The 124,108-nt window shown below is 37.0% G+C and overlaps 1 pseudogene; it reads right to left on the reverse strand.

The window, feature by feature from the left end:
• Nucleotides 1-51,054: 51,054 nt before the first annotated feature.
• LOC101721625 (programmed cell death protein 5 pseudogene) lies at nt 51,055-119,858 on the reverse strand (annotated as a pseudogene).
• Between the last annotated feature and the right edge of the window lie 4,250 nt (nt 119,859-124,108).

The following is a 124,108-nucleotide window of genomic DNA, read 5'->3' on the forward strand; positions in this document are numbered from 1 at the left end:
TGCATTTCTCTCAATTGCTTTGCCCATTGTTCTATTAAGGTTTATTTCTTTTTAATAACAATATGAAAAACTCTTCAAATGCTTGAATATTGTTTCTCTCTCATATGTAGTATAAATAACTTACTCTCACTTGTTTACCTTTGGATCTTACTTATGAGATCTGTTACTATCCAAATATTATTACATTTTATATGATAAAAAATGCTTTCTATTTTTTGGCTTCTAAGGTTCCTGTCTTGCTTTTAAAATATTGTATATACGTCACACAATTATCTTCTAAGAGTTTTGAATTAACTTTGGAAATTATAGTTGTGGAGTGAATATATAAAGATTGATCCTTACTTTTCTTCACGATAAATAAGCAGAGAGAAAGGGGGCTGAAAGTGAGGAAAGAAAGACTATTTCTATACTTTGTCTTCAATTGCACTAATGTTTAAAAACTATTCCTATGTAGTTATATTTCCAGTGTATCTCTTTTTATTTCCTATATTGAAAAAATCGCACTTATGTGTTGTCAGATTTTTTCTTTCAAGGATCTGATATGTTGTTCCATTCATTTTAAATCAAAGATCAGGAAACCTGTAGGCTAAATCTGGCCATGCTCCTATGTTAGTATATTATCCATGGTTGTTTTCACACTTCTACTATAATTAAGTTGTGGCAGAGATGAATAAATAATTGTAACGGAAATCACATGAACTACAAAGCCACAAAATTTATTATCTAGATATTTACAGAAAAAAATATTGATATTTGATTTAAATCATAATTTAAATAAAATATTTTGATTTTATTTAGAAATATTTTTCTAGTAAATTTATTTTCTAGTCTTTGTTACAATACAGTTGGGGGTTTTTTGCTGTTTTTTTTTTAAAAATCTAATGCATGTGCTCAGGAACCTTTTTCCTTCACGTTTTCTTTACTTTGTGTTGTAGTTCCTTTAGTTTTTCTTTGTTTGTTTGCTTGTTTTTTTGGTACCAGGGATCGAACTTGGGTCCTTGAGCTTGCATAGCAGGCTGGGAAACCACTGAGCTAAATCCCTGGCCCAGATAAATGGCCTTATTTAGACTATGACAGTTTTGGGGTTTTTATGCTTGGCTCGTGTTTTTTTGCTTTTGGGGTTTTTTTTTTTTGGTACCGGGAATTGAACTCAGGACCTTGCACTTGCAAGGCAGGCGGCAGAACCACTGAGCTAAATCCCCGGCCCAACAGTGCAGTTGTTTTAATAGAATATTTTCCTCACATCTATTTCTGATTAATATTGGTATTTTGCATGAGAATAACATGTATTCTGTTTATTATGCATCAGGCCCAGTCACATATATATTAATTTAATCCTCACAACAGAGTTATTAACAGACACAAGCAAAAACCCTCCATGGACTTTACCAACTGCTTTCTTTGGTCCCTATTTAAACTTCTCCCCAATTCCTCACTTTTCCTTGATGAATCTTTATTAATTTCCCCAGTTTCTCTTATACTTTGTCTAATTTTGTGTGTCTCAGTTGCATTCCCTTCCCAATTCACTTCTAATTCCTGCACATTTTTTTTCTTTATTTTTCCTTCTTTGTCCTCTGGTTTCTTTCCAAATTTTTAGGTTAAATGCTTAGCTCATTTGTTTCAAACTGTTCTTGTATTAAAATATTTTGAAGCTATACATTTTCCTGAAAGAACTAAAACTAATGTCTCAGAAATTTTGACATGTAGTTTTGATATTTGTCTTCCATTCTAAGGATTTCTTATAGATAAATTGCAATTGGATTTGTTTCTTAACCTAAAGAGATCATCTCTGTCTTTTAATAAAGGGATTCAATCTGCTTTCATTTAATTTAACAACTAATATATTGACTTTGTTTCCCATAGTGTGTTATGTAGGCTGTTTATTTCACTTTCTAGTTCTATCCTAATTAGTTATTTTAAAGGAGATAAAATTACAAATTATTAACCAAGGAAAATCTTAGCATCTACAGAGAATTATCTTAGTAGAGATTTAGGTTAAGTAAATTAATCCACCAATTTCAATATAAATGTATTTTTTTACTTTTTTCTATTATTGCAGATAATATCTGTGGGAGATAATGGTTCCTAAGTTTACCTTGATCTCAAAATACCACACCACCTGAAATTAAAATATCAACTTGCATATTAGCCAAGCATTTTTCAAAATGCTGTGCAGCCAATATTTTAATCAATCCTCAGAGGAAGCATATATGACAAATGAAATCCTCATAAATACATAAGAATACAGAAGTTTAATGAAGTGATTTGCCCGCAGTCATAATCTATGTGTTTAAGAATTAAATTTCTAGTTTTATAGTTAAAGACAAACAATAAACAAATATGCTATTTTTCAGAGACCCAGAATGAAGGAGCATGGACCAAATACAAATAAGCTTTTTCACCCCCTCCTATGCTCCTGGGTTGCATGGAATGAAGATGAAGGGAAAGCTTAGTAGAAGATAGGAGTCAAAGACTCCTGGGGTCTATACAGTACTTCCAGGCAGGTTTGATTTGTACTGATAGAAAAGGGTATTCCAACAGCCCACTAGTCCTTACAGAAAGTGGGTCCACTTTTCCAGGCAGAAAAGTAAAAAACACTACTGTAAGTTGGTCTGAACATGTGTCATGGTGGCTGCAAGTACAAAGCAATTTTTCTCCAGTATTCATAATTGGCTTTCAACTAGCTTATATTGTGCTATCTTCTAACAACTGCTCAACCCTTTGCTTTTTCCTGCATTGTCCTTCCCCTTGGAGAGCACTCCTTTCCTCTGTGGATCTACCAACAGAGAGGCTCTTGAGTACCTTTCCACATTAACTAATAATCTAGCCAGTTCAACATTTCACCTTTGCTTTATTGTATAACCATAATTCTTCCCTTTCTATTTTTTGAAGCCACTTAGTCACACAGTAATTTAAACAACGTGCCCAAGAGTTTAAAAAGTAATCTTGCAACTATGCACTTGTACTCACATTCTAGCAATACCTACAAGATCATCAAATCTTATCATTTTATCTTAGAGATAAAGTTCTGGGACCCAGAAAAGTTGAGGTAGATCCTACTGGTACTTCACTCAAAGGATTCAATTTTGCTTGGTGGCTAACACTTTGCCTTTGGTCCTTTAGAGAATCTCCTGTGAGCCCCAGAGCTCTTATGTTTTACATAGAATCTGAGAAACTTGATGATTTAGTTTTCCCCCACTACTGAACCCCCACTCAACATAGGAGAGCCAAGAACTACTGGATGTACAGGTGTACATTTCAGGGGCTTTACCTTCGAGCACTAGCCTAATAGGTCATTTGTATCTGAATATAAGTCTAGGAATTTGCTTCTGGGGAGCTTATGTGGGATAGGGGTGCATGAGCACATCACCACTCTGCAGACCAGGACAGGCACTGTACCTCCTACTTTAATACATTTTTCACCTCTCCACAGATATTACCTAAAATTCAGCTATAAGAAGCAAAGATCAGGTCACTCCGTCAGAGTGTTGTGTGTACCCCCAGTCTCCTCACATTATACTCTTGCAGAGTTGTTTCTGCTGGAGTGTGTCAGCGTTCTACCCCTGACCTCTCTAAGGGACCCAAGAAAGAATCTTATAATATTTACTGCTGTATTTATGATTGCCAGGGGACCAAAAGCAATGTCCACTTCCTCATTCAACACTTCTTTTGTGAGAATCCACTGGAGAAATCTTTCTGAGACCTCAATGCTAAGAAAGTGTTTTCCTCTCTTAAGAAACTTAGCGGTCTATTTATTATATGGTCAGAAAAAAATTTGCAGTTCATATATTCTCCTTTTGTTTTCACCATTAGGAAGCTCGGAGACAAATTTATAGTCCACACATACTTACTTATGCAGTAAGTATCTTATGGTATCACTGGATGTTACTGACTTTTCTTCTGCCTTCACTTTCTATCTTATTAAATAGGGCCTTTCAGTTCCTTGAAAATTAAGATGAAATAAAGTGATGAAAAAGAGAACAACAGCTCATTCTACAGCTAGTGCACTATATATTTTTACATGAGAAAATTTTTTCTTCAAGTACTCATTTGAAGGTGCTGTATAATGTTTCTTCCTCACATTTTAGTGCATTTTGACAAAGCTTCTATGATTATTATTAAATAATTTATAGTAATAACTAGGTTTTCCATAAAGTATCTCTATAAATTACTATGCATGTGACTTAACACAAATAGATTTTCTGTGTTTAAATCATTACAATATAATTTTTCTACATTTTATTTTTAAAATTGCTTCATGCATTATTAATGAGCCATATGTTCTTGACTTCTATTGCATTTCCTGAACTTAGCACTCACTAAGCAAAAGTATTAGTTAATATTCTCAACATATCTGTAATGCTGGTCGTTACAAGCAAAAAAAGGGCACTTATCTTAAAGTCCTTTAAAAAAGGCTTTTATCTTTGCACTTTCCTTAGAGAAACTTAGCTAATTGTAATTCAATTGCCAGTGGCCTCTATTCAAAGGTTTTAAAAAATTATGACCATTAGAGGTATTGATTACTAATACTTTATACTGAAGGGTACTCCTGATAATAATAGTGCATATTTATTTTGCACTTATATATATATAAACTTATCCAAACTCTTTGCATTTATTAAGTCATCTAGTTTTCACCATGATACAATGAGGTAGGCATTATTGTTATTTCCTTCTGCTTTACACATACAGAAACTGAGACCTAAATAGACTAAATTTATATATATGGAAAGCAAGGAAGAAAAAAACAGACTCATAGAGAACTAAGCTGTTTTTGTCATAATCATAAACGAAAATATGGAAATTCTTACCATAGAATTCATACTTTCTGGTTCATGAATCCAAAAATAAGGCCTCTCTTCTCTCTCTGTATCTTGACCAGGTTAAGAGTGCCTCCAGACATCTGCCACATGTTTCTTTAAGGAATTTCACAAGAAGACAGTGACCAAAGACAAGATTCAGAATTTCTATGTCCACTTGTCAATAAATTAAATAAATTAAATATATTTGAATAAATTAAATTTTCAAAATATTTACAGAAATCAGGAATAGAAAATGATAGGCAATGACCACCAAAGGTAAATACAACAATGATGAAAACACCATTGAATCAAACAGCATCATCAGCAAATCATTTTGTCTATGTATCTGTCTATCATCACAATTCTTGTCTTTGGGGAATTTATCAAACAACCTAAAAAAGAAAGAAAAAAGAAATGCATGAACATCAGTACACTAAAAATGAAAATGAAGCAAACAATGGATGCAGAGAGAAAATAGTGAATGTGCTTCTCTTATGCTTGCACTTTGTTTCCATTGGGATGAGGAAGTGACTCCCTCCCTAGATAGTAAGATGGAAATCAAAGTGGTTATCAAATCACTCTGAGAGCCTTTCACTGTGCTGCAGGCCTTGATAAATGTACCTATACCAGAACACTATCCAATAATAGCTGCTTGTTATCTATCCCCTTTGAATCTCACAGGTCACATAAGAACTTCAAGAATGAGAATGTCAGCTGATCCCCTAATCTTCACTATTCTGCACTCTTGGAGGGTGATGGTATGATAGTCATTATAAGCTTCTCATGTATGACTTACTAAGTTTCCTTTGGAGGCTGAAGCAGAAAGATCCCAAGTTGGAGGCCAGACTGGACTTTACACTATCTCAAAATAAATAAATAAACAAACAAACAAACATACATACATAAATACATAGATAACATCAAGACAATGAGGAGTCCTAGTGACTTAGTGTAAGCCAGTGACCTACACATAATGGCCCTACAATAGATATCTGTTGTTCTACCTACAATGATGGTGATTAGGATGACTTTAAAGGGAAGCAAGCATGATGTATTCTGGTGGCAAACAGAAAATAACAGCTTTTGAAATGTGTTTGATGCCTTTTAATACATTTGGAGTATATTAAGGAAAAAATACTTACCACACAGCATTTTAAAAAACACATGAGTGAGTTTTTTTCAATGCAAAGCAGGAAGCTAGCTCAGTAATTGTCAGAACTGAAGCAAACAGTAAGAGCTGTAAGGTGTCCACTGCACACATACCACAGTTCAGCATGATCATCAGGTCTCTGAGACAGACCCTCCTGCTCTCAGTCACCTCCCAACCTGCTTTCTGACTCCACATCTGATATGAAGCCTATTTCTCCTCCTCACCTTCACGCCTAGAGTGAGTAGCTCCCAAACACCGTCGAAGCCTCTGCTTCTCTTCCAGCTCATCTGTGTTTTATCCATGGTGCAAAATGTTTGATCGTTTCTTTGCAGATAAAATTTTTTATATTCTCAGAGGAAAACCACAATATGACTATGGTTAAAAGACCTTTTCTGTACACATTATTAAAAGCGGAGGGAATGGATTTGTGCAGAGAAGATAAGATGGAGGAACTGGGGAATAACCATGTATGGTGCTTCACGTGTATAATCCCAGCATTCTGGAGGCCTAAGGCAAAAGGATCACAAGTTTGAGGCCAGCCTGGGCCACTTGGCAGCTTAACAAGACCCTGCTCCAAAATAAAATTTAAAAGGTGTGAGGATGTAGCTGGTGTGAAGGCCCTGGGTCTTCTCCCAGAACCACCAAAAATGGAAGGAGAAGGAGGAAGGAGAGGAAGAGGAGGAGGGGAAAAAAGAGGAAGAGGAAGGAGAAAAAAAACCTGGGTCATTACCTGGCTTTTATTTCATACAACAAAGCCTCAGATTTTAAACAAAAATAACAATAAACAAAAATTTCTTGCATCACAGATGTGTAGTTTCACAATTTTTTTTCATAATTTCAGCATCTGTAGCTACTTAGGAAAATGGCAGTAAAGTAGGTGGCACACCCAGTATCCAAAAGAAGATGTTCCGCTACCCTGAACTTGCAGATTGCCAAAAATCATTTGGGGTCGTTCAAATTTTAACAAGACCTTTGACTCAAAAGCTTTGACTAAAAGATTTCTGTGGGAGCCAGGAGTGAAGCTAGTTAAAGAGGAGGAGGCTGGGGATTTAGCTCAGTGGTGCCATGCCTGCCTGGCAAGCACAAGGTCCTGAGTTCAATCCAGGATACCGAAAAAAAAAAAAAAAAAAAGAGGAGAAACATTCAAACCAAGGAGAAATCCATTGGCTTTTACCATATTCAGAGACTATATAGAGCTGTGAAACATCAGAAGAAATAACCAGTAAGTAATGGGATAATTACAAACGGGTTTACCTGAACTACTGGCAGGATTTGGGATTGTAGATTTTATCAGGTGGTAATTTATGCTGAAACAAATATCATTCAATTAACTAGCTCTTTCTAATACCAGGATTTACTTTTATGATTTACCAAAATATCATGGGGGAATAATTATTATTGAGACAGTAATAATCTCAAATACATAGAATGTTTAAGAAATGTGTTATTATTTATAAGACATTAATGGGTCAACCGAAAAACTTTGTAATAAAAACCTTGTAATTCTAATCTATGTTTTTAGAAAATGATTCTCTGCTATTTTCCAGATAGGTGAACACGATGGAGTGTTTTTCTACTGTCTGGAAATGTTGTGGAGTCACAGAAACTGGACTCTCACTACCCATACATACAGGTGGAAAGAATAGAGAACAGGCTGCCAATGTGTGGTCTAGTGTTTCTCCCAAAAGCCTCCAGCATTGCCCAAGTTCAGGGGACTGCAGATTACTTATTCTAGGCTTCCAGTCACCTTATGAACGGGGTTGCTAGACTGACGATACTGTGTAAAATGTTACTGGTATTGTTTTAAATAAATATCTGATGTTTCTTTCTTTCATCATTTGGTTGTTTTGCTCCCCCCTCCAAAAGCAGAGATCTGGAGGAAGAGAACAGTAAATCCAGTTTTTCTAAAGCAATGGTTCCCAGTTAGTTGGGATTGTCTCCCAGGGGATATTTAACAATGTCTAGTAATATTTGGGGTGTCATAACTGCTATCTAGTAAGTAGAGGCCCAGTATCTGCTCAACATCCTACAGTGTACAAGATAGCTCCTCAAACAAACAACAATCCAACGCAATATGTCAGCAGTGCTCAGCTGAGAAACCCCATGTTTAAAATTTTACTCTTCCTTCTGGAAAATTGTCTATATAAGTTGGTAACCAAATAGTATGTTTATTTCACAGACTGTTGCAGGCTTGCTCCACCACACCTGGCTCACTCCTCTCTTCTTACTCCTGTGGGGCTCTAGCTGAGCACACAGCCAATCTTATGGGTGTGTGTGGTATGGAGACCTGTGCTCACATTTCAGCAGGGCTTCCTCTCTGAAGGTCTAGTGATGTCCAGAAGTCCTCTGGCTGCCAACCTCCTAGATGGCCCTTCAGTCTTATCATTCATACACTTAACCTTTGTCTTTTTTTTCTAAAATTATAATCAGTTTTTAACAGAGCACAATAGTTTTGAAATCTATCTAGAATCCCAACAATACTCAACATGGCCTTCATGTAAGAATGCTTCTGATTTGCAGATCAAATTTTTTGGAAGTCTAAGGAACTGATCAACTGCACATCAGTGCAGACACGTGAATATATAATCAAGACAACTCTGAGTTCTTGGAGTCTAAAATGCAAGCTTTTTTCTTTTCCTTTTCAGCAACCTGTTAAACAAAAGCGTGAAAGGGAAATTGACTCCACGGGAGGAAAACATTGAATGAGTAGTGAATAGGGTCAGTTCTACCTCAGAAGAAGATAGGTGACTGCCAAGAGAAGTGCAATTTGAAAAGACTCCAGAAATCCATACTTAACTAAAAAAAAAAATCTCCCTCTCTCATCTGCAGAATACTTTTACGGCCATTATTTATGGCTTGGGGAGTTTCTGCTAGAAAATATTTTCATGTATAAAATGCCTCATAAATGCAAACAATCCTTGTAAATAAATATATTAGATGGTTTTTCATCATTAGTTTATCGGTGAGACTAAGGAGAAGGTGTTACCCAATGGGATGGCATTAAAAAATTAGGCTTTTAGAAAGTGTAAGTGGGGCTGGAAAGCCCAAGCACAGCAGTAGTGTGCAGTTTACCCTCAAGTTACAACCAGCCTGACATACGAACAACTTGTGTTAATTAGGTTAATGGAAGATTCATCTGCCTCTTGTTATCTATAGCATGTACCCAGGTTAGCATCCAGATCGCAGCTGTATTGACTTACAGCTAACTTGAGTTACAACAAGCCCTTGGGAACCGATCAATGTCGTAAGTCAAGGGTTCATTGCAGTTTGAGAGAATGCAAAGGTCCTGTTTAACAGAAAAAGATGGGAGGGAAGTCATATCAAGAAAGGAAAACAGGAAGAAAGAAATACACCTAATTCACAATTTTCTAGTCTGGAAAAATATTATTCTACTTAGCTTTACCCCTGTCTAACACTAAGCTTCTAAGAGCAAAAAAAAAAGAAACTTTTTCTCCAATTCCTCTTAATACTCTGCTTAAACCCAGCTTAGCACAGTACCTTACACATAGTAAGCACTCAATAAATATTTGATTGATTGATACTCTCCTGTCACCTTATATGTCCTGCAAGTAACACCATACCTCAAGGGGCTCTGAAAATTAAGTAGGAAAATACTCACTTTAAATGTAAACGAGACAGATATAGTCCCAGAGTTAATACCTGCAGTCACATAGCAAGTAGGTGAATGCAGTGGGATCACAATTAGCATTTATGTAGCTCATTAAGATGGATAAGAAACAAGTGCAATCTTACTTCTCCTGAGAATAAATAACAAGGGAATTCCCCAAGATAGGTGATTATAGTCAGAAAAGCAGGTTTAATAATCCTATGTCACAGGTGTAAGACACAAGCTAGTAGAAAACAACAGTATTTGAAGGCATCTAAGTGTACCCAATCGATGAGCAATATAGTTTGGCCTCTTGAAATTACACCCATCCCATAACCCACCCCAATGAAATGGACCAAGAATCATTAAATCCTGGCTGATCACTGTGGAAGGCTCTGTAAGGAATGCTGCAGTCCTTTCCTATGCTGTGCCATTACACTTTTGGGGAAATGCCATACATTTTTCTCTAATGGTACAAATAAAACTGTGAGCTGCTGTTAGTGAATAAAACCAGATTGCTCTGGGAACAGAGCCACACCAATCCAAGTTTAATGTGTCACCCAGAATTGAGCATGGTAGGTAGCTTATACAGAGCAAGAAATGTTACACTACTGCAATGAGAGGTCTGCAGCTGCATTCTTCATTTTATCTACTGATTGAAAAAGATTGCAGGGTGTGCACAGCTAAAGCATGCAGACCAATTACGAATAGCGTTGCAGTAAGCTTGCCAAGAGGCGGGCTAATATATACATTATGAGAGTTCAGAAATTTTAAAAAGTTTATTTAAAAAATAATAACTGAAAACTACCCCAAAATAGAGAAGAAAATGGACATCCAGATACAGGAAGCTTAAAAGACTCCATATGAAATATCCCTAGAGATTCAGAGACACATTGTAATTAAACTGTCAAAAGTCAAAAACAAAAATAATTTTGACAGGAGCAAGAGCAGAGTAAAGTACAAAGAAATCACTATTAGACTAACAGCAGATTTTTCAGCAGAAAACTTTCAGGCCAGAAAGATGTAGGATGATATATTCAAAATACTCAGAGAAAAAAGTAATTGTTATCTGAGAATATGCTACCTGGAAAAACTATCATTCAAAAATGAAGAATAGATAAATACAAAGATTGAAGAAGAGAATTCTAGGAAGATGTTGGAATAGGCAGCACCGAGATCTGTCTTTCCACCCATACATCAACTGCACAGGAAGACTGTGCCTGATGTAACTATTTTAAATAGCAAGTCTACCGAAGGTTTACGACTTCCAGAGAAAGGCTTGGGCAGCAAGTTGTGATTGCTTTCAATAAATGTCTGCTCTTCGTGCAGTAATAGCAAACCACTCCTCACTGCCAGCCCCATGACAGCAGCTGTACAGACTCCTGGGATAGCTTGAAAACAGCATGCAGGAAATGGGATGAAAAGGGAAAGCTTTCCCTCTAAATGTTGGCAATCTGTGCTCTCACTGCTGCTTCCAATGGTGGAGGTACTAAAAACAAGTGGGCAATGTTGTTTCCTCCATTGCTTCAAGCCCCTGTCTTTCCAACTGAAATGACATCCAATGAGTTTAAAGGGATGTCACCTTTTCTCTCCCCTTCATTGTTGTCACTTTCTACTTTTGAGAGTTAGACATTAAAGATTAGAACTCAAAATAACTGTACCTACAGAGAAAATGAGGAAGTGGCCCTGAATGCCCAGAGAAAGGCTCTGAAAAGGCTTAAGCAGACCTTAATTAAGTTTGTTCACCAGAATTATGTTTGGCACAGGGACAGGCTACAATAATAATATTAGTAATATTATTCACAGCAACAGCAACAAAACACGAAACACCGGTGAAAGGAGAGAATCTGCTTTCCAGTGTTACAATACAATTAGATTCAAATGTCCTCTTTTCAACAACAACAACAGCAAAAATCCCAGGTTGCAAAAATATGAACGCCTGGTCCACTCAATGGAAAAAGTCAAATCAAAAGAAACTCCCTGAGGAGCCGCGTGGAACATGCCGAACCAGCCCGCTGCAGACAGGCAGGTCTGCGGATGCCCTACCAAGGTCACGAGTCAGGTGGAGTGCATCGAATCAGCCCGTGCCCCAGCAGCGATCCACTGGACACCCCCCCAACTCCTCTGTACAGTCACCTGTTTCCACACTACAAAGACGCAGAGGACACTGGACCACCAGACCACTATACTGGGTAAGTTAGAGTCATCTTCACCTCCCATCAGGACCAGAACTATCTTCAGGGGAGGGGCAGCTGGAACCTGCAATACAAGTCTGTAGAGTTCAACCCTAAAGGAAGACAGGGAGCTCAACTTGGGACTTGCAGCCAGAAATCTGCCTGAATCTCATGGATCTGCGACTAGCTTGCTGAGACTCATTGACTTATATCTGCACCCTGCTACCCATGTTGTCTATTGTGACAGCAGAGACATACCCTGAAAGAGGCCCTTAATCTTCATGGTTATTTTTTATTCCCAAATTTAGTTTTATTATTTGGGGGTTTTTTTTTCTCCTTTCTTTTCTTTTGCTGCTCTTTAATTTTTTTCCCCACTCTTTGCAAATATTTGTTTTTCTCTCTTTTTTTCTTTTCTTTTCTTCTTTCTTTTCCCTTTCCTTTCTCTCTCTCTTACACTCACTCTCTTGCTCTCCCACATTGTTCATCTTCCCTTTTTGTCCCTTTTCTGGTCCTCATTCGGAGTTCTTCTTTATTTTCCTATTATTCTCTTTTTCCTTCTCACCTGTGTCCTCTGGCCACACTGCTAACCTTCCCCTATCCTTCTTCCCATCTGTCCCTCCCTCCCCAACCCCTTCTAACTCCCCATCCCAAAGGGTAAAGTTGCTATATTGAAGAGTTTATTCACTACAAACATGTTGGGTTAGTCCTCGATCTTGATTTAAGTCACACAGCTAAAGGTGATAGATTAGTAACTACCATAAAATGTCATTTTCAAAGATGTATTTGATTGCAATGGTGTTGCTGATTTTATCACTTGGGCTAAGGTGTGGGTATTGATCTAGTCAATGAACCTTCCTAGTATGAGGAAAATGAGATAGCCTTAGAGTCATTAGAGACTCAAAACTTAAAGACCAGCTATATCTGGGAGACACCTCTAAGAAGCAATCATTCCATAAGTGTTCTAATTAAAAGCAACAAAGATACCTACAATAAGCAATTTGAAGCTATCAACCCAGGAGTTAAACCAAGGAGAGTACCAGAAACAAAAATGAGAAGACATTTAAGCAAGGCACAAACTCAGACTTCCACCCTACCAAGGGTAAATCCTGGGAGAAATGAGATGGAAAAGTCCCATAACCAACCACCTGGATACCCTGAACTCATAGCACAGGAAGTAAAAAAACAGATGAATGAGGCTCTAGAAAAATTCAAAGCAGAAATAATCTCCCAGATATCCACAGAGATGGTGAGCAGAGTGAAAGACATGATTAGAGGATCTAGAACAGAAACAGATAAAAAAAAATAGATGAGCTCAGAAACATGCTGGAAGCCATGAATACCCAGCATAAGAAAGAAATGGAAACTATGATCTCCCACTATAAGAAAGAAATGGAATCCATGAAACAGAGTCAAACAGATATTCAGGAGATCAAAAACTCCATTGAAAGTATCCACAGCAGATTAAGGGAATCTGAAGATAGAATATCAGATTTAGAAGACAGGATCACGGTTAGAGATCATGAAAATAGAGATTTCTTAAAAATAGTAAGGGACCACGAGAAACCAATCCAACAACTGCTAGATGATGCAAAGAAGAATAACATAAGACTGATAGGAGTCCATGAAAAAACAGGAGAAAGCACAATTGACATAAAACTGTTCACAGAAGTAATAGTGGAAAACTTCCCAGACAGAGGTAGAGAATTGGACATACAGATAAGTGAGGCATATAGAACTCCAGCTAGCCATGATCAAAAAAAAATCTACATCTAGACATATAATAGTCAAGATCCCAGAAACACAACAGAACAACAAAATTCTACAGGCAGTTAGAGAAAAGAAACAAGTCACCTACAAAGGAAAGCTCATTAGAATAATGGTAGATTTCTCAACACAAACCCTCAAGTCAAGGAGAGCCTGGAGTGAAGTATTTCAAGCCCTAAAAGAAAACAACTTTCAACCTAGACTGTTGTATCCTGCAAAATTACCTTTCAAAATTGATGGGGAAATTAGATACTTCCATGACAAAGAACACTTGAGAAATTTCATGAACACCAAACCAGCACTACAAGCAATTCTAAACAGCATCCTAGAAAAAATCAATGAAGGTCACAATTCCATGAGGCCCAACAGAGGGAAGCCACCAGGCAAGGTAAGACACTAAAGGGAAAGGGGAAAAAATAAGAACTGAAAGAGCCAACAAAAGTAAAACATCATGACAAGGATAAATCAATATCTATCAATTATAACCATCAATGTTAATGGCCTCAGTTCACCAATCAAAAGAAATAGGCTGGCAGAATGGATTAAAAAGGAAAATGCAACAATATGCTGTATACACCAAACACACCTAGCTCAAAAGGAAACTCATAGGCTGAAAGTAAAAGGATGGAAAAAAGTTCTCCACACCACAGAAACCCAGAAGAAACCACGGGTAGCGATGTTATTTTCAGACAAAGTAGATTTCAAACCAAAACTACTTAAGAGAGACAAAGATGGTCACTACATCCTTGTGAAGGGAACAATCCAAGAGGAAGAGATGACAATCATAAATATATATGCACCAAATATGAATGCCCCCAACTACACAAAATAAATATTAATAGACATGACAAACCAAATAAACACTAACACAATTGTAGTGGGGGACCTCAATACCCCACTACAACAAATAGACAGATCATCTAGACAAAAAGTTAACAAGGAAATTCTAGAACTGAACCAAGCTATTGAACAAATGGACTTAATAGATGTTTACAGAGTGTTCCACCCACCCCACAAAATTGGAATACACATTCTTTTCAGCTTCACACTGGTCATTCTCCAAAATAGACCACATGCTAGCTCATAGGATGTATCTAAGTAAATGTAAAAGAATTGAAGTTACCCCTGTATATTATCAGACCATAGTGCAATAAAATTGGAGATCAATAACATAAGAAACTGCAAAACCCCAACAAACATATGGAAACTGAATAACACCCTCTTGAACAACCAATGGGTCACAGAAGTAATTAAAGAAGAAATTAAACAGTTTCTACAAGTAAATGAAAATGCCAGACTTTATGAACAAAACCTCAGCAGTATGGGAACTAGAAGAAAGAATCAACAAGTGGGATTTCATCTTATTAAAAAGCTTCCGCACTGCAAAAGAAACCACCAACAGAGCTAACAGACAACCTACAATATGGGAAAAAAATTTTAGCAGCTGTACCTCAGACAAAGGACTACTATCTAGAATATATAAAGAATTGAAAAAAATCAGACTCCCCAAATTAAAAAACCCAATTCAAAAATGGGCATCTGAAATGAACGGACATTTCTCAGACAAGGAAATAAAAGCAGCAAACAAATATATGAAAAAATGTTCAACATCACTCATCATTTGAGAGATGCAGATGAAAGCAACACTGAGATTTCACCTCACCCCACAAAGAATGGCTGCTATCAAGAAATCAACAAATAACAAATGCTGGCAGGGTTGTGGGGAGAAAGGAACCCTTCTCCATTGTTGGTGGGAGTGCAGACTGGTGCAACCACTGTGGAAGTCAGTATGGAGATACCTCAAAGAACTAGGACTAGAGGTTCCATTTGACCCAGATGTTCCCCTGCTGGGTATCTTCCCAAAAGAATTAAAAGAATCATACCACAGTGATATATGTGCACCCATGTTCACAGCAGCACAGTTTGTGGTAGCTAAAACTTGGAAACAGCCCAAATGCACATCAACTGGAGACTGGATAAAGAAAATGTGGTTTTTTAATAAAATGGAGTACTACTCAGCCATAAAGAATGAAAAACTAGAGTCATTTATAGCTAAATGGATGCATATAGAGGCCATACTCTTAAGTGAAATAAATAGGACACACATGTGTAAATACCAAATAGTTTCACTAGTGTGAGAAATTGATAGTGTAAACAAGGGTTGAAATGATTAAAATGAATAATTGATAATTTGAAATAGGAAAAAAGGTCCAAAGACAAAGGAATGAAGGGAGGGAAAGGGGAAAGGAAAAGAGGGAAAGGAAAAACTATGAGAAAAGAAAAAAAATGGAAATGAAATCTATGTAAATAGGGAAGGGCAGAGGGGGTGAAGGGTGCACAGGTAATGGGGGGGAAAAAAGAACCAAGATATATCATGTACAGGTACAAACACCCAATGATAAATGTAAACGAATTGTATACGTAAACTGTACCGATAAAAGAACTAAATAATAAAAAAAGGAAACTCCCTGAGAAACACCTGATCACTGATTAAAAAATAGATGAAGACTAAAACATTAGTCTTTTAGATGTTTAAACAACTAAAGGATGATATGGAAAAGTCAAGAATATTTTATAAGGATAAAATATAACTAACAATAAGAAAAAAATCTAAAAAAATTTCCCCCCCAAAAAATGCTAGGGCTGAAAAATACAATAAGTAACTTTAAAAATTCACTAGAAAAATTTAAAGGCAGGTTTGAGCAAGTAGAAAATATAGTCAATGAATCTGAAGCTTTAAGCATTTCAGTATTTAAAACTCAGCTAGATATACAAAAAAGACAATAATTCAAGAAGTGAAGGGCAAAACAGCTATAAGGCTTATATAAAATCAACTGGCAGAATAGCATAATTTTTCCTTTTTTATTTGTAATTACTAAATTAAACAACTATGCTTTCCAATCAAAATATGGAGATAAGCAGAATCTATAAAAACTCCTGATCCACATGCATGCTTGCTCATTTTAGAGTGAAAGACACAAATATATTGAAAGGACAGTGATGTAAAAAGACATTTCATACAAATAGAATCCAAAAGAGAACATGGATTTGATTAATATCAGAAAAAAGAGGTTTAATTCAAAAAATATTTTTCAAGAAAGAGACAAAGAAGGATATACTATATTAATGAAAGTTTCAATAGAGCAAGAACATAGAACAATTGTAAAAATTTACTATTCTCACAGCCAACCATCAAAATATAAAAAGCAAAAACTGACATAAATGGTGAAATGGACATTTCTACAGTAATAGCTGGAAATTTCAATACCATACTCTCAAAAATAGAGCAACAGACAGAAGATGAGTTTTAAATAGAAGATTTAAACAATGCAATAAACAAATGAGATCTAGTACATGTATGTGGAGCACTTTACTCAGTAAGAATACCACACATTCCATGGGAATTATCCAAGGGAACATCTTCCAGGTTAGACTAAATATCAGACCACAAAGTAAATCTCAATAGGTTAAAAGGAGAGAAATCATAGTGTGTCCAAACTGTGGGCCCTGGTTGAACATGCCTGCTAAAAGTATTTTCTCTGATTACAATGATATGAACTTACCAATCAAAAACAGATGGAACTGGAAAATTTCAAAATTTGTAGAAATTAAATGAGATACTAGTAACTAATGAATCAAAAATGGTAAGGAACATTAGAAAATATTTAGAGAAGAATTAAATTGAAAAATCCAACACATCAAAACGTATAAGATGCAGTGAAAGTAGTTTGGGTAGAAAATTTGTAGTTGTGAATCCTTACATTATAAAATGAAAATATCTTATAACAATGACCTAACTTTACAAGTTTACTAAGCAGTAAAACAGCAAACTAAACCAAAATCTAGCAAAAGCAAGAAAATAATGATGATTAGGAAGGAAGTTATTAAAATAAAGACAAGAAAAACAAGGAAGGAGCTCAATGAAACCACAATTAATTAAAAAGATCAATAAAATTGCCAAATCTTGAGTTAAATGGACAAAGAAAAAGAGAAGGCTCAAATTACTAATATTAGAAATGAAAATGAGAATACTGGTATTAATTCTATAGAAATAATAAGGATTATAGCATCCCACCACACTCAGCTTAGAGGAAGGGGCTTCCGGGCCACTGTCTGTCCCACTGATCTCAGCCCAGAGGAAGGGGCTTCTGAGCCGCCATCCCACTGCTCCCAGCTAAGAGGAAGGGCCTTACAGGCCACTGCCCACCTCTCCCAGCTCAGCAGAGGTGAGCCGTGTAGGCACCAACAGCACCCCCCAAAGTCGAAATGAGAAGACATGTAAATAAGTCTCAAAACCAGACTTCTAGATCATCTACAGAAACACCAAAGGAAAATGAGATGGAACACTCTGATACTCAACAACCTGGACTCCCTGAACTGGCAACAAAAGAGGATCTGGAAAAAATGAAATCAGAAATAATTTCTCAGATAACAGCAGAGATTGTGCTCATAGTACAAGATATGATTAATAAATCTAGAGAAGAGATGAGGAACATGATGGAATTCCAATATAGGAAACAAATGGAATCCATAAAACAGATGCAAATAGATTTCCAGAAGATGAAAAACTCCATTGAAAGTCTCACAGCAGAATGAGCCAATGTGAGGACAGAATTTCAGATATAAAAGATAAGATTGCAATTAATAAGGAGGAAAACAAAAATTGCTTTAAAACTGTAAAGGACCATGAGAAATCAATCCAGCAGCTGCTAGATGATGCAAAGAAGAATAACATAAGACTGATTGGAGTCAATGAAGAAACAGGAAAGAGTGGAGATGACATAAAAAACTCTTCACAGAAGTAATGGCAGAGGACTTCCCAAGCAGGGGAAAAGAACTTGACATACAGATAAGTGAGGTATATAGGACTCCAAATAGCCTTGATCAACAAAATCTACACATAGGCATATAATTGTTCAGATTCCAAAAACTCAACAGAAGAACAAAGTTCTACAAGCAGTTAGAGAAAAGAAACAAATCACATACAAAGGAAAGCCCATCACAATCACAGCAGACTTCTCAACACAAACGATCAAGGCAAGAAGAGCATGGAGTGACATATTCCAAGACCTAAAAGAAAACAGCCTCCAAGCCAGATTGATGTACCCTGCAAAACTATCTTTCAAAATTAATGAAGTAATAAGATACTTTCATGACAAAGAGCACCTTAAGAACTTCATGACTACCTAACCAACACTCCAAAAATTTTTAGACAAGACCCTAGGAACAGACAACGAGGATCACAACCTCAGGAAGCAAAGCAGAATGAATCCATCTGGCACAACAAGAAATTAAATGTAAAGGAGGAGAATCCAACAAAAAGAAAAAGGCATGACAATGATAAGTCAATACATATCAGTTAAAACCATCAATGCAAATGGTTTCAATTCGCCAATCAAAAGAAATAGACTGGCAGAATGGATCAAGAACCAAAATCCAACAATATGCTTAATACAAGAAACACACTTAATTCACAAGGAAACTCGTGGACTGAAAGTTAAACGGTGGAAAACAATACTCCATGTGACAGGAACCCCCAAAAAAGCAGGAGTAGCTATCCTCTTTGCAGGTCAAGTAGATTTCAAACCAACACTGATTAAGAGAGACAAAGAAGGACACTACATTCTTGAAAAAGGAAGAATCCAGTAGGAAAAGATGACAATCATAAATATTTATGCACCAAACATTAGTGCACCCAACTATATAAAACAAATACTAACGGACATGAAAAGTCATATATGCACTAATACAATTGTAGTGGGGGACCTCAACACCCCACTGTCACAAATAGATAGATCACCTAGACAAAAAATAAGTAATGAAATACTAGAACTCAATTGATCTCTTGAACAAATGAACTTCACAGATGTTTCCAGAGTCTTCCACCCCACAAAATCAGAATATGCATTCTTCTCAGCTTCACATGGGTCATTTTCCAAAATAGACAACATACTCATGCATAGAACATGTTTAAGTGAGTGCAAAGAAATTGAAGTTATCCCCTGTATATTATCAGACCATAGTGCAATGAAATTGGAGATCCATAGCAAAAGAAAATGGAAAAATTTCATAAACATGTGGAATTTGAACAACACACTTCTGAATAACCAATGGGTCACAGAGGAAATTAAAGAAGAAATCAGACAGTTTCCTCAATTAAATGACAAGGACAATACAACATGTTGGAATCTATGAGACACAATGAAACGAGTCTTACGAGGGAAATTCATAGCAGTGAAGATGCATATTAGGAAAACAGAATGAGCCCAATTAAACAACCTGTTGCTGAAACTCAAGTTTCTAGAAAAAGAAGAGCAGGACAACCCCAAAGCTCATACAAGGGAGGAAATTATAAAGATCAGAGGAGAAATCAATGCAATGGAGACTAAGAGAATGATACAAAAAATCAATCAAGCCAAGAGTTGGTTCTTTGAAAGAATCAACAAAATTGACAAACCCTTAGCCAACCTTATAAGAAAAAGGAAGGAAAAGGCCCAAATCCATGCAATTAGGAATGAAAAGGGTGAAATTACAAAAGACCCAGCAGAAATCCAGAGGATCATCAGTACCTACTTCCAGAACTTATATGCCAATAAGATGGAAAACACAGAAGAAATGGACAGATTCCTAGATACATATGAATTACCAAAGTTGAATGAAGACCTAAAAATTCTAAACAACCCAATATCAACCAATGAAATTGAAAATGTAATTAAAAACTTATCAACTAAGAAAAGACCGGGCCCTGATGGCTTCACTGCTGAATTCTTCAAGACATTTAGAGAGGAACTACTGCCACTACTGTTTAAACTCTTCAATGAAATTGAAAGGGAAGCAATATTCCTGAATTCATTTCTGGAAGTAAGCATCATCTTGATCCCCCAAAACAGAGAAAGACCCAACCGAAAAAGAGAACTATAGGGCATTCTCACTAATGAACATAGATGCAAAAGTCCTTAATAAGATATTGGCAAATAGAATGTAGAGTATCATCAAGAACCTAATACACCCTGATCAAGTGGGATCCATGCCAGGGATGCAGGGATGGTTCAACATATCCAAATCAATCAATGTAATACACTATATCAATAGAGCCAAGGACAAAAGCATATGATTATCTCCACAGATGCAGAAAAAGCATTTGACAAAATCCAAAATCCATTTATGGTACAAACCCTACAAAAAATTGGAATGGATGGTCTCTACCTCAAACTGACAAAAACCATCTTTGAAAAACCATCAGCTAGTATCATACTAAATGGTCAAAAAATGAAATCCTTCACACTAAAATCAGGAAGAAGATAAGGATGTCCACTATCACCACTCTTGTTCAATATAGTTTTGGAAACATTAGCCACGGCAGTTAGACAAGAGAAAGAAATAAAAAGAATAAAGATAGGAAATGAAGAAGTCAAATTGTCCTTATTTGCAGATGACATGATACTCTATATAGAAGACCCCAAGAACTCCACCAAAAGTCTTCTAGACTTAATAAGCAAATTCAGTAAAGTAGCTGGCTGCAAGGTCAACACAAAAAAATCAGTAGCTTTCCTCTACATGAATAACAGACTCACTGAGAGAGAAATATGGCAAATAATTCCTTTCACAATAGCATCCAAAAAACTGAAATACCTCGGAATCAACCTAATGAAAGAAAGCAAAGACCTCTTCTCTGCAACCTATAGCACTCTGAAAAGAGAGATTGAAGATGATATCAGAAAGTGGAAAGACATCCCCTGCTCCTGGGTAGGAAGGATTAATATAGTGAAAATGACCATAGTTCCAAAACTGCTATATAGATTCAATCCAATTCCAATTGAGATCCCAGCAGCATACTTCATGGACCTTGAGAAAACAATCCAAAAATTCATTTGGAATGAGAAGAGACCCAGAATAGCAAAAGCAATTCTAGGTAACAGAGAAATGGCAGGGGATATCATAATCTCAACTTGAAACTATGCTACAAAGCTACTGTGATAAAAACAGCATGGTACTGGCAAAGAAACAGACATGAGGACCAGTGGAACAGATTAGAAGGTGCAGAAATAACTCGAGACACACTCTGCCATCTCACTTTGATAAAGAGGCTAAAAGATAGCCTTTTTAATAAATGGTGCTGGAAAAATTGGGCTTCAACTTGCCAAAGATTAAAACTAGACCTATATCTCTCACCATGCACTCAATTAATATCAAAATGGATTAAATATCTAATATTAAAATAGAAATGCTGAACTGGCTAGAACAGAGTTTAGGTAGAACTCTTGAAGACATTGGTGTAGGAAAAGATTTTAAGAACAAAACCTCTGCTGCCCGTGAACTAGTACAAACAATCAACAAGTGGGATCTCTTCTTATTAAAAAGCTTCTGCACAGCAAGAGAAACCATCAGCAGTGTGAAAAGACAACCTACAATGTGGGACAATAATCTTCACCTGCTGCTCCTCAAACAAAAGTCTACTATCTTGAATCTATAAAGAACTGAAAAGGATCAGACCTCCCAAATTTAAAGACCCAATCCAAAAATGGGCATCTGAAATGAACAGACATTTCTCAGACAAAGAAGTAGAAATAGCAAATAAATACATGAAAAAATGTTCAACATCACTGGTCATTTGAGAGATGCAAATGAAAACAGTGCTGAGATTCCACCTCACTCCAGAAAGAATTGCTGATATCATCAAATCAACCAATAACAAATGCTGGCGGGGCTGTGGGGAAAGAGGAACCCTGCTCTACTGCTGGTGGGAGTGTAGACTGGTGCAACCACTGTGGAAATCAGTATGGAGATACCTCAAAGAACTAGGACTGGAAGTCTTATTTGACCCTGCTATTCCACTGCTGGGTATCTTCCCCAAAGAATTGGAAGAATCATACCACAGTGATATATGTGTGCCCATGTTCATAGCAGCACAGTTTGTAATAGCCAAAACTTGGAAACTGCCCAAATGCCCATCAACTGGAGACTGGATAAAGAAAATGTGGTTTTTTAATAAAATGGAGTACTACTCAGCCATAAAAAATGAGAAATTAGAGACATTTATAGCTAAATGGATGCACATTGAGGCAATACTCTTAAGTGAAATAAATAGAACACCCATGTATAAATATCAAATAGTTTCTCTAGTGTGAGAAACTGAAAGTGTACAGACTAAAAGGTATAATAGATAATGTAAAATAGGAAGAAAGGGGTCAAAGGGGAAGGGGAAGTGGGAGGGGTAGGGGAAAGCAAAGAAGTGAATGGAATTAATATGAGAAAATGGAAACAAAATCTTTGTAAATAGGGAGGGAGGAAGGGGTTGAAGGGAAGGCTGGGCAAGGGTGAAAAATAAGAACCAAGAGAGATTATGTAAAGGTGAAAATTTCCAATGATGTATGTCATTATATTGTATACCTAAAATTTACCAATGATTAGAAGGAATAATTGATAATGCAAAATAGGTAGAAAAGGTCCAAAGTGGTAGGGGTAGTGGGAGGGACAGGGGAAAGGAAAGAAGGGAAAGGAAAAATGATGAGAAATGGAAAAAATGGAAACAAAGTCTTTGTAAATAGGGAAGCATGGAGAGGGTGAAGGGAGGGCTAGGAATGGGGAAAAAATAAGAACCAAGATGCATCACGTAAAGGTACAAGTTCCCAAAGAGTAATGTAAATGTGTTATATACCTAAAATGTACCAATAAAAGAATTTAAGTAATTAAAAAAGTAAGGATTACAATACTATAAAAAATCTATGCCAAAAATTTCCATCATATAGGTGAACTAAGTTCACAATGAATAATCGGAAAATTATGAAAATTATAATAGACCATTAACAATAGATTCAAGAAGAATAAAAAACATAAAAATCAACATGATCAAGCCAGCAAAATACTTTTTTTAATGAAAATTACAAAACATTGATGAAATAAAATAACAAAGATATACAGTGGTGCCATGCATGATTCATGAACTTAAATCTTTCCACAATCCTGATCACAAATTGAATTGGATGAAAACTGAATCAACTTTCCCCATAAGGTCAACATGGAACCTAACCATTGAATTTGACTCAGTTCTCATACAATTTAGTTTGGGACCAGAATTGTGGAAAGAATTAACTTTGTGAACCGAGGTACCAGTACCCCATATTTGAACTGGAAAACTGAATGTTATTGGAATACCCATAGTACCCAAAGAAATCTACAAATTGCATGATATTCTAGTGGAACTTTTTACAGCAGTAAAAATAACATCTAAAATATGTGGAACCACAAGACTCCAAATGGACAAAGCAATCCTGAGAAAACAACTAAGTTGGAGACATCACATTACATTATTTCCAAATCCTGTATATTACAATGGTACAGTAATGAAGCAGTAGTACTATCACAAAGGCAGACATATACATCAGGAGACTGAATAGAGAGCCCCAAATTAAGTTTACACATACAGTAAGTCCCCAACTTATGAATGAATTCTGTTGTGGAAGAATTGTTCTTAAGTTGGATTCATTTGTAAGCCAACAAAGTGAGTCTTACACAGTACACTTGTAAAAATTCACAACTCGAATGTTCATAAGTTGGGGACTTACTTCCATGGTGAATCTATCTCCAATAAGGATAGCAAGGCTGCCCGATGGAACAGCCAGAATCTCTTTATTAAATAGTGCTCAGAAAATGAACATGCACACAAGAAAAAATAAATTTGGACTTCATATTATGCCACACAAAAATCACAGTAAATGGATTAAATATTTAAACATAAGTTCTGGAACTATAAAAGTTCTAAAAGAAACACAGGGAAAGTTTCAGGACATTGGTCTTAGCAATGACTTTTTTGATATGGTACCAAAACACAGGTAACAAAATAGTGAAAAAACAAATAAAACTACATCAAATTTAAAAGCTTCTGCATAACAAGAGAATCAATAGAGTGAAAGGTAATATATGAAATGAAAGAAAATATTTATAAACATATTTTGATAAGGGATTCATTTTGAAAATATATAAGTAATTCACAATTCAACAAAGGAAGGATGAGAGGAAGGGAAGAAAAAGAGAGAGAAAGAAAAGGAAAGAGAAGAAGGAAAGAAAGAACCCTGGCATGCTATTGTCAAGAGAATTAACAGTATGACAGGTTCTCAGAAGATTAAAATAGAGGAGGACCCTTTGACAGGCCCACCAGTGACCAGTTTAGCCTCGTGGGCTGAGAGGTCCCTGGCCATCTGGAGCCCCACTCTGTTCAGCTTCCCAATCCCTCCTGTGACCAGCGAGATGGTGAGGACCCCCTCGAATCACCCACTGGTGACTAGCTTAGCCTTGCAGGCACCTGCAACCTGTGCCCCCCACCTCTGGCTTCCTGGCTGTGCTGCTACCTGGTTCCATACTACAGAGGCACAGGGAGGCATAAAGGCAATTGTCCTGAGCTGCAGAAGTGAACAACAGATAGAGGGCCTCTCTCAGGCTCCTTGATGAAAACTGAAGCCCACTAGAAAAGTGAAGAGAATCTCTGAAATAAAGGCACACCAGACCACCGTACTTGGTAAGTTGGAGGGATCAGCACCTCCCATCGGAATCTAGACTATCTTCAGGGGAAGTGCAGCTGAAACCTTCAGTAGAGCCTTGCAGAATTCAACTCTGCAGAATGACAAGGAGCTCAACTTGGGACTTACAGCCAGAAATCTGCTTGAATTTCATGGGTCTGCGAATGGCTTGCTGAGACTCATTGAAATATATCTGCACACTGCTGCCCACATTGTCTAGTGTGACAGCAGAGACATAACCTGAAGGAGGCCCTTCATTTTGATTTTTCATTTGTTATTTTCAAAATTATTATTATTATTTTGCTCTTTTCAAATTTTTATTTTTCTCTTTTTTCTTCTCTCTCTCTCTCTCTCTCTCTCTCTCTCTCTCTCTCTCTCTCTCTCTCTCTCTCTGTTGCTGTCCCACATGGTTCTCCATCACCCTTTGTGTTCCTATTCTGGCCCTAATTCATATTTCTTCTTTATTTTTCTTTTCTTCTCTTTTTTCTTCTCTCACCTGTGTCCTCTGGCCTCACTGCTAACCTTCCCTTATGCTTCTACCTATATATCCCTCCCTCTACAACTCCTTCTAACTCCCCATCCAAAAGGGTAAAGTTGCTATACTGAAGAGTTTATTCACTATAAACACATGTAGGGTTGGCCCTCAATTTTGATTTGATTCAAACAGTTAAAGGTGATTGATTAATAACTACCACAAATTGTCATTTTCTAAGAGGTACTTGTTGCTATTGTGTTGCTGATTGTATCACTTGGGGTAAGGTGTTGTTATTGATCTAATCAGTTGTCCTTCCTGGTATAATGAAAATGAGATAGCCTCAGAGCCATTAGAGACTTAAAACCTAAAGATCATCTATATCTGGAAGACACCTCTGAGAAGCAATCAGTCCATAAGGGTTCTAAATACAAACAACAAAGATACTTACAATAAGCAACTTTGAAGTTTCAACCCAAGAATTAAAACAAGGGCAGTACCAAAAAAAAAAAAATGAGAAGACATTTAAGCAAGGCATGGACTTGGACTTCCACCTGACAAAAGGCAAATTCTGGGGGAAACGAGGTGGAAAAGTCTGATAATCAACCAGCTGGACAACATGAACTGATAACACAAGAAGTAACAAAACAGATGAATGAGGCTCTAGAAAAATTCAAAGCAGAAATAATCTCCCAGATAACTACAGAGATGGTGAGCAGAGTGAAAGACATGATTAGAGGATCTAGAACAGAAACAGATAAAAAAAATTGATGAGCTCAGAAACATGCTGAAAGCCATGAATCCCCAGCATAAGAAAGAAATGGAAACCATGATCGCCCAAAATAAGAAAGAAATGAAATCCATGAAACAGTTTCAAACAGATATCCAGGAGATTAAAAACTGCATTGAAAGTATGCACAGCAGATTAAAGGAATCTGAAGATAGAATGTCAGATATAGAAGACAGGATTGTGGTTAATGACCTAAAAACGGGGATTTCTTAAAAATAGTAAGCGACCATGAGAAATCAATCCAGCTGCTGCTAGATGATGCAAAGAATAACATAAGACTGATAGGAGTCCATGAAGAAACAGGAGAAATTACAATTGACATAAAATAACTGTTCACAGAAGTAATAGTAGAAAACTTCCCAAACAGAAGTGGAGAATTGGACATACAGATAAGTGAGGCATATAGAACTCCAACTAGCCATGATCAAATAAAATCTACACCTAGAAATATAATAGTCAAGATCTCAGAAACTCAACAGAAGAACAAAATCCCACAAGCAGTTAGATAAAAGAAACAAATCACCTACAAAGGAAAGCCCATCAGAATTACAGCAGACTTTTCAACACAAACCCTCAAGTCAAGGAGAGCCTGGAGTGAAGTATTTCCAACCTAGACTTGTATCCTGCAAAATTATCTTTCAAAATCGATGGGGAAATTAGACACTTCCAGGACAAAAAACACCTGAGAAATTTCATGAACACCAAACCAGCACTCCACACAGTTCTAAATAATATCCTAGAAAAAGACAATGAAGATCACAACTCCATGGGGCCCAATGAAGAGAAGCCACCAGGCAAGGTAAGAAACTAAAGGGACATGGGGAAAAATAAGAAATGAAAGAGCCAACAACAGTAAAACATCATGACAAGGATGAGTCAATATCTATCAATTATAACCATCAATGTCAATGGCCTCAATTCACCAATCAAAAGAATTAGATGACAGAAAGTATTAAGAAGCAAAATCCAACAGTATCCTGTATAAAAGAAATATACCTAATTCAAAAAGAAATTCTTAGACTGAAATTAAAAGGATGGAAAATAGTTCTCCATGTGACAGGAACCTGAAAAAAGCAGGGTAGCAATCTTATTTGCAGACAAAGTAGATTTCAAATCAAAACTAATTAAGAGAGACAAAGATGGTCACTACATCCTTGTGATGGGAAGAATCCAAGAGGAAGAGATGACAATCATAAATATATATATGCCAAATACAAATGCCCCCAACTATACAAAACAAATATTAATGGACATGAAAAACCAAATAAGCACTGATACAATTGTAGTGGGGGACCTCACTACCCCATTACCACAAATAGACAGATCATCTAGACAAAAATATTAACAATGAAATTCTAGAACTGAACCAAGCTATTGAACAAATGGACTTAATAGATGTTTAAAGAGTGTTCCACTGAACAAATTCAGAATACACATTCTTTTCAGCTGCACAGGGGTCATTCTCCAAAATAGACCACATATTGGCTCATAAGACATGTCTAAGTAAATGTAAAAGAATTGAAGTTAGCCCCTGTATATTATCAGGCCATAGTGCAATAAAATTGGTGATAAATAACATAAGAAACTGCAAAAAACTCACAAACACATGGAAAATGAATAACACCCTCCTGAAAAACCAGTGGGTCCAGAGCAAATTAAAGAAGAAATTAGACAGTTTCTGCAAGTAAATGATGATGCCAGTACAACATACAAGAATCTATGGGACACAATGAAAGCAGTTCTGTTTGGGAAATTCATACCAGTGAACGCCTATATTAGCAAAACAGAGTTAACTCAAATGAATAACTTAATGCAGGACCTCAAGCTCCTACAAAAAGAAGAGGATAACAAACCCAAAGCTCGTACAAGAGAGAAAATTATGAAGATTAGAGCAGAAATCAATGCAATGGAGACTAAGAGAACAATACAAAAAAATCAATGAATCAAAGAGTTGGTTTTTTGAAAGAATAAATAAAATCAATAAACCCTTAACCAACCTTATCAAAAAAAGGAAAGAAAAGGCTCAGATCCATGCAATTAAGAATGAAAAAGATGAAGTTACTACTGTCCCAGCAGAAATACAGAGCATCATCAATATCTACTTTGAGAACCTGTACTCTAATAAAATGGAAAAAACAGAAGAAGTGGACAGATTCCTAGATACATACAAATTACCAAAGTTAAATGAAGAAGATATAGAAATTATAAACACTCCAATTACAATGAGTGAAATAGAAAATGTAATAAAAAATTTACCACCAAAGAAAAGCCCAGGTCCTGATGGATTCACTGCTGAATTCTACAAGACATTTAAAGAAGAACTAACGCCATTACTCTTTAAACTCATCAAGGAAATTGAAAGGGAAGCAAGGCTTCCAAATTCATTCCTGGAAGCAAGTGTTACTTTGATTCCAAAACCAGGAAAAGACCTAACCCAAAAAGAGAACTACAGGCCAATCTCCCTAATGAACATAGATGCAAAAAACCTCTACAAGATACTGGCAAACAGAATACAAAGGTCATCAAGAAGATCATACACCCTGACCACGCTGGATTTATCCCAGGGATGCAAGGATGGTTCAACATCTGTAAATCAATAAATGTAATGCACTGTATTAACAGAGTCAAGGACAAAAACCATAGGATCATCTCAATAGATGCAGAAAAAGCATTCAACAAAATCCAACACCCATTCATGATAACAATGCTACAGATAATTGAAATAGAAGGTTTTTATCTCAGCCTAATAAGGCTATCTATGAAAAACCAACAGCTAACATTATACTAAATGGTCAAAAACTAAAAACTTTCACACTAAAATCAGGAAAAAGACAAGGATGCCCATTATCACCACTCCTGTTCAATATAGTTGTGGAAACATTAGCCACAGCAATTAGAAAAGAAAAAGAAATAAAATGAGTAAAGATAGGAAAGGAAGAAGTTAAACTGTCGTTATTTGCTGATGATATGATACTTTACCTAGAAGACCCAAAAAGCTCTGCCAAAAGACTTCTGGAATTAATTGACAGATTCTGTAGAGTAGCTGGATACAAGGTCAACACTGAAAAAAAAGTAGCCTTCTTATACACAAATAACAGACTCACTGAGAGAGAAATTAAGGAAATAATCCCTTTTACAACAGAATCCAAAAAAAAAAATGAAATATCTAGGAATCAATCTAATAAAGGTAGCAAAAGACCTCTACACTGAAAACTACAGCGCTCTGAAAAAGGAGATCGAGGAGGACATATGAAAATGGAAAGACATTCCTTGCTCCTGGGTAGGAAGAACCAATATAGTGAACATGGCCATACTTCCAAAACTACTAAATAGATTTAATGCAATGCTGATTGAAATTCCAACAATATACTTCACAGAACTAGAGAAAACAATCCAAAAGTTCATTTGGAACAAGAAGAGACCTAGAATAGCAAAAGCAATTCTAGGCAACAGAGAAAGGGCAGGGGGTATCACAATCCCCAACATGAAACCTTACTACAAAGCTACTGTGATAAAAACAGCATGGTACTGCCAAAGAAACAGACCCAAGGATCAATGGAATAGATTAGAAGATGCAGAAACAACTCCAGACATACTCAGCCACCTCATCTTTGACAAAGGAGCCAACCCCCCTCATTGGCGGAAAGATAGACTGTTTTATAAATGGTGTTGGAAAAACTGGATTTCAACCTGCCAATGATTAAAACTAGATCCATCTCTATCACCATGCTCTAAACTAAGATTGAAGTGGATTAAAGATCTAAATATTAAAACAGAAACACTAAACTTACTGGAAGATAAATTAGGTAGAACTCTTGAAGACATTGGCATAGGTAAAGACTTTATGAACAAAACCTCAGTAGCATGGAAACTAGCACAAAGAATCAACAACTGGGATCTCATTAAAAATCTTCTGCGCTGCAAGAGAAACCACTAACAGAGCTAAGAGACAATCTACAATGTGGGAAAAAAATTTTAGCAGCTGTACCTCAGACAGAGGACTACTATCTAGAATATATAAAGAACTGAAAAAAATCAGACCTCCCAAATTCAAAGACCAAATTCAAAAATGGGCATCTGAAATGAACAGACATTTCTCAAAGAAATAAAAAGCAAATAAACATGAAAAAGTGTTCAACATCACTCATCATTTGAGAGATGCAGATGAAAACAACACTGAGATTCCACCTCACCCCAGAAAGAATGGCTGCTATCATGAAATCAACCAATAACAAATGCTGGTGGGATTGTGGGGAGAAAGGAACTCTTCTCCATTGTTGGTGGGAGTGCAGACTGGTGCAACCACTGTGGAAATCAGTATGGAGATACCTCAAAGAACTGGGACTAGAGGTTCCATTTGACCCAGCTCTTCCCCTGCTGGGTATCTTCTCAAAAGCATTAAAAGAATCATACCACAGCGATATATGTGCACCCATGTTCACAGCGGCACAGTTCATAATAGCTAAAGCTTGGAAACAGCCTAAGTCCCCATCAACTGGAAACTGGATAAAGAAGATGTGGGTTTTTGGTTTTTTTTATAAAATGGAGTACTATTCAGCCATAAGGAACAAGGAACTAGAGCCATTTATAGCTAAATGGATTCATATCGAGGCCATACTCTTAAGTGAAATAAATAGGACACACATGTGTAAATACCAAATAGTTTCTCTAGTGTGAGAAACTGAAAGTGTAAATAAGGATTAAAAAGATTAAAATGAATAATTGATAATTTGAAATAGGAAAAGGTCCAAAGGTGTAGGGGTAGTGGGAGGGGAAGGGGAAATGAAAGAAGGGAAAGGAAAAACTATGAGAAAAGAAAAAAATGGAAACAAAGTCTATGTAAATAGGGAAGGGTGGAGGGGATGAAGGGTGCACAGGTAATGGGGAAAAAAATAAGAACCAAGAAGCATCACGTAAAGGTACAAGCACCCAATGATAAATATAAACATATTGTATACCTAAAATGTACCAATAATAGAATTTAAGCAAAACAAAAAGAAGATTAAAATAGAACTATCACAAAACCTGGTAGTCTCACTTTTGGGTATTTATCCAAATTGAAATTAGAACCCCAAATATATAATAGCACTCCCATATTTTCTGCAGCATGTTTCGCAACAGCCAAGAAGTGGAAATAATGTAAATGTCCCTGAATAGATAATAGAGTAAAATTCCCCTACTGGGAATCTTCCCCAAAGTATTAAAAGAATCATACCACAGAGATATATGTGCACCTATGTTTATAGCAGCACAGTTTATAATAGCTAAAGCTTGGAAACAGCCCAAGTGCCCATCGACTGGAAACTGGATAAAGAAGATGTTTTTTTTTATAAAATTGAGTACTACTCAGCCATAAAGAATGAGAAACTAGAGACATTTATAGCTAAATGGATGCATATTGAGGCCATACTCTTAAGCGAAATAAGTATGGCACACATGTGTAAATACCAAATAGTTTCTCTAGTGTGAGAAACTGAAAGTGTAAATAAGGATGAAAATGATTAAAATGAATAATCGATAATTTGAAATAGGAAAAAGTCCAAGGGTTTGGGGATGGCAGGAGAGGAAGGGGAAAGGGAAGAAGGAAAAGGAAAAATTATGAGAAAGAAAAAAAAATGGAATCAAAGTCTGTGTAAATAGGGAAGGGTGGAGGGAGTGAAGGATGCACAGGTAATGGGAGAAAAAAAAATAAGAACTAAGATACATCATGTTCAGGTACAAACACCCAATGATAAATGTAAATGTATTGTACACCTAAAATGTACCAATAAATATATAAATAAAAATAAATAAATGAATAGATAATAGAGTAAAGAAAATGTGGTACATGCATAAAATTGAATATTATTTAGTCTTAAAAAGTGAGGAAATTCTTTCATTTCCAACAACATGAAAGAACTTGAAGGACATTATGCTAAATGTAAGAAGCCGCTCATAAAAGGACGAGCACTGCTCAATTTTGCTTCTATGAGGCATCTAGAATAGTTGAATTCATATAAGCAGAGCATAGAATGATGATCCCAAGAGCTGCTGGAGAAGCAAATAGAGATCTCCTACGTGAGAAGTATAAATTTCAGATACAAAACATTCACAGATTCTAGAGATCTTCTGTACAAAATGTGTCTATAAGTAATGATACTATATCGTACACCGAAAATGTTAATGAAATTGATTTCGAATCAAATGTCCTTACCTAATGAAATAGAAATAAAAAGTATGTAATATTGAATGTAAAACCGTTGAGTTTTGCCTATTTATTTGAGCAAAAAGTTAAAATTCTTTGACCTATTTTCGAAAGCCTTTGAAGGCCTGTTGCCATCCTTCTTCACCTTTCTAATATCCTTAGCTAATATCCTTGGCTCCCACTGCTTCCTGGATGACACTTCTTCTGGAGCCCCTGTCGGTTCCTTGTCTCAATTTCCCTTTGACCTTTCCTGCATCTTGGCATCTGCTCACTCCCTGTATGCTTCACGAAGTGACCTTCCCACTCACTTCCCATTTACACACGTTTAGCCTCCTTCCAAGACAAATGAAGCCTTTCTTTCCCCCACAAAATCACATCTGTGACCACAAATGAAGTAAGACTTCCCTCATCTGATGTTGAGAGCAGGGTGACTATAGTTTTTTCAAGTCCTTCATCAATTTCTGCACTGTGCTGTACCTGTTTCCCTATTAGACACCAAGTTCCTGGAAAACAAAGCAACTCATTATTTTAGCATCTGAAGTGGCAAACAAAGTACTTACACACAGTGCTAAGCAAGACTTTAAAAAAAATAATAAATGAAATCATCCAGGAGAACTAAACATAAAGAATGCATTGAACAAAATAATTGCTGATAGAAAATAATTTATGTTTGGCTTTGGCAAGCACAGTCAGGTATACAAGCCACATTTGTGAACAATTTTTTTCTCACAAATTTCTTTCACTTTTAGTGATGTTCAGTCAAAAAAATGCAACTCATCTATGTAGTTTTGTAGTTTCTACATCTAGTCGTTATGGTAGTCAAACACAGAAGATAAGCCATTTTACAGTCTACACTTACTTTCTGGTAGACACTACCTATATATCATGAATTAAATCACAAACAAATTCATAGCTGTGTCTCCTTCTGGGCTCTCACTGCCACTACTTCTTCCCTAATGAATGCTGTCTTAGATTCAAGAGAGAGACTTCGGTTCACTAAAATAATTAAGTGAAGAGTCAATTCTGAAATAAGGAATAATTGGCCATTATACATTTGAACGATGTACTCAAGCATCCAACAAAGACTCAGCATAAAATGTTTTAGCTACTGGTTCCAGACTCTTTCCTTTTTTGACTCCTCACCTTTTCCCTGCCCTACCCTAGCACCTTTTTCTGCCAAGGAGGCTTGCAGAAGGATTTCCTTGCTTCCATTGTAGTTGTGATTTTCCATCTCCTCATTTGGAAAAAGACTTGCTATGGTCTTTTTTAAATTTTGTGTTGGACCAAGATAGTCATTGCTTGAAGTGGAACAAAGTGAAATCCAGTCTGGAAAAAGATAATGCTGCCTTCCAAATTCTCATCACTGCATATTCTACCCGTGTTGGCTCCAGAAAATTCTCCAGTTATTTCCTTTTGGCAGCATCATTTTAGTGCACTTAATAAATCTGTACTTGTGAGGGTGGGGTAGTAGCCATCCCCATATTTTTTTAATGTTATGGACATTGCTGTTTCCCTTAGAGAGAGCTAAGTAAAATGCCTCCTGCTTTTTGTCATTTCTGGCTCTGCTATCAGTTTCTGGTTTTGTTGCTCTTTGTGCTGCTACAGGGCCGGCAGGATGAGAACTCATCTATCGGATATGATTCAATGGTGTCCAAGGGAGTCCTGACTCAAAATTCTTTCCCTTCCCAAAGGACAATCAGCTTCATCTTGTAAATATATTGGCTGCTTACACTTCCCATTTACTATTGACTTCATAGATTATTTTACTAAGATGCCACTTTTTCATTGAAGCCTCCTGTGATTTTCTCCACATAAGTCTCCTGTCCATATGTAATAAATCATCACCTCATCTTGCTTTCATGATTAAGACTGATTGTAAGCTGTTGTACAATTAGCTTTATATCTTTGTCTCCGTTGTGATGTAGGGAACATCTCAAAGGGCAGAGTCATATCTTATTAACCTTTGTTTCTCTAACACATACATAGCACACTTATCAAAGCTCCATGAATGTATACCAGAGATTCTACCATATATCATTCCCCTGGATTCCTTTACTACAGAGCATTTTAAGTAAGAATACTGTTGGGTAGACTCCACGATACAATACTAACTCAGTAATTATTATTGGTAAACTATCAAAGTATTTTTCTTGACAGGGATCCAGATCAGTATGAAAATATCGGAGGCTTGGATGTATGCCACAGGATGATTTAAAAGGGATCAAAATGTCCCAAAAAAGGAGACACCAAAAAATTATCTCCCTAATAATTTTAGTTTTTAGGCCAAGTCTAGCTCTCAGTTCAACTCTAATGTGCTGCGGAGCATTATGTCTTCAAAAGGTTTTCCCATAGAGATGTAGAAGTTGTCGCAGTTAATTTAAAGACGCATTTATATCTTCAGCATAAGAGTACATGAAACCTTGCCTAGAGCCAAGATGCCTTTAAACTGGAACTCAATAATGATACACCTATAAAAATGTTCCAGCTATTACCCAAAACCCTGGCGAGCTGAGGGTTTATGCTCACAGCCAGCCCTCTGGGGTTCTGCAGTGACTCAGTGTGCCCCTGCTGCACCCGCCTCATGAAGCTGCTGAGTTATTCAGATAGACGTTAATTACTCAGAATTAAGTGCCCGTATGTAAATGCTTGCTTTGGATAATTTAGGTTATTCTAGAGGAGCGCCATCAATTCCCTCATAATTTTGACTTATGTTGAAAACACTTTGCTCAGGAAGGCCAGTCACTCCAGCTGAGTGACAATTTATTAAAAACACGTCACGCGTGACTGAGCTTTGCTTTCCAATCTTTTTCCTAGCTCCCCACTGTGTGGATCCTTAGCATCCAACAAAAATATCTCTCCTCAAATTAATTCCCACATATAACAAGTCCCTTGAAAAAGTCTCAATAAATGTTAGGACATTTCTCGAGTTAGCTGTTGTGTTGCTCTCATCATCTTTCTAAGCAGCCATAAAGGACTCTCTTAAGAACCAAGGCAAGAGTGAACTGTGTTCATACTCTCCTCATTTCCACAGCTCCTGCTGTACCAACAGTGAGTTGCCTGGGACAAGAGAGATTTAGATGTTTGAATATAATATTTTAAACGTAAAATTCATCATTTCAAATTTTTGCCCAGTTAAGCAGTCACAAGATTTCAATTTTTTGATTAAGTGCTTCCTTCCACCTCCTCCACTTACCAAGTTATCAGATTTACTAACAATGAGAATTACACTGTAAAAGCCACATATAAGGAGCTGCAAAGTTACCTTCATAAAATGATAGCTTCCCACCCAAGAGGTTTCCTACCATAAACTTGATCCATAAGCATATGATCTGCAATCAGAAAGTTTTGCCTTTCTTCCTTTTCTTACCTTTGGTGGGTTATTAGCTTTTGTCTCTTCATTTCTTCCTCTTTAAATTGGTGATAATATCCTCTATCTCAAGATTGATTGAGGTATATCCAATGAAAACATGTATTTAACAGTGTCTGGTTCATAAAAGTCACTCAGTGGAATTTTAGAATTATTATTATTTACATACATAAGTAGAGTATGTATCCAGATTGAAGGGCCACCATGTTCCCTGTGGGGTACGCAATACAAAATTTCATAATTTCAGAGATAAAGATGAGATTATACTACAGAAGGAAAATCCAGTTATGTACAAAAAACTGTACATCAGAATGATATTACATTTCTCATCAATAACCACTTATAACAGAAAATCATAAAATTGTACTTTAAACATTCAGAAAGAAAGTGATTTTCAACTAGGAATTCTACATTAAAAGCAAGCCAGCCAGCTAGAAAATGGATAAATGATACACTACTATCAATATCCTCAGGAAGCAAAAATAAGATAATGTATACAAGAAAAAACAAGATGCTATGAGAAAGGAACTGAGCAAAGAGAGATGGAGGGATTTCAAAATATTTAAGGCAATTGGTGCTAATTTGTTTCATGTATACTACTAGTTTCTCTTAGATTATTGAAAAGAAAGTTTGTGCTATTATCTGTTTCTTCTTTGTAAGAATCTTTTTTTTCTGTTTTGTACTATAAAAACTATTTTGAAGATAATGATATATAGTGTATTAACAATTGTTAATGTCTTATTTTGTTATGACATTTTGTTTTTTATAAAATAAAAAATAATTTAAATAGAAGTTTTAGGATATAAGGTCAAGAATACATATCAAAATATAGGGGAAATAATAAGTGCAAGTAGAATTATGAAATAAAATTAATCAATTAAGGAACCACATTTAACTAATAGTATCTACAAAGAAAGAGAAACCACAAAAAGAGGAAAATAAAATAAAAACCACAAATACAAAATTACAAGAGCCTATCAAAACTGCTCAAAATATAAATGATATATTTACCACCAAAGAAATAGACTCCCTGAGGAGATGACAAATAAAAGTGCCAGAGATAAAAATTCTATTGAATTTATAAACAGCAGACATGAACAATGTGGACATAGGGTTTCAGTAAATGTGGACAAGATGGACTCACATAATGAAATATTCAATTTTAAAAAGAATAAGAGAGCAAGGGAAATTATTCCAACAGGTACTAGATGATGCTAAGAAGACTAACTTAAGGCTAACTGAATTAGGAAAAAATTAAATGACAACACACATGGAATAAAAAAAATCTGTGTACAGAAATCACAGCAGAAAACTTTCCAAATGTGGAGAAAATGTCAACATACAGACAAGCCAGGCTACCAGAATGCCAAGTAAATACAATGAAAAAAAAAAAAAAAACTCCACCCAAAACATAGTCAAAATCCCAGAACCAAAACATAAAAAATCTTAAAGCTATCAGACCAAAGCAAAGAATCACTTATAAAAGCGACCCATAGGATTGCAGCAGACTTCAACAACAAATTTTAAAGGCTAGAAGAGCTTGCAGTGAAGCATTTGATTAAATGAAAAGAAAAAACTAAAAGTGCCAACGACATAAAAGAACAGAATGACACAAACAAGTGCAATGACAGAAGCAAGCCAACGTTATTCATTAATAATTCTCAATAAAAATGGCCTCAACTCCCCAATTAAAAGATGCAGATTGGCAGACTGGATCAAAAAAAAGGGGAGGCCAGGGATTTAGCTCAGTGGTTCCACCACTTGCCTCGTAAGCACAAGGTCCCGAGTTCAATCCCAGGTACCAAAAAAAAAAAAAAATACAAAAACAATCTGTTGCATTCAAGAGACTCATTGAATCCAAAAAATAATTTATAGACTAAAAATCAAAGGATGGAAAACAATGTTCCATGTATTAGGACCCTGAAAGCAACTAGAGGTAGCAATTTTATTCCCCAAAAAAATAAAACATCAGACTAAAACTGATCAGAAGAGCCAAAGAAAGTTACTACATATTAATTAAGGGAACAATTCAACAGAAAGAGATGACAATTTTATTTTTTTAATGAATTGTATTGGTAAATTTTAGGTATGCAATATAATGTCATTCATCATTGGAAATTTGCACCTTTACATAACCATCTTGGTTCCTATTGTGTCGCCATTTCCCTGCCCTCCCTTCAACCCCTCCACCCCTCCCTATTTCCAAAGACTTTGTTTCCATTTTTTCATTTTCTCATATTAATTCCATTCCTTTCTTTCCTTTCCCCTACCCCTCCCACTTCCCCTTCCCCTTTGTCCCTTTTCTTTCTATTTCACATTATCTATTATACCTTTTAGTCCTTATTTACACTTTCAGTTCCTCACACTAGAGAAACTATTTGGTATTTGCATATGTATCTCCTATTTATTTCACTTAAGAGTATCACCACAGTGTGCATCCATTTAGCCATAAATGTCTCTAATTTCTCATTTTTTATGGCTGAGTAGTACTCCATTTTATTTAAAAACAACAACAACAACTACATCTTCTTTATCCAGTCTTCAGTTGACGGGCAATTGGGCTGCTTGCAAGTATTAGCTATTACAAATTGTGCTGCTATGAACATGGGTGCACATATATCACTGTGGTATGATTCTTTTAATTCTTTGGGGAAGATACCCAGCAGTGGAATAGCTGGGTCAAATGGGACTTCCAGTCCTAGTTCTTTGAGGTATTTCCATACTGATTTCCACAGTGGTTGCACCAGTCTACACTCCCACCAGGAGTGGAGCAGGGTTCCTCTTTTCCCACAGCCCTGCCAGCATTTGTTATTGGTTGATTTCATGGTAGCAGCCATTCTTTCTGGGGTGAGGTGGAATCTCAGTGTTGTTTTCTTCTGCAACTCTGGAATGACCAGTGATTTTGAACATTTTTTCATATGTTTATTTGCTATTTCTACTTCTTTGTCTGAGAAATGTCTGTTCATTTCAGATGCCCATTTTTGAATGGGGTCTTTGAATTTAGGGGGTCTGATTCTTTTCAGTTCTTTATATATTCTCGATAGTGGTCCTTTGTCTAAGGTGCAGCCCAATGCATTTATTATCAAAACTGAACAGAGTTTTTGGAGAAGTGAAAAAAAAAAGTCCATCCTAAAATTTATTTGGAAATGTAAGAGAATCTCAGTATCTAAAAAACATCTTGAAAAGCGAGAATAAAATCTCATACTTTCTGATTCTAAAACTTACTACAAAACTACTGTATTCAAAATTTACTACAAAAGTACAACCAGTACTGTGGTAGCAGCATAAAGGACCACATACACGAGTGGAATATAATAGAAGCCCTGAAGTAAATGCCTGCCTATATGGTCAAATGATTTTCAGCAAGGGTGCCAAAAGCCTTCAGTGAGGAAAAAAAAGCAGCCTTTTCAACAACTGGTTTTGGGAAAATTGAATGTCCACATACAAAAGAATGAACTTGGAACTTTATACCAGGTACCAAAACTGATTCTAAATATAGCAAAGAGCCATACTTAGGAGATAAAACAATCAAACTCTCGAAAGAAAACATAGCAGAAAATCTTTAAAATAATTGATTTGGCCACAAGCATAAAAACAAAATTTAAGATAAATAAATTGGAGTATTTCAAAATTATAAACTATTTTGCTCAAGACACATGATTAACAGAGTAAAAATGCAATATATGAAATGAGAAAAAGTATTTGAAAGTCATATCTATGATAAGGGGCTAATTATCATGTAAAGAATTCCTACAATTCAACAACAACAACAACAACAACAACAACAAAACCAAACTTGATTAAAAAATGGCCAAAGAGCTTGAGTTGAAATTTCTTCAAGCAATACATACCAATGGCCAAGAAGCACATGAAACGATGCTTGCCATTAATAATCATTAGGGAAATGTGTAATCAAAACCTCAATGAGTTATCATTTCACACTTGTTAGAACAACTAGTATAAAAACCAGAAAATATACTGTTGGTGAGGATGTGGAAAAATAGGAATACTTGTACACCGTTCTTGGGAATATAAAATGGCGTAACTGTTATGACAATAAGTATGACAATTACTAAAAATAAAATTGTCATGGAATACAGGTCCCTTCTGTGTACATATTAAAAAATTGAAAGAACTTTTCTGAGAAAGGTAGCATTATTCACAGTAGCTAAAAATGGAAGCAGCACAGTGTCCAGTGAACAATGCATGAATAAAAATTCAGCTATATACAAAGAATGCAATATTTATTATATCTTCAAAAGGAAGAAAATTATGATACATGCTACGATATGAATAAACCTTAAGTGTATATGTGAAATTATGCCAGTTACAAAAAGAAAAACACTATTTGATTTCTTTTTTGTGAGTTACATGGAGCAGTCAAATTTGACAGAAAGTAGAATGCCTATTGCCAGGGATTAAATGAAAGGGAGAACTGAGAGTTGTTGTTTAATGAATATAGAGTTTCAGTTTTAAGTATAAAGGAATTTTTTATATTGATTGAATAAAAACGTGCGAGTGTTTAATACCATTGAAGTAAACACAAAAATGACTAAGATGATAAATTTTTCTTTTAGGGGGGATACTGGGGATTGAACTCAGGACCTTGAGCTTGCAAGGCAGGTGGCAGAACCACTGAGCTAAATCCCCAGCCCAAGACTTCCTATCTTTGCATCTGGCAAAGACTTAACATATCTTAATTTAAAATAAAATGATTATTAAAAATAAATAAGAACTTTCTTGCTAATGGTAAGTGCTAATAAAACATTTTGACTGAATAAAATAATGAAAACTGAATCACAGCAATACTAATAGGTTGGAGTTTGGATGTGAGAAAATATAACGGTCTTTTTTTTCTCCTTCACACTGGTTAAGGGTGAGATCTGCTGCATGGACTAAGTAGGGTTTGCTGTGGGAAACTGGAAGAGAAAGGCTTGGCTTTCACATTGCTATGCCTGACACCGTGCCTTCATGCCTGAACATGTAATGGTGTCAATGTTTCCTGTCTCCAACTCAGCTCCTTCATAAAGGTGCAGTGTGCCAACCCGAAGGAGCATGCACACTTTAATTTTTGATTAGTCGAGTAAGCATTGATAATAGCCAAAAATTATCTTCCAAGTACGTTTTATGCATTTAAAATATATTACCTCACTTAATTAAAAAATGTCATGAAAACTATTATTTTTAACATTTAATAGTTTGAGAAACAAAGGGTCAATATTCTTCCCTGGCCACACAGCTGGCATGTGCATTGGGAAATCATTGTTTTTTACCTTGATGATAAAATATGATGGTTAAAACATGAATAAAAAAAAACATGAAAGAAGTCATCATAAATTGATACTAAGAAATTATCTCCCTTTTGACCTTACTTTCCAGCCAGCCAGTCACCATATGATTTCTTATGTCTCAATCTTTCCTACCACTGGTCTAAAGCACATTTTGTTTTCGTGGATTGTGAAATATTGTGCTGCATGCTTTCTGGTTATTTCATATTTCATTTGTCTAATAATCCTCTCATTACCAGTTCTTCACAATTATCATCCTTTATTTGTTCTTTCTGTGGGTCTTGCAGGAGATAGGATGGTAAAGGTGATGAGGGAACTTGAGCTGTGGAGCCATACAGAGATGTGTTCAGATCACGATTGCCATTTATTAACCTTGTGACAGTAAGCAAAATAGTTCACAGATAAATCTATGTCATAAGTACAATGTAGAAACAATAATATCTATATTGCTGTGTCTTCTGAATTTAAATAAGATTGTGCATATTTCACTGCCCAGTACACAGCAGGAGATTCTCTCCACAACTCAAATACTCACCTCATTGGTTCAAAATGTTTACTGTGGACCTAAAGAATAAGGACAATACTAGACAAAAACAGGGTTGATATTGGACAAAGGAGACCTATGACTGTTAGGTTAGGAGCCCTCGTTCTAGAGATATTTTGAATAGATTTTAAAGGAATTTATTTTCATGAATCTCTTTGCCCTATAATTTTACTGAGGAAAAATTCTCAGGTACTTTAATTTGTTAAATAATTTTTTTAAATGATATAAAATAGCCGGGGATTTAGCTCAGTGGTTCTGGCACCTGCCTCACAAGTGCAAGGTCCTGAGTTCGATCCCCGGTACCAAAAAAAAATGATATAAAATACTAAATCTAAATAATAATAGTTCCTCTTCCTATTCTGTAGTCTTAAATTCTAAGGGAATCAATTGCTTTCAGTACTTTTAGCTATTTTTACTAGTGTTTTTATACATATTTGAATACAATAAACTTACACTACTATGTCTTTGTTTAATAATACTGTACATTACCTATTGATTTGCAGTGGTAAATAGAGATTAAAGTCTTTCAAATGCTTTCATCCTTATGTGTTTTGAGCATTTGTTACTTTCTGATAATATAAAGTATTCTTGTTTTAAACTTGTGTTTTTCTTGGTCCTAAAATCAACTACTTCTCCAAGGGTTTTGTTCCTTTTATTGGAAAATAGATGATATTTAAAAAATCAGGATCTGACTGTGGTTGCTTTGTTATTTCCTTGATTTTTCATGATTATCACTGTTCTTTCTCAAATTACAACTGTTATCTGTCCTTTAATTTTGTTTACAAAAACTCAATCATCTATGCTGCCAGTGTCATTTCCCCTTACATACTTAACTCTCACAGTCATCTGTCCTCTTTACTTCTCTTGGTTCTTGTGTGAAATGTGCTTCACTGGTGTCTTCCTGGATTTTTCTTCTATAACAATAGAGCTTTTTTGTATTATTACTAATTTATAATCCAGCTCTTATTTCCTGAATCCCAAGTCTTGTTTCAGTTTTGTCTTACTGGAACATATATTCATTTGCTATATAAAATACTTATATCTATATGTAAAGATATGAAAAGATAAAATTTTTATGTGCAGCTCTGAAATATATCTATTCTATCCTCAGTCTAGATGGAGAGATTTCTTGTGAATCCGAATATTTGACACTATTCTATTATTCTCTTTCTTTTCATTTCCAGTAGCTATTGTTAGAGAATCAGTCTGAAGTCACTCTGATTTCCCATCATATATCAAATGTTTGTTTTCTGCTTGCAATGTTTCTGGTATTTTTCTGATTGTATGTGTTTTCATTCTTAGTATTAGGTTTTGTTCAACCATAATAAAACACAGCATGGACGTTCTATGCTGAGTATTCACATCTTTCAGTTCTAGTAATTGTGTTTTTTGTTTAATAATTTTTTTAAAGACTTTTATTTTTCTCAGTTCATGTTTGCAATACATGACTACTTTCATTATTTTCATTTCATTATTTTACAGTTGGTACATGTACATTACATGTCTTAATTCTTTTTAATCCCTTTTCCCTTCCTTCCCTCCCCCTTCATGCATCTCATAATCCCTTTCTCATTTGAAAAAGATTGATCTCTCTGTTTCTTATTGTCTTTTATTTTTTCTTTTATTTATATTTTAAATTATTCATATAAGGGAAACTATGCATATTGCAGTTTGTGTGACTGATTAATTTCACTTAACATTACTGTCTCAAGATGCATCAATTTTTCTTACAAATTACTCAAATTTATTCTTTTTATAATAAAGGGGTACTCCAATGTGTATAAATACAACATTTTGTGTATCCATTCATCTGTTAATGGACACGTAGTCCGCTTTCAAGATTTAACTATTATGAATTGTGCTGCTATAAATATGAATATGTATGTATCTCCATAATATGATGTCTTTAATTCTTTAGGGCTGATACCTACAAGGGGAATATCTGGGTCAAATGAAATTTCTAGCCTTAGTTTTTTGAGAAATTTCCATGATTTTCATCATGGTTTTACTAATTGATATTCCCAACAACAATTCCCCACAGCCTCCCCAGGATTTGTTATTATTTGATCTATTGATGATAGCTATTTCTTCTGGAGTAAGATACTAATTTCTGCCTTGTTTTAATTTGCATTTCTCTAATGGCCAACATTGTTGAACAACTTTTCATATATTCATTTGCCATGGGTATATATTTTCTTGTGAAGTGTCTATTCATCTTAGTTGTCCATTACTTTTTGGTTTTTTTATTTTGGAGGGGTCTAATTTTTTTTTGAGTTCTTTATACATATAAGACATTAGCTTGTGTGTTGATTTTGTGTCCCACTACATTGCTGAAGTTGATTATTAATCCTAGAAGTCTTTTAGTGGAGTATTTTTTTAGTCTTCTATGTAAAGAATCATGTCATCTGCAAATAGTGATAACTTGACTTTCTCTTTCCTATACATCTCTTTTATTTTTTCTTCTTGCTGATTGCTCTGGCTAACGTTTCAAGTACTATAATGATCAGTAGTCATGGTAGTAAATATGCTTGTCTTGTTCTTTTTTAAATCAGTTTTATTGGTACATTTTAGGTATATAACATAATGACATCCATCATTGGAAATTTGCACCTTTACATAATCCATCTTGGTTCTTATTTTTTCCCCATTCCCCTGCCCTCCCTTCACCCCCTCCACCCCTCCCTTTCTACAAAGACTTTGTTTCCATTTTTCCATTTTCTCATATTAATTCCATTCTCTTCTTTCTTTTCCCCACCCTTCCCATTTCCCCTTCCCCTTTGCCCCTTTTCTTCCCATTTCACATTATCTACTATAGATTTTAGTCCTTATTTACACTTTCAGTTTCTCACACTAGAGAAACTATTCAGTATTTACACATGTGTGTCCTATTTATTTCACTTAAGAGTATCACCTCAATGTGTCTTGTTCTTAATTGTAGAGGAAAAGCTTTCAGCCTCTCTCCACTTAATATTGTTACTCGGTTTATCGTAAAAGGCTTTTATATCTTGAGATACAGTCCTTTAATACTTATTTTCTTCATTTTTTAACATTAATGAACACTGGATTTTACCAAAAGCTTTTTCTGTATCTATTGAGATGATCATGTGATTTTTGCCCTTGTTTCACATTTATGTGGTACGCTATATTTATTGATTTGTGTATGTTGAACCATCCTTGCAATCCTTGGATAAAGCCTATTTGGTCATGGTGTATGATCATTTTGGTGATTTGTTGCATTCTGTTTACTAGTCTTGCTGAGGATTTTTATAGCTATGTTCATTAAAAAGATTGGCCCATGATTTTCTTTTTAGTTGGGTTCTTGCATGGTTTTGGAGCCAGGGTAATGCAGGCTACTAACAATGAGTTTGAAAGTGCTCCTTCCCTTTCAATTTCAATAAAGAATTTAAGGAATATTGGAACTATATTTTCCCTTAAGGTCGTGTAGAATTCAGCAGTAAATCCACTGGGTCTTCGCTTTTTTAGTTGATACTTTTAAAAAAAATATTAGTGTCTCAACTTCATTGCTTGTTATTGGATTGTTCACCATTTTTATGTCTTCTTGATTCAGTTTTAGTAATTCATATGTGTCATAGAAATGTGTCCATTTCTTCAAGATTCTCCAGTTTGTATAATTTTTCATTGTTACTAATGATTTTCTGATTTTCTGCAGTGTTCAATTGTGATTTCACATTTTTCATTTCTAATGACAATGATGTGGGTGTTTTTTTTCTTCCTTTGGAAAATTGTCTATGGATTTGTCTATTTTATTTATTCTTTCAAAGAACCAGCTCTTTAGGGCCAGGGATTTAGCTCAATGGTGCAGTACCTGCCTCACAAGTGCAAGGTCCAGAGTTTGATCCCCGGTACCAAAAATCAAACAAACAGAAAAGAACCAGCTCTTTGAAATAGTGGCTCTTTGTATTGTATTTTTAGTCTCAATTTAATTAATTTCTATTCTGATCTTTATGATTTTTCTTCCATGAAGTAGTAGGTTTCATGTAGTAGTGTTTAGACTGTTCTTGGTTTTCTAGTTTATTTAAACAATTATTAATTGCTACAATTGCCCATCAACTGGAGACTGGATAAAGAAGATGTGTTTTGTTTTGGTTTTTTATAAAATGGAGTACTACTCAGCCATAAAGAATGAGAAACTAGAGACATTTATAGCTAAATGGATGCATATTGAGGCCATACTCTTAAGTGAAATAAATAGGACACACATGTGTAAATACCGAATAGTTTCTCTAGTGTGAGAAACTGAGAGTGTGATTAAGGATTAAAATGATTAAAAGGAATAATGGATAACTTGAAATATGAAGAAAAGGTTCAAAGGGGTAGGGCCGGCAGGAGGGGAAGGGGAGAGATCAGGTTACAGGCTGGAATTTGGAAAGAATCCATATATAGATTGTGTTTAAAACTACAGGAAGAGATGAGACTATATCTATATAGATGAGACTATATCTATATAGATAGAGACTAGGCTGGAGCTCATCAGTGGGTTGGGAAGGAAGAGTCACTGATATCAAAGGAGAGATGGGTATGTTTCCAGAAGAAGCACGTACAACTACGTATAGTACACAGTACTCGATAGTGTGGTAAATGACTTACTGTTTTAGGTACTCATCATAACATGCTGTGCTTTTTATCCTTTAGAGCATAATCCTACTTATATAAAAGAGTTTACTGTAAAACAGTGTGCTGCTATGCCAGTGGTAGCCTCATGTATCTCATGTTTAACTGCATATTTGGATGATATCAAGGGGCCATCACAGATGATTGACATATACCTTTTCAGTTTGCACTTAGAAGTTGGCACTCTGTGTGGTACTTTGTGATTCACATGGATGAAATTGCCTAATAACATATTTCTCAGATTTTATTTCCATCACATTCACATGACTGTATTGAAATTTAAATTTTTAAAAATTGGCCCATGTGGAGTCTACTAGTTAATTAGAATTTTTTCTCCAGACCACTATTTGTCCAATATTAATTTTGAAAATCTTTCTAAAACAAATCACATCTTCTGATGTCTTGACAATGCTTGAGATATTTTTTTAAAATTATATGGAAAAATGTTTAAGTACTTTTCAGTTTTGCTTTGGTTGAGTTCTACTTTATTTGAATATTATTATAGGGGTTTTATTCCCTTGCATTGTTTTCCTTTGAATAATTTTAATTTTTGTATATGTGTGTGCTTAGTGTATGATAATAAAGTTATACATTTAAAAATTTTTTTAAAAATAAATGCATTGGGATTTCTTTTGACAGTTTATGGATTGCCTTGGATAATACTGACATCTTGACAATATCGTCTTTCAATTTATGAACACAGGATATATTTCCATCTATTTATACCTGTTTAAATTTTTCCCAGCAATATTTTATGGTTTTCAGTGTAGGTATATCTTCTTGATTAAATTTATTTCTAAGTATATTACTCTTTTAGATACTATTATAAATGGGCTTTTTAAAGTTATGGTTTTTTGGTCAATGTGAGTATAGAAATGCAATTATCTTTCATATGTTGATATTACACTGTACAACTTTGTTGAATTCCTTTATGAATTCTAACAGGTTTGTGCACATATGTGCATTCTTCAGGATTTTCTACACATGAAGTGTCATCCACAAACAATTCCATTCCAATTTGGATGCTCTGTGTGTGTGTGTGTGTGTGTGTGTGTGTGTGTGTGTGTATTAGGGATTGAACCTAGGTACACTCTACCACTGATTTACATCCCAAGCCTCCCCACACATTTTTCTTTTTGTTGTTGTTTAGAGACCTAAAATTTCCAAGTGGGATTCAAACATGCAATCCTGAATGCATTTTTCTTTTATTTTCTTACCTGTTTGTTCTAGTGAGGATTTCCATAGCTATAATAAGTAGAAAGCATAAAATTGAATGTCTTTGCCTTATTCCTGATTTTAGAATCAAAGTTTTCAGTTTTTCACATTGAATATGATACTAGCTTTTTATATAGGCCTTAATACGTTCAGTAAGTTTTCTTCTCTTCTAGTAATATTTTTTATCATCACAAAAATGATGTTAAATTTTGTTAAATGTTTTTCTGCATTTAAGATAATCATGTAGTTTTTGTCACTATTATTATTGTGTGATAGACCTTAGATCTGTAAAATACCCCCTCAAATTCTCATGTGTAGATTATGGCTGTACGATAATCACTAGTGGTGAGTTTGGTAGCTGAATGTGCATTTGGGAGGTGGGGCCTGGCAGGAGATGGGTCCCTGGGGGTGTAACCCAGAAGGGTGCATTCTTGTCTCTGATCCCACCCTCTCTCCCTCTGCTTCCTGGCTGCCATAGGGTAGGTTGAACACCTTCTCCTTCACATGTCCCTCTGCCATTCTGTTTCTGTCTTACAGCCTGCTGACCATGGACTGCAACCATAACCCAAAGTAAACCTTTCCTCTTTTAAATTGCAGGTGAGAGTATTATGTCTATTGACGACAAAGTGACTAATACAATGTGTATTACATTGATTTTCATATATTCAACCACACTTGCACTCCAGGAAGAAATCCCATTTGCTCATGGTGTGTAATTCTTTTAATGTATTATTGAATTATCTTGGCTAATATTTTGTGGAGAAATTGGTCCTCAGTACCTCTTGGTGGGACACTGTCTCTGTCTTCGTGATCTAATTTGATTTACATAGAACCACAGAATATTCTTCTGAGGGTGTAAAATTTAGATCATGTCACTTTTTAGCTCAAAAAAATCTTTAAAGTTTCTTTCCCAAATAAACTTTAAACATTCAAAAATACCATTTAAGGCCCTTTAACACAGAAACTGAATCTTCTTTTCTTTTACACTTGTATTACATAATTCACCCCGATCCTCCATTCTGCCAGCTTCAAGATTTCCACACCTTGTTCAGTCTATTTGAAATCCTTTCACCCACACTGTTCATTGAAATACCACATACCCATCAAAGCCAGCTCAGAAACCACTTTCCTCTTAAATCCACCACTTTGCTCATCCATACATTTTATCAATAAATATTTATTAAGAACTTCCCATATGCCAGCTGCCATGATAAATGCAAGAGATATACAAGTAGATGTAGTGAATTTTCTGCTCTCAAGAAGCCCAACCTAGAGAAGGGAAACATAGGAAAATCAAGTTAGAGTGATTTGAAGTGTAATAGATAACATGACAGAATTATTTATATTAAAAAAGCCATAGAATAATTTTCCATGCTGCCTGGGGGGTTCAGGAATGAATCCAAAGAAGAATAAGCACTTGGGCTGAATCAGCAGGCCTTTACCACGCAGCCAAGGTGGAATGACATGGAAGGTCATGAACACAGCTTGGGCTGAAAACGTAGGACAGACTCACAAACTGTAGGACATAAGTTTAACTTGGAGAGTTAGGAATGAGAAGATAAGAATTCTCAACTTTGTTCTGGGGTCATGGGAACCATTTAAGGTTTTTAAGAGGGAGGTGATGTAATGAGATTTAGATTTGAAAACATGCTATTCTGGGGAAGTAGGATAAGGGATGAATTGGAGGGGACATAATGATGAAAGATAATATTCTTTAAATGTTCCAGTGAGGGATAAGAAAGACCCAAGTAGTAACAATGGGCAAAGAATGCAGTTGAACTTACTGAGAGATGAAACAGCAAGAGCTGAGTGGACTAAGTCAGTTTGGATGTAAATGGATAATGGAAGAAAGTAGAGGATGGCTTTCAAAGTCAACCTCTCTTCTGGGATAAAGGGGACATTTTCTAAGTGTTTTCTATGTGAGGAGGGAGCATTTGCTAAATGACAAGAAACAACATCGAAAACAATGAGCAGCAGGTATATATTAGTAATAAATTTCCATAACTAAGAGGAATGATTTCAGTGACTTCCTCAACCCAGATCAGCTGGTTCAATGTGATTTCCTGAGTCCAACTACATGGAAGCAAATAAGAGGCTTAAATTTCCAAAAAGTTCATGTTCTACCTCTCCAAATATTCTGTAAAAATATTCATACCTTAATGGAGGGGACTTTGTGAATTTAATAGTCTATATATAAAGTAAGCCTGAGAGATCTGAATTATGAAATGTCACAAATTTCATCATTGTCATTGGTCAAATACTTTAATTAAAAACTCTACTGCCATTTAGTTGTAAGTATCCCTGTAGCTTATGTCAATGAGTTTGAGGCAGAAGTAAGCACCAAGTATCATTTAAGTGCATATTAGATGTTAAACAGCTTCACCAGCTGCAACATGTAGCCTCAAGACAGCATTTTTTTGAGGTGAATTTAATGTCATATGAGGGTCACATTAAGAACCTTACACAATCCATCTTGGTTTTTATTTTTTCCCAATTCCAGTGCCCTCTCTTCAACCCCTCCAATCCTCCCTATCTACAAAGACTTTTGTATCCATTTTTTCTTTTAAAGGTACAAATTTCCAGTGATGAATGTCATTATATTGTATACCTTAAATGTACCAATAAAATTAATTTTTTAAAAAAAGAACCTACACAAGACCCAGTAATCTTAACTAGTGGTCAGTTCTGTGTTCTTCTTACCCAGCCTCAAAATCCATGCTGTGTTGGTGGGCCACACTGTTTCTGGAGCACCGAAGCAGCGAAGCAAAGGGGGGCAGGTGAAGGTTCCCCCTGAGCAGAAGGCCATACAAATCGAGTGGCAGATCAAAAAAATACCTGCCTTAGGTACAGCACCTTTATGCGAGAGCAGAAAAATTATTGACTTGTTGGCAACCAAAATGGCAACCAGCATCATTTTCTTGGAAAACAATCTATCTAGCACATGGTACTGATGAGGTATTAGTGTCCAAGACAGTCAAATAACTCAAAGGAGAAACAAAAAAGAAGAGAATGACCAACTCATTAAAAATAGGTTAAAGAATATGAACCATAGTTTCACCAAATAGAAAACACAAATGTCTCTTTAAGTGCTCAATTACATTACTTACTAAAAATTAAATTTAAAGCACTATAATACTATTACATTTACACACTTTAGACTGACAAAAATTTTTGGAGTTAGAGCTATTACAAGGTGACAAGGGTGTAAAGAAGGAATTATAAGTTTTATTAGTTAAAATCTAAATTGGTGAAATGACTCTGAAAAATTAAACATATCCTAGTAAATCTTCTAAGCATGTTTATCTATTATGACTAGAACTTTGATGCCAAAATATGTATAAACCTTGGAGATTAAGTTTTGTTTGTACCAAGATACATGTACAAATATCTAAAGAAACATTGTTCATTAAAGCAAAAAGGAAAAAATAAATACTGATCAATAATAACATTAATTATGGCAACTCATAAAATGGAAGTAGTAAAAATAAATTACCTACAGCATTACTTGGGTGAATTTCTTTTTGATACTAAAACAACTTTATTTTGCATAACAAGTTTATTTTTTTAAAGGCGTATAGACAAAACAAAGTAAACATTTAAACAGATTTTAACTTCTCCCCTAAAACTGTTCCATTAAGTGTCAGTCTCTAAACATTTTTAGTTCAGTAATCATCATCTTCATCAGAGTCCATTACTTTTCTTCTGTTGAATTTAACTGTTGTTTTCTTTTCTGTTTGTTGGCTTACTTTTTCAAGGATTTCTATTAAACCTTGTTCTGAGACCTTCCCACTTAGATGTCCATACTTTGCCATCTGTATAAGATAATTCTCTACTGCTTTCGTTTTTTCAGGCTTTACAAGTGCTAAGTTACTTAACTTGGCCCCGGGCTGATTGATCCAGAACTTGCACTAAGATACCGTTTCTCATTTCTGCTTCCCTGTGCTTGGCTTCTTGTTGTGCTGCATCATTAAGATCCCCGTGTTTTACCTGCAGCTCAGCCAGCCTCTGCTTCCTTAGTGCCTCCAGCTCCTCATCTGCCACTTGGGTGAATTTTTAAAACAAAAGTCTTAGAGTAAGAGAAGCAAATTAGAGAAGAATGCACACTATGATCCAATTCACATAAAATTTGAAAACAGGCAAAACTAAAGTCTTTTTCTTAGGGATCCATGTAATAACAAGGGATTTTTTTAAACAGCAAGAAACTATTAAAACAAAATTTAGGATAGTGACTATTTTTTGTAGTGAGATTGGGCTGGGAACAGAAAACTTTTAAGTAACCAATGATGTCCTAGTTTTTAAATTGAATGGTGAATGCAAGATGTTTACTTTCATTATTTTCTAAATAGCTTATATATATTTTATAAACTTTCATATTATAACTTACTTGCAATAAAAACCTTCAAGCAATAGTGAGCTTAAACTGAAAACATAACTGCATATTTTCACCAATAATTACTGCAGGTCATTTGCCAGCATGCGGTCTTGCATAAGAGGGCTTGAGGGATCAAGGGTCTCTGGCAGTTGCCACACGAAAAGGAAAAGCATTGATGGCAATTGTCCAGGGTGATTAGGGTGAGGGTGAAGAAGGCTGTTGGAGAGGCACACTGTCTATTGCAGTCCCAAATCTGAGACAGGATGCAAGAGAAGCTAGTTTAGTACTTCAGCGACTGATAAAAGCCAGGATGTGATTATGGAAGAAAATGAGCAAAAGGACTACCTTAAGAAATGCAAGTGCAATGGTCAAAATTTGTAGATGCTTGCCTTTTGCTAGTCTTGTCTTCCTACCTGACTTGCAAACACCTCCAGAAGAAAGTTGGTCTTCTATTCTCCTACTCTTTGTAACATTTCTTTCCTACCCATGAGGCTTTGGACTATGAAAAGAGTGTACCCATAAAGTAATAGGATAAATTTCTTTTTGTTTTTCCCATTAAGTTTATTTGTACATTTTAGGTTTAAAATAGTTACATTCATCATTGGGATCTTGTACCATTACATGAGTATCTTGGTTCTTACTTTTTTCCCCTTCCCCTGCCCTCCCTTCACCCTCTTCACCCTTCCCTATTTGCAAAGACTTTGTTTCCAATTTTTTTCCTTTTCTCATTTTTTTTCCTTTCCCTTCTTTCCTTTCTCCTACCCCTCCCACTTCCCCTGCTCCTTTAGACCTTTTCTTCCTATTACACAATATCAATTATACATTTTTTAAATTACAATATCAAGATCTAGGAGACATTACCACAGATTTTACAGAATTTAAAAAAATATAGAAAGCATATTACAAAAACCTTTTTTGAAATAAATTTGACAATGTCTAAAAAGTACCTTGGAAGACAAATTAATGAAACTAACTCTGGAGGAAATATAAAATTTGAATAGCACCCATTAAAGAAAGTATATTCCTAGCTTGAAAACCTACCTATATGACCACGACAGGCTCATATACATTTTAACTGATAAATTATATCAAATAATTAAAGCAGAAAAGAGGAGGAATGTCTCTCCCCTCATTTTAGGAAATCAACATTGTGCTAATGCTAAAACAGGATAAAGATAATAGAAGAAAAAAGTATGAACATAGAAATTTGTTTAATAAAACAAACTATTAGAAGTCAGCTCTAGCAGTATATACAAAGTGGTTTTATTATAGGGATGGCAGTGTTGGTTCAGCATTGGAAGATCCACCCCCAAAAGTCATCATTAGGAAAAAAAGTCATACAGGAAAGAAAAAGTCATATAATCCTGTCAATAGTTTGAGAAAAAGTATTGGACTAAATTCTACAGCTGTTCATGGTAAAAGCTATCAGGAGACTAGAAGTAGAACAGAACCTTCTCAACACATCAAAGACATGTACTACATACTTCCAGAAAAAATGCCTTATATGAATGGAGAAGATACAATGCTTTCTCCCCAAGGTCAGATATGCCTCCTCTTCATCTCTCCATTAAACTTTGAAACATAGGCCCAACCCAAAATAGTCTGGCAATAAAAATAAACAAATAGTATAGGATTAGCAAGGTAGAAGTAAAATCTTTATATATAGATGGAATGATCATCTACAGAGAAAATATTAAGAAATCTCTAGGAGCCCCTAGAACTTGTATTTGAATTTAGCAGGATTAGAAAACACAGGGTATATATAAAAATTCGTGTCTATGTATACTTACTATAAATGTAGACTTGGATATTGAAATTCAAAAGTTATGTAGGAGTACAAAGGACCTAGAAAAGTTAAAAGAAGAAAAAAACAGTGTTAGAAGACATTTATTACCCAATTTTAAGACTTCTTCTAAAGCTACAATAATCAAGGCAGTGTTGGTGAAAGGAAAGACATATAGATCAATGGAATAAAACAGAGAATCTAGAAATAGAACCACACATATATGGTCCACTGAGTTTTGAAAGATTATTTAACATTAGCATTTTATAGAATATAAACTCAATTCAAGAGCAGAGGAAAAGATAGTGTTTTCAGCAAATGGCACTAGAACACCTGGTATCCGTATATAAAAAATTAACCTCAACCCTTTATTTCCATACATAAAAATAACTTGAAGGGATCTATGAACCTAAATAGGAAAGCCTAAAAGTATAAAACTTTAAGAAGAAATTATAAGGGAAAATGTTTATGAATTTAGGGTAGGCAAGAACTACCTAGGATACAGAAAACATGATGTATAAAAGAAAAAAATTGATAAATGAGATTCCATCAAATTTGAAACTTTAAATGACATCATTAAGAAAATGAAAAGTAGTCCTTAAAAGACCCTATTTATAATGCATATAACCTATGACCAGAATATATAAAGAACTCTTACAGCTCATTAATAGACAATGCAATTAAAAAGTAGACACAAGAAGATGATAAATAGCAAGTACAGCACAAGGAAAGGTGTGCAACACTACAGTCAGAAAAATACTAATCAATACAATAACAAGATTGTACAATAACTCATTAGGGAGATGAAGTTAAAAGTTTTAAAAGAACAAATGTCAGCTTAGGTGTGAACCAGTTAGAACTTTCTAATACTGCTAATGTGAATATAAAATGATAAAACCATTTTGGAAAACAATATAGAAATTTCTTATATTGCTGTTAAGAACCAACAGCCCTGTTTTTAAGTTATTACTTGAGAGGAATGAAAACACATGTTCACAATAGATTTGTACATACAAGTTGACTATCTCTTATCTGAAATTCTTGGGACTAGAGTGTTTCAGATTTTCATTTGAAATCCACTTGATCTGCAAAGAGGATAGCTACTCCTGCTTTTTGGGGTTTTTTCCAGATTCCTGTCACATGGAGTACTGTTTTCCACCCCTTAACTTTCAGACTATGAGTTTCTTTTTGAATTAAATGTGTTTCTTGTATGAAGCATCTTGTTGGATCTTGCTTCATGACCCATTCTGCCAGTCTATTTCTTTTCATTGGTGAATTGAGAACATTAACATTGATGGTTATAACTCATACATATTGACTTATCATTGTCATGACTTTTTCTATTTGTTGGATTCTCCCCCTTTGCATTTAATTTCTTGTCACGCCCTGTGGATTCATTCTGCTGAGCTTCCTGGTGTTGTAATCCTCAATATCTTTTCCTAGGATATTGTCTAAAAGATTTTGGAGGGCTGTTTTGGTATTTATGAAGTTCCTAAGGTGCTCTTTGTCATGAAAGTATCTTATTTCTCCATCAATTTTGAGAGACAGTTTTGCAGGGTACATCAGTCTGGGTTGGAGGCTGTTTTCCTTTAGGACTTGAAATATGTCACTCCAAGCTCTTCTTGCCTTGAGGGTTTGCATTGAAAAGTTCTGATGGGCTTTCCTTTGTATGTGATTTGTTTCTTTTCTCTAACTGCTTGTAGAATTTTTTCTTCTATTGGGTTTCTGGAATCTTAACAATTATACTCCTATGTGTAGATTTTTTTTGATCAAGGCTAGTTGGAGACCTATATGCCCCACTTATCTGTATATCAAGCTCTTTTCCCCTGGTTGGGAAATTTTCTGCCATCACTTCTGTGAACAGTTTTTTTTATGTCATCTGCACTCTCCTGTTTCTTCATTGACTTCAATCAGTCTTATGTTATTCTTCTTTGCATCGTCTAGCAGCTGCTGGATTGATTTCTCGTGTTCCCTTACAATTTTAAAGCAATTTTTCTTTTCCTCCTAATTGCAATCTTATCTTCTATATCTGACATCCTGTCCTCATATTGGCTCATTCTGCTGCATAGACTTTCAATGGAGTTTTTGATCTTCCGGAAATCTGTTTGTATCTGTTTTATGGATTCCATTTGTTTCCTGTGTTGGGATTCCATCATGTTCCTGAGCTCTTCTTTAGATTTATTAATCATGTCTTGCACTATGAGCACAATCTCTGCTGCTATCTGAGAAATTATTTCTGATTTCATTTTTTCCAGATCCTCTTTTTTTACCAGTTCAGGGAGTCCAGGTGGTTGAGTATCAGTGTTCCATCTCATTTCTCTTTGGGGTTGCTGTAGGTGATCTGGATGTCTGGTTTTGAGACTTGTTTATGTGTCCTCTCATTTCAATGGCGGGGTGGGGTGTGCTGCTGGCACCCACGCAGCTCACCTCCTGTGTGCTAGTGGAGGTGGTATGGTAGCCCGGAAGCCTCCTCTTGTGCACTGGGAGGGCTCACCTCCTATGTGCTGGTGGGTTAAATTTCTTGATAAATATATGATAAAGTCATTCATTAAAGAATCTGGTCCACTCCAAATAATTATCTCCAGACATATTCCAGACAGCTGCCCTCAAGAGCTACAAGATGGTCCTGTGGTTTAAAGCACCTTGTATGGTAAGTGTTATTCACCATACACACTGAAAACATACAGAACCAATCTCTTGACTTTAGTACAATTTACCCTTCAGTTATGCTAAACAGGATTCTCATTTAGTCAGCACTGGATTCACTGGTATTTCTCAGAGAAAACTATTCTAGTATGGGCACTTGAAGATTGTTTCAGGTTTCAAAGGCAATTCCCAAATGGATATTCTTTTTCTTTTTTCTATTCTTCTTCCTCTCTTTTTAATTCAAGCCACACTATTGCCCAGGCTGGTCCTGAACACCTGAGATTAAGTGGTCCTCACTTCAGCCTTGTAAGTACCTGGGAATGCAGTCAGTTGCCATGATGTGTGGGTCAGATTAGAAGCACTTTTACTAAAGCACAGACAACTATGGAAGCTCTGGGGAAAAACAAACAAGCCCTAGAGTTAGTATCTGAAGTCTGAGCTCAGGGCTGCTGCTTTTCCAGCTGTGGTACTTTGAACAGGTCTCAGTTTCTCTAGGTCTTACTCTCTTCAATGATTGACTTTAAGAGATGATTAACTCTCTTTGGTTGCTGGCAGGACCACATAAGAATTATATGAAATAGCCAGATGTGGTGGCACATGACTGTAATTCCAGCATTTGGGTCGCTGAGGCAGGAGGATCACAGCACATTCAGGGCCAGGTTGGGCTACATAGTGAGTTCAAAAGTAGTCTGCCTGAACTACAGAGTGAGAGTGTCTAAAAAAACGGGGGTGGGGCTATTTTGTGAACTCTCGAGCACTGTGTGAATATAGAAGTCTTACTTTTAAGCCTAAAAATTATACATTGAGTTTCTTTGCTAAGAGATCAGGCTTTGGGGCTTGGAATTTTTGTATCCTCTTTCTAGACCAACTTGCTTGCCCCAAACATAGTCTCTCTAAACTTTGGCTTCCTTAGCTGTTACAGTAACGGTAGCAAACACTTGATGTCATGGTAAAAGATTAAAAAGACAATGTGTGTCAATACTTCACCTCTGCCTGGACCCATTAAATGCAAAATGAGTATATGATGCTATCTACTTCCAATGAAAATCCTTTCTTGGTCTTCTCCATACAAACTGGACTTCGTTCTCTATAATCAAGAGGGTTTACTTGTGAAATTACAAAAATTTTATTCTTAAAATTAAAAATGAGGTAAAGAACACCAATACCCTCAAATTATCCATTTAACACATAATTACCATTTTTGAACCTTTATATCAGGTGCCAGTCAGTGTTAGACATTTTACAAAGATTACTTAATTAGCTCTCATAACAAGACAACCAAGTGGTTATTATTGTCAAAGTTTATGTAAAGAAAACAAGCCTGAGTGAAGTTAAGAAATTTGTTCACAAACACAAATTAAGTCATACCAAAATTTTAACTTAAGTACAGTATTATTTGACTGCTAATCCCTCGATCTACCTTTCTTTTTCTCTATTCTCCTTTTCATTTTACTTATTCATTTTATTTACCATCTTTTCATTGTTTAAAGTTTTAATATAACAATAACCTAAAGTAAATGTAAACAATTCATTGTGTATTCTATTAATACAAGCAAAATTAGCTCATACTAGATAATTTAAGCTATTGAATGTATGTGAACTAATGGACAAAATAAATAATACATTGGTACAAACATAGGCTGTGCCACTGTAACTGCTCATTCCTCCTGGCCTTTCCTTCTGCCATGGTAGAAACGTATGAATGAGATGTTTATGTGGGCTGAGAGCAGTACACTGTATTCCCTATGCATACAGCTCCATATTTGCGCTAGTTTTATCTTAGTTAAATTGCTACTAATTCTATTTTGGGGAACAGAATTTTGACAGAATACAATTATTCATCTCTCAAGCATTGATCAAATGGTAGTTGACCACCACTTGTTAGCAATGGAAAGCATTAAGTACTAAAGATATAAAGCACTACAGTGAATTAGATCCTTTTAATCTTTTTTTTCTTTGTGACAATATTTCAGAGTAGAGCTTGATTTCTCACATATTTCAGTATTTGGATTGTGATCTAGAGATTCCACTGCTTGAGCTTCTTTTAAGGAAGAAGATACATAATGAAAAAATGTACTGTGAAGGAAATTGGATCTCTTAGCAAAGCTAACATGATAAACTTTGCTATAGATGTGTATCAAAATCTTTCCTCTGATATTTTTCATGCTTTGATAGAAAAATTCCACAATTGCTGTATAAGTGAAACAGTTTCCGGCAGAAATTGAACCAATTGTGAAGATGTTTGAAGACCCAAAAGCTCCAAAACAAATTTAGATAACCAATGCTGTTTGAACGCTGTTTGACATCTGGCCGACAAACATGGTTTTAGGGAAGAATATTTACACAGGATCTCAGTTGTGCAAAATTTGAAGAGAAATGTTACAGTTATTCTGGAGCTGCAGGATATCTTCTTCTTTTAGAAAATTTGTTTTAGAAATAGATAGAAATGCTCTGAGTTCACATCCAAGAAAGTTGACCTTTGAAATCCTAGTGCATATGTGGAATGCAGCTGTGAAAGGCCTTACATGACAAAAAGAGACAATACAGAAGAATTCTACCATTCATTCTTTTTTTTAAAGGAAACATGGCTCATTCACCCACCTTGTTCTTTTGAACCAGCATGCATGCCATTAATAACATCGTTTATCTGTTTTTTGAAAAGCAATTCAGACAATCTGTCAACATATTCTCCACTGTTTTACCACAGGAAATGATTTTAAAGTGCAGGCAGGAACCAAAAGACATAGCCAAACTTACTCAATAAGAGTCTGTCACATACTAAAACCCTACTATATTTTAGTTTGTTGAATGAGTTTGATGGGGCCAGGGATATGTGAGTGGGTGATCATGGACAATTTAGTGGCTGATATTGAGGCTTTCCTTGAAAATTCTTCTCCTCTCATGTTTGAGAACTTTGGCTCCACCCACCTTTGTACAAGCACTAGATAAACTGGTGAAGAAATGGAATGTGACTGTAGCAGAATTAAGTAGAAATTAAAGATTGATTGTAAAATAGCTCTGCAGTTGGAGATAGTCTCACCATATCCACAAGTAATAAAAAGTAGCAGGGCCGGGGATTTAGCTCAGTGGTTTCGCCACCTGCTGTGCAAGCGCAAGGACCTGAGTTTGATCCCTGGTACCAAAAAAATAAATAAATAAATAAATAAAATTAAAAATAGCAGTTTCTTATTTAGAAACTAAATAATGACAATAAAATCATGAAAAACCATAATCAGGATTGTAGGTCAAATGCTCTCAATTGAACACATTGGGACTGTGTCTCTTACTCAAGAATTATAAAGGAAAACCTTTTAAAAATTCAGTATCAGAAACCCACTATAGAAGTATGATATACATTTTTCAAATATTGTGCATATATTTGGGGAGAGAGGATAAGTCAGATATGGATCCTATCCTCAAGTCATCTAATATAGAAGATAAAACACAAAATAAATTACTATAATGAAAAATGTCAAAATGACATTAAAATTACATGGTTAGGTTCTATAGAAGTTCAGAGGATAAGAAATTCCTTGAAGCTGCAGGAATATATGGAAGAGTCACAGAGGAAGAGGCCTTTGATCTGGCCTTTGAAAAACTGCAGTGTTTGATATATGAAGAAGAGAATAAAGAAGAAAAAGAAAAGACACAGAAGGCATGAATTCTATAGAGCAGCTAGCTTTTTCACTAGAATGGAACACATGTGACGAACATGACAGGGCTTAGTACAAGAAATTAGGCAGAGCCACTTCACAAGGTCTTGACGTGTCATCTTAATATAGCAAAAATCAGCCCTCTTGATTCCCATTAGTCTCTCTCTGTTCCTGGCAGGACTCCTTCCATATAGTTACAATTTAGGGTTCCCCATTCCATGTTACAGCCTCTTTAAAATCAGCCTGGACACCCAAGGCCTCTCTTTTTAATTCCCCAAGTCATTTCCCTTCTAGCTTTGACAGGATCCAGGACCACAGAGCAGCTCTGAGCACCAAGTTCTCACTTTTGCAGATCTTAGAGACCTGTGGTATGGCAGTGTGCCAGGCCCTGATCACTTATCCAGGGGAGCCCTCCATGGGGGTGTTAGTCTGACATGCAGAATCAGGAGCAAGGCTCTCTCTCCAAAGTTACTGCCAGGGCATCAGTGCTAAATTGTACCTGACATTTAATTCCAGCTTTGGGCAGTTTTGTGTGAAACTTGACTTCAGTGAGACATTGATCAGCTCCACAGCTCTTCATGAGTTTTGACACAATCAATTTTCTCCAGTGGATTGGGCTATCATTAGCTGACTTACAGAAAAGTCTGGGTCATGCATAGCTTTCTGTGGGCCTCAAAACTGTGTGCGTGGAGGAAATGATGAAAAATTGCTGCTGGCAAGTGACTGCCTCTTCTTTGCAAAACCAATGCAATTCTAGAAAGAGCAGCCTCATGTTTAATCTCATCACCTCAGAAATCTGAGTCTTGGATACAATTGAGGCAATCTTCTAGTTGATTTAGGAACAGGGGACATAGTTGGTTCAGACTCTGCTCGCTAGAACTGCCCTTCACAATCATGCTTTCTTGTTCCCAACGTTTTAAATTACTATCCTATCTTCATTTATTTACCCAGGGTTATCTGAGAGGCAATGAAGCACTTAGTAAGTGTGGGCCTGTATGACTCATTGAGAAGCTTGGGTCAGTGAATTAACAAGCACTGTTCTGTATGTAGAAACATTCTGAAGGCAGAACAGGTTTTGAACCACTAAATTCCACCTTTAAGTGCAGCAAGGCAAAACAAGTAACTTTTTGTATTATACAACTTATAAGATACTAAAAAGCTTGCTCCTCCCAAAAACATGGGCCACATTATCAGAAACCATAACTACATTTGTCCCCAGCTCTATCCAAGTGACCAGCTCATGTTAAGCACATATAAAATAGTATTGTGTGTGTAAATGAGTAATTCAGCTTTCATGTCCTTGACATTGTAGTACTTCCTGTAGTGAACTAAAGTGTTCTTGAGAGTTTCCATTTGAGAAATACATAAATACTGAATGATTTGAATAGCTGTATGTATTAGGCCATCACAGCCTGAAGTAAGTAAGTATTTCCTGACTCACTGAATTTTATTCAGTTATTTGGAATGTGAAGCAAGGCAAGTAAATTTTCAGGTGAGGAACAGTCTTGGAGGGACATTGAGTTTTTATCTCCAGAGACAGTTTCAATCAGCAGGAAGTAAGGTCACCTGACTACATTGCTCAGAGAGTATAGGCATCAACCTCCCCACCAAAGAAATCAGAGATTTCCTAATGATATAAGTAGCCCTACCCATTACCTGTGACTGAAAAGATTCTTTTTTTCCCCCACCATTAACTTTATTGGTACATTTTCGGTATAAAATACAGTTACATTCATCATTGGGGTCTTGTATCATTACACGAGTATCTTGGTTCTTATTATTTTTCCCCTTCCCTTGCCCTCTCTTCACCCCCTCCACCCTTCCCTATTTGAAAAGACCTTGTTTCCATTTTTTTCCCCTTCTCATATTTTTTCCTTTCCCTTTTTTCCCTTCCCCTACCCCTCCCAATTACCCAGCTCTTTTAGACCTTTTCTTCCTGTTACACAATGTCAGTTATACATTTTTTAAATTACAATATTAAGATCTAGGAGACAGTACCACATTTTACAGAATTTAAAAGGATATAGAAAGCATATTACAAAAATCTTTTTTGAAATAAATCTGACAACTTCTAAGAAGTACCTTGGAAGACAAATTAATGAAACTAACTCTGGAGGAAATATAAAATGTGAATAGCACCTATTAAAGAAAGTATATTCCTAGCTTGAAAACCTACCTATATGACAACAGTTTTAACTGATAAATTATATCAAACATTTAAAGCAGAAAAAAGAAGGAATACTTCTCCCCTCATTTTAGGAGCTCAACATTGTGCTAATCCTAAAACAGGATAAAGATAATAGAAGAAAAAAGTATGAACATAGATAGAAATTTGTTTAACAAAACAAACTATTGGAAGTCAGATCTAGCAGTATGTAGAAAGTGGTTTTGTTATAGGGATGGCAGTGTTGGTTCAGCATTGGAAGATCCACCCCCAAAAGTCATCATTTGAAAAGAGGAAAGGAAAAAGCCATATGATCCTGTCACTAGTTGGAGAAAGAGTATTGGACTAAATTCTACAGCTGTTCATGGTAAAAGCTATCAGGAGACTAGAAGTAGAACAGAAACTTCTCAACAGATTAAAGACATGTACTCCATACTTCCAGTGAGAACGCCTTATATAAATGGAGAAGATACAATGCTTTCTCCTTAAGGTGGGGAACAAGGGCAGATATGCTTACTCTTTATCTGCCCATTAAACTTTGAAACCTATTCCCCACCAAAATAGTCTGGCAATAAAATGACACAACTAGGATAGGATTGGCACAGCTGAAGCAAAATCTTTATATGTAGATGGAATGATCATCTACAGAGAAAATACTAAGAAATCTCTAGGAGCCCCTAGAACTTGTACTTGAATTTAGCAGGATTAGAAAACACAAGGTATATTTAAAAATTCAGGTCTGTGTATACTTGCTATAAATGAAGACTTGGATATTGAAATTTAAAAGTTATGTAGGAGTACAAAGGACCTAGAAAAGTTAAAAACAAAAACAAAAACAATGTTGGAAGATGTTTAGTACCTAATTTTAAGACTTCTTCTAAAGCTACAGTAATCAAGGCAGTGTTGGTGTAAGGAAAGACATATAGATCATTGGAATAAAACAGAGAATCTAGAAATAGAACCACACATATATGGTCCACTGAGTTTTGAAAGATTATTTAACATTAGCATTTTGTAGAATATAAAGTCAATTCAAGAGCAGAGGAAAAGAAAATGTTTTCAGCAAATGGCTCTAGAACACCTGGTATCCGTATATAAAAAATTAACTTCAACCCTTTTTTTCCATACATGAAAATAACTTGAAGGGATCTATGAACCTAAATAAGAAAGCCTAAAACTATAAAACTTTAAGAAGAAATTAGAAGGGAAAATATTTATGAATTCAGGGTAGGCAAGAACTACCTAGGATACAAAAGACATGAAGTATAAAAGAAAAAAATTAATAAATGAGATTCCATCAATATTTAGAACTTTAAATGACATCATTAAAATGAAAAGTAGTCTTTAAACAGACCATATTTACAATGCATATAACCTATGACCAGAATATACAAAGAATTCTTAGAGCTCATTAATAGACAACCCAATTAAAATGTAGACATAAGGAGATGATAAATAGCCAGTATAGCACAAGGAATGGTGTGCAACTCTAGAATCAGAAAAATACTAATCAGTACAATAATAAGATTGAATTATACACTCATTAGGGAGATGAAGTTCAAAGTTTTAAAAGCCTTGTCATGACTTTTTCTTTTTGTTGGATTCTCCCCCTTTACATTTAATTTACCACGCCCAATGGATTCATTCTGCTGGGTTTCCTGGTATTGTGATCCTCATTGTCTTTCCCTAGGGTATTGTCTAAAATTTTTGGGAGTGCCAGTTTGGTATTCATGAAGTTCCTGAGGTGCTCTTTATCATGAAAGTATCTTATTTCTCCATCAATTTTGAAAGATAGTTTTGCAGGGTACATCAATCTGGGTTGGAGGCTGTTTTCCTTTAGGGCTTGAAATACATCACTGCAAATTTTTATTGCCTTGAGGGTTTGCATTGAGAAGTCTGCTGTGATTCTGATGGGCTTTCCTTTGTATGTGATTTGTTTCTTTTCTCTCACTGCTTGTAGAATTTTGTTCTTCTGTTGGATTTCTGGAATCCTAACTATTATATGTCTATGTGTAGATTTTTTTTGATTAAGGCTAGCTGGAGTCCTATATGCCTCACTTATCTGTATGTGAAGTTCTTTTCCTCTCCTTGGGAAGTTTTCTGCCATAACTTCTGTGAACAGTTTTTTTATGTCATCTGCATTCTCTCCTCTTTCTTCATTGACTTCAATCAGTCTTATGTTATTCTTCTTTGCATCATCTAGCAGCTGCTGGATTGATTTCTTGTGTTCCCTTACAATTTTAAAGCAATTTTTCTTTTCCTCCTCACTAATTGCAATCTTATCTTCTATATGTGAAATTCTATCCTCACACTGGTTCATTCTGCTGCCCAGACTTTTGATGGAGTTTTTAATCTCTTGGAAATCTGTTTGTATCTGTTTTATGGATTCCATTTGTTTCCTATGTTGGGATTCCATCATGTTCCTCAGATCCTCTATTTTTTTATCTGTGTCCTCTCTAGATTTATTAATCATGTCTTGCACCATGAGCAGAATCTTTGCTTTTATCTGAGTAATTATTTCTGATTTCATTTTTCTCAAATCCTCTTTTGTTGCCAGTTCAGAGAATCCAGGTGTTTGAGTATCAGATTGTTCCATCTCGTTTCCCTTTGGGGTTGCAGTAGGTGATCTGGAACTCTGTTTTTGAGGCTTGTTTATGTATTTTCTCATTTCCACGGGAGGGGGTGCTTCTGGTGCCCATCCAGCTCACCTTCTCTGCCCAGGAGCCTGGGATGGCAGCAGGGGAGTTACCTTCCAGGTTCTGGGACCAGCTGAGCTTCTCTACCCTAGGAGCTTGGGATGGCGGTTGGGAGCTTCCTTCCAGGTGCTGGGACTGGCTCACCTTCTCTGCCCTAGGAGCCTGGGATGGAGGCGGGAAGCTCCCTTCCGGGTTCTGGGACCAGCTCAGTGGGTCCAGATGTCCACACAGCTGCCAGGGGTCGTTTCAAGTCCCTGTTTGGGTGCCAGTTGTGGAGGTCTCCTCGAAGAGAGATGGGGGCTTGAAGACTGTGTGAGATGAGAAAAAAGAAAAGAGGGACATGGGGGACCTCAGAAATTTATAGGGAAACTCAGGAACAAAAAGCAGAGTAGAAAGATTTAAATAATTCACAGCTTTGAGAGGAAAAAGAATGTTTAAGGGAGCTACCTATGAAGGTGAAGTTGCTAAAGAGATTAGCACTATTAAAAAGTGTCCAGGGGCCGGGGGTTTAGCTCAGTGGTTTTGCTGCCTGTTGCACAAGTGCAAAGACCCAAGTTCGATCCCTGGTACCAAAAAAAAAAAAAAGTGTCCAGGTATTTTGTACCCAGACAATAGGAAAGAAGAATTGAAGAAGTATTAGGGATTGGCAACACAAACACATGTAACCTGAATATGTGAAAGTGTAGATTTGTTTCAAAGGCTTTCATTTGAGAAGAAAACCCAGACCCACCCAGACCAAATTGGATATTATTTCCTCATATTCAGTGAGGTACTCAGAGTCTACAGTCAGAACTCAAGTAGGCCACATACAGCTCACCCTGGCAGTAAATTTTGGTTTCTGTCACATGATGCTGGTTTTGCTGGTATGCAGAATGCAACAATTATGGAGCCATGAAGAGAGTTAGTATGGCAGCTGGATTGCCAACTTGATTGGCTGGAGAACTGCTCAATCAGACACACTTCTGGCTATGTCTGGGCGTATCATGAAGATATGATTTGGGGTTCTATATTTTGGCGTTCTTGATCCCTTCATCTGGTGCCCTTCCCTTCATCTTTCTTTCTTTGTTTTTTTGCCATAACAAAGTGAACAACTTTTCTCCTCCAAGTCTTTCTGCCATGTTTCTGCCTTGAAGCCAGCTGATGGTGGACTATAACCTCTAAAACCATAAGCCAAATTAACCCTCTCCTCCTTTAACTTGACTTTCTCAGGTATTTTGTCCCAGCAACGGGAAAGCTAACCAATACAGTTAGTTTTCCATTACTGTGATAAAATACCTGAGAAAATCAACTTAAAGGAAAAAAAATTGTTTACTCTGGCTCACAGATTGAGAGATTTCATCAGTACATGGTCAGTTGGTTCTATTGCTGTAGCCCTGAGGAAAGGCACAGCATCATAATGAAAGGGGGTGGGGAAGTGTAACTGCTCACTTCATGATGGTCATGAAGCAGAGAGGGTGAAAGAAGCAGAAAGAAAGGAAAGGGCCACAGATAAAATATGCCATACACAGACATCCCCTAGTGACCTCCAACAGGACCCCACTTCTTACTAGTACACTCAGCTATGAAATCATCAATGGGTTAGTAAGGTCACATCTCTAGGCCCCACCTCCAAACACTGCTGGGTTGGAATTCAACCCTCAATATATAAATCTTTATGGATACTTCATATTTAAACCATAACATGCATGTTTCTGCCACAGCTTCAGAGGAAATTTTGAGAAGGTAGGTAATTTTGCCAGGATCAGATTCCCTTAGGTAGCCCCTACTAGGATGAGCTATGAAGTTGTGAGAATGAAGCTGAAGTTGAAAAAGAGTCCCCAGGAAGGGAGATGCCAAGAAAATGGAGCACTTTCCAAAGGAAGCTGAACACAGTGTGCAGAGTTGGCCCAAATGAGTGATCATGAGAGCCACACTAGTGAGACTGTAAGGATGAGAATGCCTTAGGCCTTGGGAGGCTACATTCTTAAACAGTGCTCCCTGAATGCAAGACATGGAAGCTTATGATTTCATGCTGGCCCAGCTGGGTTTTGGTTTTTCTTTTGCCGAATTCCCTATTATTTCTTTTTTTAAAATAAAAATGTTTACCATATGCCATTGTATCTAGGAAACATGTAAAAAATTTTTATAAGAGTTCATAGCTAAGAGTTTGCTTTGCGTCTCAGAGGAGACTTTGCCCTTGGACTTTTGAACACTTGTAGAGTGGTTAAGACACCAAAGACTTTTGGAGATAGACTAGACACGTATTTATTATTAGATGGCTGTGAGCCAATTTGGATAAGTGTCCCCTAAATACCCGTATATTAAAGGCTTGTTCACCAATCTGTGGTAGCATTGAGATGGAGTCTCTAACAGGTGGGGTCTAGTAGGAGGTCTTCTAGCCACTAAGGGTATGTCCTGGAAGGGTATATTGGGACCATAGCCCTAAGTCTTCCTCTCTCTTTGCTTCTCACCCATCATGAGGTGAACAGCTTGCTTCACCATGTCCTCCCACCATTATGCTACCTCATTAAAAGTACAAAAGCAATAGGGCCAAGCAATCATTTAATGATAATATTTACTGATATTATTTTTTAAGTATTCATATATTGTGTAAGATTGTGTGCTTGAAAAGTTTAAAAAAGAGTGATGGAGAAGCAGTTATCTTATTTTATGGAAATACTATGCAGGAAAAGCCTTTGACAAAACCCAACACTCCTTCATTACTAAAACCCTGATGAAAACAGGTATAGAAGGAACTTACCTCAAACTGATAAAAATTTTATATGACATACCCACAGCCAACATTAAACTAAATGGGAAAAAAACTGAAACTATTCCCACTAAAATCAGAAACAAGACAAGGGTGTCCATTCTCACCAGTTCTATTTGATACAGTACCTGAAACATTAACCACAGCAATCAGACAAGAGAAAGAAATAAAAGGGTCACAAATGGAAAAGGTAGAAATCAAATTTTCTCCATTTTCAGATTACATGAGTTATTACATAAAAGACCAACAAGAAAAACCCAGAACACTTTCAGATTGGATAAACAAGTTGAGTAAAATGCCAGAATACAAAACCAACACATCAATAATGAATCCACCAAGAAAGAAATCAGGAAAACACTTCCATTCATGGTAGGTTCAAAAAATTTAAACATCTAGGAATCATCCTAACCAAGGAGGTAAAAGACCTTTGGACTATAGATCCTTGAAGAAAGAGATTGAAAAGAATATTAGAAAATAGAAAGACATCCTGTGCTACTGGATAGGTAGAATTAATATCATTAAAATGGCCATATTCTCAAAAGCAATATATAAATTTAATGCAATCCCATTAAAATACCAACAACATTCTCCATGGAACTAGAAAAAAAATCTTTAATTTGTACAGAAACAGAAAAGATCCAGAAGAGCCAAAGCAATCCTGAGCAAAAAGAGCAAAGTGGAAGGCATCACAATTCTGAATTTCAAGCTATACAATAAAACTATAGTAACATAAACATCATACTACTGAATACAGATATGTAGACCAATGAAAAGAATAGAGGCGCAGAAATAATTCCAAACACATTCAACTATCTGATTTTTTACAAAGGGGCCAAAAATATATGCTGGATAAACAAAAAATAGTATTTGTAACAAATAGTGCTGGTAAAACCAGTTATAAACAAGCAAAAGGATGAAACTAGACCCACCTCTTGCAAGCTGTACTAAAATCAAGTCAGAATGGGTTAAAGACCTAGATACAAAAACAGAAATTTTGAAACTACTGAAAGATGACATAATAGGGGAAATACTTAAATCTATAGGCACAGGCAAAGAGTTCTTGCACAAGAAATAATATCAAGAATGACAAAGTGGGATTACGTCAAATGACTCAGTCAAAAAAATGCACAAATGAACTAAAGAGACACTTCTCAAAAGAAGAGGCACAAATGACCAATATGTACATTAAAAAATGTTCATCTTTAGCCATTAAGGAAATTCAAATCAAAACAACTCTGAAATCCCTTCTTACTTCAGTAGAATAGCTATCATCGAGAACACAGGAAACTACAAATGCTGGCCAGGGTGTGGAAAATATATAAGCACTATGGAAATCAGCATGCATATTCCTCAAAAAAACTAAAAATAGAAATTCCATTTGATCATCTCTCTTGAGTATTTTCCTGAACAAGCTGAATACATCTTACTGTAGCAGTATATGATACATGCATAACCACATTTATAACAGCAAAGTTCACAATAGCTAAGCACTGGAAACATCCTTGATACCAATTTAGAGATGAATAGATAAAGAAAATGTGATTTCATATATTTCATTTGTGATTACATATATTACATATATTTCAGCTATAAGAAAAATGAAATCATGTTATTTGTAGGAAAATGGATGGATCTTGACCATAATCTTAAGAAAAATAATCTAAAGAAAAATAATCTAGACACAGAAGGTTAAATACTACATTCCTTTGGCAGACATGGTGCTGCATGCCTTTAATTACAGTACTTGGGAGGCTGAGGCAGGAGCATCACAAGTTTGTGGCCAGCCTGGGCTACATAGTGAAACCATGCCTCAAAAACAAAACTTGAATTCTTGCTCATATATGAGAAGTCCAAAACATAAATTAATGAACAGGTGAAATGAAGAAGAGATAATAAGAAACTAGAAAGTAGACCTTTTGCAGAACAGAAAGGAGATCAGCAGAAAGGGAGAGAGTAGGGAGAAGGAGTAAAAGATTCAAAAATGATCAAGAAATTATGTGTGTGTGTGTGTGTGTGTGTCTTAGTCACTTCCCTCATCACTGAGACATGATACTCAACCCCTGAAACTAAAAGGAGAAGAGGTTTATTTTGGCTCATGTTTTTAGTCTGTAATTGGCCAGCTCCTAGGAAGGAAGGTGTGGTGGAAGGGTGTGGTGAAAGAAAGCTGCTCACATCATGGCAGCCAAGAAGCAGAAGACATAGAAGGGAGTACATATAGAGACAGGGGGCACTGTTGGTAGGAAAAAGATAGGATGAAGGCCTCATTAAGCTTTATTAAAAATTAATAAGGCAGCTTTGACCTTTGCAGCCAGACTCCAGGAATTAGAAGGTCAAAGGTAGCTATAGTCAAGCAATTAGAAAGACAAAGGCAAAGAATTCAAGGCCTGAAAGGTCCCAGATAGCTCCGTTGACCAAAGAATTGCAAAGTTCCTTTTTACTTAATCCTTAAATGTAAACTCCATTCCATAAGGCCCCCATCCATAATCTTAACCTCCACAAAAGGACAGGAAAAGGTCCCATGGCCAAAAGAAATCCAGGGTTAGGATGAAAGACAAGTCAGGGAGCCAATCAGATCCCACCCTTGGCAACTGACTCTACAGGGTTTCTTAGGACAGAGCCCAGCATCTGCAGCTCAGAAATGAATTGCTCTTGAGCACATTCATCTCTGTTATTATAAACTTTAAAGCCAAATTTATTAGCTCCTGCTGTGATATTTGAGGGCCAGTCTCCAGTTTTTGTAATTTTTTATGAATATCTGGGGCAGACTGAGTAATAAAATGCATCTTTAAAATAAATTGGCCTTCTGGGCCCCCTGGATGCAGGGTGGTATAACACCTGAGGACAGCAGCCAAACAGGTCATGAATTGGACCAGACTTTTATCCTTTGGGTGGTTTATTTAAGTCTGTCATAATTAATTGTCCTATGTGCTTCCTTGTGTAGTCCCTCAACTAAGCAAGTAACCATATAGTTATAGCTTTTGCAAGCTGGAGATTGTCCCTCCTCATCTTCCCTGTTAAAACCCCAATTAATTCAGTTTGGCTTGGGGAATGACTGCAGTGCTCTTTTGAAGGTTAGGTTCAAGTCATCAGAAGTCAACTGCAGTCATCTTCAGGGACAAAGACTGAATATGTTCTCATTCCTCCAGAAAGAGTGTTGAGAAAATTTAGATCATTCCAAAGTAAGGTCATAAGACTGAGTGAGATATTGGAACTCTTGAATATACCTAGTAAGGTCTTTGAAAAAGAGCCTAAATACTGATTGATCTGAGACAGATAGGACAAGAAGAGAACATGAACTCAAGCTAGTCCCTCTACTTCTGCCTCTCAAAGTGGGAATTGGGGAGTGGAGGGTAGGAAGGGGGACAAAACTGTAGTCCTGACTGGGTATAAGGTGAAGTTGGGTTTGGCACCACTTATGGAGGAGGGTCATATTCAGAAGATAGCATTGGGTAGATGGGGGCTTTGGCGGGGAGAACAGTGGTGGAGGACTCAGCCAGGAAATGACTAGAAGTGACAGGAGGCTTGGAAAGGGAAGGAGAGGCAGCTGTAGTGGTGGAAGACTATGGGGGAGGGGGAACAACAGTTCCTGCAGCCACAGCAGGAGGGTCTGGGGAGGGAAGGGGAGCAGCTCCTGCAGCCACAGGGGTAAGCTGCCAGGGAAGAGCAAGGTCAGTTGGATCTGTTGTCAGGAAGGAGACTGTGTCAGACAGAAGAGGTCCAGATAGGAGAGGAAGGAGAAGGAGTTGAGAGGTGTCACAAGAGGGGCATAAAGTGGGAATGTTATGAAGTATAAAGAATGCCTAGCTTCAGATCAGAGTAGAGGTGGACAGATTTCAAATACTTTAAGAGACAGGCTAGAGGAGAGGAAAAAGAAATAGAAGGAAGATTTCCCATGGGATCAGAGATAGTATTTGTCATGCCCAGTGTGACAAAGATCAGTGAAAGGTCTAACAATGGACATCTCCAGCTATGACCCAGGCTGTGACAGAAAGTAGGTGGGTGACTAAGATGGTTATCACCATGATTGTTCAAACATCAAAGGGAAAGACAGTTTTTCCCCTGGGACTTCTATGACCAGCACTGGATTTCAAATGACACAGAAAAGCAGGACGGACTCTCTCTGTCCTGGCAGGTGAGGAGAGAGAGAGAGAGAAGTGAATGAGAAGAGAGGGCGGAACTATGGAGCAGTTGCAGCAGAGGCAGCTGGCAGGAAAGGGGTCTTAAAGGTGCAATGCAGAGAGAAGAGAGAGAGAGAGAAAGATTGGCAGTGGCAGGGGCAGTTCTCAAAGGCCCGGCACAGACAGGAATACGAAGGAGATGTACAGGGAGTGGAAAAGCAGGGCTGAGGTGGCTAGGAAGTAGGAAAAAAGCATTGCCCAGTCTGAAGCTTCTGGAATGGTAGGAGCTGGGGAGCTGCCTGGAGCACTGGAGCTAGGCCCAGAGACCTATGTCACCAGGTGACCTCAATAGGGCATTTGAGATAGGCTGTAAAATCCTCCAAGGAGGGGACCTTTTTCCTGGGTTTCAGCACGAAATGTTACAGACATCACATGAGAGGCTGCTCAGACACAGGCTTTGTGTGAGCAATAAAAGCTTTATTCCTATCTGGATGCAAACAGAGAATGAAATCAGGGAAGATTTCAGCAGCTAGGTAGGAGGGAAAATAAGTTTTTATAGGGTTTTGGAAGGGGCTAATGAATCTGGAGTGGAATGTTAGTGATTGAAGGTCCAAGGACAGTCAGTGCAGATGTGCATAGAATACTGGACTCTCTGGCACAGGGGAGATTGTATATTTCATCCTAAATTTTCTTTATGGCCATTCATTCTGTTTGTTGAGGGCAGCCTGTTGTTTCATAAGAATGGCATGTTTTCTGTGAAGGTCTTATTCAGGCCATGCATGACATTTAGTTCTTTACTAATGCTTGGTTTAGGATTGCTTGGAGCTGTGTGTTCCACTACAACAGTGGCCTGATGTGGCAGAGCAGTGGCTTGCTGTCCACCTCTGGATGTTATAATGTGACATAGCATGTCATGGTGTACACTCCTCCCCAGATGTTACATAAGAAAAGGAGATATACTCTTCCAGGCATGCCCCGGTGACCCACCTCTTTTAACCAGACACAACTTCCTAATAGCAAGTAGGTATAATGCCTCCATAATCCCAACATGTTTCAAACACATACAGCATTTGGTTCATTTTAGATCTAAACCATGACATGCCATGCTTGGCCCCAAAAGGACTCATGCACATCTCCTTATGCAAAATACATTTAGTCCATTCCTGAAAATTGCCAAAGTTTTTAACAATTGCAGCATTGCCAGGAAGTTCATGTACAAAGTCTCCTCTGAGGCTCAAATAAAACATAGGTGTAAGGCTCTATAAAAAAAATAAATAACATTTTCAACAGACACTTGGCACAAGATAAGCATTCCCATTTTAAAAGGGAGAAATACACAGATTGAAAGCCAGATCAAAAATGAGGTGGGTAAACATTAAATCTTATAGGTCCATGTCTGGCACCTGATGAAAGATTTGGTGAGGAAAGAATTAAAAGAATCATACCACAATAATATATATGTGCCCTACTCATAGTAGCACGATTTGTAATAGCTAAAACTTGGAAGCAGCCCTATTGCCCATCAACTGGAGACTGGATAAAGAAAATGTGTTTTTTTAATAAAATGGAGTATTATTCAGCCATAAAGAAGGAGAAACTAGAGACATTTGTAGCTAAATGGATACACATTGAGGCAATACTCTTAAATGAAATAAATAGGACACACATGTGTAAATACCAAATAGTTTCTCTAGTGTGAGAAACTGAAAGTATAAATAAGGACTAAAATGTATAATAGATAATGTGAAATAGGAAGGAAAGGTGCAAAAGGGAAGGGGAAAGGGAAAGGATAGAGGAAAAGAAGGAAGGAAATGGAATGAATATGAGAAAAAGAAAAATGGAAACAAAGTCCTTGTAGATAGGGAGGGGTGGAGGGGTTGAAGGGAGGGCAGGGGAATGGGGAAAAATAAGAACCAAGATGAATTATGTAAAGGTACAAATTTCTAATGATGAATGTCATCATATTGTATAACTTAAATGTACCAATAAAATTAATTTTAAAAAGATTTGGTGAGGAGATGTGAACTCAGAAGGGCTTGTGTGGCCCTACCTTTATAGTTTTTGCCAGTTGTACCCCACATAGCTTCTCTTTTAGGGTGGCTCTGCTCACTGCCTGGGGTCTTCTTCAGTTGAGAATTTGTACCTGTACATGGTATATCTTGATTCTTATTTTTTCTCATTCCCTTTTTCTCCCCTCCTTATTTACACAAGCTTTGTTTCCATTTTTTCCTTCTTTTTTCATTTTTTTCATTTCCCTTCTTTCCTCTCCACACCCCCATCCCTAGTTTTTCTTCCCCTTTGAATATTTTCTTTCTATTTCACAATAACTTATATATTTTGGTCCTCACGTTTTCAGTTTCTCACACCAGAGAAACAATTCGGTATTTATACATGTGTACTATTTATTTCACTTAAGGATATGGCCTCGAGGTGCATCTATTTAGATATGAATATCTCTAGTTTATCATTCTTTATGGCTGAGGTAGCACTCCATTTAATTAAAAAAAGACACATCTTTATGTAATCATCAGTTGATGAGCATTTGGGCTGTTTCCAAGATTTAGCTATTACAAACTGTGCCTCTTTAAACATGGATGTGCATATATCGCTATGTATGATGCTTTTTATTCTTTTCAGAGCATGCCTAGAAGGGGAATAGCTGGGTCAGATGGGACCTCTAATCCTAGTTTTTTGAGGAATCTCCACACTGATTTCCACAGTAGTTGCACCAGTCTACACTCCTACCAACAGTGGAGAAGATTTCTTTTTTCCCTGCAGCCCCACCAGCATTTGTTATTGGTTGATTTCTTGATAGCAGCCATTCTTTCTGGAATGAGATAGAATCTCAGCATTATTTCCTTTTGTATTTCGCAAATGACCAGTGATGTTGAACATTTTTTTCATATGCTCTCATTTTTTAATTTTTATTTGCTGCTTCTACTTCTTCATCTGAGAAATGTCTATTCATTTTAGATGCCCAGTTTTGGATTGGGTCTTTAAATTTGTGGGGTCTAATTTTTTGAGTTGTTTATATATTCTGGATAGTACTTCTTTGTCTGAGAAGCAGCTGTTAAAATTTCTTCCTACATTGTGGGTTGGCTCTTCATTCTATTGGTGTTTTCTCTTGCTGTGCAAAAGCATTTTAATAAGATGAGATCCCAGTTTTTGATACCTCGTGATAGTTTCCATGCAATTGAGGTTTTGTTCATAAAGTTTTTCCCTACACCCATGTCTTCAAGAGTTCTACCTAGCCTATCTTCAAGCCAATTCAGTGTTTCTGTTTTAATATTTAGATCTTTGATCCATTGCAATTTTAGTTTTAGTGCATTGTGAAAGACTTGGGTCTAGTTCTAATTCTTGGCAAGTTGAAACCCAGTTTTCTCAGCACTATTTATTTATTTATTTATTTATTGGTACCATGAATCTAACTCAGGACCTTGTGCTTGTGAATCTGGTGGCAGCACCACTGAGATAAATTCCTGGCCCAAGAGAATTTTTTTTTTTTTTTTTTTTTTTTTTTTGGTACCAGTGATCAAACTCGGAACTTTGCACTTGCAAGGCAGGCAGTGGCACCACTTAGCTAAATCCCTGGCCCCACCAGCACCATTTATTAAAGAGGCTATCTTTCCTCTGGTTGAGTATGTTTGGCTCCTTTGTCAAACATGAGGTGGCTGAGTATGTCTGGAGTTGTTTCTGCATCTTCTATTCTGTTCCATTGATCCTGGGGTCTGTTTCTTTGCCAGTACCATGTTGTTGATGATTTTATCACAGTAGCTTTGTAGTATAGTTTCAAGTTGGAGATTGTGATAACTCCTGCAAAAAGGTCATCTTCTTGAGAAGATTACTTTTCTATACAACATCCTTGGAATTCATGCCCTGTCAGAGATACCTCATCAGTGGTTATTTTCCTCTTTTTCTTTTTTAATTTTTATTTTTAAGTACATGTTTTTAGTGCTCACATTGATAATTACATTGTGTGGAGTTGGTACATGTACATAACACATCTTAATTCTTTTTTCATCTTCATCTCCTTCTTTTCCTCCCCTCTCTCTCCATATCTTGGTTCCTCTCCCTTTTGAATAATATCTATCCTTCTGTTTTCTAGTGTATTTTATTTTTTTCTCTAATTCATTTATATTTTAGGTTTTTCATATAAGAGAAATCATACTGTATTTAAGCTTATGTGTCTGATTTATTTTACTTAACATTATGGTCTCAAGATTCAGCCATTTTCATAAAATAATTCAAGTTTATCTTTCTTTATCACAGAGTTGTACTCCAGTGTGTACATTGTGTATAAACACTGCACTTTCTATATCCATTCATCTGTTGATAGACATATAGGTTGCTTCCAAGGTTCAGCTATTATGAAAGGTGTTGTGATAAATATGAGTATGCATGCACTGTTGTAATATGATGTCTTTAACTCTCTTGGGAAGATAGCTAGAAGGGGGATAAATGGGACAAATGGAATTTCTAGTTTTAGTTTTTTTGAACCATCTCAATAGTGATTTCCATAGTGGTTCTGCCAGTTTACATACCCACAAAAAAATGTAGAAAGGTCCCTTTTTCTTTTCAGCCTTACTAAAATTCATTATTGTTTGACTTCTTTATGATAACCATTCTTTCTGCAGTAAGATGGGATATCAAGGTTGTTTTAATTTGCATTTCTCTAATAGCCAGAGATGTTGTAAAACTTATATGAATTTCTAACTCACTGATTTTTGTTGTAATTCCTTAACAGAATTTATCCTATGGAAAGGTCATGGATTAGAGGTTTAGTTGCCACCACAAGCAATGTCAATGTTATTAGAAAACTCTGTCCTTGTGAATTTCTACATTCTAGGTGCCATTTGAATATTCCTGTTAACTATTGTAGAATACCCCTATTGCTTTTGCAATAACTTCACATGGGTGTATTCTTCCTGGGACATATGTCCTAAAGCTTGCAAAAGAAGTCAGGCTATGTTGCCTGGGTAGATATTTTCTTCAACTTGAAGATTTGTTCAGTGGAAACACAAAAATATTTTTCACTTAGCAATCATTCTTACCCTTGACCTAATAAATTAGGAACAGAGGGAATTCTGGAGAAATAAAGAGAAACAGTCCCAGCTCAGCTTTTACTGCTAATCAAAAAGAGTCTAGGTTCTAAAGACAAATATAAAACCTGACCTCAGAAGAGCAGAGCAGATCTCTACCAAATTTTCACCAATTCCAGACTATAAAAGGCACAGCTGTCATCTGCTCCGCTCTTCTCAACTCCCAGCTTCTGCATGCCATCTTGGGTCACTGTCAGCCACATATTTGGCCCAGATTCCAAGGATCCCAATGCATTCCCTTCAACATTCTGTCACATCTCTCCCAAGTGCATCTGTTCAAGGGCATGAATATTTCACTTTAACTTGAATCATTTTATCCCTTCTTTACTCTGAAAAAAACAAGGAAGAAAGTAGAAAAAGAGTAGGTAGGTTTGAAGCAGGAAGCAGAGACCATTTGTGATATTAACTGGCTTAAGACAGGAATAGGAAGGAAAAGGGAATTGTTAATGAACCTAAGCAAGTCACTTTGCTAAAATATCAAACAAGATTAGCGGTTAGGCTAGATTTTACTGAAGGCATAAAGCAAAGAGTCTAAATCCATTTTAAGGTCACTTTTGGGAATTCAATTGCCCTAGCCTTTGTATTAGTTTTCCATTACTGTATAATAATTTATTCCAAAATTGAAACATAAAATAACAAACATTTGATATGTCATCATTAGTTTTTCAGCACTGAGACCAAATACCTGAGAAAAAAGAAGAAAAGAAAGACTTATTTTGGTTCATGGTTTTAGAGGTTTCAGTCCATGGTTAGTTAGCTGCCTCCATCATTCTTAAGCTTGTGGAATGACAGAAATATTATGGTGGAAGGGCATGAAGCAGGAAAACTGCACACCTTATGGGAGGCAGGAAGCAGAGAGATAAGATGCACTCCCCAAGGTCGTGTTCCATTGGCCCACTGCTAACTTGGCCCTACCTTCTAATACCCTATTCATCTATGAACTCATCAGTGTATAATCCAATGATGAGCTCAGAAAAAAATTGCTAGTTCAACAACTAAATCTGCTTTTCTAGTCCCAACTTGATTTTATATGATTTTATAGTGAGTTCTTTCTACAATACTTCCTTATAACATGGCAGCCAGCTTTCCCAAAATAAGGAACCAAAAAAAGGTGGAAATAGTATTCCCAAAATGAAAGTCACAATTTTTACACTTTCCTGATCTCAGGAAGTGATAAAAGATGGGTGTAATTTTTGCTATATGAAGTAGAAGTGGATGAGTTAGTCCAGGCTGCATTCAACAACAGAGGATTATCCCAAAGCAGGAATATCAGAGATCATTCATACCACCTTGGAGGCTGCCTAGCACATTCCCTTTCACTGAGTCATGTTAACTATTTTATATAAATTTACAGAACATGTTGCTTTAAGTTTTATAGATCAATTAGAGGTAAGGTATAAGAAAAAAAGATTACCACATAATGGATGATTTAGCCAAAAGCAATTTTACTGAAAATAATTTTGTGGAAATAATAGTCCAACATCAATTTGATCAAAATATATCCTAGTCACTGGAGAAACAGAAACATGAAAGCAAAATAAAAGTACAAATTCCCCAAATCCTGAAAGGCAGATGAAAAAAAAAAAATGGAAGACTCATAAAGGGTTGAAAAAATCTTTCCATCATATAACAAAATAAATAATGTCATGGAACTAGAGAAAGGGTATTCATATTCAAACAAATTATCATACTGGTCAGCTTCTTTCATAAGAAATTATATTTGGCCAAATTGCTCTCAGCTTAATCATCCCTTTCCATTAGCAAAAGATTATAATTCACTTTGGAGTAACCTTGTTGTCAGCCTTTCATATCAAGATTTCCAGAGTAGGTGATTAGTGTTGCAAGGCTAAGAGATGATGCTGAGCAACTACCCCAGAATTTAGTGGCATAAAACCCAAATAATTTATCATTTCATGATTTCTATGGACCAAGAACTGGGGGATAACTCAGGTGAAAGTTGTCAGTTAGAATCTCTCACAAAGTTGCAGTCAAACAACTGAAGGCTTGACCAGAACTGGAATGACTTCCTAAGCGAATAAATCACATGGGTGTCTGCGGGAGACCTGGCCAGGAATGAATGATTAAACAGAGGGACAAAAGCACATAGGCTCTGTGAGGAGTAGATGCTTAAAATACTCGGCAAAAGCACAAATAATTAAACTGTGGGCAAAAAGGACACAGGCTCTGTAAGGAGTGAATGGCTAAATATAGCACAAAAGCACACAGGCTGTGTGAGAATGAAATGGTTAAACAACAAAAATTTTAGATTAGTAAAGTATGTTGTGTCTGGTCACTGTCCTTCCCCTTTCACAAAGAAAAACTGCCCAGCCTTGAGACAGCTCTGTGCTCAAACTTCTTTTCTCCTGTTTTGTTTTGTTTTTTCTCTTACACTGATATTCTAAGTGAAAGCCAGAGAGTTCTTGGCTTGGTGACTTTTTCTTCTCCCAGAATTTCCCTAATGGCTGGGCTCTCTCAATTGAGAAATTGCCCCTCTGGGCCTCTGGGTGGATTGATGTGTCTCATCTTTGATTAATCTTTTTCATCCTCCACTCCACTCAGTGAGTGATCAGTCATTCACTGACAATTGTCAAGTTAACTCTGGCTGTTAATGGGAATTTGTTTCTCTCCACGGGAGCCTCTCTGTGGAGCTGCTCGAGTATGTGGATGACATGTCAGCCAGCTTTTGCAAGAGAAATCTAGAACACAAAGGCAGAAGTTGCAATTCCTGTTAGGAAATAGCCGCGGGACTCAAATGCTGTCACTCCTGCCACATTCTTTTGGTCACAGATCCACTCTGGATTCTAAGGGAAAGGACACTACACAAATGTGTGAATTATAGGAAGTCTGAATCATTGGATGTCATCTTGGAAGCTAGCTATCATGTGGACAAAAATGGGCCATATCAAGACAGTTTTCTATAGATCATTCTCTCTGAGACCTTCTGTCTCATTTCAGAGGTGATGGTCTCTCTTTTGTTTTTATGTATCTAAGTTAAAGAGAGTTCAAGTTTTTAGGCTGCTTCCAAGGTAGGTAATTGAAGTTTAGTTTTGAGAAGAGCCACCCTCTGTAAAAGAGTTGTCTGGTAGACTCCCAGAAACGTCAGTCTTTTATGCCATAAAATAGCAGCCCCACTGCTTCTTGACTAGGTCTTAAATTCCTCTAGAAACAGAAAAAATGCTGTTACATATTCAGAGGAAAAAAAATGCAAATATCTAAGGGAGAGGTAATATACAGAAATAATTGTATCAAGGTGTAAATGATTTGTGAAAGATCTTTTCCTGAGAAGATTTCGTAAAGGTTGCACAAAAATTAGTGGAAAGGATTCTACAAAAATATAGGAGAGGCTTCCAGAGAAGTGGCAGTAAAGTCTCTGACATCACCAGTTTTCCAGGGGCCACACTTATTCCACAGCAATTCAAAGCAAGAATCACAGAAATTAAGATATACTAGCCAAATAATAATAATGAATCCTAAAATACAGTGCAGTTAGGAACCACTAATTGAAGGAAAAGTGATTTTTAGTTTAATATCCAACATTTATAGTTTTAGACTATGACTTATTTGTACCTTTTTTTTTTGTACTGGCACTCGAACTCAAGGCCTCATACTTGCCAGGCAGGCGCTGTACCACTGAGCTATATCCCTGGCCCTATCTGCACTTTTTAATTAGTGGCCTCTTCACATATGCCACTCTGCATGTTAATTTTTTACAAGCTCCGCCATAAAGCAATATGATTGGAAAAGGACTGAGAGATGGGGGGGATTGCATGGAGTTCTGTGAAGACATTATTATAAAACTGCACTTGAACTAGAAATAAATTTCTACTGCCATGATTCTGCTAGTCCCTTATACCACCTGGAATTGTCCCAAATAGGCAGAAAAAGGTACACCAATCTTGGCTTTTACTCCAAAAAAATGACTAAGAGCTGGCTATGCAGAGTGTGTTAGACTAAATCCCATGACAACAAGCTTCAAGAAACATGGAGGGGAGGGGTGTTCAATTGTCTGCATGGTTCTACAATTTTGTTGTGCCAAATATTGTTCAAGATTACTCCCAAATATCTGAAAATCAATCCAAATCAAATAGTCTCTATTCAAAGTACGTATCCACACAGACTATAATTTTGAAAAATGTGTGTATTGTGATACCTAATTCCTTTTCCGTATCTCTTTTATTTTCTGCCGGAGGCAGCTATGCTACCATATTCTCTTTCTGCTTGCAAAAAAAAACGACTGCTACCCCCACCTCCTTTGCTCTTCATTAGCCATGGCCACAAGATGTCATTACCAGTGAATGCTCCTACAGACCATCTTGCCCACATTCTACACAATGCAAACAAATGTTTCACATTTTGACTTTCGAGAAACAGCCACTGGTACAATTACAAATTATATAAATGCACACACATACACACACTTAGAAAAGCTTTTAATTAGAATAGCAATATAGACAATAGTGGATACTTTTTCAGTAGAAACCTTCACAAAAGAGACTCTACTTGTGAAATATTTTTCCCTAATAAGACTTTACAGAATACAGAACTGTATATAGGAACAAAAGAATTTAAAATTGTGTCCCTTTGACTTCTTTCTATTTAGACTTTAAAGGAGTATGTCTGTCTGGTTCTATGTTGTCTTGGAAAGCAGTAAAGTGCCTGGTATATAGTTGATGCTCAATAAACTTTTATGGAATGAATAAATGTGATTAAAAATAAATCAGTCAATGGGTCAATGAACTGTATTACTGTTCTTATCTGTGACCTGCCACCACACAAATTCTATGGATTTTTTACAAACACCTTTTCTCCTTACTGGGTGGCTCTGGTTTTCAAACACTTAGACACCTCCTTTCTTCTTTTTAGCCTCCCTCTAGTCACAACTGATTTCCACAGATAAGCAGAATCTTCCTATCTCCAGAGCAGAACGAAATTAAAACTTGTCCAAGAGAAATAAGAGCCTGTGAAAAAACACCTACTTACCTTACTATGCCCCAACTCAAACCCTGATTTCAATCATTCATGTATTCATATATCACTCCATTTAGTTTTTCAACAAATAATTGGGAGGCTTCTGAGTGCTATTACTCCTATTGATACAAAGATACAATACAATTCAATTCCATACAGAAGCTCTAGAAGTTACAATTCAAGAATCACAATCTGACAAAAAAATGTATTCATACTACTGAAGTGCCAAATTACTCTTAGGCCTGAATCCCATTTCAGTAATGGTAATTATAGGGAAGCCAATATTATTAAGTGTCTAGTATGTGCCAGGCACTGCACTGACCACTTCCCATATGTCATAGGCAGTAATAATTATGGAACTAGAATGATGTCCTTGGATACTGTGTTGTTGTTTTCTTACACAAGAGCTGTATCCATCCAAGAGAGACCCCACACTTCTAGAGTCCCCTAACTTTTGTAAAGTTAACAACTGTCACCGGTCACACAGAAACTATAACTATCAAGTTGCAGATCTTGTTTGTGTTTACAAATTGTGATCCCACCAGAGGCACCTTTGGTTTTGAATATTGTTCAGTGTGGTATTAAATTTTCATTACTCCTTAGCTCTACAAGAAAACTAAGTTCAACATAGTCATAAAGGGGATGGTTGAGTATCTGAGAATGAACATTAATGAAACAAGAATAAACCCAATGGGATAAGTTTTTGGCTTTGTTGAACTTTGATCAAAAGAATACATACTTTTTTTCTCATTTAAACCTTATTAACCTGTCCCAAGTCCCATTTTTCTACCTTCAAATATGAGTGCTTGTTTCCACCTTTCTTCAATTCGGACACATTGAATATAGAATCCAACATACTTCTAGCATGGAAGACCTTCTTTTGAGCATTGGGAAATCTGAGATGGTTTGCCAGGTGTGCAAGTACTCAATGTATCCCAAATGATTTGGGAAGGGATATAAGATTTTCCAGTATCCAGATGAGCCCATGAAATATGTTTTAAATACCTCAAGTATACAATGACTGCCTACATTTTGTGAAAATATTCTCTGTTACAACTGAAACCTGACAGGAGGGGGAGCAACCTAAGGGGAATTTCTCCTCCCTGACTCGAAACCCCTGGGGAAATGGGGTTTCATTTTTAAGCAGGTCTGGTTGCCAATGAATTTAGTATGATTGGACTTCACATTTTAGATTCCAAGAAATTTCCATTAAAAAGAAAACTCTTGAAACTTGACCTTTTATCATCAGAAAATTTCACACCATTTAGCACATTTACTAGCACCTGAAGTGATGAGTGAACATCAATTCAGTTTGGCATCACAAGCATCTGATAAAACAAGTCCTTTAGGAACATCTCTTGAGATTTTAAAATTAGCACAAGCTGCCATCAATACATTATCTTTATTGTCTTCCTAATTAATTTTGATTGTTAAAGAAAATCCCACAGTGGGTAAAATGGATGACGTGGAATGTAAATTCCTTTTGTATACTTGTAGCTGAACAGAAAAGGACATTTAGTTTGAATGCTAATCATCACATGCTGTGCTAGTCAGCTTTCCATTGCTGTGACAAAATAACTGAGAAAAACAACTTAAAGGAGGAAAGATTTATTTTAGCTCACAGTTTCAAAGGTTTCAGCCATTGTCAGCTGTTTCCATTGTTTCTGGGACCAAAATGAGGCAATACATCACTGTGGAGAGGGCATGGTTGAGCACAGCTGCTCACTTCACGGTGGTCATGAAGGAAACAATGTGAGAGGATGTGCCAACAAGCTTCTTCTTTCTTCTTTTGACACTAGCGTATGGCTGCCCACTTCAGGCCAAGTGCCCCCCTCAGTTTGCAGTCCCACATACCAAACATCTGGGGAAACCCTCACAGACACACCCAGACACACACAAAAGTGTATTTTATTAATAACATAGACAACTCTTAGTCCAAGCAAGGTGACAATAAAGATTAACCATCACAAGTGCTCCATTGATTGATTTGGCACCAAGTCACATTCTCCTTAAACCATACTAAATCTCCACATAAATACAATAATGAGGCCATGATTCTTCCTAACATAAAGGACTGTTCTCTGTATTCCCCAAAGCACTCTGATTTCTTCTTCAAAGTTATAATAGTTCCAACATTGCTCAAAAAGTCCAAGTTTAAAGTCTCTTCTGAGACTCAAGGCAAATCTAGCTATGTGCCGCTGTAAAACTCAAAACACAAGTTACATACTTCCAAGATACAAAGACATAGAGTAAACATTTCCATTCCAAAAGGAAGAAACAGGGGCAAAGAAAGTGGAGATGGGGCCAAAACAAGGCAGAGATCCAAGAGGACACATATTAAATTTGATAGCTCTATGTCTAGCATCTTGTGCACCTGGTGGTGAAATGTGAGTTCCAAAGGACTTGGACAGTCAACCTCTATGACCTTGCTGGTTGCAGGCCACATGGCCTATTACAGGTTAACTGCTTGTTAACTGCAGCTTTCATTGACAAACATTCCTGCACCTGGCACCTCTAACTTCTGATTCTCTATTAGAGCTCAGCTTCACCCTCACTGCTTCAGGCATCACCCTCTCAGGCATTGCCTGCTGAGATTATGACCCAGACATTGCCTAGTTCCCAGTCCTTCTTTTGAAATCTCAGTGGAAGCCTCCATGACTCTGTAATTCTTGCAAAACACGCATCATGTGGTTGATGAACAATGTCTGTCACCATTGTAAGCAGTAGCTAGGCCCCCTTGGACCACAGCTACAGGGGCCTCTGAGTGCTTGGATGGCTAAAAGCAAAAAAAGATTTCCCTTGGTGACCCATGTGAACAGGACACTTGGGGCTTTCTTTCAAAAACAACATCATTTAAAGGATTGTATTCACACTTTTACACCTTGAGCCTGCAATGGGAAGGATCTGGCTAATTGTTGAGAAGACCTCAAGACAGCTTTCTTATTGCCCTGGTGCAAAGTACTTAGCTTCCCTTTAATGACACTAATCTCATAACCAACCACACTTTTTTTGATCCAGTTTTACACCCTCTTCTTTTCTAAAAAAACCCTGTACATTTGTCAAATATTTCTGTTCTGCTTTTTGCTCTGGATTCTCACTGTAAATCTAGTTATGCAAGCAGCTAACAATACCTATGGTATAGTCTCAGTGCTGTGCTACCTTGAAATTTCCTCTATAAAGTAGTCTGTCACCTTTAAATTCAACTTCCCACAGTCTCGGGGCATGGAAAAACTGTAGACAAGTTCTTTGCCAGAATGTAACACAAATTGCCTCAAATCCAATTCACAAGAGCCCTCATTCCCAACTGAAACCTCATGAAAGCAATCTTTACTGACCACTTTCCTATCAGCTTTCTGATCTTATGAGATTTCACCAGATTCACCCATTAATTTCTGCTTACTGCATTCTATGGTATCTCTAGATCATGTCTCCAAATCTCTTCAAATTTCTCCTGCAAACCAGTTCTAAAATCTCCTGTGCCACATGGCTAATTATAACAATGACTCTATTTTTGGTACAAATTTTATGTGTTAGCTTTCTGTCACTGACAGACCCCTCAGATAAACACCTGAAAAGAGAAAAGGTTTATTTTGGCTCACGGTTTCTGAGCTATCATTCCATAGTTTGCTGGCTCCATTGTTTCTGGGCATGTGGTCAAGCAAAATATCATGGTGGAAGGGCAAGATGAGGGAAAGCTACGCACCACATGGCAGATAGGAGGCAGAGAGACAAAAAAAAAAGAGAGCCAAGGACAAGATCTGTCCTTCAAAGACACCCCAGTGATCTACTTCTTTCAATTGGGCTCCACCTCCTAATAGCCCTTTTACCTATGAACCCATCAGTGATTTTATTCCATTGATGAGCCTAGTTCTCTTGCAATCCAATCATCTCTCTCAACCCCACCTCTGAACCTTGCTAAATTGGGTGCCAAGCTCTCAATATATGAGTCTTTGGGAGACACTTCATATTTAAATGATAACAAAGTAAAAAACTGACATTTTAAATTTGGAGCCTATTCTACATTGTTTTGTACTATTTTATAAAACTCTATTTCGCAGCACCCTCTTTCCAAAGCACAAAAAGTGAGAACGGAAATGAAGATGACAGAGTAATATGTCAAAAATTTTATAATTACATAGTTACTTATAATTATGCAAGTGTTTATTAGAACTAAGTAAACCATTAATTTACTCAATATTTCAGAATTCCAAAAATCTTATTTTTGTCCCAATCCTTGACTTACAAATACGTACAAAAGTATTAAGCAGGTCTTTTATATGGAACTGAAGAATGAAAAAAAATCTCTAGATAATTTATTGTGGATTTTTATTATCAATAACATGTTATAGCTCCTAAAAATAGCTTCTATTTAAAATGATGAGCCATACAACCTTAATTAGATCTTGTTCTTTGTGCTGGTCTGATTACAAATATAGAGAACTTCCTACTTTCTTTTTTTCATGTGAAAATAAAGCACTGTCAGAAAATACATCCAAATATTAATATTGATTAACTATAGTGGGATAAAGCATTTTGTATTTTAATGATTTTTTTATTAGAATAAGGTATCACATTTTAATAAGAAAGGAATAGCAGCAAAAAAGAAAAACAAAGTAGATAAAGCATAAAGTTTAAGAAAAACGTTCTAGGCCTCAGTCCCCATTTAACTGGATTTTCGCCATGTAGATGGCTGAGACTCAATTTCCTAGAGCTCATTTAAAGTGCTTTGTCATCATCCATGATGAAGGACTCCCCAGTCTTTGTATTCATATCCCTGAGCACTTTCCACTAACTTTTAACCAATTGGTCTTCCTCTGCATGCTGAGAACATGGAGTTTTCTTCTAAACTGGTTTTTGAATCCACATGCTTCCTCAGTACAGATATATGAAAGTAGTTGTCATCCCCTAGCAATGTATAAAACAAGGCCCTTAACATAACAGCCTAAACATTTGCATTTATTTGATGATGCTGGCTTAGAAGGTTTAGCAGATTCTAATCTGACATTTTAGCTCTGCCTCTGGAAACCACAGAGGAAATCAAGCACAGAACTCTTCTTCATTCCCTGTCTTCCAGTCCTAGGAAGCCTCTCTGCTTATACAACTGCTGTATTCTACCTCTAATGTACACATATGTGGACACACGTGGTAGAAGTTAAAGTAATCGCAAAATGAGAGATTTTCTTGAGCATAGTGAAAATTTGAAAATGCTTTTAGATAATCAGGAAGAAATTCAGTTATTAATAGTCCTTAGTTAAAAGAGATAGACTTTGTTGGATTTGAAGCATAACACTCTTCTTAATGACCACATCTACCAGTTCAGCGAGCTGAGAAGCAGGAAAGAAACAGAAACATATTCAGCAAAACATTAGATTTAAAAAAGATACGTTCTGTTGATTGATGTTTTTGACATTTTGATCAACTTGCTGTGATGTTCCTTAAGTAGATCTACTATAGAAGAAAACAGGAACTCACTTTCTCTTGAAGTCTGCTGAAGTTTTTAGGACTAGACAAAGTGAAACAGATGAAACTGCTGCAATGAAAGAACCAATCAGTAAATAATATTCATAGAGAGAGCACTGAGAAGTAAATTTGTCTCTCTTAGGGCTGGGGATTTAGCTCAGTGGTGCCGCTGCCTGCCTTGCAAGCGCAAGGTCCTGAGTTCAATCCCTGGTACCAAAAATTAAGAAGTAAAATTGTCTTTCTTTGAAGATATCTATGTTGGAAATAATGGATAGATAAGAACAGTTGAGATTGCCTTTCCATAATGATTTCCATTTTTTGCATGTGACACCATGAGATTTTTTTGTTTCGTTTTTATCTAAATTGAATTTTAGATATCTTTTTATTTATTTAATTGGTATATATTTGCTATACCTATAATCATGTTCATTTTGAAAACCTGGCACATATACATTTTATCATTTGGATAAATTTTCTTCCATCTTTCCTTGGTACTCTTCCCCATCTTCAAGAAATCTATCTTCCTGTTTCCTACATTCTGTCCATTTTTTACTCTTTAATTGATTTGTACTTTGGGTTTCTCAGATAAGAGAAGCTATACAATGATTAACTTTCTGTGTCTGACCTATTTCACTTAACATTATGACCTCAAGTCGGTCCATTTTCATACAAATGACCTGTTTATCCTTCACTATCACTGAATAATACTGCATTCTGCTACATTTTCTTTATCCATTTGCCTGTGGTTGGGTATGTAGAATGCTTCCTTAGTTTGGCAATTTTGAATTGCAATGTTATAAACATGAATACTTCTCTGTAGTATATCTTTAACTCAGAAAAATACCAAGGAGAATAAAAGCAAGGTCAAATGGAATGTCTATTTTTACTTTTTTGACAAAACTCTATGCTTTCTGTAATGGTTGCGATAATTTACATTCCCACCAAGAATATAAAAGGACTTTTCCCACGTTTTCATCAGCATTTGTTTTTGAATTCAGGTTGATAATTATTTTCAATGAAGCAAGATGAAATCTAAGAGTTGTTTTGATTTGCATTTTCATAATGGCTAAAGATGTTGAACACTTTTCATATACTCATTGGCTGTTTGTGCTTCTCCTTTTGAGAAGTGTCTACATTCATTTCTTTTGCCCATTTTTTTATTGAGTCATTTGTTTGTTGGAGTCTAATTTTTGTGTTCCTTATATATTCTAGAAATTAGGCTTGTGTCATAAAGGTAACTAGCAAAAATTTTTTCTAATTCTGAAGGTTTTCTTTCCTGTGGAAAAAGATTTTTAATTTAATATAATCCCTTTGTTGATTCTTAGTATTATTTTTGCGTTATTGGAGTTTAAATCAGAAAGTCTTTGCCTATGCCTATATCTTCAAGTGTTTTCCCTAGTTCATACTCCATCGGGCTGGGGATTTAGCTCAGTGGTTTTGCCGCCTGCCTCACAAGCGCAAGGTCCCGAGTTCGATCCCTGATACCAAAAAAAAAAAAAAAAGCCTAGTTCATATTCCATCATTTTCAGTGTTTCTGCTTTTATGTGTAGGTCTTTGATTCATTTTTATTTGATTCTAGTACGTGGTGAGAGATATGGATCTAGTTTCGTGCTTTTGCATGTAAAGAGCCAGTTTGCTCAGCGCTATTAGTTAAAGAGCCAATCCTTTCTCAGCATGGCTGAAAGTGCTGGGGTTATTTCTGTGTCTTCTATTCCACTGGTCCCTATGTCTATTTTTGTCCCAGTCTCATGCTGTCATTGCTACAGTGTTTCGTGTAATTTAAAATCTGGGGTTGTAATGCTGCCAGCTTTTCTTCTGCACTTTTTTTTTTTTTGGCTGTTCTGTTTCTCTTTTGGTTCCACATAAATTTTAAGATTTTCTTCCTAGTTCTTGAAACATGTTCTTGGTGTCTTATTATGTATTGCACTTAATCTATACATCACTTTTGGTAATATCACCATTTTAATGAATTAATTTTGTGTATCCAGAAAGGCATGATGTTTTTCCTTTATCTAACATCCTCTTCATTCTCTTTCTGTAGAGTACTATAACTTTTGTCATGAGGTCTTTCACTCCCTTCACTACCTGGGTATTTGTCTAAAAGAAAGTATACTTGCACACCCATGTTTATAACAGTACTATTCACAATAGTCAAGATATGGAATCAGCCAAGGTGCCTATCAACAGATGAATGAATAAAGAAAATATGGTCTATATGTATAATTCAGAATTATAAAGTCGTAAAGAAGAGTAAAAGTATGTAATTTGCAGGAAAATGGATGGAACTGAAAGGTATCATGGTAAGTGAAATAAACGGGACATGATAAACAAGTAATGTATGTATTCTCTCATGTATGGAAACTTAAAAAAAAAGAACCCTAAAGTAGAAGAGGGACTACTAGGGAATGAGAGAGAAGTCGACTGGGGGCAATGGAAATAGAGATGAGAGTAGAAACAGGTAAAGAAGAGGGTGGAGATGATCGAATCATGATATGTGAATGAATGTAAATGTATAAAATTGTATAATTAATATGCATTAACAACTGTAATTTTTAAATAAAAATAGGATTATAATAACTGCATTTTTCCAATATCTTTTTTTCATTCTCATATAATTCAATGGAAAATTTCCAAGTAAACTGACACAATGTGAATTCATTCTTGTTATTGTATAATACACCAGTGTGTGAATACACAACTTATTTAATCATACCTGTAATTGTGAGTATTTGCTTTGATTTGGCATCTTTCTCATACTAATATTTCTTCAGTAACATCCTTTATTCTGATGGAGAGATTCCTAGATAAAAGGGTTATTTATATTTTTATTTTAATCTCTAAAAAAAGTCAATGCTTCCATCAGAAAATTTTATACTATACATCTCTTTCAGGAATTCTTATTAAATATCTTCTAAATTATTGTTCATCTCATGTCTAAATACAATATCTTGTCAATATTTGAATTTATATTTCTCTGACTACTAGCAAATTGTAGCATTTTTTGATGGGCTTCTGCTTATTTGAATTTATTCTTATTAGAATCTTAAAGATGAAAAGCTGAAATATATAAAATACAAACCTTAATGTAAGAAACACCAAAGTAACAATTCTCTAGTTTTAATATCTTACTTTTTAGACTGAGACTATAGACCTCATAATTGGTGCTTTGGGGAGGTGACTGATTCACTGGGGGGTGCTACTGCTGAATGTGCTATTAGAAGGTTGGTTTGCAGAAGTGGGTCACTGAGTGCATGACTTGAAATCTTCCTCCCTCTCTTCTACCTTTTCTTTCTGCTTTCTGACTACCATAATGTGAGCAGTGTTTCTTCTGCCATGCCCCCCTGCCATGCTGTTTCTTCTTAGAGCCGGCCAAATGTGGACTGAGCATGAGCCAAAATAAACCTCTCTTTTAAATTTTAGGTGCTGGGTTTTCTGACTCAGCAGTGAAGAGAGTGACTAAGACAGCTTTTGATATTGAGAGGTGGAGTTATGGCTATGACTACCTGACCATGCGGTTCAAAAGCCTTTGGAATTGACATGTGGAAGGAGTTTGGGAGATTTGGAGATGCCAGCTAAAGAAACAGTTCTAGAATGCTGTAACCTGAGAGGTACTAGCTTCTGGTCAGAGCTCAAAGACCAAAATCCTGATAGAAATCCAGATGGTAAAGACTAGGCTCAGGAGGTTGTGGTTGGTAATAACTCCACTGGCAGTTGAACTGGAGCTATGTGTGTTATGCTCTGGCAGAAAATTTGTCTATGTTTTGCTCATATCCTGAGACATTACAGAAGACTGAAATTAAGGGCAGCAAACTAAATAATCTGGTAGAAGAAATTGCAAGGCAGTCTAATATTCAGGCTGTGGCATGGGGTCTACAGGCAGCTTTTAGCCAGATTTATACTGAAAGTCAGGAACAAAAATCCCATTTGAAAAATTTTCAGCTTGGCTATAAATAAAACACCTGCAAAGGCTGTGCCTTGGGAAGTGAGGTTGATAAAAAGGTTTTATAAAAAGTCAACCACTTTGCATCAGTACAATAACAAGGACACCTTGAGAGCATCCCAAGAATCAGCAATACCCTACCCTTCCCAGGCTAAGAGGTGCAAAAGTGAAAGATTTTGCTTTGAGAAGAGGGTCCTAGGGCACCTGCTTAAAAGGGGCCACATAGGGATTTGCTTCTCTTGGATTTGGTTCACAGTACTCAGCCATTCAAGCATTCAAGGGCCTCTATAACCATGATTCAAGGTGGCCAGGCTATTGCTCATCTTGGCAGCAGACTCTGACATTAACCATATGTTGCTGGTTTTAAAGGTTTGCAGAGGGACACCCTACAGAGGTTGCAAGTTGCACGGAACATGCCAGGTCCACCTGCTGCAGACAGGCAGCCACCTGGTTCCACACTACAAAGACACAGAGGACACCAGACCACCAGACCATGGTACTGGGTCCCGCCACTCCCACCCCAGAGGTAGGGGCTTCTGAGAAGCCATCCCACTGCTCCTGGTCCAGAGGAAGAGGCTTCTTGGGCACCATCCCTCCCGCTGCTCCCAACCCAGAGGAAAGTGCTTTTGAGCCACCTTCTGTCCAGATGCTCCCAGCCCAGAAGAAGGGGCTTCTGGGCCATCATCCCTACTGCTGCTCCCGGCCCCTGTCCCACCTCTTCCAGCTCAGAGGAGGTGATGCTCATGGGTGCCAACAGCACCCCCCACCCCCCGCAATTGAAATGAGAAAACATGTAAATAAATCTCAAAACCAGACTTCCAGATCACCTACAGCAACCTCAAAGGGAAATGAGATGGAACACTCTGATACTCAACCACTTGGACCCACTGAACTGGCAACAAAAGGGGATCTGGAAAAAATGAAATCAGAAATAATTTCTCAGATAACAGGAGAGATTGTGCTCCTAGAGCAAGACATGATTAATAAATCTAGAGAGGAGATGAGGAACATGATGGAATCCCAACATAGGAAACAAATGGAATCCATAAAACAGATGCAAATAGATTTCTAGGACATGAAAAACTCCATTGAAAGTCTACACAGCAGAATGAGCCAATGTGAGGACAGAATTTCAGATATAGAAGATAGGATTGCAATTAATGACCAGGAAAAGAAAAATTGCTTCAAAATTTTAAGGGAACATGAGAAATCAATCCAGCACCTGCTAGACAATGCAAAGAAGAATAACATAAGACTGATTGGAGTCAATGAAGAAACACAAGAGAGTGCAGATGACATAAAAAATCTCTTCACAGAAATAATGGCAGAAAACTTCCCAAGCAGGGGAAAAGAACTTGACATACAGATAGGTGAGGCATATAGGACTCCAAATAGCCTTGATCAAAAAAAAATCTACACATAGGCATATAATTGTTAAGATTCCAGAAACTCAACAGAAGAACAAAGTTCTACAAGTAGTTAAAGAAAAGAAACAAATCACATACAAAGGAAAGCCCATCAGAACCACAGCAGACTTCTCAACACAAACCATCAAGGCAAGAAAAGCCTGGAGTAACATATTCTAAGCCCTAAAAGAAAACAGCCTCCAACCCAGATTGATGTACCCTGCAAAACTATCTTTCAAAATTGATGGAGAAATAAGATACTTTCATGACAAAGAGCACCTTAGAAACTTCGTAAATACCAAACCAGCACTCCAAAGAATTTTACACAGTATCCTAGGAACAGACAATGAGGATCACAACCCAAGGGAGCAGAGCAGAATGAACCCATCTGGCATGACAAGAAATTAAATGTAAAGGGGGAGAACCCAACAAAAAGAAAAAGTCATGACAAAGACAAGTCAATATGTTTCAGTTATAACCATCAATGTTCATGGTCTCAATTCACCAATCAAAAGAAACAGACTGGTAGAATGGGTCAAGAAGCAAAATCCAACAATATGCTGCATACAAGAAACACACTTAATTCAAAATGAAACTCATAGACTGAAAGTTAAAGGGTGGAAAACAATACTCCAACAGGAACTGGAAAAAAAGCAGGAGTAGCTATCCTCTTTGCAGATCAAGTAGATTTCAAACCAACAGTGATTAAGAGAGATGAAGAAGGACACTACATCCTTGTAAAGGGAAGAATCCAAGAGGAAGAGATGACAATCATAAATATTTATGCACCAAACACTAGTGCACGCAACTATATAAAACAAATACTAGCAGATATGAAAAGTCATATATGCACTAATACAATTATAGTAGAGGAACCTCAACACCCCACTGTCACAAATAGATAGATCAACTAGACAAAAAATAAGGAATGAAATACTAGAACTCAATTGAACTCTTGAACAAATAAACTTAACAGATGTTTATAGAGTTTTCTACCCCACAAAATCAGAATACACATTCTTCTCAGCTGCACATGGGTCATTCTCCAAAACAGACCACATACTCACACATAGAACATGTTTAAGTAAGTGCAAAGGAATTGAAGTTACCCCCTGTATATTATCAGACCATAGTGTGATGAAATTGGAGATCCATAGCAAAAGAAACTCAAAAAATTTCATAAACACATGGAAATTGAACAACAAATTTCTGAATAACCAATGGGTCACAGAGGAAATTAAATAAGAAATCAGACAGTCCCTTCAATTAAATGACAAGGACAATACAACATATCGGAATCTATGGGACACAATGAAAGCAGTCTTACGAGGGAAATTCATAGCAGTGAATATGCATATTAGGAAAACAGAAGGAGCCCAATTAAACAACCTGATGCTGCACCTCAATCTTCTAGAAAAAGAAGAGCAGGACAACCCAAGAGCTCATACAAGGGAGGAAATTATAAAGATCAGAAGAGAAATCAATGCAATGGAGACTAAGAGAATGATACAAAAAAAATCAATGAAGCCAAGAGTTGGTTCTTCGAAAGAATCAACAAAATTGGCAAACACTTAGCCAATTTTATCAGAAAAAGGAAAGAAAAAAAAAAGAAAACGCAAAGGCCCAAATCCATGCAATTAAGAATGAAAAGGGTGAAATTACAACAGACCCAGCAGAAATCCAGAGGATCAATACCTACTTCCAGAACCTATACACCAATAAGATGGACAACATAGAAGAAATGGACAAATTCCTAGATACATATAAATTATGAAAGTTGAATGAAGAAGGCCTAAAAATTCTAAACAACCCAATATCAACCAATGAAATTGAAAACATAATTAAAAACTTACCAACTAAGAAAAACCTGGGCCCTGATGGCTTCACTGCTGAATTCTACAAGACATTTAGAGAGGAACTGCTGCCACTACTGTTTAAACTCTTCAATGAAATTGAAAGGGAAGCAACATTCCCAAATTCATTCCTGGAAGCAAGCATCACCTTGATCCCCAAAGCAGAGAAAGACCCAACTGAAAAGGAGAACCGTAGGCCAATCTCACTAATGAACATAAATGCAAAAATCCTTAATAAGATACTGGCAAATAGAATGCAGAAGATCATCAAGAAGATCATACACCCTGATCAAGTGGGATTCATCCCAGGGATGCAGGGATGGTTCAACATATGCTAACCAATCAATGTAATACACTATATCCACAGAGCCAAGGACAAAAACCATATGATTATCTCCATAGATGCAGAAAAAGCATTTGACAAAATCCAAAAACCATTTATGATAAAAACCCTACAAAAAATTAGAATAGATGGTCTCTACCTCAAACTGATAAAAAGCCATCTATGAAAAACCACCAGCCAATATCATACTAAATGATCAAAAACTGAAATCCTTCACACTAAAATCAGGAACAAGATAAGGATGTCCACTATCACCACTCTTGTTCAATATAGTTCTGGAAACATTAGCCATGGCAGTTAGACAAGAGAAAGAAATAAAAGGAATAAAGATAGGAAATGAAGAAGTCAAATTGTCATTCTTTGCAGATGACATGATACTCTATACAGAAGACCCCAAGAACTCCACCAAAAGTCTTCTAGACTTAATAACCAAATTGAGTCAAGTAGCTGGTTACAAGGTCAACACACAAAAATCAATAGCTTTCCTCTACACCAATGACAGACTCACTGAGAGAGAAATAGGGCAAAGAATTCCTTTCACAATAGCATCCAAAAAACTGAAATACCTAGGAATCAACCTAATGAAAGAAATCAAAGACCTCTTCTCTGAAAACTATGGCACTCTGAAAAGAGAGATTGAAGATGATATCAGAAAGTGGAAAGACATCCCCTGCTCCTGGGTAGGAAGGATAAATATAGTGAAAATGGCCATATTTCCAAAACTGCTATATAGATTTAATGCAATTCCAATTGAGATCCCAGCACCATACTTCATGGACCTTGAGAAAACAATCCAAAAATTCATTTGGAATGAGAAGAAACCCAGAATAGCAAAAGCAATTCTAGGTAACAGAGACATGGCAGGGGGTATCACAATCCCCAACCTGCAACTATACTACAAAGCTACTGTGATAAAAACAGCATGGTACTGGCAAAGAAACAGACATGAGGACCAGTGGAACAGATTAGAAGGTGCAGAAACTACTCCAGACACATTCGGCCATTTCATCTTTGATAAAGGAGCCAAACACTCTCACTGGAGGAAAGATAGCCTCTTTAATAAATGGTGCTGGAAAAATTGGGCTTCAACTTGCCAAAGATTAAAACTAGACCTATATCTCTTGCCATGCACTAAACTAAAATCAAAATGGATTAAAGATCTAAATATTAAAGTAGAAACTCTAAACCAGTTGGAACAGAGGTTAGGTAGAACTCTTGAAGACATTGATGTAGGAAAAGATTTTATGAACAAAACCCCAGTTGCCTGTGAACTAGCACAAACAATCAACAAGTAGGATCTCTTCTTATTAAAATGCTTCTGCACAGCAAGAGAAACCACCAGCAGTGTGAAGAGACAACCCACAATGTGAGAAAAAATCTTCACCTGCTTTTCCTCAGACTAAGGTCTACTATCTCAAATCTATAAAGAGCTTAAAAAGATCAGACCTCCCAAATTTAAAGACCCAATCCGAAAATGGGCATCTGAAATGAACAGACATTTCTCAGACAAAGAAGTAGAAATAGCAAATAAATACATGAAAAAATGTTCAATATCACTGGTCATTCGAGAGATGCAAATAAAAACAACTCTGAGATTCCACTTCCCTCCAGAAAGAATGGCTGCTATCATGAATTCAACCAATAACAAATGCTGGCAGGGCTGTGGGGAAAAAGGAACTCTTCCTCCACTGCTGGTGGGAGTGTAGACTGGTGTAAGCACTGTGGAAATCAGTATGGAGATACCTCAAAGAACTAGGACTGGAAGTCCCATTTGACCCCGCTATTCCACTGCTGGGGATCTTCCCCAAAGAATTAAAAGAATCATACTACAGTGATATATGTGTGCCCATGTTCATAGCAACACAGTTTGTGATAGCTAAAACTTGGAAATAGCCCAAATGCCCAACAACTGGAGACTGGATAAAAAAAAATGTGGGTTTTTTCATAAAATGGAGTAGTACTCAGCCATAAAAAATGAGAAATTACGGACATTTATAGCTAAGTGGATGCACATTGAGGCAATGCTCTTTTTTTTTTTTTTAGTACCAGGGATCGAACTCGGGACCTTCCGCTTGTGAGGCAGGCACCTGGAACCACTGGAGGAGATACTCTTAAGTGGTACTCTTAATTTATAAATACTGAATAGTTTCTCTGGTGTGAGAAACTGAAAGTGTAAATAAGGACTAAAATGTATAATAGGCAATGTGAAATAGGAAGAAAAGGGGCAAAGGGGAAGGAAGTGGGAGGGCTAGGGGAAAGGATAGAAGGGAATGGGATTAATACGAGATAATGGAAAAATAGGAACAAAATCTTTGTAAATAGGGAGGAATGGAGGGGTTGAAGGGAGGGCTGGGCAAGGGTGAAAAATAAGAACCAAGAGAGATTATGTAAAGGTGCAAATTTCCAGTGATGAATGTCATTATATTGTATACCTAAAATGTACCAATGATTAGAATGAATACTCGATAATGCAAAATAGGAAGAAAATGTCCAAAGGGGTAGGGGTAGTGCGAGGGGCAGGGGAAAGGAAAGAAGGGAAAGGAAAACTGCTGAGAAATGGAAAAAAATGGAAATAAAGTCTTTGTAAATAGGGAAGGGTGGAAGGGGTGAAGACAGGGCTAGGAATGGGGAAAAAATAAGAACCAAGATGCATTATGTAAAGGTACAATTCCCAATGAGAAATGTAATTGTGTTGTATACCTACAATGTACCAATAAAAAAATTTAATAAAAAAAAAAAGGTTTCCAGAATGCAAGAGTTGTGAGATCAGGGAGGCTTCCACCTAGATTTCAGAAAGACACCTGGGAGGCCAAGCAGTGTGCCCCAGAGAGGGCAGTGTGCAAATCTGTAAAAGTGGAGCTAAAAGTACGGTGGAGATCCCTTCAAGATGGAGATTCCAGGAGCATGGAATGTCTGCTGAGGAATGCCAAAGGCAGTGAATGAAATTGCCCCAAAAGAGAATCCATGAGAGCTACAACCAGTAATGCCATAAGAGTGTTTCCACCAAAGCCATTTGCAGTTCACATCTTTGCCCTAGGTGCTAAACACAGAGCTACAGAATTTCACATTTGCCCTGCTGAGTTTCAGTCTTGCTTTGATCCCACTGGTTTCTGTCAAACTGAAGAGTTTCTCCACGACAAAAGATGCAGTCAGTGGAGTGAATAGATAATATCTGGTGAGGAAAGATAGTAAGTAGAGCCTCCACAAGAGACAAGCTATGTGGGGTATAATCAGAAAGCCAATAGAGGAAGGGCTGTCCAAGCTCTTTGGAGTTCATATCTAACCCCAGCCTTCTCTGGGTGTGGAAATGGAATTTCAGAAATTAATGTTTGTCTTGCTTGGTTTCAGTCTTGCTTTGGTCCATTCCTTTCTATCCCTTTATTCCTCCCTGTTGGGATGGAAATGCTTATACTACTGCTCTATTGTATGCTTGCAGTGTTTAACCTTCTTTTCTATTTTTACAAGGTTTCACAGCTAAGTTTCAAATTTCAGAGGAGACTTTGGACTTGGGCTTTTCAGCCCTTCCAAAATTGTTCTTTAGCAGCTCTTAGACTAAATGGATTTTGCATAAAGAGACACACTGGAGCCTTTTGGGGGTCAGTGGAAGAATGTTATGGTTTATATATAAATTTTCCCCAAGAGCCTCATACTCTTATAGGTGGGGCTTTTGGGAGGGAGTTGGACCATAGGAGTGTTATGGCTGACTTGCTGTTAGGAAGTAGGGTCTGATTCAAAGAGGTGGTCCACAGGGGTCCCAACCTGGAAGGACAGATCTCCCTTCTGAGCTCCTCTTTTCTCTCTCTGCTTCCTGGCCATCATGACATGAGCACCTCTTTCTCTATCAGGCCCCTCTGCCATGCTGTTTCTTCTCGGAGTCAGCCAACCATGTGCTGAACCAGACACAATAAAACCCTCTCCTCTTTTAAGTTCTGAGTGTCAGGTACTGTGCCCCAGTGATGAGGAAAATTATTAAGACAATGTATTCACATTTTACCTAATTTACCTTAGATTTTTAAAATAAATAAATGTAGCAAATGTGGTTGATATTCTCCCTCCTTCACCAATCATTGGTATTCAGCCTCACTAATCATCCCATCTCCTCAACTTTCCTTCTTTCCTTCTAAAGATTAAGCTATAACCCAGAGTTGGTATATATTTTTCTTCTCACAAACATATGTTGATTTTACTTTTATACTTTTTACAAACATATGTTGATTTCAGTTTGCCCTTTTTTTTCTTTTTTGAAACAGCATCTTGCTATCTCGCCCAGGCTGACCTTAAACTCGCGATCCTCCTGACTCAGTCACCCTGATAGCTTGGATTTACACATGTGAGTCACCATGCACAGCTTCAATTTGCATTTTCAATCACTGTAGTAATTTGGAAATTATACATTCTATCACTATTCTTTTAATGATTACCTGCTATTTTTAACTTGTATATGTGACATAAGAAAGTCTAAAATTATCAGTATTTCCGTCCTCCAAATGATACCTAAAAATGCCTTAACTATACCTCCAACATCTCATGATTTTGTTTTACAATTAGTGTTTACTTAGATTTACCTACTTTTTAAAAATCTATATATTTACCAATTTCTTATTCCTTTACATCTTTGTCTTCCTTTTGCATTCCTTCTTTTTGAAAAATCGTCTTCAGAAGTTCTTTCAGTGAAATTTATGAATGGTCAGTACTTATTCTTAAGTAAGAAGAATTTCTTCTTTTAGTGTCTGATTACATTTAAATTTTTTTACTCTTTGTAAAATAGTTGCACTAAATGGTATGAACATATCAAAGAACTCTTCATATCTAGAATTTTTATACTGAAAAGTCCTTAGCTAATGTTTATCTTTGAATATTAATTCTTCCTTAGCCTCACCTTTTCTTCTTGTCATAACTCTTATGTGTATATTATCATTTTAATTCTAATGTCTATGTTTCTAATTCTCTTTTTTATATTTTGTATCACTTTATGCACATGCTTCGTACTTATGTCTCATCTTACTCTTCCAAGTACAGTCATACTTCAGTACTCATTGTTAATCAGCTCCAGAAGGAAGAATGAGGACCAAAAGAAATACCAGACAAATGGTTTCACCTGGAAAGAGTAGAAAATGAAGAGGTAATCCATACCAACATCAAGTACTAAACGACAAGTACCAGGACAAAATTTTCGCATCAAAATGTGCCAAGTATCGAATTTGATAAATATGAAAGTATCAACTACCAAAGTATGACACTGGTCTTACATAAGGACTTGTATTCCAGCTCTTCCCTTTCATTGATCTACATCTTGCTCAGACAGGATGGACCTGGACCAAGATGGTGGCTACTCTCAACATCTTGTCAAGTGGATCATTTGTTTGTTTTTTTAAAATCTTTTATTTTATTTTGGTTCTTTTATTTATTTTTTTTTTTGGTACCACGGATCCAATTTTTATTTCATTTTCGTGTTCATTAACGACACTTTTTCATTTCTTCTCCTCAGAAAATTGAGGAGTTGGACATGGAGAGAGGACTCAATGTGGGCTATCTAGGTTATCTTCAATACCAGAGGAGTTTTCTTATAGACAAATAATTAACATTTTTGTGCCATATGATCTTGCACAATAGAACTAGCGCTACTATGTGTCAGTCACAAGGACTGATTCTCATAGAGAAGAATCTTCCAACATTCAGAACAGTTAAGAATGAGGTGAACCTTCCCAAGAGGTACTACGATTCCTATATTTGGAGAAGCTTTCAAGTATGAGTGAGGAAAACTGAAGTAGACAAACATTTGTCAGTGATGTTGTAGAGGGGTTTATGTATCATATAACTGTTGAAATAATTGTGCTTTTAGATTTCCAGAACTGAGAATATTTCATTCCTTTGCATCACCTAGACATAATTTCATAGAATTGGTTCACCACCAAGAGCAATTCGATGTTTATTGATGAAGTGACCATTTCTGTACTATTCAGATCCTAAAATCTCAGTGCATTACAAACATTTACTTCTGGCTCACATTATATAAGCGATGCAGTTTGGCTGTGGCTTTGCCAGGCTATGCTGAAAACAACTCAGTTTAGGGGTCTTCACATGACTTCCCATTTTGTTACCCAGGCTAAAGGATTAACCATGAACTGGGCCGTGCTGTTCTCGAAGTAAAGGGCAGGAGCTCAAAGAGGGAGAGGAAAGCAGAGCCACGCTATCAAGCACATTTAAACCTTTTCTTGGATGCAGTTTATATGATCTGCTCATATTCCAATGGCCAAAGCAGGCGATGCAGCTAATCTCAAATCAATGGAACAGGGAAATAAATTTCTCCAGAGAAAAGCTTAACGAGGCCAGGAAAGAGAGGGGTGTGCTAGAACTAGTTCACAGTGACTTCTGACAGTACTTTTTTTTTTTAATTTTAAGAATTTGGCCAGTCGATTATTAAATCATCAATATCTTAAATTGGAAATGTTCACACCATGGAAGTTGGAAAATGCTTCTTCAAATTTCCCTAGCCTTTCCCAGCTCCCCCAAGCTAGATGTTAAACATTTACCTGCACACCACTAAAGGGAACCAATAGAGGTAAACAAATAAAACCAGCTACCATTGTTTCCTTGACAACCAGAGCCTCAAGGAGCCCAGCAACAGCAATGGATTATCAGCACTTCAAAAGCTGTGAAAGTACTGTATGTCTCTTCTCTGTATCCAAAGGGATATAGTGCTGACTTTCTTAGCTCAGAGCAAAAATCAGTGTCCATTAGACACTCTTGAATCGCCTTCCTGGCATAAGCTGATGAAAAAACAAAAGTAAAAGTACATTCGCTGTCCCCCATCAGTTTATGCTCTTGTTCCCCTGGCAACATAGTTGACATTAAAACTACCTCCAGGTCCCATTTCTCTTAGTTACATTGAACATATCCAGTAAAGCACATCCATGCCATTCTGCTCTCTTGGAGCCTCACATGAGCTCTTGGGATGGTTTCCAGACTGGGCCTCCCTCTTTAACACATAGTTCCTTCCTTAAAGTAAGCTCTAATCGAGTCCAACATTCTCTTTCCTGCAGTGTGGGCTGGATAGTGCTAAGGGCTGTCCCTTAAAGGACCCCAGGTGCAAAAACTGGGCTTCCTCCAGCCCCACGCTGTCATCTGCACACCTCCCACACTCACCAATTGACCCACGCTGTCAAGATTTTTAAGCCAGTGCCTGAAGTTGGGTGTATTTGTGGATTTCCCCTGGAGACTATCCCACCCTATGGATGATGAAAGGATTAAGAAGAAACCAACTTGAAAGGATAACAACAGGTTTCATCAGAACTGCCTCCAGAAAGCACCAGAGCTGTGTTTCTGCACAAAATCCATGGCCATTCACCCTCTCCCATCTTGTCCTTCCTCTATAATAGCTCCCAATTTCCCTCTCTCAGCCTCCGACCCCTCCCCACCTCCACCACCTCAGAGGGCTGGTTCCAATTGCAAGGCTATTCCTGCCACGATCTCTGGCAACTGAAGTGAAAGGTGCCGACAAAGAGGCCCTCTCCACGGCTCCCTTTTCACAAGAAGCATGTATCCAATTAAAGGATTTTAATTAAAATGCTTTCTGCAGCATCCTGTTTCTACTCACTGTTATAAATTAAACTTGACGTTCTCTGATTTAACAGGTGGGTGAGATTATTCTGAAAGCTGCCAGATGAGAGGAAATAGAAGCAAGTCTGAAGGAAGCCGTGTGCCTGGAAGGCGGGGAAGGGGGGCATCCACGAGTGCGTGCACACCCACATGTGTACATAGACTCACAAATGCTTATGCGAGTCCACAATTACGTGTGCCTGTGTTCGTCTTTAAATTTGTTTTAAATTTTTTGGTGCTAAATTAGCAAATCATGATACAGCCAAAGGACCACCAAAATTATATGGAAAAAACAGTCTAAAAAATTAGAATCTCATGCAAGTCCCTAAAATCTTGGTCATCAGTACCTGTTTGCACATTTCTCACTGATGATATTCCATTTCTAAGCATCAGCTGAAAAATATCTGTAACGTCTACTTGTTTTCTATAAATGATATCTTAGGTACACATTACTTCACAAGGGTTAGGGAACCAGGAAGTCTTGGTGTTCATGTTAACAATTTCAGGTTTCACCTCGTTAGTACTTTAGTTATTCACCAAATTAAATACTCCAAGAAATTGTTCCAAACCACGCATTTTCCCTTTGGATGTTAACTGGCTACTTTACAGCTTCCTTTTTATAAACAGAGCAGTTTACTCACAAAGTCAGTACTTGAACACTGTAATTTGAATTCCATGTGAGTCCCGTGTTGTTTCCAAAATTAAGTCTTCCTTCCAGATTCTGCCCTTGTTGCTCTTTACTAAGGCACTCTGATTACTCTGGCACAAGCTTATTGCTTTAAATGCCTACTGTGTGTATTCATGTATTCATCAGTTATCAACCAGCATTGTAGATATCAAAGGTACAGAAGTGAAAAACAGGAGGATAAACTAATATGAAACATATCCAGTGATGGGTGAAAGTTAGGAAGAAAAATAAAGCAAGTAGAGGTGAACAGAGTTTCGTATTGTTATCTAATTCTATAGTCATTATTTAAGGTTTTACTGTTTCTGTTCCATTTCTCTAACTGAACTGTTGTTTCCTTTATGAACTATGTCTAATATCTTCAGGTGATAGTCAAAATATTTCTTAACTAGCACATCAGAAGCAGCAAGCTGTGAGAGTAAATCTCAGCCATCCTCATATGTCCCAGGTGACAAACTTCATTGTACCTTCCAGGTTAAAATATCACTCAATATATTTTGTCTGCATGTTGATTTTATAGTAATAGCTGGTTTCTCATATTATCTAAACAGTATTCTAGTAGCCTGAAAGAGTGAATACATTTCAATCAAATAGCCTAGCTTAGATTTAGAGAATATACAGGTTAGAAACACCTCAAGCAGGGCCAGTTACCATTTAGCACCCTAGGTAAATTTCCTTGTCATTATTAACTACTCATTGGCTCTCTCACACACCTAAAAAAGATTTTCAAGGAAAAGCAGGCATTTGAGAAACGTATTTCTTCTGAAATGTCCTAAGATCACAGCTTCATTTTTTTCCTTAAATTCTTTTATTGGTACATTTTAGGTATACAATTAATTTATATTTATCGTTGGGTGCTTGTACCTGTACATGATGTATCTTGGTTCTTATTTTTTCCCCATTACCTGTGCACCCTTCACCCCCTCCACCCTTCCCCATTTACATAGATTTCATTTCTATTTTTTTCTTTTCTCATAATTTTTTCTTTCCCTTCTTTCCAGCTTCATTGTTTAAGTTCCATGAGCAAATCATGTCATTTACAGTAGAAAAGTCCTGGACTTAGCATTTACATGGGCTTGCCATAAAATCCTGGCTTCATTTACAATTTTTCTGAAGGATCTAGCTTGCTTAACTCTTCTGAGAATCAATATTCTTAATTATAAAATGAAGAGTAATACCAAGAATGAATGAAGAGTAATACAGTGTTGTTGTGGAAAATAAAGTGAAAGTAAGTGAAAAAAGTGCCTGGAACCTACCTAATGCAAAATTAATCTTTGTGAATGATAGCAATTGTAGTTATGGCCATCGTCTCTTTATTACCTATAAGGGTTGTTATTTCACACTGGGGCAGATTGTAAAGCACACGGGTACGTTCACATATAGGTTGATACCTATGCATATTTCAAAATGCTTGGTGTTCCACTATTTACACTGTTTCCACCACTTTACCTCCAGGAAAGAAGTACCTACACCTCAAATAGACTAAACATCCTCATAAAACTGCAAGCTTCTTAAGAACGTGAATCCCAAAGTCCCTCTGTTCTGAATTTTTACTTTCACTCCATTTCTACACCATTTCTGGTGTAAGACTCCACTTACAAGATGATACACAACATGGGACTAGAGAACGAAGTAATTAAACTGATAGAAGAAACCTAAGCGGAGGTGAGCAGAAGGATACTGGATGAGTTGTTAATGCTCGAGTCAGCCTGAAAGAGGACAGGGAGAAGTTCAGCAAATCGTAAGTCCATCTGGTGGACAAGCTCTTTCATTGGGTGACAACCAGCCCAATCTGGAAAGAGGCAATCCTGGAGGGAATAAATAAATGTGTCATTTTCCATGATGCATTTTATGATTATAGAATTCATTACCCCCAAGAAGTGATGCAAGTTGAAACTATTTAATAGCTGTAGAAACACATGGAAGACTGGCTTATTGTAAGGCTCATTAAGGGAAATTAGAACATTTGAAGCATAGTAGAAACAATCGACAAGCATTTGCTGAAACCTCCCTCTGCCGGGAATTGGTCTAAGTGCAGATGGAGTTGCAAGGAAGTAAAGACCTTTGTCTCAGATCTAAAGGATCAAGTAAAGTGAAAGGCACCTACAGCTGCAGGGCAAGTTAAAATCTGAGCAGCACTAATGAGGTACTACAGAAAATAAAAGGAAAGATAGGGATGCCTTCTGTATGAAGGCTTCAAGGATCATATAACATTTGAGATGCACATGTGAGAAGGGAGAGAATCTGTCTCATGGAAATCCAATTCCATGTCACTAAGAGGGGATGCAGGCTTTGGAGAAGAGTTGAATTTGACCTGCAATATAATGGCACCCTAGCACTTTTTGGGCTGTTTGACCCAACAATTCCTCCTCATCCATCCTACTTTGTGGGTGCGGAGGAAAGAGTCTTAGTTACTTTTTTGTTCCAGGGACAAAATGCCCAACACTAACAAGTTAAAGAAGGAAAGGTTTATTTTAGCTCACAGCCCATAGTCAGCTGGCTCCAAAGCAGGGCAGCAGGGCAGAAGGGCATGGCAGAGGAGAAAGAGTCCATTCTGTGCAGGCAGAGAACTTGACTTCCTTCTGTCCGTTTGTATTCCATCCATGCCTGTTGGTTGGTACCACCCACACCTAGGGTGCGCCTTCCTATTATCTTCACTCAGAACGATTCTAAACCCATTTAGTTGTCATACGCCATTAATATATCTTCACACATCCTAGATCCAGCTACCTCCAAAAACCCCACCTATGAGCACATGAGGCTTTGGGGGGACATCTAGATATAAGCCATAATCGGAAGTAATAAAAAAGTAAACCAAAAATAAGAAACATAAATAATAAATAATATGGGAGAGGAGGTTAACAAAGAAGACATCTAGGACCGGGGATTTGGCTCAGTGGTGCTGCCACCTGCCTGGCAAGTGCAAGGTCCTGAGTTCAATCCCTGGTACCAAAAAAACCCGACATCTAAAATCTCCACCAGCTCCAATAGTACGTTGACTTATTATAAATCTAACTCTTCTTTGAATGGAGTTAACACCCTGACCAACACACTCACTCATTGCACTCCCATTTCTGAGAACACTGGGGTATGGCCTCAAGTGGGGAAAATACACTGTGCAACATGTGAGCTGGAGAAGGATTATCAGCGCTATAGAGCACATGGGGACAGTCAAGATCAGAGATCTGAATGAGGACAAATGCACACTTCAATCCAACCTACAGAAAGAGATCGTGGTGCAGTGCGAGAGGGTGATGGGTGACATAAGGAAGGGTTTCCAACTCTCTTCATGGAAGGTCTAAATTCATCTCATATGTCACATTTAGCTTCTCAGATGCTTTCCCAGAATTGTCTCCCATGTGATTCTAAGCCCTTTACAACTAAAAAATCACTAGTACATATATCACTTTAAATCATATAGAAAAATACAAAAAACATTTAGCTTGGAAAACTGTTGTAAATCTGGAATCCAACTTTCAAAGCATAGATGGTCATGTACTAGCTAAGCAGCCACTGTCCCTGGGGTGAAATCCATATATGCATTATTTTTCCTCAAAGCACCTAATGAGATGAACTTTCCCAAGAACTCTCCCAAGAAATAAAGAAGCCTGCTCATGAGGGTCCAGGCCCAGCCTCTTAGAAAATATAAATTTGTTTGACAATTATGCATGATACCCTGTCAAGTCTTTTGGCATTGAATAAGAAGGATATAAATTATCCTCACATTTCCTCATGAAGGGACTGAGTAATTACCCATCAAATTCTTGCTATGCAAACAATGGCAGCAAAGAATAAAAATCTGGGCTTAGAATATCAGAACTAACCAGCAGAACTCAACCCTAGCATGATTTTACTCATAAGTGGCAGTTAAAATGCACATAGACATGTGGGAAAAGCCTGAAGTTAAAATAGAAAAGGGTTGACCATGCTTTTACAGAAACACAACAAGGAACTGTATTTTACTCCTCAGTGAAAGGAGAAAAGAGGATGCTTTTAGGAGAATTTCACCAGTTCTTGACTTTTCTTGGCTCACACATGCCCATAAACACAGCAATTTTCCTAAGCATGGTGTTAACACCTGGAGTCTTTTAGACACAGAACAGCAAGCTGTTCTTACCCTAGGATCCTGCTGAGAGCATCTCTGCAATATAGGAGAAAATATTCATCTTTCCTTCTACTGATTCTCTTTTATTTGGTACCAGGGATCAAACTTGGGACCTCGCACTTGGAAGGTAGGTGGTGGAACCACTGAGCTAAATCCCCGGCCCATACTGATTCTCTTTCTACAGCACAGGTAGTGTGATCAACTGTCCCGGCTCTACAGCTGACACAATCTTAGTGCTGAAAACACCACATCCCAGGCAACTTCTTGGTCCCAGGTAAAGTAGAACACACACCAAACCAAAGCACATCGCATCCGGCCAGCAGTTACCAATGAGAGGACACACCATTGAAGAAGTACTAACTGAAACACCACAATAAACCAAATGTTTCCTTCGCAGTTTCATAGCAATTTCATCTTTTTAAACTGGTATGTGTTTGAAATATCTGAAATTTACATTTATTTGGGAGAATTGATACATATATGTATATATATGCATATATATTATGTTAATCATTTTTATCCCCTTTTCTTTCCCTCCCTCCCCTCTCCTTCCCTCTTTCCATGATCTTCTCACGCTACTCCAAAATATTTGCCTTTATTTCACTATTTAATTTATTTAAAATTAGGTTTCTTATAAGAAAGAAACCATGTGATGTTTAACTTTCTATTTCTCACTTATTTCATATAACATTATGGTCTCTCGATCTATCCATTTTCCTACACATGACTCTATCCTTTTTATGGCTGAGTAGATGGATAGATACATAGATAGACAATTTTATTTATTCATTCATTTATTGATAGGCATTTAGGCTGTTTCCAGAGCTCAGCTATTATGAAGTAGATGGTGAATTTTGTACCAGAAATAAAGTAACAATTGATAACTGAAAAAAAACAGAATTGTACTGCTACAAACATGAGTATGCACATATCACTATAGTATGATGTCTAACTTTTTCAAGAAAATAACCAGGAGAGGAATAGCTGGTTCAAATGGAATTTCAATTTTTTTTAACGTTTTTGAATTTTCATTTTTTTTGAAGACTCTCCTTATTGTTTTCCATAGTAGTTGTAGAAGTTTACATGACTTTTTCCCCACATCCTCAGCAGCACTTGCTGTTTTTTACCTTTTTTGTTGACAGCCGTTCTAACTGGAATGAAATGGAATCTCAGAGATGCTTTGGTTTTCATTTCCCTTAAGGCTAAAGATGATGCCTTTTTTCATGGGCTTATTGGCCAGTTGTACTTCTTCTTAGAGAAGTGTCTTTTTAGTTCATTTGCACATTTTTTGAATGGGTTGTTGGTTTGGAAGTGTTAATTATGAATTTTTTTAAATTCTTTTTATATTCCAGATATTAGTCTTCTATCAGAAGAGTAGCTGACAAAATTTTTCCATTATAAAGGTTGTCTCTTCACTCTTTTGTTTCTTTTGTTGTGCAGAAGCTTTTCAACTTAATGTAGTCCCATTTGTTGATCCTTAGTATTTTTTCTTCTCATAACAGTCCAGTCTTAAATCAAGAGTAACTTTACACATTTTCTTTGGGAACTAAGAAATATAAAAATTATAAAATAAGAACATTCAAAATTTTCCATTATCCTGAATAAATTACTGCTCTTAACCAGACCAAGAAAAAAAATCTAAAACTAAAGCCATGTCCTTCCATTTAGTTTGCTTCAAATTGAAAATAGCCTATGTGGTAAAATATTGGAGTTATTGAAAACATCTAGAAAAATTTTGACTTTCTATCTCATATGTAATAAAAAGTTAAAATATAATTCCTCAACTATAGATTGAATAAAAAGGGAAATGTGGAAGAATAATCTTAACTGAATTGCAGAAAGCAAAAACCCAGCTCTGATTGAGCTTCCTGTTCATAATCAAAGAGAATATCCTTAAAAAGAAAGAATAGAGCAAGCACTATTAAAAGGGGAATTTATTCTAAGAAGGATGGAAATTAGTAAAAGTAATTTATTAACTCATTCCTAAGTACTGTTCCGTAGATTGACAACATCATAATTACTTGGAAAACTTGAGAAGGATGCAGATTCCTAAACTCAATTCTAACAAACACTGGTGTAGAAGGTCTAGGCGGACCAGAGGATCTTATTTTGATGAGGTCTTTAAGTGATTCTGGTGAACAGCTAATTTTGGAAATAATGACCTAGACAGTTAAATTGGTAGTTGACAAGTTCACGTGAATTATTCCCCAAACCTCTCATCAAGAGGCAATAAAATTTGATTTTCAAGAGTCTGTGTTCTCATAAGATACAGCTGACCTTACTGATCTAGGCTATCACTTCATTTCTGTCACTTCCTAGCTACCTGACCTTGAGAAAGTAAATAAACTTCTCTGTTCCTCATTTTCCCCATCTAAAGTAGGACTAATAATTGCAACAGAGTTGCTATTATGTTTAAGTAAAGACAAATCTTACTCTTAGAAAAGTGCATGCCACATAGTATCTGCTCAATATGTGGAAGCCATTCTCACTAATGTTAAGAGAACTGGCTGTCAAGAGCTCAAAGTCACCTTCCATGATTCTATATGTTTAAGAATATGAAAAGGAGTCAGAATGCTAAAGATAATGCATCTGCAAAAAAGGCCAAAATAATTCTAACAAAATTCTAGAGCAGATGTGTGCACTTGATTGTTATTAGTATTTAGGAAATATAAAATCACTAGAAGCCAGTGCATAATGTATAAATTTCATTTAAAACACTTCAGTTGTCACTAATCACTATTTTTATTTCAAAAGACTGTTTCTAACATATTATGGACATAATCAGTGGGAGCTCAGGTGAGCAATATCTTAAGATGAGCATGTTCATAAAAGAATGCTTCATTCTCCCCACATCACCCACACTTAACTTTACCCCAGCCCTCTCATCCTCAGAAATAAAATCACCATCTATGCAGACACCTGGAAATCACTGTGATTTCTAATCCCCACGCATACAAACATTCAATTCATCAAGTAAGTATCATAAATCCTACTTGCCAAAATATATCTTGAATCTGTTCACTTGTCTTCATCCTCACTGCCACCTTGGTACAGCTCAGGCCTTCTCTCATATAGAATCTCCCAATAGTCTCCTAATTGGTATTCCTATTTCCACTCATAATCCCTACACGACATTCTGCAAAGAGCAGCAGGAAGACTGGAACGTTTAAAATATGTTTTGTGTTACTCTTTTGCCTAAAACCCTTTGGTATCTTCCGTCATGGTTAGTTTTATGTATTAACTTATTTGGGCCACCGGATACTCAGGCCAATGTTGGTGGAACATGATTTTTTAATGCACTTGTAAGGGTGTTTCTGGATGAGAATAACATTTGAAAGGATAGATTAAGGTCTTTGCCAGTTTGCAGTGGTATAACAAAATATACTAGACCGAGTAATTTTAAACCACAGAAATTTGTTGCACACAGTTCTGGAAGCTGAGTAGGGAAATCTAAAATTCAAGTATCTAGTGAGGGCCCATTATTCATTGGTGGTAATTTCTTGCCATGTCCTCACATGATGAAAGAGGCTAAGAAGCTCTCTTGGCTCTCTTTTTTCAATGGCATTGTATTAGTTATCTCCCTGGTTCTATAACAAATACCTGAAATAATTAGCTTATAAAGAAAAATGCTAAGGGCCGGGGATTTAGCTCAGTGGTTCTGGCACCTGCTTTGCAAGTGCAAGGACCCTAGTTCAATCCCCGGTACCAAAAAAAAAAAAAAGAAAAATGCTTATTTGGGCTCATAGTTTAAAAGGATCCAGTCTGTAGTCAGTTGGCCCCCTTGCCATGGTGAAGGAGCACATCACAATGGGAACATGTGGTAAATCAAAACTGCTCACCTCATGGCAAGCCAGGAAGGAAAAGAGAGGACAGGAAGAAGTTGGATATTACAATCACCTTTGAGAACACGTCCCCAGTGTCCTAAAAATCTCCCACCAGGCCCCATCTCTTAAAGCTTCCACTACATCCCAATAATGCCATGCTGTGGACCAATTCTTTCCCACCTGGAAATTTTGGAGACATGAACAATCCAAACTGTAACTCAGGCACAGTGGTACATGCCTGTAGCCCCAGCTATTCAGGAGGTTGGCCAGGAGTGTCACTTGAGCTAAGTTCAAGGCCAGCCTGGGCAACCCAGAGACTTCCCTGAGACAGAGAGAAAGGGGAAGAAGAGGAAAGAGAAGGGGAAATTATAAATGATACAAAATATCTTCAGGGCACTAATCCTAGCCACAAGCAAGGAGCCCTCATGACCTAATCTCCTATCAGAAACTCATCTCTAAATATTATCACATTGAGGTTGAAGTTTCCACATATGAATTGATGAAGGGAGCACTAACATTTATACTGCGGCACGGACAACAGCCAGTTGTCTTCTCCAGGGTCTGTAGGGCTCAGCCTCGTCCAATCCATTACACGCTTGAACGGAATGAAAGGCTTAGTAAGAAAGAACTCTTTCCCTCTGCATGTCTGCCTTCCAGCTAGGACATGAGCTTCCTCCTGCCTTCAGACTCAAACTCAGGCTAGAATTTATGCTATCAGCGCTTCTGCTTCTCAGAAACTTGAACTTGAACTTTGGGAGAACCGATAACTAATATACCTCCCATTTCACTTCGAATCTTACAGTATTAGTCTACATTTCTTATTATGCCCTATAAGCCCTGTACAATCCACTTCCTCTCACTTTTGTCCCAGTTACTTTTTCAGGTGAGTTTCCTGTCACTCCCCCTTCCACATTCATTCCAGCCACACTAGCCCTCGTTCAGCTCCTCAACATGTAAAATCCACTCCAGAGCCTTGAGTTTGCTATTTTCTCAATCTAGGAAAAAGACAGCTCCTCCCCAGTTTTTTTCATGACTGGTCTCTTCCCATTCCTGAGGTCTCAGTTTAAATGTCTCTTCATAGAGAAACTCTCTGACGACCGTTGCTGCATCTAAAATATAAATCCCCATTGTCCTACATAGCTCTACCCTATTTATTAGCCTTGTGCTGCCTATCAAACTTACAGCTAGCTTATGTGTTTGATTATCCTCCCAACAAGATTTCACACAAGATGAAAGCGGACACCATCTCTATTTTACTCAAGAATATATCCCAGCAACATATCTGGGTTATAGTAGATGCTTAGACATTTGCTGAATAAATTGATGAAAAAGGTACATTCATAGACAAGTTACCCAAAGACCTTAATAATATTTTTTATTTTATAGTGATTCAGTTATTTTTTTCCAAGAAAGGGTGAAATAGAATAAAATATTTCATTCTCCTATTAACAATGTGAGGTAGCGTTAAGGGCCATCTACCTATAAGACACCCATGAAATCTCAGCATGTTAAGTAGCCTTTGGCTTCTCCCAAGGCCAACTGTGAGCGCAATATTTATTTTAAGTCTTCTTTCTCCACTCTGCCCCTGCACGGTGCTCAGCCAGAGCCACAAATGGTATTAACTAAATTGGCCACCAATGAAATGTACTGAAGTGAGTAAAACAGCCATGGAGCAGGACAACTATGAATGTAACTAACACTTAATAATCTGGGGGATCAGAATAGGGAGCACTGGGAGTGGGTGAGACCAATGTCAGAAATCTGACTGAATGAAGTCCTCAGGTGCCATGGATCCATTTACCTAGCCTCTAGGCTATTCCTCCCAACAAAACCCACCACACAAGAGTTGTTGGCCAGGAGCCAGATGGGCTGATGAGACTTCCACCCACCACTCACCCCTTTCCAAACCCAGGTCCCTGGCTGAGGTGCTAATGAGCAGTAAAAAGCCCAGAAGGTGATGAAGAGGAGGGGGAAGGAGAGTGGATTATCCATGACCTGTATAATCAGCCCCTGAAGATTTGGGTTAACTAGATTTGGAGAATCCCCTTCCCACCCAACCGCATGTGAGAAATTTGGAGGAGATGCTGAAGTACCAAGAGTTGAAACAGGACCTTGTGAAGAGTATGCAGATTTTGTTGCAACTTCCATAAAAAGTGCTTCGTGAGGAACTGAAGATAAATACGTGATGCTTTTTAATAGGGCTGTCTAGCCTTGGAATGTTTTATAGCCTATTCAATCATGAAGTAATATATTTCAGCAAAGTTTCTAGAAACTACTTCCCTTCACCACTCCTGTAGCTTTATTCTGTTGTCTTCCTCTTCAGAGAACTAGTTTAGAAAAATAGAACCAAAGGGAAAATCAAGTCTCCAGAAATAATAAAAAGTACTGATTTGTAGAATTTACATATTTCTAACTATCAGAGTGATGTCACTGAAAGTAGCATTAGGAGGGATGTGCAGAATCAGTAGTCATGAGCTGACTTCAGCATAACAGATATGGGGATTTTAGGAGTCAAATTAAGATTAAGTTCAAATTCTAGGTCTGCTTATTATTAGCTATGTGACCTCAGACAAGTAATTAGCATATCTGAACCTAATATTCATCATCTTAACAAGGGCCATAGAGATAAAACATTAATTAATTAAACACATAGATTTAAAGAAAAAATAATGCCTAACATATATTGTCCATCAAATTGTAGAAGATGGTAGTGCTGCTGAAGATGATTTACTTCCACTAAAATAGACATAATTTTTAGAGGGAATTGATGAATATAAAAAAGTCGCTGTACCAAAAAGACTCACTAAACCGAGACTTAACTGTTTAGGCACAAAAGCCATGATGGCTGCAAACATCTTTCAGGAGGAGGAATTGGAAATAGAATGAGCACTGTAAGTTTGTAGTAAATACAGTAAATTTTATTATATGCATTTATAAATATTTTTAAAGTATAAATATTTTTAACTTTTAAGAAAAACTGCGAGGAGAAATTTTCAGAAGCAGTACTTTCAGAATAGTAGAAATAAATATTGAACTCTAAAATTACTTGAGAATTGAAAATTATATACATCTCATTTTCAATGCATCTCTAACACAAGACAAGACAAAATTCTTGGGAAAAATCTTTTTGAAGAGTGTAGATTTACACAATGAAAATTGAATGTGTGTGGGGGTGTATATGTGTGTGTTTGTATATGAAGAAAGATTACAAAACAATTTGAAAGCCAAACTTAGTTTGAAAATTACTCATGGTAGGAAAAGTGTCAAGATAATGTTGAATTAAATACATTAATGTTCATAAAATCACTGTTGCCAAGGATCAGGGTTTTATAACAATAAGTCATAATGTTTGTAAGATGACTGTAATGTTTGTGTTGTCTCACCAAAGGGAGGAACCACGACAGCGACTTGCAATGACAAGGCAATATGCTTTGAAACAGTTTATATTTCACAACCTACTTGCCCCAGAATCTATGAACAGACATGACACAGTAAGGACATCTGATCATCTGTTTACTTGTATATGAGTCACTGAAGTTTGGCCTAGAGCCAAAAGTCAGTGCTTCTTGTGATGCAGTCTCTGGAAAATCTGGATGAGTCTGGGTGTTCCTATCACCCCGACCCTTCACAGAGCCCTGAGTTGAGGTAGGTCCTTTTAGATCATGGTTGGGTATTATCACCGCTAGAGTGCTTTAGGCACTTTTCCGTTCACTTAATCCTGGGAAGAGTGCCATCATTGCCCAAGCCTCAAGGCTGTGTAACCTCCAACTCCTTGGCTAGAAACCATGCAGGAGGTCACAGCAGACACTCTTCAGAAGTGGCACAGTAGAGTACTTCAAAGCTAGGGTTTGATGACCAGGGCAACAGAGAGGAATAATGAAAGCCAGGACTCAGGCTGATCTACTTAGCCAAATGTGTATGCTGAGGGCTTTACGAAAAGCCAAACATGGAAATCTAAAATGACTGAAATGATAAACCAGTATCCAATTACACTTGTCTTCTTCTAGAAAATTATTCAGAATAAGATTATTTTTGATTTGTATTAAAATTTGCTTCATTCACAAACTAGGTCAATTCATCTCAAGTTAAGCGGAGTGTTTGCGTAAAAATACACTGTAGCTGCATTTAAATAAAATTCAGTGGGTAAAATATGAGCGTGGTTAATAGTCTGTGGGAATAGTATTTTGATGTAGGGGTTCAATAGTTTTTATAGATCTGTTATTCCTCAAATGGATTCATTAGGAGTGTTTTCAATTCTTTGCTGTCCATGCGTTTGTTTGGGGTGGATTCGTTGTCATCGTTATTGTAAGTCGAACTTCAATTCAACCTTCAGAAAAAATATTTTTAAATGGTTTCTGTTGTAGTTCAGTAATTCAGCCTGGAGTTCCTGATTTAGTTTAATTCAAGTCCCATGAATTTGTGTATATACTGAATTCGCATGTGTCAGTAACAAGTATGTGAGTGTGCACAGGCATATGTATCTTGGTTTTTGTCCAAGCTCTTTTCACTCTGTCACTAAGCATTCAGCTCCTGATTGTTGAAAGGGATCTTTGGGTGCACAAGAAAGTCTTGGCTTCACAGAAAGAAGTAGAGTTCTCTATGGCAGGTCGGGATGGTTGCACGGGCAGCTGCCTGGGAAAAATGGCTCCAGATTGCTGCCCTCAGGGCCCAGCGGTTTTCAACACACCTTTGAGGCAATTGATGACTCCCATCACATCTCTTCCTGGGCTCCCATTGCCACCTGGAAGAGAGAAGTCAGGACAATGACTCCATCAGGTTAATTCATGTGACTGATATTTGAGCTCTTATTATGAGCCTGATTCCATTCTATGAGCCCGGATTCAATACTGAACAAGACAGAGAGATACATCTCCTACTATTATAAAATTCACAGTGTTCTTCACTGAGATATGTACCTCTTGAGCTATAATTTACAGCAATGGGGCAGGGTAAATAATAGATAGATAGATGATAGATAGATAGATAGATAGATATTTGAACAAGTTTGCTAACACTTGGAGCACACAGTTTAAGAGTCATGCCCTTCTCTAGTCAAAAGTCCATAGACTTTACCTGGGAAAAATGGTTCCAGATTGCTGCCCTTAATAATACCACCTTACCTGGTATTCTATGAAATGAATTGATTTCAAGAAGACAGGGCATGGAATCCATCTAAAATGCAAGGAATGGAAGTGATTTATATGCCTATCAACACTGAAAGTATTAAAAATTGGAATACTACTCACCCATAAAGATATGTTTCAGTCATTTGTAGGAAAATGGATGCATCCTGAGACGATAACACTAAGCCAAACAAACTGGACACACAAGATTAAATATCACATGGTTTATTTTATATGAGAACCCCAATATGTAAATAATTTAAGGAACAAAATAAAAGAAGAGTGATAAGAAACAGGGAGACAGTCTTTGTGGAGATAGGGGATCTGGGATGGGGAAGAGGAGAGGATGGGGAAAGGAGTCGTAAAAGTGCTCAGAGTTCATTGTGTATAATGATGATAGTAAGTTGATAGTAAGATGATAGTAGTTATTATTTATTACAAAGATATGCCAACACAAATATTCAAAAAAAGAGTTACTGCATATGAGGCCATTACGAATAAATAACATAGTGGACTTGGGGAGAAAAGTGACTTTTGTTTTATTATAAATCTATTCTTTCTCTTTCAAAAAATGTCCTTATCAGTCTGAGCCAAGCATTTGTTCAGATAAATAGACAAGTGCCATGTCTCTGGCTTTATTATAATTGTTTTTATGTTCTTTACCTTAAATATCTCAGAGAATTGCAATTCTTATTCTTCTCTTCCTGTCATTGTCCTATGTGCACAGGATAGAGGGTTCAGAATGCCCTTCTCAACATGGGATAGTTGGAGAGCAATGAAGCTACTGGCTACCTCAAGTTCTACTACTGAGATCAAGCCCTGCATCTGCTGTGTGACCTTAGGCAAGTGACAGCACCTCCGTGCCTGGGTTTCCTCATTGGTAAATGGAGAAATTAATAGTGCCTACCTCATCAGACTATTGGGAGAATCAAATAAAATAATGCAAGTTAGACACTTAGAACAGTGTCTGGCAGCGACTGAGGACTTAATAAGCCTTCACCGTTCTCATCAAACTCTGACTTCTGGTGCCAGAGCCTCTATCTCCTGTCTTCACCATAACTCTTGTCTGATTCCATTTTATTCAGAGTTTTTACTCCCAAATATCAGAAGCAATTGCATTTCAAACTCTCAAATTGCACTGGAAATTCTGACTAGGTTAATCCAAACCATTATGATAAAAGCTTAAAGACTGCTGTCCACGAACCAATACCATCTACAAAGTTATTCACTTTCCATTGGAAAAGTAGTTATGTGTTCCATGGGCATCTATTCTACCTCATGGAAATTAAACCACCTGAGGCCGACAAGTGTAATACTTTTTTCATTGATGCACTAATTTTTTTCTTTATATAATAGAGGTAGAACTAGCCTCCAAAACCTGATTCATGCTTTATTATTCATACAGACGATGCTCCCTTAAGAATTTTTTTTAAGTTTAGTTTAAGTTGGTTAAAGAGAACTTCGGTGATCTTTGTTTTCATACACTGTCTCCCTCACCAACAGTTAGTCAGCACACATTTCCTGAGACTTATCTTATGCAGAGCCCTGACATAAATACTGGAGATTCAAAGATAAGTAAAATGTTGGTTCCTGACATTACAGCCAAAGGGAAATTAGAGAAGCAGCTTCCTTCTGTATGGGTATCCACTTGTTCCCACGAGTTAACTTACTTGAAGAAATCTGATTTGGAAGGAACATTTTAAAATTGCATGCTGAGCTCACTTCCTTCGGTATTTTAAGCAAGCATAAGGTGCCAAGAAGCTGATTAAACTCATGGGCACAATGACCATCCTGGTAAGGACAGAAAAAATTGCACCCATTTTGTCTTGAAAGTCAGAGAACTGGGAGAATCCCTGGAATCTTGGGTCCCAAATGGAAAGACACTTTGCCTGGTGGGGAACCCCATGAGGTTGGTGGGGTGTCCTGCTGTAGGGCTGGAAAGCCCAGGATCCTTACTTATTCTCTTGGCAAAAGAGCAACTTCCTTCTTCAAAGTAAATAGGCTTAAAAGACTTATGGAAATGATTCTGAAGGATGGTTGGCTAACCAAAAGCTCTTACAAAAAGTTTTGATAAGTGTGAAAAAATCAGAACCAGATGGATTACATTTCCTACAAAATATCTGGGGTTCAGCAATTAACAAAAACGTATTTTTAAAGAACAAGGAAAATCAAGTTAGGCAATTGTCCAGGTGAGGACTCTTGAAGGAGAGCTAGGGATGGTCTGTCAAACACCTGTCTCTGCAATGTCCTTTATTTTCTACACCTGCGGTATTTTATGTGCAGGTAAGTTTGTGTGCTGCTACAGCTTTTTCCAAAATATGAACCATGGAAAGTATAGTCAGACTCCCCTTGGTCATGAAGTCCTCTTCCCTGATGTGCCCCATGAAATTCCCAACCCATGAAATTCCCCACACCTTGCTCACACCATCTGCTAATGAGGTCCTTCAATACTGAATTGAACTCTTCATGTCCCTCAAGGGCCACTTCCAAGGCCAACTCTGCAATGACTTTTTCTTTGACCCCCTTTTAACCAGATCCACAGCCTACTTGAAAACCACACTTCCTATTTGATGGCTGCAGACAGCTGCCACCAAAGGAAAATCCTCATTGTCCACAAAGGCTGCTAAGCACCTCTGAGAGTTGCATCCCATCACTGCCCTGCTGTACAGGTCCGGGGAACACTGTTAACACTATGTTCTATGAGAATGACATTCTCTCTAGCAAAATATGACTTGTGTGATGACTCTTGCTCCACTCATTTTTGGATCTGCTTTCCCACCCTTAGGCATCTGCACACATGTGCACACACGTTCACCCAGGACACAGCAGAAGCAGACACATATACTATATGTTTAAGTAGAGAGAAAAAAATGAACTCTGTGATTTCCAAGGGAGGAACCAAGATGTAAAATAACCTATACTGGATTTAATGTAGGCCAAAAACTATATATTGTGAGATGTTTGAGATATTACACAAATATAAGGTTCTCTGCCTAAATTAATTCAGGATTTCTCAAAATTTCTTAGAGCATGTAATGTGCTATTTTGCACCATGAATTTCAAAAGCAGGAGTGGTGAGAAAATTCTTGGCTGCAATAGTTCCCAGAACCATTTGACTTAGGAACTGATTTTTATAAACCTTCATGGTGGCTTTCTGACAAATACTTAAAACAACAAAAAAGATATAGTTTCTTGACTCTTTTTGTACACATGATACAGTGTCTACTTCAACTGACTGCTTCACTTCAAGCCCATAATAGCTCTCTGGACAAGTATCCTTCAAGTAAAGTCCCTAGATGGGCCCCAGGAGGTTTGTGATTGCATTGAAATTGCATGCAAAATTGAATTCATTTTTGTATTCTCAGAAAGGCTCTCAGATTTGGGGAAGAATTCAAAACTCCAAAGAAAAGCAAATTCTCTATCAAAATTATCTTCCAAACCTTGGTATAATATGACAGAAGGAAAGAAAGAATTCTTTTTATGACCAGGTAAATGGAGGCACAAAAACAAACTCAAGAACACAGATTTTTTTCTTCCCATTGTCATCCCGTAGTCTGCATTGAGGTGAGTGGTATTCTTAATTTGGCCTTCAGCCTTTTCTAGGCCAAGTGTAGAATTCCCATATTGAAAGACCTTGTTTGGCATTTGGCCTCATGATGAGAATTCTGGTTTCCAAGTCCCTCACCCTCCTCCATTCCACCAACAGGCTGGCTGGCAAAAGCATAGATGGCAAATCCACTGGAGGAGCCCCAGATGCCTTCAGGCATCACAGAAATGGGTCTCATTGCACAGGAAAAAGATCTAAGATAAAACGAGTGAGTTCAAAAGATCAAGATGCATTTTCATTGATCTTGGACTTGTAAGAGCCACATCATCAATCACAGTCGTTCAAAAATTCCTATTAATGGCCCAGAATGCTGGGGCTCCCATATGGTTTGTCTTTGTAACATTTGGTCTTGGACATCGCTTTGGAATCAGCATGAGAATCTGTCAGTGTCAAATCCAGATTCATTCCCAACAGTAGTGTAAGAGAAGGAAGGAAGAATGTGTGCTTAAGTACATATTTCAGATGGATGGATATGGGGGGTCAAATAGGAGCCAGGGGACTAACAATGCCTTGCCTCTCGGAAGAAGGCTAACACAAGATTGAGCCACACCAAGGAGAATGTTCTTGCACAGGTTGTAGAATCATGGTGATGAACCAACAGGTCTTCAAAGGAATTCTGCCATGTTCCATACATGTCAGATATCCTGCTAGGATATTCCCTGGCAGAGAAGTAATAGATATTTAAAGGGCTCTATGTCTAGAGCAAATCAGTAGGAAGTGAGAACCAAGCAGGAGATTCATCCCACAGAAGAGAAGGCCTCACTCCTCCTCCCTCTCCAGGCCTCACTGAAGGAACGAAAGGCACACCACCATGATACGGAGAGAACGAAGTTCAAGTCTGCGTGATCCAGGATGGAAGCCCCTAGCCACATGTGATGAAGGAGGACTTGAAATGGCTTGTGTGCATTTGAGAGATGCTGTACATGTAAAATACAGATCAGGTCAAAAGGCTTGGTATGAAAATTTTAACATTATTAATTTTCCATGGATTATATGTTATAGATGTTACAGTGACATTTTATAGTGGTTATAATTAAATATTTCATGAAAAATAATCTATTCTTTTCTAAATGCAGCAACCAAAATCTTTACAATCACAAATGTGGGTCACATTATATTTCTCTTGGTGAGTACTGCTCCAGAGACTGGCTGAATCTGTTTCCTTGGGCTGCTCTCACAAGGCACTGTGAACTGGGTGGACTAAAACAACAGAAATGTTTCTGCTTTCTCAGTTTCAGAGGCCACAGGTTTAAAATCAAAGTGTCGAGGTGATTAGCTCCTTCAGGTGGGCTCGGAGGAAGAGTCTGTTCCACTCGGCTCTCCTTGTTTTCAGAGGTTGTTGGCAGTCCTTGGACTTTTTTACTCATAAGTGCATGGCTCCAATCTCTGCCACTCTTGTCATATGAGATGCTTCTCAGTGTGTGCCTGTGCCTGTGTCTCTTCTCCTCTACTTAGAAGGACATCAATAGTACTAGATTTAGGGCCCATTCTACTCAATTACCATCTCCTCTTGACTAATTATATCTGTAAAGACCCTATTTCTAAACAAAATCACATCTGATGTTCCAGGAGGAACATGAATTTGGGGACATTACTGGTTCCAGTATAATACCTAAACTGGTCCTTTTAGAAACAGGATCTTGAGCATCTATCCACAGGAAAGACACATTTTCTTAGCCTTGAACAGTGAGGCATGCCTACTATGCCCCTTCCCAGACCTACACATGCCTTGAACCTCTGAAGTAACCCTGTCTAGTGAGGAGCCTGCTGAGATAGAATGCACTCAGAAGTGAAAATTAGGAGACTTTGGTTTTAGCTCCGGATCCATCATTAACCACCACAGCTGACATCAGCGGAAATGCTAAACTACTCTGAACCTCAGAGATTTTCTGTATCTCCAGTGGAATTACAAATTTTAAATTTTAAAATTTCAAAAAATAACTATGAGAATCATATGGCCTACTTGTGAATGTGCCTTTAAAAGTATCAATAATTCATGTACAGATGTAAGCCTCTATTACAGGCTGCTCCCAACTCTGGTCATTGCTCTGTAGTTTTGAGAGAAGCAGAAGAATCACTCTGAATGCTGGGGAATCTTGGATTTCTCATCTTCTTGTACAGTCAGAGATGTGCTCCTAAAAAAATATCCTCCCTGCTGACCTCTATATTTCCAAGACTGTCCCTTTCAATCTAGTCTTCTCACTGTGGCCAAAGGAGTATTTATAAATTTAGAAAAAGTCTGATAACATCAATTACTCCCTTCTTAAAAACTTTTACCAAGTGTGTGTGTGTGTGTGTGTGTGTGTGTGTGTGTAAATAATGAATAACAGAGCTTGTTTACTTCCAACCCAAAGAGTGAGGGAAGTTGAGATGTTCTACTGCTAGTTTCCTTCCAGTGGATGCTTAGGACTATGAATTAGGTAAAAATCAAAGCATATCAGTATGTGAGAGATTAGAAAAATGGGGTCCTGCTATGGTTTGAACAGGTTTAAATGTGATGGAGCTGATGTGTGTGCCTTGGTCCTCAATGTGGCGATGATGGTATGGAATCCTTAAGAGGTGAGGACTAGAGAAATGTCCTTATTTCAGTTAGGGGTGTATCTGAAGAAGGAACCGTGGCTCTCTAGCTTTCTGTTCCACAATGTGTTCTCTCCCCCAGAATGTGCTCTTAGTCCTGGTATCCACCACAGTTCCTTTTCAGAACTAGCACTATGTTGTTCAGATTTTCAACCTTTAAAATTGTGAGCTAAATAAACCTCTTTTCTTTATAAAGATAGTCTGCCTTGGGTATTTAGTTATAATAACAAAAAGCAGACTAACATATATGATATACAGAGCTGGGAATGGACACTACATAAACTACGTGCAACTATCCAGATGAAGCCCAAGGCACCTCAGCTGACTGGAAAACACATGCAATTGGCTGTGTAAAGAGCAACAGCTTCAGCAAGACCATGTACCAATGACCTATTGAAGAAAGAAGGCTCAGGGGATGTCTGAACTAGAAATGCCTGCCATTTATCATTAGGCCCAAGAACGTTATTTATTTTGTTTTTTCTAGACTGTTTTATTTGGCCAGTCCTGAGAGAAATGGCATCTTCTTTTCACAGGGTGTCTAAAGCTGCTTGTTTGCTTTTGCAATTGGCCATTTCATAAGTAGGGGTTATGGGCATTCACACTAAGAACTGATGCCACTGGTGAGCACATTACCCTGCTGAAATACAGGGTTTTGGTAAGGTCAGCTAAGCAGTAGAAAGGACGTCAGAGGATGGCAATGTGTTTCCCACCCATACTACTGAAGACTGCTGTTTGTAGTCTGCCAATGAGCCTTCCAAAGTCCTTCTCCCTCACTGAACACCAAGAATCCCTAAGTCCATTGTAAATCTGCTATTGCTGTCTCCCGCATTCCCAGCAACAGTCGCTGTCACATTTTCTCTAAAAATCCTAATGATCCAACAGTCTTCATCAGCTTGTCCTGGAAAAAACCTAGGCTATGTCTTCCATGTGAGGTGACCAGGTGTCCCCAGTTTATCAGGGGCAATTCTAGTTTACTTTTGTTATGCTGGTATAATGGTGCTACCTTTTCTCTCAAAATTGTGCTTGAATGGCAAATTATGAGCACATCCTATTTTCAAACTATTTTCTAAAGAGAGATCTCTTGATTGATAGTACTAGAAGATCCCCAGCACAACACACTTCTTTGGGTAATAAATTTGAACTATATCACATATTTTATCTTAGAAAATCACTGCTTACATTAGCAAATGAATGGTTCTGAGAAGCTCCTGCATAAAAATGTCTGCATAATTTTGTTCAACCCAATATTCCCAATATTTATTAAGCCACAGACATTGATTTTTAATAAATATTACTGGTTTCTCAGAAAACAGTTTCAAAAATGCTTCTCTCAAGTGTTGGATACCCAAAGTGTTGCATCTCTCAGATACCAAATTTCAAAGCGATTCCAGAGAGATAAACATATGATTTGAAGGATGAATGGACCCCTTTGCAAATTATCCATACTGGACACAATTATTTTTTTACTAAAAAGTAGGCAATATGATTTGGGCTGGGGATTTAGCTCAGTGGTTTCGCCGCCTGCTGCGCAAGTGCAAGGACCCGAGTTCGATCCCCGGTACCAAAAAAAGAAAAAGTAGACAATATGATCTGATATGTTGATCTTAAAAAGTCTAAAACTTAGATACTTTAAGTCAAAATAGATGTAAAGAGAACTGAGTCTTCTATATATTGCTCTGCCTCCATTCTCCCTAATGGCTGATTTCAGGACAGATTTTCAGACCCTCTCCAGAAGCCTGGAGGATGAAGCAAGCTATTGACACTTCTGAGTAGCATCTAAAGAAGTAGGAGTTCTTGAACAGCTAGAACATTCCAGGCTGATTGAATGATTGT

Source organism: Heterocephalus glaber, unplaced genomic scaffold (assembly GCF_053883595.1).
Source record: "Heterocephalus glaber isolate CG9 unplaced genomic scaffold, H.glaber_assembly_v1.0 deba00001442, whole genome shotgun sequence".
NCBI classification, from domain to species: Eukaryota; Metazoa; Chordata; class Mammalia; order Rodentia; family Bathyergidae; genus Heterocephalus; species Heterocephalus glaber.